The sequence below is a fragment of the Salvelinus alpinus genome, chromosome 15, assembly GCF_045679555.1.
Source record: "Salvelinus alpinus chromosome 15, SLU_Salpinus.1, whole genome shotgun sequence".
In the NCBI taxonomy this organism is placed as follows: Eukaryota; Metazoa; Chordata; class Actinopteri; order Salmoniformes; family Salmonidae; genus Salvelinus; species Salvelinus alpinus.
The window spans coordinates 9,472,503-9,616,681 of record NC_092100.1 but is presented as its reverse complement, the minus strand read 5'-3'; the positions used below and the strand labels follow the sequence as shown (position 1 = coordinate 9,616,681).

At 42.9% G+C, this 144,179-nt stretch overlaps 3 protein-coding genes across 5 annotated transcripts in view; 2 read left to right on the top strand and 1 right to left on the bottom strand.

Moving 5' to 3' along the window:
* LOC139539447 (E3 ubiquitin-protein ligase RNF13-like) overlaps positions 1-811 on the top strand; it is a 74,068-nt gene extending 73,257 nt beyond the window's left edge. For both annotated transcript variants that reach the window (XM_071342411.1, XM_071342412.1), the window contains exon 10: positions 1-811. This exon is cut by the window's left edge and continues 1,189 nt beyond it. The gene's annotated coding sequence lies outside the window, so the exon portion shown is untranslated.
* A 1,548-nt stretch (positions 812-2,359) lies between these two features.
* LOC139539448 (profilin-2-like) lies at positions 2,360-8,963 on the bottom strand. The gene is made up of 3 exons (XM_071342413.1): positions 8,604-8,963; positions 6,082-6,274; positions 2,360-4,221 (listed from the first exon to the last, which is right to left on the bottom strand). Exons 1-3 carry the CDS (start codon positions 8,730-8,732, stop codon positions 4,124-4,126), a joined length of 420 nt encoding a protein of 139 aa, XP_071198514.1. The 5' UTR covers positions 8,733-8,963; the 3' UTR covers positions 2,360-4,123.
* A 52,473-nt stretch (positions 8,964-61,436) lies between these two features.
* LOC139539446 (TSC22 domain family protein 2-like) lies at positions 61,437-114,085 on the top strand. 2 transcript variants are annotated; one of them, XR_011667946.1, is made up of 3 exons: positions 61,437-63,780; positions 94,378-94,522; positions 94,646-97,106. XR_011667946.1 is itself a non-coding variant. In XM_071342410.1 (3 exons), the coding sequence occupies exons 1-3, from the start codon at positions 62,138-62,140 to the stop codon at positions 112,105-112,107; spliced, it is 1,992 nt and encodes a 663-aa protein (XP_071198511.1). In that variant the 5' UTR covers positions 61,443-62,137; the 3' UTR covers positions 112,108-114,085. The 2 variants fall into 2 exon arrangements, 1 of the variants encoding a protein (XP_071198511.1); XM_071342410.1 differs by lacking the exons at positions 94,378-94,522; positions 94,646-97,106 and adding exons at positions 111,104-111,155; positions 111,811-114,085 and having other exon boundaries at positions 61,443-63,780.
* The last annotated feature ends 30,094 nt before the right edge of the window (positions 114,086-144,179 follow it).

Sequence of the window (144,179 nt, the reverse complement as noted above, 5' to 3'; positions counted from 1 at the left end):
AAGCAGCCTGTTTGGCTTAATCTAGACATATCAGAGAGATCATTTCCCTGAAATACAAGACACCATTGGTGGATAGGTCTTGCAACATGTATTTGGTGTCATATATCATTTTAATACTGTAAGTAGGTAGTTCTACAAGTATACAGAACTAAAATATAAAACGCAACGTGTTGGTCCCATGTTTCGTGAGCTGAAATAAACAAATCCCAGAAATGTTTCATGCACATTTGTTTACATACCTGTGAGTGAGCATTTCTCCTCTGCCAAAATCATCCATCAACCCACCTGACAGGTGTGGCATATCAAGAAGCATGATCATTACACATTATCTGAGGACAATAAAAGGCCACTCTAAAATGTGCAGTTTTGTCACAACACAATGTCACATGTCTCAAGTTTGAGGGAGCGTGCAACTGGCATGCTGACTGCAGGAATGTCCTCCAGAGCTGTTGCAAGATAATTTCATGTTAATTTCTCTACAATAAGATGCCTCCAACTTCATTTTAGAGAATTTTGCAGTACGTCCTCCACATTACTTCTTCACCTGAAGGATCGGCAGGTCTGTCATAAAGCCCTTTTGTTGGGGAAAAACTCATTCCGATTGGCTGAGCCCGGCCATGTGAAATGAATATTTCAATTTGAACCAAGTCAGTAAAATCTTTGAAATTGTTGCATGTTGGGTTTATATTTTTTCCCCCCTAACATGAAGTGTTTTATGTTAAGTCCTGTTGCCTTTCCTTTTTATTTGATGTCTTGTAAAATGTCTCACCAGTGTCTACATTCACTTCAATAAACAAAAACATGTTAAGTATGCTGATGCCCTCCATCCATTTCAAGAGTTCTAATTATGACACACAGCATTCAGTGATTGTGTTCATTGTGACGAGTCCTGTTCTCACCTGATTCTAACTTGGATCCTTTGTCCTGATCTTGTCCATATTCTGTTTGACAAATACATTGTGAGCAGATCATTCTGAACACCTCGAGAGGGTAGTCAAAACACACATTGTGTCTGGATATCTTACCAGTGTAGACAGATCTGGACAGAGAAATCATTTATTAATCCACCCTCTAATCATTGACAGGTGGCACCAGTGACAGATTACAATGGGTCTTAAAATAAATATTTTGAAAGAATAGCTGTTTAAAAAGTGCATTAAAGAGCCCAGGAAATCTAGTCACAGTGCAGACAAAACATTTGAATACCATGTGTATACAATCAGAATGTAGACAAGACCAGGACAAAGGACTCATGTTAGCACTAGGTATAAACAGGGCTAAGGTTGTACAGAATTTGAATGATTGATCAGGACAGGTATTGACAGAGGATCATTAAAAATCGTCAATGTTACAGCGCACACTGCAGCGAGGACAATGGTTTCTGAAACCCCGTCTCTTTGATCAGACTCGTAGGTAACAGGCTACATGTTGGCCTAGATCTCTCCCCATGATGAGACAAATTACTTCGACGTCAGCTTGGAGGAAAAAAATCTGTTGTATTGTGTCCAATTGATGCAGGTTACATGAGGGGGAAAAGCCTGTTCCAATTGTCTGATACTTGCCAAGTCGTGGACTACACCCTTTATGAGAAAGCTGTATTATTAAAATGGGAGACGCTGAAGTCGAATCACATGTAATGTTACTGCAACAACTTGACTCTATATTCCTAGTTTGGTTACTTCGATCAAAAACACATTAATTAGATAATCAAGTCATCAAAAATAAAAAGGTTGTAATATATAGGGAACTATCTGTACAGTGAAGAGGAACATGTGCCCTACCATGAATTAGAGATTCACTCACAACCTGTGGTTGAGAGTGAGTCTTTGAAAAGGCAATGTGTACCCCCCCTTTCACAGAGATCACATTGCCTTTAAAACCCGCAGTCGGATTGCGTCACAACCCTGTTCAATGGGTCTACATTGCTACACTAATTCTATGCTGATACACAAGGGTCAGACCAAAGCTTCAGTTTAGTCTAGTCTATATAAAAATACATTAAACACCCAAAGTCAAAGAAACTAACAGTTATTCTGTACTTTGCAGCTGATGGCCACGTATATTTGGGGGGGGGGGGGGTTCCCAGGCGTAACTGTGCCACCCCCCCCCTCATGCCTCTACTAAGGAACATTTCCTCCATGTTTCCCAACAACTTTTTTTGGGGGGGGTTAACAAAGAGCATCTCAGTTGAACTATTGAGCTCCAGGCTAGGATGGTAAAAACCGCCTGATCAATTACATACACCCTTCTGAAAACTGCTGCTCTGGCTCAAAAATCCTTCCCCCAGAGCAAAGGTCCCCCGCCGAAGACAGGGTACAGTTGGTACAACTGGAAAAACAAAAAAAACACTTAAAAGCAATCTGGTTGGAATTTATTTATTTGATCTGTCTGTAAACAAGGTGATAAATTAATTTATGGCATTTCTTGGTTTATGCATATGAAGTGTTAAAGAGACTGTATCCCAAGTGTAAAGAAAAGGAGTGTCGGGAAAGAAAGTCAGTAAATGAAGGTTTTAATTAGTACACACATGCCACAAGGCCTGAACATTGGCACTGATGCAACAACAACAAAAACAAAAAAAGTGCCAATGAAATGACTCCTTCCTGGGCAGCTGTTAAAAATCCTTCATCGTACAATAGAAACCGATGTTTCAACATTATGGTACAGGATACACAGCTTTGGTATGCAAGTTTCCACAAGACAATCAAAGAGTTCTTAATCCAACCAATCCCGTCTCCCATTTCAATTGTGTAATTTCTACTTTATATATTTTTTATTTTCTTTAAAGTTCTTTTCAAATTGGACCTTACATTAAGTACAGAGCTTGAAAAGAAAGTTTGACACCATATCTTAGTTGAACACGAGTACAAGGCCATTTATTCCACAGTCGTTTCTTCACACAGCATGGGTTTAGAAATGCCGTAATTCATTTCTTTAATAAAAAATAATCTGAAGTTGTCAAATTATGACTGCTCGATTTCATCCACCGCAAACCCTCCCTTTTGGCTTCAACAGAAAGATGTGGTTTTACATTAGTGTTGTTTTGCCTTCAGCGGGAAAGATGAGGCTAGAAGGCATCCTTCACAATGATTTAGAGCAATTGTATATATACCCAAAGCTGTCACTAACATTGGTCCTATGTCAAACTGGATGTATCTACTGTCCAAAATGGCAGCCAAAAAAAAAAGAAAAAAAAGGGGAAATGTATTACAGGAGCTGGCAAACAGTTTTAAGTGTCTGAGCCATTGTAACGATGGAATGTCCATGATGGGGTTCATGTAGTCATGAAGAGGACATGGAAGAGATTCTGCCTGCATCAACCATGTCGATTTTGCCTTCTGACTCAATCAATACCAGAACTGATAGCCTGCCATGACTGCATTGAAGCGCAACCCCCCCCCCCCCCCCCCCACAAAAAAAAACCCATCCGGTACAGAGTAGTGTGGCTCAGAGAGGGAGATACAGGGGACTTTAGGGTGTAGTGATTGGTTAATGGAGGAGTGTTCCTCCCGTGTACTGATGTAGTGTCACCTATGGACAAACAGGAAGAGGGGGAAGGAGCTACAGACATTTGGCAGGAGTTACAGGGAGGGGGGCAGAGGGAACAACAGTATTTCAGTAGGCTCAAAGATATGCATGCGGTTTCCCCCCCTCCCCCCAAAACATGCTCTAGAAAAGGAAGACAATGAGCTTGGTTACAGCTCAAGTGCTCCAAAGGCATCGGCTGCTCAAGAGTGAACTTCCGGGGCACCATCATACGAAATCTCAGTTCATCAATTTAGGTTTCCTTCACTTTATTAGTTTTTTTTCTTCCACTGAGCATTGGCCAGAATGGTGCAAGTTTTTTCTTTCTTTTTTTAAACAAGTATAGATTTGTCACAATGTCCTGTTAACATGCTCTTTTTTTTTTTTCAACTATGGTGCAACAGTGCTAGAATGGGATTGAGTACACAGTGTGAATGCATCAAGATGACTGGGAAAGAAGAGAAAAGGGGAATCAAACAACAACAAAAAAAAAGAAGGGGGACAATAGGAGGGTTTGGGGAGAAAAGTAAGCAACTAGCAACTAGAACTGGAAGAGCGTGTTATGGGTGAGCTGCTAGGTGGCTGGGCCGATGCTGCTTTAGTATCCAGACTTCCTCAGGTAGTCAGCCATTGTATACGCTTTCTTGTTGAGCTGTCCTCCATGGACACCTTCCTTTCCCATGACTAAAACCAACGCTGAAGTACACAAGATAGGGGAAAAAACAAGAGCAGAAATGAACAGATGTGTTGGGGAGGGGGGGGTTACATTGTTGACGTCAGGGTCTTAACCATGTGACCCTGTACTGCTACCAACCCTCCCAGGACATATTTTAAATAGGACTGCTTGAAAATAACGTTCCCTCAACTACAACACTAAGGCTAAGTAAAGACTAGAACCCTGAATCACTCAAATATTTAGCCATTACACATGCCTTCTTATCCAATCCACCTCCATGGACCACTTTGCCTATTATAAGGGAAATTTAGAGAATGTGAAGTTGGGAGATCTTACAAAAATAAAAAATAAAAGTTCAAAGGTTCAAGAGAAGTCCAATGAAAACAAGCAGGTGTTTATAGTATGAAGGAAGACAGGAAGAGGCTCCCACCCATAGCCAATATGCAAGCATTCACTTTATTAAAGCTTCTGGCCTTGGACGGGGAGAAGAAAAACATGCAACGCGGTCACTAAATGATGCAATAGCGCTGACGATTTTTTTTAAGAAAAAAAAAGTCCATTAGCCTATTTTACTGTACGCTAACATTAACCTTCCTACTCTTCTGAGCTAATAAATGGAATGTCCGAATCATTCCCTTATGTTAACAAAGTCCATAAATGGTGTCTTTACCCATTTGGAAACCAAGCCCCTAACTGCAGTAAGCAACAGCTGACCACAAATGGCTCAGTTCCTAAACTGAGGAAGAGGCACTTTTTTTTTTAAGTGTAAAAAAGGGGGGAGGCAGCAATGACAACTTTTGTAAATTAGAAAGAAAACGCCCTGGTCTTAAGCCTTTCCTTTATCCTCTACTTAGCGAACAGAGTCTACATGGCATGCCAGCAGTAAGGAGGAATGAGAAAGGGAATGCTTTAACTCACTAACACCTACATTAACGCAATACGGCATGCTTGCAGTACCTCAATACATATGAACAGAAGCAAAATCCTTCAGTACCACTATCTGAAGGGGACTAGGCTTACCATGTGATGGGGGGGGGGGGGGGGGGAAACTTGAACTGGACACTGAAGAGTTGATGTGAGGAGAAAGGTGCGTCAATTAGAGGGATAAGGAATACACATGCAATTCAAAAAAGGGGAGTCTATCAGGAGGAAGACCGAAACCAGAAGAGAAAGGTTGCCCAGAAAACCTCCCACCTGTGTATTTCAAGTTGGGGGAGTTATAGACTTAATCCTGCTAGGGGGCGTGGGAGAATAGAGACCAGAAAAGGCCCAACTCACAGGCATATTGTTTTTCAAATGACCATCTCGCCTTCAAAATTAGGCAGACCAACATGGAACGGGTGGATAATTTGACTGGCTAGCAGTTAATCAGTGTGCTCCAATCAGATCCGATACAAAGCTAACACTTATTTCTAACATTTGTACTTGATTGGCTTTTCTGACCTAAAAAAATAATAATAAAGACTTGAAATTGAACTTTCCCCTCTAAAAGAAACCCTCCCTGGACAAGTTAAAAACCATTATACTGCATGAACCTTAATGCCCCCCCCCACACAATAGTTGGAGATAATACATTAAAAGGTAGGCTATGTGCTTCACAGAATGACATCAATATATCAAGACTAAGTAAGCTTTCCACATTTCAGTTAGTTCATCATTTATACAATTTTAAGCCCATCTAGGGAATGATGCAGCAAATTGGCACAAGCATCCAACTGTTGATGATTTAATGTGTCAAGTTTTAATTGCACAAGTCTCTTAAAACACACATATCCACACATACAGAGAGAGGAAATGTGAATACCAGTATATTGTACACGCACAGCAAACTACAGCGTTTAATGTTTGAGTGAGCAGTGAAGAAATGGGATGGACACTACCTTTGCCGGCTTTGCCTATGGAAACGTTGTATGTGGGCTCTCCTCCTTGACTCTTTGTCCTGATGTCCATTGTCCAGTCCCCGTCGGCGTGGAGGCTGTCTCTGATGACAGAGCATTTCTTTTGGCCGAGGGTCAGCCCGCCGCAGAAGAACCCTTCTCGGTCCTTTCCTACAATGATGTCGATTTCGTCAACCTACGGATGACCATGTGAAGTTTGAAAGCCATTCATTTTCATTAGCATAAAAAATAATATTCATTATTCCACTACCGATAAGATGAGGGCCAATGTTACGGCCTGATTTTCTCTAATACATTGTCTAAAATAGCAGGACTCTCAGCTAAATAAAAATAGGCAAAGTTCCTGAGAGCATTATTTGGCAGTCAAATGCAGGCTGACTTTGGAAATAAATTAGGAAATGTTTTGGAGTCGCTGTTGTCCAGTTCATTTCATAAGTATTGCAGGTCACATTTGTCCTACCAGGCACAAAGAAAAATGCCAAATGATTTGTTCAGGGTACCTTGTGCTAGAGATTGATACAGCGTAACCATCTCACTCAGCTCTGATAGGACAGTGTCCAGATTCCTCATGTGGGTTGTTGAATATTTATGCACTCAGTAGACCATACCTTGGCACAGCTAGTAAGTAGCTCTAGCTGGTCAGAAGACTAGATTTCAACGCTAATACAGTACTAAGGAAAAGCGGGATACCTAGTCAGTTGTAGAACAATGCATTCAACTGAAATGTTTCTTCCACATTTAACCCAACCCCTCTGAATCGGAGAGGTGTGGGGGGCTGCCATAATCGTCATCCACATCTTCGGGGGCTGGGGAACAGTCGGTTAACTACAATGCTTAGGGGCAGAATGGAAGATTTTTACTGTCAGCTCTCAGGGATTCGACCCAGCAACCTTTCGTTACTGGCCCAAAGCTACTACCTGCCAACTGTTAAGACTATGCAACCCCTTCGTTTTGTATGTTTGATAAATCGAATTTTAGGAGATTAGATTAGCCCTAGCTGGCCGCCTCCTGTAAATCAGTCTAAAACACTAGAGGTTATTTTTTGTATTACCTTTAACTAGGCAAGTAAGTTAAGAACAAATTCTTATTTACAATGGCGGCCTTGTGGTTAGCTGAAACCATAGCAACGCTGTCCACCGAGGCAATATACAGTAGGACAACTTCACAGTTGACAACTTGACCGGACAGCTTGCCTACAACCTGTAACATTGGACCATAAGACTAACAGAGCAAGTGCCAACGCGTTCATTTCACATCCATGAGAATGTTCCCAGGGTACCAAACAGCTAATGATTAACTGTCTAGCCATAGCTTAGTAAAGCAGCTAACTAGAATACTGACAAGGAAGCAGCTCACTGAAAAATAACCCCCATTACACACGGATATCGATACAGGACACGCAATTTCAATTGGAGTGTGGTATCATACATCCTGCCGCAGTCCCATCCTAACTAGAAAGATAGTCAAAGGTTTGGAAGCTAAAAACATGTTTTTATAGAGCTAGCATGTATCCAACTATGAGCCTGACGGAAACTACCGAAGAAATGTCCTACACGCGCGTGAATTTAAATGCTGCAATCTGGAAATTGACAACACAAGCAATCCTTGCTAAATAGTTCATTTCCATGCTTGCTAACTAACAAAATGGAGGGTTCATGAATGACCAGGATTGATGCAATATGTTAGCTTAATACACTTCCAAGCTAATTGTATGGTATATTATTGTACAACGACCAATGTGCTTCGAGCTGGTGCATATAATTTAAGTTCCCATACGATTACTTGCGTAGACTGGAAGGGTACAAATGAATAAAAGCAGGCAGAGGCGGCGCCATCTTGGGAAATTAAAAGGGGCGGCAGTATTGCAGCGAAGGCCTGATTCACAAATGCATTTACGAACTTCGCGGAGTCTACAATTGTACATTTAACGTATACATGCAGCGTAATGATCCGCCAACTTTGCCTAATTATATTCGAATCTGGATGACCTGAGATAGTGCCATTTTTCGCCGCCGCTCCTCCCAAAGCCCGCATTGCCGGCTAGACATAAATTGAAACCAGTTTCCTGTTAACATTTGTGGTAACAAGTTTCTGAACGCACGCTTTAACGATTAATGTGGGGAGTTACCTTACTAATAGAAGCCAAATAGCCTGGCTAATGTGTTGATAACTAGTTTAAATTTGTCAGTCAGCTGGTTAAAGTTAACAGTAGCTAGCTAGACCACAACTAATTTAACGTAGTCCTAAACCTATTCACTAATATTTCAAATAACCATTTGAAAAGTCTTAATAGCTGTACCGAAGAACACCGGATACCATGTGTTAGTTAACTCGCTAGCGTAACTAGCTAACACATGCTGCCTGTCTAGAGCCTGCCTTATCGTTCCGTCTGGGGCTTTCCCCTTTAGGCAGGGCCCAACTCCCATATTTAAATTACAGACTAAAATGCCGGCATTTACCGGGTTCATAGATTAGTCTTAATTATTATTAAAAAATGTCCTTACCGTTATGTTAACAAATGTACCACCGGGAAACGATGCCCAGACATATTTGGCGTCCGTGTACCCAACAATGGCGGAGTCCTGGCAGCTGCCATCGGCCATCAGGTTATCCACGTAGCCTTGCCAGGACATACTTGCGTATTAGTTCAAATGTGGAAATATATTTAAAAAAAAAATATGTGACAGGTACTCTAGAGCAACAGTGAGGGTTCTATAAGCTGTATTTTCGGTGATTTTGAAGTCTCCAACAATTCCCCAGCTCCGTCACGTCCCCGCTTTCTTCTGGGTATGGGCAGAAGAAGAGAAGCCACACAGCAAACGGGTTGCGCTTGGGTGTAGTCCTTAAATAAATCACTCCGCCCAGTCGTTGTTAGGCTGAACTTTATTGCAAATCGTCGGTTGTCGCGGATGAATAAAACGAGTGTTCCAAAGAATGATTTGTACGGTGTGGTATCTATTTTACTAACTTGTCAACAGGCTGCTAATTATTATCGTTTGCAAGTCAATCTTATGTGGTATTTTACACAAGCAATATGCTCCTTCTGACCAGTGACAGACTTAATTGTTCATATGACATACATACATAGTCCTTTTCCCGCCACGATGTCCTTTATGAATCAAAGTATGTCATTGGAATTTCTATTCAATTGATGGCATATATCATCAATGACCATCGTCAGATTCTTGTGAGATAATTTGTTAGATATGTATGATTTAAAGCATGCAATAGTGACATTTAATTTTTGTGTTAGACAGTTAGTCAGTCTACAATTAGTCAGTTAGTCCGTTTGCAATGTTACTTATTTTACAACAAACAAGTCAGAGATCCCAAACTAGCCTATTTAGCTCCACTTTATTAGAAAATAGAGGTCGCGATATTTGGAGACATTTAATGCATGTGATTGAACGAGCATAAGTTCTTGTGGCAGGTCGGACCAGTGTGATGCCTATTACAATAAATGTGGTGTACAGAACAAAGACACCTGTTGGTCACATATTAACTCACTCAGGGTGTAACACATTGGAGTATATGTTTATTCAGTTTGTTAATCGCCATCTGCATGGGTACAGCATGATACAATAGATCTTCGGGCATTTTCTCAGAAGCTGTATGTAGCATATATCCAGAAAAAAGTGGGAAAGTGGTAAACAGAGCAACCTCTTTTTAGCCAGGTCCCAGATCTTTGTTCTATCATGTCAACTCCTTGTCTCTCATTGTCATGGCAAGTTGATGATAACACAAACACATCTGGGACCAGGCTAACCTCTTTCCACATGTTCTCATCAACTTGCTCTTACAAAAAGAACATCATCGGACTGTAGGCATCATTTCATTTCCCCAGAGAGGCAGAATGTGACCATTGTCTCTGATCTTTTTTATTTATTTTTACCTAGGATGATTAATTCATCCCTTGGCCCTCTCTCTCTTTTGGCTGAGTTATTACCCATGACTCTACCCCTTACCCCTTGTGCAATTCATCCAATCCAAGCACTTTGCACCCTGAGAATTTGCATGATATTGCCCTGTTGGGACTATTTTCTTCAGAGGTGTGGTTTGTTTTGCTGAGTTCAAAGTTCATGCACTTGTCACAGATTGATACAAAGGTTCTAAGTAATATGTTCAGGCAGGGAAGGCCAAAAAACAAGTGGAGACGCTCCACTGAGTAAAGCGGGGATCTCCTGGCTAGAGGCAAAAGCCTTCTCACAGAAGAGACTGAGGTGGAGAGCCATGGTGGAAGCCCTATGCTCCCAAAGGGCCAACAGGTTTAAGTAAGCATTCCTCATCAAACCAGAATCTGTTATATAAATACACACAACTTCCTTCTCTTACCTCCCTATTGAAATAACCATAGTTACTGTATGTGAAAGTCTATGTTAATCCAGAAAGGTGCAGAGAAACATAACAATATAGCATTAGTTTCTTTCCACCTAGGTAGATTAATTTAGTCCAGAATACGTGGAGTTTCACCTTGCCTTATCTGTGTGTTGTCAAATAGCCAACCCTCATCCTAACCTTCTCCTAACCTGCCAAGTTAATCATCCTAACCTTCTGCGTAAATTCTCCTAACCTGCTACGAAAAAGCAACTTCTGGTCGTAGCTATGCTCCCTCTAGTCAGAACCTCCAATCAGCTGACCACGCCCATATCCATCCTATGTAGTTGGTTTCCAGGCCAACCCTTGTTGGGTGGAGGTAGTTTGACCAACCAACTGAGTGAGTCACTCAGCCAATGAGTCATGGACAGAAAGCTGACTTGTGTTTTTGTTTTTTTAAACTGAGGAAATAACTCAGCAATAGTAAACTGCTGGCAAGGCAACCCTGATATGGTCACTCACTAATATGTCATAGCACCCTTACAATAGTCCTGTTGTATAGTCCAGGGATGGGCAACTAGCCCGCCACCCCTTAAAAAAAAGAAGGAAGAAAAGACCAGCGGATTATTGACACATAAAATAAAAATGAAAGTCAGTCGGAGTCTCAACTGTTGAGAGTTAGAATAGTAGAATACACAAGGTGCAATTTCGAAATTTGGTTGTGGATTAGTAGTTTTCCTCTTGTTATGTCAGTCACTGGCAGTCACTCAATTAGCGCATCTCAGATAACATTTTTAAGATTGGTAAATTAGTCTAGCCAGCTACAGTATCTAAACTTGTAATAATCATGGTAAAATTACCGACCGGGGGTGGCTCCCATGTATTTTATAGTCACTCTAACTCAGATATCATATTCAAAACTGCAAACATTTCTCTCCACCCTATGGCAAAATTAGTACAATTGCAGGAAATTAGCTCTAAAACTGCCAATTTTTCTCTCCACCCCATGGAAAAATTTGTGTAATTGCATGGAATTAGTTATAGAACTGCAAAATCTTCTCTACGCTCCATGGCAAAATGTGTAGAATTGCAGCTAGCTTGCTTTAAAACCGCAATATTTTCTCTACACACCATTGCAAAATGTGTAGAATTGCAGGAAATTAACTCTAAACTTAAATGTTTTCTCTGCACTGTCAAGAAAAGGGGCACTAAAATGCTTAGTTCGCAAGGTGAGCGAGTCCCCCCGGGCGGGCCCCCCCAACAAAATGTCACTTAGGGCGGGCCCCCCCAACAAAATGTCACTTAGGGCGGGCCCCCCCAACAAAATGTCACTTAGGGCTCCAAAAGGCTAGGGCCAGCTCTGACTGCATGTGTGTGTACGGATGTGTGTACGCAGATCTGCGAGCAACTGCGGCCCCTCATGATGAGTTCATGATTTTTCATCCCTGGTAATATAGTCAGAGGCAGAGATATTATTCTGCTACTGTTACAGCTTCTCGGATCTGGAAGCTCATTGTCATTCACTGGTGTTCACTAATAACCTGAGCATCAACCCACTACTAATAACCCGAGTATCAACCCACTACTAATAACCCGAGTATCAACCCACTACTAATAACCTGAGCATCAACCCACTACTAATAACCCGAGCATCAACCCACTACTAATAACCTGAGCATCAACCCACTACTAATAACCTGAGTATCAACCCACTACTAACAACCTGAGTATCAACCCACTACTAATAACCTGAGCATCAACCCACTACGAATAACCTGAGTATCAATCCACGACTAACAACCTGAGTATCAACCCACTACTAATAACCTGAGTATCAACCCACTACTAATAACCTGAGCATCAACCCACTACTAATAACCCGAGCATCAACCCACTACTAATAACCTGAGCATCAACCCACTACTAATAACCCGAGCATCAACCCACTACTAATAACCTGAGCATCAACCCACTACTAATAACCTGAGTATCAACCCACTACTAATAACCTGAGCATCAACCCACTACTAATAACCTGAGCATCAACCCACTACTAATAACCCGAGCATCAACCCACTACTAATAACCTGAGCATCAACCCACTACTAATAACCCGAGCATCAACCCACTACTAATAACCTGAGCATCAACCCACTACTAATAACCCGAGCATCAACCCACTACTAATAACCCGAGCATCAACCCACTACTAATAACCCGAGTATCAACCCACTACTAATAACCTGAGTATCAACCCACTACTAATAACCTGAGCATCAACCCACTACTAATAACCCAAGCATCAACCCACTGCTAATAACCTGAGCATCAACCCACTACTAATAACCTGAGCATCAACCCACTACTAATAACCTGAGCATCAACCCACTACTAATAACCCGAGCATCAACCCACTACTAATAACCCGAGCATCAACCCACTACTAATAACCCGAGTATCAACCCACTACTAATAACCTGAGTATCAACCCACTACTAATAACCTGAGCATCAACCCACTACTAATAACCCGAGCATCAACCCACTACTAATAACCTGAGCATCAACCCACTACTAATAACCTGAGCATCAACCCACTACTAATAACCTGAGTATCAACCCACTACTAATAACCTGAGTATCAACCCACTACTCTGTCATGTATGGATGGACCTACCCTGACTCTATACCACACCAAGACAGGACCAAATATACAGACTGATTTATGGAACTGGAGGAACAACAATGGTTTGTTCCCTAACGATGAACCAGAGAGAGATACAGATTACTAGAAATCTGAACCCTTCCAAGACCCCCTGCTGTCATTCAACAATGTGGGGTCCGTAAAATCTTTGTCTGATTTGGGTAATCCCTATAATCTGGGAGGTTTTGTATTTCCCATCTGTGTGAATAGTTGGGGAGAGTATCTTCATCGCAATCAAATTAGGTTGCCCCATAATTAGTTTGTCCCCCTCCCCCGAAACAAATCAGGAGATTGCAATCATGTTATTGGGTGGTGGTAACATGTCATTTAATGAAACCAAATGAAACTGGTGAAATTAAATAATTAAGGTGGGATTTATTTTGCTGTCTTCGTACACGGCGTGTACAAAACATTATGGACACCTGCTCTTTCCATGACATAGACTGACCAGGTGAATCCAGGTGAATGCTATGATCCCTTATTGATGTGATTTGTTTAAATCCACTTCAAAATCAGTGTAGATGAAGGGGAGGAGACAGGTTAAAGAATGATTTTTAAGCCTGGAGATGATAGAGAAATGGATTGTGTATGTGTGCCATTCAGAGGGTGTTGTGAAACGAAATTTTGAAAAAAAGGTGTATTCAACATTTTTAACGTCTTGTGCTCATAGGGCACACAGAGCACTAATGGATTATGGGGAAGTGTGTACACTCTGAATATAGAGAGATGTGATTTTAATATATCACTAACACAGGAGTTTGGTGGCACCTTAATTGGGGAGGACGGGCTTGTGGTAATGACTGGAGCGGAGTCAGTGGAATGGTATCAAATACATCAAACACATTGGTTTCCAGGTGTTTGATGCCATTCCATGGACACCATTCCATACATTATTATGAGCCGCCCTCCCCTCAGTGGCCTCCACCGATCAGTAAACAGTTTCACATTCTATTCTATTCTACAAGCCCCAAGAGATTAAAAGCTCAGAATTACTAATTTTCCATGTTTTCTCCTTTCTGCCGGCATAAACACGTCTTTCCTTATCGACATTTCAAGGCGACATTAATAAATGAAGGAATGTGTCTGTCCAACCCTTTCACACAGTAATCTCAGGGCACTTTAACTGGGGAGAACAGGCTCATAGTAATGGCTGGATCAGAATAAATGGAATGGTCTCAAACACGTCAAACACGAATGGTCTCAAACATATAGTTTCCATGTGTTTGAGGCCATTCCGTTAACTCAGGGTTTCCCAATCTCGGACCTCGGGACAATGAGGAGTGCAAATGTTTTTGTTTGTTTTGCCCCTAGCCTACACAGCTGATTCAAATAATCAACTCATCATCAAGCTTTGATTATTTTAATCAGCTGTGTAGTGTTAGGGGCAAAAATCCAAAACGTGCACCCCTTGGGGTTCCAGAGGACTGAGTTTGGGAAACGCTGCGATTAACTCCATTCCATGCCACACTTGCCACACTATTCCATTCCGTGCCACACTATTCCATTCCGTGCCACACTATTCCATTCCGTGCCACACTATTCCATTCCGTGCCACACTATTCCATTCCGTGCCACACTATTCCATTCCGTGCCACACTATTCCATTCCGTGCCACACTATTCCCATTCCGTGCCACACTATTCCATTCCGTGCCACACTATTCCATTCCGTGCCACACTATTCCATTCCGTGTCACACTATTCCATTCCGTGCCACACTATTCCATTCCGTGCCACACTATTCCATTCCGTGCCACACTATTCCATTCCGTGCCACACTATTCCATTCCGTGTCACACTATTCCATTCCATGCCACACTATTCCATTCCGTGCCACACTATTCCATTCCGTGCCACACTATTCCATTCCATGCCGCCCTCCCCTCACTTGCTTCCTCTGCATCCATTGTTTCATACCCATGAAATGGTGTTTGTATTAAATGTATTTAGCTGACTTAATAGACGGCACCTCGCCTATCGCAGAACAATGTGATGACTTGGCCTTGAGATAAGGAGGTTGTGGAGTGAATGACTGGAATAGACTGGAAGTTAGAGGAATTTAAAAGGTATTTCTCTTCCCTGTGAGAGGTCTGAGTGGTGTGAGGCAGGATTTCCAGAGGGGCCATCATTCAAAAGGAATGGTGACGTTAGTCACAGTTGTTTTTTTTCCTTGAGCTGTTCCAGCGCAGTGCATTAAAAATGGAGGAGGAGCAGGTAGAGAAGACGGGAGGATTGGTGGTTGTTTTCATCCTCTACACTCCTGACCCTCTGTCACGCCCAGTGGAAAATCAATACAACAGCCCACAGCTAATTGTTGATCAATGCGCCAAAGTAAAAGGAAAAATCCTTAGAGATGTTGTTTTTCAGGAAACCATATTCTCATAACAGGCAGGTCATGTAGACTGTCTCTCCCTAGCTGGCCTGCTGAAAAATACAGCATAGACCAGTCTACATTTCAAGGTGGTCCATGCTGGTCTATGTTGGTCTAGCTGGTTAGACTGGCTGACCAGCTGGTGATGCTGTGGACCAGTTTATGCTGGTGATGCTGTGGACCAGTTTATGCTGGTGATGCTGGTCCAGAATGGTCTAGCTCAGAGGTTTTCAAACTGGGGTCTGCGCTGTTGGGGGTCCACAAAAAAATTATAATATCTAATTTTGAAAATATTTTAGGGGGATTTTTATGAATACCATTAGCTACAAGAGATACCATCATGGATATCATTTTTAGTATGAAGGAAGTTAAAGGTAGTTTCACGAGCCAATGCTAACTAGCGTTAGCGCAATGACTCGAAGCATAATGTGACTTGCAGGCCTGATGTGGCCACTCTATAAGGGAAAAACTAGGCCCTCGAAGTAAGGCCTTGTGATATACAGGTAACTGCCAAAAATAAAGGAAACACGAGTAAATGAGGAATATAAAGTATTTTGAAAGCAGGTGTTCCCATACAGGTGTGGTTCCTGAGATAATTAGGCAATTAACGTCCTATTATACTAAGAGTCATCTATATAGTATGTTTCCCGCGTGTGTGTGTGTGTGTGTGTGTGTGTGTGTGTGTGTGTGTGTGTGTGTGTGTGTGTGTGTGTGTGTGTGTGTGTGTGTGTGTGTGTGTGTGTGTGTGTGTGTGTGTGTGTGTGTGTGTGTGTGTGTGTGTGTCAGTCAGTCAGTCAGTGAGTCAGTCACCAAATATCAACACTTATAGGAGATTCTGGGGCAGAGTCTGAGACAGTGTTTTCCGACTACCATCAGCAAAACACCAAATTATGGTATTTCTCTTGGGAGAGTGGTGTTGCAAGCTGTTCTGACGGCTGGTCGTGGCCCAACGCCCTATTAAGACATTATGCTGGTGGTTCCTTTATTCTGGCAGTTACCTGTATGTAATGTAATGTCTTAAATAATGAAGCACCTTGATGCTGGTACACTGGTGACCAACATATACTGGTACACTGGTGACCAGCTTATGCCGGTATGTTGGTCAACACTGTCCAAAACACAGCGAAAGACTGGTGACCAGCAAAAACACAGCCAAGACAGGTGACCAGCAAAACACAACCAAGACTGGTGACCAACAAAAACACAGCCAAGACTGGTGACCAGCAAAAACACAGAAAAGACTGGTGACCAGCAAAAACACAGAAAAGACTGGTGACCAGCAAAAACACAGAAAAGACTGGTGACCAGCAAAAACACAGAAAAGACTGGTGACCAGCAAAAACACAGCCAAGACTGGTGACCAACAAAAACACAGCCAAGACTGGTGACCAGCAAAAACACAGCCAAGACAGGTGACCGGCAAAAACACAGAAAAGACGGGTGACCAGCAAAAACACAGAAAAGACTGGTGACCAGCAAAAACACAGAAAAGGATGGTGACCAGCATGACTAGCCTATGCTGGACTATGCAGTTTTTTTTCAGCAGGGTGTAAGAAGTCTGTAATTTGCAGTAAAACATGAGTAAAATACCACAATATGTAAACATTGATCTCCCTCTCTCTCTCTCTCCCTCTTCTTTCCACACTATATGACAGAAAAGTGCACTCCCACCTTCTGCATCACCACTCCCACTAATTCCACCAATCCTAACCCTCACACTAATCAAACAGGTCATGATGAATCAAAAGGAAGTCCAGCCTCACTTGCCAATCAAATGAGTGAAATCCATATTGCGTTACAAATCCCAGCATGTCCAGTAGCGACCCATACAATAAGACAGTGTGTTCATTGGTCACCCATTCGCCCCCACAACCCCCCCACACCCTCCGTGGAGAGTGGATCAACACAGCCATTGAGCCAACCTCATGACTGCAACGCGTGAGTGTCACACATACACACACACACACACACACACACACACACACACACACACACACACACACACACACACACACACACACACACACACACACACACACACACACACACACACATACACACACACACATATACATACACAAACACACATGCCCGCATGCATGCACGCAAAACATGCACACACGCACACACACACACACACACTGGACATGGCTGCCCCAAGGCCTTTGGATTCACTTGTGGTATGGTGGGCTCATACCCTGTGTCCCTGCCAGAAGAAAGCCCCCCCCCCCCCCGTTACCAGGGCAAACCGGGGGGGAACCGGGGGGTATGACAGAGCCCTGCTGTGCTCCACCACTCACTTCTGCCCATCTGCAGACATAAACCAGCTCAGAGGACAGCTGCAGCCGACTGTGCCCATGAGAGTCAACATCCCGCCCCTGGACGGAGCTCACAGAATCTCCCCTTCACACCCCCTCTCCAGGGGCACCCTCCTCCTCCCGCCAAGTCCCAGGCGCCACGTAACTGATGCTCACTGTCCCTTAACCAGCGGCAAGCCACCAAAAGACCATTAAGTCATGCAGAACAACCACTCAGTTACATATCAGTCAGTCTCCACATAACTTAGATGGAGATGGATTATAGATAGATACACTCATTGGCTTTGTGGAAGAATGGAATTAATGTATTATGCATAGTGCAGATGCACATAGTCTTTCTACATGGAAGGATGGTATTATAATGTACAGTCTGGTATAATAGTCAACTGTTCTGGGGACTGAATGGAAGTGATTCATCTGAAGGAGAATTGGAGTCCTGTCCTTGGAAAGCCACATTTGCATGAGGAGTAATACATTCAGAAGAGTCTTGGGTCTTGGGATTGGGCCTTTGGGATTGGACCTTGGGGATTGGACCTTGGGGATTGGGCCTTGAGGATTGGACCTTGGGGATTGGGCCTTGGGGATTGGGCCTTGAGGATTGGGCCTTGGGGATTGGGCCTTGGGGATTGGGCCTTGGGGATTGGGCCTTGAGGATTGGGCCTTGGGGATTGGGCCTTGGGGATTGGACCTTGAGGATTGGACCTTGGGGAGTGGACCTTGGGGATTGGACCTTGAGGATTGGACCTCGGGTATTGGGCCTTGAGAATTGGGCCTTGAGGATTGGGCCTTGGGGATTGGGGATTGGGCCTTGGGGATTGGGGATTGGGCCTTGGGGATTGGGCTTTAGGTGATTGGGAACTAAGGTTCTTGTAGATCCTCCTTAGGATGGGCCCTGTAGAGCTCTTTGTAGCGCAAGGCCATGGGAAACCCACTTATGGATCTTCAGAGTGAATCTTTGAAAGGATATATAGATTTCTATCAGAACTAGGAATAGGCCTAGAGGGATTATAGAACATAAAACATTTTACTGGCACGGACAAATAATGAATGGACTTCAGTGGTTTTGGTGCGAATTCGGGTATTCATTTTATTGTAAAAAAACATTTCTTAGAATGCATTCATATAAACTCAGCAAAAAAAGAAACGTCCTCTCATTGTCAACTGCATTTATTTTCAGCAAACTTAACATGTGTAAATATTTGTATGAACATAACAAGATTCAACAACTGAGACATAAACTGAACAAGTTCCACAGACATGTGACTAACAGAAATGGAATAATGTGTCCCTGAACAAAGGGGGGGTCAAAATCAAAAGTAACACTCAGTATCTGGTGTGCCCACCAGCTGCATTAAGTACTGCAGTGCATCTCCTCCTCATGGACTGCACCAGATTTGCCAGTTCTTGCTTTGAGATGTTACCCCGCTCTTCCACCAAGGCACATGCAAGTTCCCAGACATTTCTGGGGGGAATGGCCCTAGCCCTCACCCTCCGATCCAACAGGTCCCAGACGTGCTCAATGGGATTGAGATCCGGGCTCTTCGCTGGCCATGGCAGAACACTGACATTCCTGTCTTGCAGGAAATCACACACAGAACGAGCAGTATGCCTGGTGGCATTGTCATGCTGGAGGGTCATGTCAGGATGAGCCTGCAGAAAGGGTACCACATGAGGGAGGAGAATGTCTTCCCTGTAACGCACAGCGTTGAAATTGACTGCAATGACAACAAGATCAGTCAGATGATGCTGTGACACACCGCCCCAGACCATGACGAACCCTCCCCCTCCAAATCGATCCCGCTCCAGAGTACAGGCCTCGGTGTAATGCTCATTCCTTCGACGATGAACGCGAATCCGACCGCCACCCCTAGTGAGACAAAATAGTGACTCGTCAGTGAAGAGCACTTTTTGCCAGTCCTGTCTGGTCCAGCGACGATGTGTTTGTGCCCATAGGTGACGTTGTTGACGGTGAGGTCTGGTGAGGACCTGCCTTACAGCAGGCCTACAAGCCCCCAGTCCAGCCTCTCTCAGCCTATTGCGCACAGTCTGAGCACTGATGGAGGGATTGTGCGTTCCTGGTGTAACTCGTCAGTTGTTGTTGCCATCCTGTACCTTTCCCGCAGGTGTGATGTTCGGATGTACCAATCCTGTGCAGGTGTTGTTACACGTGGTCTGCCACTGCGAGGACGATCAGCTATCTGTCCAGTCTCCCTGTAGCTCTGTCTTAGGTGTCTCACAGTACGGACATTGCAATTTATTGCCCTGGCCACATCTCCAGTCCTCATGTCCCCTTGCAGCATGTCTAAGGCACGTTCACGCAGATGAGCAGGGACCCTGGGCATCTTTCTTTTGGTGTTTTTCAGAGCCAGTAGAAAGGCCTTTTTAGTGTCCTAAGTTTTCATAACTGTGACCTTAATTGCCTACATTCTGTAAGCTGTTAGTATCTTAACGACCGTTCCACAGGTGCATGTTCATTAATTGTTAATGGTTCATTGAACAAGCATGGGAAATAGTGTTTAAACCCTTTACAATGAAGATCTGTGAAGTTATTTGGATACACCAGGTCTATTTGCATATATTAATAAATTAACATAGCAGTGAGGAACAGGGCTGCAACCATGACACACCTGCTCTGTCTACCCTACCTGCACTCACCTGCTCTGTCTACCCTACCTGCACTCACCTGCTCTGTCTACCCTACCTGCACTCTCCTGTCTGTCTACCCTTCCTGCACTCACCTGCTCTGTCTACCTTACCTGCACTCTCCTGTCTGTCTACCCTACCTGCACTCGCCTGCTCTTTCTACCCTACCTGCACTCACCTGCTCTGTCTACCCTTCCTGCACTCACCTGCTCTGTCTACCCTACCTGCACTCACCTGTCTGTCTACCCTACCTGCACTGTCTACCTTACCTGCACTCACCTGCTCTGTCTACCCTATCTGCACTCACCTGCTCTGTCCACCCTACCTGCACTCATCTGCTCTGTCAACCCTACCTGCACTCACCTGCTCTGTCTACCCTACCTGCACTCACCTGCTCTGTCTACCCTACCTGCACTCACCTGCTCTGTCTACCCTACCTGCACTCACCTGCTCTGTCAACCCTACCTGCACTCACCTGCTCTGTCTACCCTACCTGCACTCACCTGCTCTGTCTACCCTACCTGCACTCACCTGCTCTGTCTACCCTGCCTGCACTCACCTGCTCTTTCTACCCTACCTGCACTCACCTGCTCTGTCTACCCTACCTGCACTCACCTGCTCTGTCTACCCTACCTGCACTCACCTGCTCTGTCTACCCTACCTGCACTCACCTGCTCTGTCTACCCTACCTGTACTCACCTGCTCTGTCTACCCTACCTGCACTCACCTGCTCTGTCTACCCTACCTGTACTCACCTTCTCTGTCAACCCTACCTGCACTCACCTGCTCTGTCTACCCTACCTGTACTCACCTGCTCTGTCAACCCTACCTGCACTCACCTGTCTGTCTACCCTACCTGCACTCACCTGCTCTGTCTACCCTTCCTGCACTCACCTGCTCTGTCTACCCTACCTGCACTCACCTGCTCTGTCTACCCTGCCTGCACTCACCTGCTCTTTCTACCCTACCTGCACTCACCTGCTCTGTCTACCCTACCTGAACTCACCTGCTCTGTCTACCCTACCTGAACTCACCTGCTCTGTCTACCCTACCTGCACTCACCTGCTCTGTCTACCCTACCTGCACTCACCTGCTCTGTTTACCCTACCTGCACTCACCTGCTCTGTCTACCCTACCTGCACTCACCTGCTCTGTCTACCCTACCTGCACTCACCTGCTCTGTCTACCCTTCCTGCACTCACCTGCTCTGTCAACCCTACCTGCACTCACCTGCTCTGTCTACCCTTCCTGCACTCACCTGCTCTGTTTACCCTACCTGCACTCACCTGCTCTGTCTACCCTACCTGAACTCACCTGCTCTGTCTACCCTACCTGCACTCACCTGCTCTGTCTACCCTACCTGCACTCACCTGCTCTGTCTACCCTACCTGCACTCACCTGCTCTGTCAACCCTACCTGCACTCACCTGCTCTGTCTACCCTACCTGCACTCACCTGCTCTGTCTACCCTTCCTGCACTCACCTGCTCTGTTTACCCTACCTGCACTCACCTGCTCTGTCTACCCTACCTGCACTCACCTGCTCTGTCTACCCTACCTGCACTCACCTGCTCTGTCAACCCTACCTGCACTCACCTGCGCTGTCTAGACTGCCTCATTGTCCCTCACGATGAAATCGGGGAGGGATTGTGGATCTGTCTCTGTCAGTCTGTACGTTCGTTGGCATGTTAGTCAGTCACACAGGATATATCAGACAACTTTGGCCTGATTTTGACCAAACTCGTGGATGATGCGTCTTGCCATAGAGATCCAGCATTTAAAAAATGACACTGATTGGGCAGATTGTGTCGCTATAACAAGAGATTGAAAATGCAAACTGTGAAAGGTCACACCCCTCACCAAGTTGGACCTATAGTCTTGAAATTCGGTACATAGGTCCCTCTCCTCACAAGGAACCACCCATAAGGTCTGCCGTTATGAATTTTCCTCCATTTTGAATTTTGTGAAAAACACTTTAAAAGCTAGTCTTCTGGCACTGAATTACCGATCTGCAATAATCTTGATATGTGGCATCTATTGACAAAGGTCTCTCAACGCAATATTTTCTAGACTAGAACCTAAAACAACATATGTCTTGCCATAGAGATCCGTCATTTACAGAATTACACTAATTGGCCCAAGGCTGAAGCTATAGTAGTAATTAACTGAAATGTGTTAGTCACACATGATATCTCAATTGGCCTAAGGGGGGGGTGCTTTATCATTTGTGGGGGATGACATGTTTACTGTAGCAGGATACCCCCAGTTTTAAAAATCCACATGCTTGGCTCTAGATTACACTTATCTAAACATACTATACATTATTCGTGAGATCAGATATAATACCACTATAATCTGAGTGGTCATTTTCGGGAAGTTTCTTTAATTTCAGCGCATCTGATTTGTAAACATTTCAACTGTATTAAATGATCACTTTTATCTATTCCAATGAAATATCTACACCCATCAAAATAAAGATATCTTCTCTTTTTGTGATGTAAGTGTCGAGACAGTGTGTTACATCCCAGACGAAGCTGTCGTATTCTTATAGATTCAGTGGAAAACCAATGTATCTCCTTGAGCCCATTTCAGCCATTAATGGGGTTTGTTTGAAACATTTCCGTGGTCGTAATGTTAATGGGGGGAAAAAATGAGAGGCACAAGCCAGATTATGAAAGAGATTTAAGTGACAAGTGGATTTTGCAACCCTCAAACACAGGAAATAGATTGCTGAAAAAGACAAATCCTCAGGTGGGCGGGGCATTCGCCTTGCTCGTTTGGTCCTTGTGTCACTATACCAGTTACACTGACTACCTCAGAGCTACCTAATGATGCGCTCCATAAAGCCACCAGTCGTTTGCAAGTAAAATGTATAATAAATAGTAGCCTGTGAGCACTACTGCACCACTCCCCTCCGGTCACCTGCAGCAAATAACCACAGACAGCGTAGCTGCATGGCATATCTTCATTTGATCATCCTGATGCTGCAGGAATTTTCCTGCACGGCAGGAAATGCAAACTTGTAATGTATTCAAGGTTTACAAAGGCTTCTAAGGTTTGTAATTTCCACTTAAAAATTGCAGACTTGATTTTCCCTACCAAAAGATGTATCAACTCCTACAAAAAAAATGTCCATTCATTATAATCCACATAATAATTCACATTTCCTGTTGCTGCAGGATTATTTTACTTCTGTAACAAACAGGCTCAAATTAAGACCCTACATCTGTACTAGAGGTCTTGTCTAGCACAGAGAAACAGAGAGAGGCATTCTGAGGTCAGAACGACAAGTATGATTGTGACACAGAAATCCCATTCACTGGACTAGGAAGTAGTAGGGTGCCTCTTTTCAATGGCAGCTTCTCTTCAGAGTGGTGTGGAGTGGACCGCTGTTTTTGAAAAGCTGCATTGTCACACCCTGACCTGTTTCACCTGTCTTGGGCTTGTCTCCACCCCACCAGGTGTCTCCCATTATTCCCTGTGTACTTATACCTGCGTTTTCTCTTGGTCTGTTGCCAGTTTGTCTTGTCAAGTCTTACCAGCGTGTTTAGCTGGTTTCCAGTCCTCCCGGTTCTGACCATTCTGCCTGCCCTGAGCCTGCCTGCGGTTCTTTCCCTGATTTACACTGCCTTGGATTACTGACCTCTGCCTGCCCTGGACCTGCAGTCTGCCTGCCCTGGACCTACAGTCTGCCTGCCCTGGACCTGCAGTTTGCCTGCCCTGGACCTGCAGTTTGCCTGCCCCCTGTTTTGTAATAAACATCTGAGATTCTAACTGTCTGCCTCCTGCTTCTACATCTGGGTCTTGTCCTGAGTCTTGTTAGGGATGAGCAATTGAAGGGATAGATTCAATATCTGCATCAGCATAGTACTGCATCAGACTGTTGTAAATGAAAGGGAATTGGGAAAATTTGCTTGTATATGCCAAGGCTGCTAACAAAGGACAAAGTTGGTGTTTCTTCTCACACGGTCTGCCAATGATGAGAGAGGGAGGATCTATCTAAATTCTTCTGCTGCACTCTCAAACAAAGAGATTGATGTGAAACCACAAGATCAAATAGACCACCGTGGGAATCACATGACTATGAGCAAAGTGCCCATATTTAGACAATATTGATTACACACAACTCATCTTTAACAGGGAAAGATCAGATTCACCACCACAGCTGGGAAGCAAGGCAGGTACTTTCCAATCCACACAATTACTGTGAGGTAGAGAAGACAACATTCATATTGGGTTTTATACATTCACACTAAACAGGTGAAAGTACAGGATCATAATTAACTGATAATGTCACGCCCTGACCTTAGAGAGCCTTTTTATGTCTCTATTTGGTTTGGTCAGGGTGTGATTTGGGGTCGGCATTCTATGTTTTTGTTTTCTATGATTTTGTATTTCTATGTTTTGGCCGGGTATGGTTCTCAATCAGGGACAGCTGTCTATCGTTGTCTCTGATTGGGAACCATACTTAGGTAGCCCTTTTTCCCTCCTTTCAGTGTGGGAAGTTAACGTTGTTTGTGGCACATAGCCCTTAAGCTTCACGGTTGTTTTGTATTGTTTTTGTCTGCGTTATTTCTAAATAAAAAGAACATGTACGCTCACCACGCTGCGCTTTGGTCCTCTTCATTCGACGGCCGTGACAGATAAAGATGAGTGAATGTGATCCATGGCTGCCACTTCCCCTTTAAAGGACCAATCAGCAGTTGAAACAACAACAAAACGTTTGGGTAATAAACTGAGGGATGGGGCTGGAGAAATGCAACCACCCACGTACAGCGAGTGAGAGCTATGGATGCAAGGTCTGACCATCCATGGTATCACAACTATTTATATATTATAATTGTAACCATGTTTTGAGGCTACATTTACTTTGTTTACAACCATTGGAGTAAACTAAGCTTATATTTTGGGTTCTGATGGGGTACGACAATTAAACTAAGCTTATGAGGCATTTATAAGTTATAGTCCTCAAGAATAAATGGGTACTTAATAATTAATTTATCAAAAAAGTCAAAAAATGGATGTGGCAACTGCTGATTGCCCCTTTAACCAAACAATTCTAAACCCAACATTGTGAACGGCCCTTTCTATTTGGGATCCTTGGGACGTCATCTCTGACATCACTAGTCACTCCATTTGAAGTCGAAATTAAAATGGTTACGATAAGGATTAACGTTAGGGTTAGGTAAGGATTAAGGTTAGGGTTAGGGTAGGAACGTCCCAAGGATTCCTGATAGCACTAACCCGTTGTGAACTGGGTATCTCCTCTCGTTGAATGTGTTAACGCTCAATGAAGACACACAGTGGCCTGAGCCTGTAACTGAAGTTTAATTCATTTTCAGGAAGAAAAAAAAGTTTTTGGGTGTAATGAGCAGAATGCCACATAGATGGTGCACAAAGACTGCTTGAGACTGAGTTATAGTGACTTGTTGTATCAAATGATCCCTGTGAGCTAATTACAATGTAACAACGTGAGAAACTAAACACTGATAGGATCCAGTTCAGTCAGGGTCGTTTTATTGTCCGGCAAATGTTAGGATTCATGCACATGCAGGGCAATTAAAATATGAAAACATAATCGACCTAGTTTTGTTTGAGTATTGCTTTTCCTTTGCATGCAAGTTATTTTATTATGCTGGCTATGACCACATGAGCTATGTGTGAATGGTCTGAAAATATAGGTCAATTGGAGAGGGGTGTGTTTTCTTCTTCCCATGGAAATGAATAAGACGTTTCCAACTTCCTTGTACCTGTCTGTCTGTATTAGCGGTTTGACCTAATGAAAGCTACAGACCTAAGACAGTGTGTTGATATGAACTGACAAATACTTAATTACTAACACATCAAACAACAGATTATGAAAAGAAACGATCAATTCACAGGTGCAGAAACAAGCTTAGGTAAACACAGTGAATGTAGGGGGTAATTAGAATTAATCAGACATGTTATACGTGACTAATAAGGGCAAGTAGACATACTGACACCAACCTTTAACCCCTTATCTAAGTGTTCTAGTGCACTTCAGACAGCAAATCACACCCTAATCCCTAAGGGATTGCCCTAAGGGCAAGTAGACATACTGACACCAACCTTAACCCCGTATCTAAGCAAATTAACAGCAAATAACCCCTAACTCTCAGGATTTGCAATGCGATAAAAAGATTAGAAGATGGCCCAGACCTGCTTACAATAAACACCGTGGGGTATCATTGGCTAGTTGTGTCAGAGGTCGAGTCAGGAAGGAAGTTCATTTAGGGTAGTAGATTGAAAGGCTTCTTTTAAAAATTCTGATTTTTGTCTTATATGGCATTTTTTAAAATATAATGTTAGTGTGACTTCTAATGCTCATAATGATCATATAATAACTTATTTCTTTACTTATAAAGAAATCCTTTTTATTTTTATTTATTTATTTAACCTTTATTTAACCAGGTAGGCAAATTGAGAACACGTTCTCATTTACAATTGCGACCTGGCCAAGATAAAGCAAAGCAGTTCGACACATACAACAACACATAGTTACACATGGAGTAAAACAAACATATAGTCAATGATACAGTGAAAAAAAATAAGTCTATATACAATGTGAGCAAGTGAGGTGAGATAAGGGAGGTGAAGGCAAACAAATATATGTATAAATAAATAAAAATATAAAAAGGCCATGGTGGCGAAGTAAATACAACACAGCAAGTAAAATAAAACTTAAAACACTGGAATGGTTGGTTTGCAGTGGAAGAAAGCGCAAAGTAGAGACAGAAATAATGGGGTGCAAAGGAGCAAAATAAATAAATAAATACAGTAGGTAAAGAGGTAGTTGTTTGGGCTAAAATTATAGATGGGCTATGTACAGGTGCAGTAATCTATGAGCTGCTCTGACAGCTGGTGCTTAAAGCTAGTGAGGGAGATAAGTGTTTCCAGTTTCAGAGATTTTTGTAGTTCGTTCCAGTCATTGGCAGCAGAGAACTGGAAGGAGAGGCGGCCAAAGGAAGAATTGGTTTTGGGGGTGACCAGAGAGATAAACCTGCTGGAGCGCGTGCTACAGGTAGGTGTTGCTATGGTGACCAGCGAGCTGAGATAAGGGGGGACTTTACCTAGCAGGGTCTTGTAGATGACCTGGAACCAGTGGGTTTGGCGACGAGTATGAAGCGAGGGCCAGCCAACGAGAGTGTACAGGTCGCAGTGGTGGGTAGTATATGGGGCTTTGGTGACAAAACGGATGGCACTGTGATAGACTGCATCCAATTTATTGAGTAGGGTTTTGGAGGCTATTTTGTAAATGACATCACCGAAGTCGAGGATTGGTAGGATGGTCAGTTTTACAAGGGTATGTTTGGCAGCATGAGTGAAGGATGCTTTGTTGCGGAATAGGAAGCCAATTCTAGATTTAACTTTGGATTGGAGATGTTTGATGTGAGTCTGGAAGGAGAGTTTACAGTCTAACCAGACACCTAGGTATTTGTAATTGTCCACATATTCTAGGTCAGAGCCGTCCAGAGTAGTGATGTTGGACAGGCGGGCAGGTGCAGGCAGCGATCGGTTGAAGAGCATGCATTTAGTTTTACTTGTATTTAAGAGCAATTGGAGGCCACGGAAGGAGAGTTGTATGGCATTGAAGCTCGCCTGGAGGGTTGTTAACACAGTGTCAAAAGAAGGGCCAGAAGTATACAGAATAGTGTCGTCTGCGTAGAGGTGGATCAGAGAATCACCAGCAGCAAGAGCGACATCATTGATGTATACAGAGAAGAGAGTCGGTCCAAGAATTGAACCCTGTGCCACCCCCATGGAGACTGCCAGAGGCCCGGACAACAGACCCTCCGATTTGACACACTGAACTCGATCAGAGAAGTAGTTGGTGAACCAGGCGAGGCAATCATTAGAGAAACCAAGGCTGTCGAGTCTGCCGATGAGGATGTGGTGATTGACAGAGTCAAAAGCCTTGGCCAGGTCAATGAATACGGCTGCACAGTATTGTTTCCTATCGATGGCGGTTAAGATATCGTTTATGACCTTGAGCGTGGCTGAGGTGCACCCATGACCAGCTCTGAAACCAGATTGCATAGCGGAGAAGGTATGGTGGGATTCGAAATGGTCGGTAATCTGTTTGTTGACTTGGCTTTCGAAGACCTTAGAAAGGCAGGGTAGGATAGATATAGGTCTGTAGCTGTTAGGGTCAAGAGTGTCCCCCCCTTTGAAGAGGGGGATAACCGCAGCTGCTTTCCAATCTTTGGGAATCTCAGACGACACGAAAGAGAGGTTGAAAAGGCTAGTAATAGGGGTGGCAACAATTTCAGCAGATAGTTTTAGAAAGAAAGGGTCCAGATTATCTAGCCCGGCTGATTTGTAAGGGTCCAGATTTTGCAGCTCTTTTAGAACATCAGCTGACTGTATTTGGGAGAAAGAGAAATGGGGAAGGCTTGGGCGAGTAGCAGAGGGGAGGGCAGTGCTGTTGTCCGGGGTAGGGGTAGCCAGGTGGAAAGCATGGCCAGCCGTAGAAAAATGCTTATTGAAATTCTCAATTATAGTGGATTTGTCGGTGGTGACAGTGTTTCCTATCTTCAGAGCAGTTGGAAGCTGGGAGGAGGTGTTCTTATTCTCCATGGACTTTACAGTGTCCCAGAACTTTTTTGAATTTGTGTTGCAGGAAGCAAATTTCTGCTTGAAAAAGCTAGCCTTGGCTTTTCTAACTGCCTGTGTATACTGGTTTCTAGCTTCCCTGAAAAGTTGCATATCACGGGGGCTGTTCGATGCTAATGCAGAACGCCATAGGATGTTTTTCTGTTGGTTAAGGGCAGTCAGGTCAGGAGAGAACCAAGGGCTATATCTGTTCCTGGTTCTAAATTTCTTGAATGGGGCATGCTTATTCAAGATGGTGAGGAAGGCATTTTAAAAAAATGTCCAGGCATCCTCTACTGACGGGATGAGATCAATATCCTTCCAGGATACCTTTTCCATAGTGTCACGGTCGTTGCTGGAAGTAGACCAAGGTGCAGCGCGGTGAGTGTACATTTTCCTTTTTATTTCAAAATGTCGCCAACAAAACAACAAACAAAAAACAACTGTGAAGCTTACAGGGCATTAGTGCCACAAACAAAGTTAACTACCCACAACGAAAGGAGGGAAAAAGGGATACCTAAGTATGGTTCCCAATCAGAGACAACGATAGACTGAGGACTGATAGATTGAGAACCATACCCGGCCAAAACATAGAAACACAAAATCCTAGAAAACAAAACATAGAATGCCCACCCCAAATCACACCCTGACCAAACCAAATAGAGACATAAAAAGGCTCTCTAAGGTCAGGGTGTGACACATAGTTTTTCTGAATGTGTTTCTATTGGACCCCATGCAGTGAAATACACTATGTGAAATACACTGTTCACACCTTTCCACAGTGAATTTGCATTAATTATAATAGTATGGGAATTGGTCTTAAATAGTTCAGTGTTCGGTAACCAAACTATTGAAATTGTAATTTTATTTAATAGCAAATATCTACAAAATGGTGAATTGTGCCATTTGTTACAATAGACTTTTAGGGTGTCATAACTTGACATTTCCACAGTAAAAATAACCTAAAGTATAGTCAGATTACACTATTCCAGTGAGATTGAGAACTAACCTTTAAGCCGTTTTGCTCAAGACGTTGACATGGAGCCCAGTAAAATGCAATTTTAGTTTTTTTTGGGGGGGGGGGGGGGGGGCAGGAATCAGAGGTAGAAACACAAAAGACAACACTACTGGGCCAAACACTGGAGCTCAGCCTGATAGTGGAAATGCACTGTTAGTAGATTCAGTCAATGGGGGCATGCCCAAGCAAGATGACAAAGAGAACTGATGGGAAGGAAGATATATTCAAAACAACAGGAAATGTGGAGAGGAGGATGTGAGAGAACTAGTCTTACCAGGCACCTTGGTTGAGTGATTTAGTAGTACACAAGAATGGTGGCGACAGTGGGATCAACTCACCTTCATTAGCATGTGTCCTCGTTACCCTGTCAGACTTCTGTTGACCTACGTTTCTAATGTGTGTAGGTTCTGAAACACCGTATCTATTGTGTGTAGGTTCTGAAACATAATTTCTATTGTGTGTAGGTTCTGAAACATAATTTCTATTGTGTGTAGGTTCTGAAATACCATTTCTATTGTGTAGGTTCTACAAAAAAATCTAGTATTATGTAAGAAGGTGGGGCAATTTTGAGTCCTCCCCCAGAATTTCTTACTGCATTTGAAAGGCCCAATGCAGTCGTTTCATCTCAATATCAAATCATTTCTGAGTCACAATTAAGTCCCTTACAGTAGCTTTCCATGTAAATAGTCAAAAAGAAACTAAAAGAGTTTTTAAGCAATCAATGGTGGTGATAGGGGCATTTGAACATCATTTTTTTAAATGGCTAAATCACCTTTAAGTAACATCAATTCCAATATGGAGTTGATTTGAGTTGAATTCAGGTGATTTTGGTCACAGGGATCACATGCCTCTATCACTTCCATTGATTATTTTTGCTAACGGTAGCTAAAGTTAAAATAAGTGTGTTTGAGTTTGAGTTTATGTCACGATCGTGTGGAGAGACAGACCAAGGCGCAGCGTGTGCAAAATACATCTTCTTTATTAGAGAAGAGAGAGAAAACAAAAAAATGAACACTAAACACAAACTAACAAAAAACAACCGTGAAGCTAGATAACATAAGTGCACATACAAGCAACAAACGTTCAACAAGACAACTACCCACAAAAGCCTACTGCCTATGGCTCCCTTAAATATGGCTCCCAATCAGAGACAAATGAATGACAGCTGTCTCTGATTGAGACCCAATCTAGGCAGCCATAGACATAACTAGAAAACCTCACTCTTCTCTACCCCATACACCTACAACACCCATAGACAAAACAAAACACACACAACATACAATGCCCACCCCAACTCACGCCCTGACCAACTAAACATATAAAAATAACATAAAATAGGTCAGGAACGTGACAGTTTAGGTCCATAGCTGGCCTCTATCTGCTTACACTGCAATCAAGGAAAGGGAACAAGGGGCTTCTTTCTGCATTTCTCAAACTTAAAAAAAAAAAAAAGCATTTTATCTACAACTACTAGGCCTATGTTAACACATAGAATTGTTTGAAGTTAGTAAAAACATTGACCGTCAAGCTATTCAATTATCAATTTTAGGACACCTGGTGGTATCGTTTAATAAGAAACTAATGTGTAGAAATTATTTAATTAAACTTTAGAACTTAGAACGGGGTGGCAGGTATCCTAGTGGTTAGAGTGGTAGGTAACCTAGTGGTTAGAGTCGCAGGTAACCTAGTGGTTAGAGTGGCAGGTAACCTAGTGGTTAGAGTGGCAGGTAACCTAGTGGTTAGAGTGGCAGGTAACCTAGTGGTTAGAGTGGCAGGTAACCTAGTGGTTAGAGTGGCAGGTAACCTAGTGGTTAGAGTGGCAGGTAACCTAGTGGTTAGAGTGGCAGGTAACCTAGTGGTTAGAGTAGCAGGTAACCTAGTGGTTAGAGTGGTAGGTAACCTAGTGGTTAGGGTGGCAGGTAACCTAGTGGTTAGAGTGGCAGGTAACCTAGTGGTTAGAGTGGCAGGTAACCTAGTGGTTAGAGTGGCAGGTAACCTAGTGGTTAGAGTGGCAGGTAACCTAGTGGTTAGAGTGGCAGGTAACCTAGTGGTTAGAGTGGCAGGTAACCTAGTGGTTAGAGCGTTGGGCCTGTAACTGAAAGATTGCTGGATTGAATCCCCGAACTGACAAGGTAAAAATATGTCGTTCTGCCCCTGAACAAGGCAGTTAATCCACTGTTCCCTGGTAGGCCGTCATTTTAAATAAGAATTTGTTCTTTACTGACTTGCCTAGTTAAATAAAACAAATATTGGCCTAACTGCCATTACCTCATTAAATGCACTAAATATCACACAAAGGTATGTCATATCAGGCAGCCTAACATTTTTATCTGAAGTATTAATGGTTTGTAGCGACTGAAACGCATCAGAAAGGTATTGGGAGCACCCGTTCAAAAATTAGACCCACATTTGTAGGAAGGAGACAGAAACCGCTCTGTTTATCACATCTGCTGGTATCGGAGGTTACTAACGTAACCTTGGGTCTATGAATAAAGCAGCGCAATCAGTGGATTAAAAATGATTGAGGGGGGACAAAATAGCGCTCTAGAATATTGGAGGGGACGTGTCCCCGTTCACTTATATACCGACTAAGCCTGTGACTTTTTGTCTAGGTTCTCAATGCTACCACAGGGTTTTTGTGGGGTCATATAGAATCTGTGATGATTTTTATCCAACAGCATATTTCAGCTATGAGATATTATACTATTGCATTGCTGCCACTCCATCTCTGTCACACTTCCACCAATGTTCTAACAAACACTGCATAGGGTCATAGGCTGTTTCTATTAGCAGCAATCAATCATTCATTCAATCAATCAATCAATCAATGAATTAAATTCATTTATAAAGCACTTAATGACGCCAATTACTAGGGATGATTATGAATTTAACTTTATAGAGAGTTTACCCTAGTTTGCCCTTCTGCGAAAGTGGCTCTCGTCAGTTGTTGGGTCCCTCGGGTAGTGAGTGTATTTGTGAGTGTTTAGAAAGATGCTAAATGGTAAGCCAATGATGAGGCTAACGATGCTAAATGGTAAGCCAATGATGAGGCTAACGATGCTAAATGGTAAGCCAATGATGAGGCTAACGATGCTAAATGGTAAGCCAATGATGAGGCTAACGATGCTAAATGGTAAGCCAATGATGAGGCTAAAGATGCTAAATGGTAAGCCAATGATGAGGCTAAATATGCTAAATGGTAAGCCAATGATGAGGCTAAAGATGCTAAATGGTAAGCCAATGATGAGGCTAACGATGCTAAATGGTAAGCCAATGATGAGGCTAAAAAGTGGCAGCGGTTTAGGTAGAGCAAACCGTAGAGCAGGGGTTTCAAATTCATTCCATGGAGGGCCTAGTGTTTGCTGTTTTTTTCTCTCCAATTAAGACCAAGAAAACCAGGTGAGGGGACTTCCTTACTAATTAGGGACCTTACTTCACCAAACAAGTACAAGGAAGCATCAAAAACTCGAAGACACTCGGCCCTCAGTGGAATGAGTTGGATCCTGTACCCTAGAGGTCTTCAGAGGTCTTCGGCATCAGGGAAATTCCGTTGGTAAAATAGCCTTGAAATGTTCCTCCGGTGTCTAGTAGTCACATGACACTAGTCTGAGTCAACCCAGAAATGTGCAACCTGTCCAAGGGTAGCACTCATCCCACTTACCATTTTCCCCAGTTACCTCCTTCCCCCTGTTGATGTCTGACATGGAAATCTGTCTGGAGGGGTTTGACAGAGACCAATGAGAGAATAACTGACTGGTTGACAGTGGTGGTTATTTGGTTTGAACTTCTTTAGTCTTGTGTCGTGTCTGAGTGGTGTATCCAAAAAAACATTCATAGCATGTGCTGTACATTTCCATGACCAAATCCAGATGCACACAAACACACACACTTCCCGCTTTATGTCTTTGTGGTTGTAAAGTGACGATTGAGACACAGACATGCAATACCCACCCGTAATTTTGCAACATCTATGAATTCCGAAGCCAGGCCCTTCTGATTTGCATATAGTGATAAACTAGGCCGTCATTTCCATTTTGCAATAACTATGAATTTCAAAACCAGGGCCTTATGATTTGCATATAGTGATAAACATGATAAACATGATTAATGACGTGAGCAAGTGCAAACGAAAAATACCAACTAAACCAAGAAAGTCTCACACACACACACACACATTGGCGCCACATACAAACACATTCACACAGAAACCAGAAAGACACACACACACACACACACACACACACACACACACACACACACACACACACACACACACACACACACACACACACACACACACACACACACACACACACACACACACACACACACACACACACACACACACACACACACACACACCACTTTTGAATTGCAAGCAGGTTATGTGGTGCACTGTAAAACCATGAAACATGTGACACGTTTATAACCTAAACGTCAATGTTTAAAACATTAGGCATTTATATTGGCCAATAAGTGTTCCATTTCTAACACAGACATTTAGAATGCAAGGATTAAACATAACAGTTTCCAACCAGCAGAACACCTACAGTTGAAGTCGGAAGTTTACATATACCTTAGCCAAATACATTTTAAAAAATCAGTTTTTCACAATTCCTGACATTTAATCGTAGCAGAAAAAATCCCTTTCTTAGGTCAGTTAGGATCACCACTTTATTTTAAGAATGTGAAATGTCAGAATAATAGTAGAGAGAATGATTTATTTCTGCTTTTATTCCTTTCATCACATTCCCAGTGGGTCAGAAGTGTACATACACTCAATTAGTATTTGTGTCACGTTCTTTGTCCTCCTCGTCTGAGGAGGAGTAGGAGATATCGGACCAATACGCAGCGTGGTGAGTATTCATATTTATTAGAATACTTTCAATAAAGAACAAAAACAATAAACTGACAAAATAAACGAAGACGCAACAGTCCCGAAATAGTGAACACTAAACACAGGAACACACGAACAGGAACAATCACCCACAACCCACAATACAAAACAGGCTACCTAAATATGGTTCCCAATCAGAGACAACGACTAACACCTGCCTCTGATTGAGAACCATATCAGGCCAAACACATAGAAACAGACAAACTAGACATACAACATAGAATGCCCACTCAGATCACACCCTGACCAAACAAAACATAGAAACATACAACACAAACTATGGTCAGGGCGTGACAATTTGGTAGCATTGCCTTAAAATTGTTTACCTTGGGTCAAACGTTTCAGGTAGCCTTCCACAAGCTTCCCACAATAAGTTGGGTGAATTTTGGCCCATTCCTCCTGACAGAGCTGGTGTAACCGAGTCAGGTTTGTAGGCCTCCTTGCTTGCACACGCTTTTTCAGTTCCACAAATTTTCTATAGGATTGAGGTCAGGACTTTGTTGTCTTTAAGTCATTTTGCCACAACTTTGTAAGTATGCTTGGGGTCATTGTCCATTTGGAAGACCCATTTGCGACCAAGCTTTAACTTCCTGACTGATGTCTTGAGATGTTGCTTCAATATATCCACATAATTTTCCTCCTCATGATGCCATCTATTTTGTGAAGTGGACCAGTCCCTCCTGCAGCAAAGCACCCCCACAACATGATGCTGCCCCTCGTGTTTCACGGTTGGGATGGTGTTCTTCGGCTTGCAAGCCTCCCCCTTTTTCCTTCAAACAAAACAATGGTCATTATGGCCAAACAGTTCCATTTTTGTTTCATCAGACCAGAGGACATCTCTCCAAAAAGTACGATCTTTGTCCCCATGTGCAGTTGCAAACCGTAGTCTCGCTTTTTTACGGCGGTTTTGGAGCAGTGGCTTCTTCCTTGTTGAGCGGCCTTTCAGGTTATGTCGATTTAGGACTCATTTTACTGTGGATATAGATACTTTTTTACCTGTTTCCTTCAGCATCTTTACAAGGTCCTTTGCTGTTGTTCTGGGATTGATTTGCACTTTTCTCACCAAAGTACGTTCATCTCTAGGAGACAGAACGCGTCTCCTTCCTAAGCGGTATGACAGCTGCGTGGTCCCATGGTGTTTATACTTGCGTACTATTGTTGGTACAGATGAACGTGGTACCGTCAGGCGTTTGGAAATTGCTCCCAAGGATGAACCAGACTTATGGAGGTCTACAGTTTTTTTCTGAGGTCTTGGCTGATTTCTTTTGATTTTCCCATGATGTCAAGCAAAGAGGCACTGAGTTTGAAGGAAGGCCTTGAAATACATCCACAGTTACATCTCCAATTGACTCAAATGATGTCAATTAGCCTATCAGAAGCTTCTAAAACCATCACATAATTTTCTGGAATTTTCCAAGCTGTTTAAAAGCACAGTCAACTTAGTGTATGTAAACTTCTGACCCCCTGGAATTGTGATACAGTGAAATATAAGTGAAATAATCTGTCTGTAAACAATTGTTGGAAAAATTACTTGTGTCATTCACAAAGTAGATGTCCTAACCGACTTGCCAAAACTATAGTTTGTTAACAAGAAATTTGTGGAGTGGTTGAAAAATGAGTTTTAATGACTCCAACCTAAGTGTATGTAAACTTCCGACTTCAACTGTATATCTCCTACGTATTCAGATTTTACTTTCCCATCGTCCTGTTTAGAGTACTTTTAGCAATTAGAAATTGATGTGACTTTCCGTGCCTTTTATTCAGATCAGTGTTAAGAATGTCTGTCACCTTACCTACATTTCAGCAAAACTGAACAGGACATTAGATTTAAAAAATCTTTTCAATTGCGTGCTGTTGTTCGTATTCAACTGTGTTGAATTCATTTCCGTTAACTCTCTGAGTGAAAAAGACATGGCAAGGGCATCATTATCATATTTCCAAGCATTCTTTGTTGCAAGTAGATTTTTAGAATAGTTTGTTTTAATATCTATGTTTCTGCACATTGATTGATTAATGGATCTTATTGTAACACTCGTCTTCCTCCTCTTCTGAGGAGGAGTAGTAGGAAGGATCGGAGGACCAATGTGCAGCGTGGTAAGTGTCCATATTTTAATAAAGAAATAGGACACTGAAACAAAAAAAACAACAAAGTGAACGAACGAAAACGAAACAGTCCCATATGGTAAAACACAGACACAGGAACAATCACCCACAAACCACAATGACAAACAGGCTACCTAAATATGGCTCCCAATCAGATACAACGACTGACACCTGCCTCTGATTGAGAGCCATATTAGGCCAAACACATAGAAACAGAATAACATAGAAAAAGGAACATAGACTACCCACCCAACTCACGCCCTGACCATACTAAAACAAAGACATAACAACAAAACTAAGGTCAGAACGTGACACTTATACTATACAAAGATAAATAATTAAAACAATTTAATAATAACTTACATTTTTCTAAACTAATCCAATCTGTAATGGGTTCGACTTATTTCACTCGTTACTGACATGGTTGTTCCAGTTTAGATGGTTTAGGTCATCTTGTTTGTTCAGTCCTTCACCATAGCAGTCATTCTGAGTACAGGTTGTGGGGGATAGAATATTCAATATTCTGGCTGGATTCTGATAGGAATCACTAATCCCTTAACAAACCGGCATATTGTGACTTGCAGGCCTGATTTTCAGACCACAACGTCGAGGATAACCAGGCCATAACTAAAGGCGTTAGGAAATGTGGTTATAAAGGGTGTGGGCAGAAAGGGTTCACCTTAAGTTGAAACACATTCACTTAAGCAGTCACTTGGTGAAGGCTTCAGGAATGTAAGTTATTGAATGCAACAACCATGTCTCTATCACTAACAAAACACGGTCATGATTGCGTATCTATCACATTCACTTGGAAGGCATGCTGGGAAATATGTAAATACGGCTTTACACGCTACAGTGTTAAAACAACACCCCCAGTGTTTCGTGTTTAAAATCGAAATGCCTTATGTTGAATAAATGTGTTCATGTTTTAAAAATGATTACAGTGAATAAACATGTTCTGGTGTTTAAAATGTAAAGTGTTACAGAAAAGTGTTTAGTTATGTGTTCAGACCCTAAACATTTGATTTTACAGTGTGGTGTTAGGGTTAGGTTTAAAATCAGATTTTATGCCTTTGTGGCTGTACCAGCTATTGTGGCTGTGTCAGCTAGTGTGCCAGCCAGTGACCACTAGAGCTGCTTCCAGAACAATATTCATGACGAAAAACGCTAACCTGTGGAAATCTCTCCTATTCAAGAATTTGACCGAAGCATTAGGCCTGTGTGTTTGGTCTGACCGGTGAGAGGTCAGGGGTCACATGGTGTGTGTGCCTGCATGCTTGTGTGACAGAAGTTCAGAGCCTCAAAACAAGACCTGTATAATAGCAATAACCATTGAAGCATAAATTGTGCATAAGTTGTGTGTCATCTCGTCAGTGAAGATTGAAAGTGGAATATAATGGAAAATAACATCTTAAATTAAACCATCAAGAAGTGGACATGTTGTCATGGTAACTCTAATCTTAGATTCGACATGTTAAAACTGTTTTTACGGGTTTCCTATTGTGACTTCACCAACATAATCTAAATTGGAATCTTTAGATTGTCATCTCTGCAGTATGACCAACCTGTTGCAACGAGTGGCTCTGTTTCCTGAGGAACAGGTTTGCTTGGGAAAAGAAAAACATCCTAATCCCAACATTAACCCTAGCATTAATCACACTGCTAACCCTGCCTAAGCCTAACCTTAAATTAAGCCCAAAAAGCCAATTTTGGTTTTCATGAATTTTTACAATATAGTATTTTTTTTAACTCGTCAGTGGAGGACCACCGTCCTCAGTGAATAAAAAATGTATAATAGTGAAACATTAAAAAAGTGATCCTTTTTTAGATAACACTATACTAAATATATTCACGTGTCACCAAATAATTGATTAAAACACACTGTTTTGCAATGAAGGTCTACAGTAGCCTCAGCAGCACTCTGTAGGGTAGCACCACGGTGCAGCCGGAGGACTGCTCGCTTCTGTCCTCCTCTGGGTACATTGACTTCAATACAAAATCTAGGAGGCTCATGGTTCTCACCCCCTTCCATAGACTTACAGAGTAATTATGACAACTTCAGAGCTCTTGCAACATGAACTGACATGTTGTCGACTAAATCAAAGGATCAGAGAATGAATCTAGTACAATGTGTAAAATGTGGTGAATAGTTGACTCTAAGAGAGAGAAAGACAATATTTGAACAGTTTTGAACAAATTAATTTCTTCCAAAATTAAGGAGAAGCAAGAGAGAGAGCGAGAGAGCGAGAGAGCGAGAGAGCGAGAGAGCGAGAGAGCGAGAGATAGCTATATTTTATAGTCATCATTTTTTCACTTTCACTTACTTAGTGTCAAATGCAACTAGCTAGTTTAGCCTACTCAAACACTCGGGTCAAACAGAGAGGGATGCTATGTTAGCTAGTTGGCTATGGCTATCCAACACTGGAACTCTTCCAAGGGAAAGGGAAAAGATGAGTGGAGGAGAGAACGTAGATAGATGCGAGAAGGAATTATATATACAACGAGCTGTTTGTATGTGTCTGGTATGAAAGTGAACTGTGTTTGCGTGTGATCAGGGGGTGTATTCACTCTGCCGATTATGTTGAAAAACGTTTCTTTAACGGAAGTAAATGGAACAAAACGGAGATAAACATACCTGAATTTGTCCAAAAGAAAATCTGGTTTGCAACCTTTGGACTAATGATTACGCCATAGATCAGCTAGACGCAGACAACAGTGTGCAAGGTGGTATTGAATGTGTCACTGTCTGTCACCTTGATTCCTCAAAATTTCTCTCGACCTGTGCACCTACGTTGTAAACTTTCATTTTTAGGCAACCTGCCTAAATGACTACAAACTTGTAGCACTCACGTCCGTAGCCATGAAGTGCTTTGAAAGGCTGGTCATGGCTCACATCAACACCTAATTTGCATACCGCCCAAACAGATCCACAGATGATGCAATCTCTATTGCACTCCACACTGCCATTTCCCACCTGGACAAAAGTATCACCTATGTGAGAATGCTATTCATTGACTACAGCTCATCGGTCAACACCATAGTACCCTCAAAGTTCATCACTAAGCTAAGGATCCTGGGACTAAATCAAATCAAAATCAAATAAAATGTATTTATATAGCCCTTCTTACATCCGCTGATATCTCAAAGTGCTGTACAGAAACCCAGCCTAAAACCCCAAACAGCAAGCAATGCAGGTGTAGAAGCACGGTGGCTAGGAAAAACTCCCTAGAAAGGCCAAAACCTAGGAAGAAACCTAGAGAAGAACCAGGCTATGAGGGGTGGCCAGTCCTCTTCTGGCTGTGCCGGGTGGAGATTATAACAGAACATGGCCAAGATGTTCAAATGTTCATAAACACCTCCCTCTGCAACTGGATCGTGGACTTCCTGACGGGCCGCCCCCAGGTGGTGAGGGTAGGTAGCAACACATCTGCCACGCTGATCCTCAACACTGCAGCCTCCCAGGGGTGCGTGCTCAGTCCCCTCCTGTACTCCCTGTTCACCCACGACTGCATGGCCAGGCACGACTCCAACACCATCATTAAGATTGCAGACGACACAACAGTGGTAGGCCTGATCACTGACAACGACGAGACAGCCTATAGGGAGGAGGCCAGAGACCTGGCCGGGTGGTGGCAGAATAACAACCTATCCCTCAACGTAACCAAGACAAAGGAGATGATTGTGGACTACAGGAAAAGGAGGACCGAGCACACCCCCATTCTCATCGACAGGGCTGTAGTGGAGCAGGTTGAGAGGTTCAAGTTCCTTGGCGTCCACATCAACAACAAACTAGAATGGTCCAAACACACCAAGACAGTCGTGAAGAAGGCACGGCAAAGCCTATACCCCCTCAGGAAACTAAAAAGATTTGGCATGGGTCCTCAGATCCTCAAAAGGTTCTACAGCTGCAACATCGAGAGCATCCTGACTGGTTGCATCACTGCCTGGTACGGCAATTGCTCGGCCTCCGACCGAAAGGCACTACAGAGGGTAGTGCGTATGGCCCAGTACATCACTGGGGCTAAGCTGCCTCCCATCTAGGACCTCTACACCAGGCGGTGTCAGAGGAAGGCCCTAAAAATGGTCAGACACCAGCCACCCCAGTCATAGACTGTTCTCTCTACTACCGCATGGCAAGCGGTACTGGAGTGCCAAGTCTAGGACAAAAAGGCTTCTCAACAGTTTTTACCCCCAAGCCATAAGACTCCTGAACAGGTAATCAAATGGCTACCCAGACTATTTGCATTGTGTGCCCCCCCAACCCCTCTTTTACGCTGCTGCTACTGTCTGTTTATCATATATGCATAGTCACTTTAACTATACATTAATGTACATACTACCTCAATTGGCCCGACCAACCACCCCGCACATTGGCTAGCCGGGCTATCTGCATTGTGTCCCGCCACCCGCCAACCCCTCTTTTACGCTTCTGCTACTCTCTGTTATTCATATATGCATAGTCACTTAAAAAATATATATTTAATTTAAATTTTACCCTCTTTTTCTCCCCAATTGTTGTGGTATCCAATTGTTAGTATTTACTGTCTTGTCTCATCGCTACAACTCCCGTACGGGCTTGGGAGAGACGAAGGTCGAGAGCCAATGCATAGTCACTTTAACCATACCTACAGTATATGTACATACTACCTCAATCAGCCTGACTAACCGGTGTCTGTATGTAGCCTCGCTACTGTATATAGCCTCGCTACTGTTATTTTTATTTCTTTACTTATCTATTGTTCACCTAATACCTTTTTTGCACAGTTGGTTAGAGCCTGTAAGTAAGCATTTCACCTTAAGGTCTACACTTGTTGTATTCGGCGCACGTGACAAATAAACTTTGATTTGATTTGATAGGTTGTAGCAACCTTGTGATGGGTACAGGGAAAATGCGAGTATCATGTAATAGCCTAAATCTGTCGATGATAGATTGAACTGGGTGAATGGAATATGAATGAGAGTCATCCAATATGATATAATAGAAATAAGGCCATTCTCATAAAAAATTATCATCCTCCCTCATCTTCAACGGCACCAACCGCCACTGAGCTAGTATATTTTGTTTTGACTTTATTTGGTGACTATGTCTCCCTCATGTGAAGATGCCTCTGACAGTAGGAAAAATATATATTTTTAAAGCTGACATTGAATATTCCTTTGAGCATGGTGAAGTTATTAATTACACCTTGGATGGTGTATCAATACACCCAGTCACTACAAAGATACAGGTGTCATTTCTAACTCAGTTGCCGGAGAGGAAGGAAACCTCTCAGGGATTTCACCATGAGGCCAATGGCGACTTTAAAACAGTTACAGAGTTGAATGGCTGTGATAGGAGAAAACTGAGGATGGATCAACAACATTGTAGTAACTCCACAATACTAACCTAATTGACAGAATGAAAAGAAGGAAGCCTGTACAGAATTAGAACAATCCATCACATGTATCAGGTTTAAAACAAGGCACTAAAGTAATACTGCAGAAAATGTGGCAAAGCAATTAACTTTTTGTACTGAATACAAAGTGTTATGTTTCGGTCAAATCCAATACCACACATTACTGATTACCACTCTCAATATTTTCAAGCATAATGGTGGCTGAATCATGTTATGGGTATGCTTGTAATCATTAAGGACTGGGGAGTTTTTCAGGATAAAAAAGAAACAGAATAGAGCTAAGCACAAAATCCTAGAGGAAAACCTGGTTCAGTCGGCTTTCTGACCGACACTGGGAGATGAATTCACCTTTCAGCAGGACAATAACCTAAAACACAAGGACAAATATACACTGAAGTTGCTTACCAAGAAGGCAGTGAATGTTCCTGAGTGGCTGAGTTAGAGTTTTGACTTAAATCTACTTCAAAATCTATGGCAAGACCTGAAAATGGTTGTCTAGCAATGATCAACAACCAATTTGACCTAGCTTAAATATATTTTTTAATAATTTGTTAAGTATTCAGACCCCTTCCCTTTTTACACATTTTGTTACGTTACAGCCTTATTCTAAAATGGACTAAATAAAAAAAAATCCCTCATCAATCTACACACAATACCACATAAGGACAAAGCGAAAACAGTTATATTTTTTATTTTGGTAAATTCAATTGATTCGACATGATTTGGAAAGGCACACACCTGTTTATATAAGGTCCCATAGTTGACAGTGCTTAAACCAAGCCACGAGGACAAAATAATTGTCCGTAGAGCTCAGAGACAAGACTGTCTCGAGGCACAGATATGGGAAGGGTATCAAAACATTTCTGCAGCATTGAAGGTCCCCATCATTCTTAAATGGAAGTAGTTTGGAACCGCCAAGACTCTTCCTAGAGCTGGCCGCCCGGCCAAACTGAGCAATTGGGGGCGAAGGGCCTTGGTCAGGGAGGTGACCAAGAACCCGATGGTCACTCTGACAGAGCTCCAGAGTTCCTCTCTGGAGATGGGAGAACCTTCCAGAAGGACAACCATCTCCGCAGCACTCCACTAATCAGGCCGTTATGGTAGAGTGGCCAGACGGGAGCCACTCCTCAGCAAAAGGCACATGACAGCCCGCTTGGAGTTTGCCAAAAGGCCCCTAAAGACTCTCAGACCATGAGAAACAAGATTCTATGGTCTGATGAAACCAAGATTGAACTCTTCGGTCTGAATGCCAAGCGTCATGTCTGGTGGAAAACTGGCACCATCCCTACGGTGATCATGGTGGTGGCAGCATCATGATGTGGGGATGTTTTTCAACGGCAGGGACTGGGAGACTAGTCACGATCATGGGAAAGATGAACGGAGCAAAGTACAAAGATATCCTTGATGAAAACCTGCTCCAGAGCGCTCAGGACCTCAGACTGGGTGCGAAGGTTCACCTTCCAACAGGACAAGGACACTAAGCACACAGGCAAGACAATGCAGGAGTGGCTTTGGGACGAGTCTCTGAATGTCCTTGATTGGCCCAGCCAGAGCCCGGACTTGAACCCGATCGAACATCACGAGACCTGAAAATAGCTGTGCCCGATCCCCATCCAACCTGACAGAGCTTGAGAGGATCTACAGAGAAGAATGGGAGAAACTCCCCAAAAACAGGTGTGCCCAGCTTGAAGTGTCATACCCAAGAAGACTTGAGGCTTTAATCGCTGCCAGAAGTGCCCCAACAAAGTACTGAGTAAAGGATCTGAATATTTATGTAAATGTCATATTTTCATTCGTTTGTTTTTAATACATTAGCAAAAATGTCTAAAAACCTGTTTTTGCTTGGTATTATGTGTAGATTGATGAGGGGGAAAAAATGATTTAATCAATTTTAGAATAAGGCTGTAAAGTAACAAAATGCAAAATGTGGAAAACGTCAAGGGGTCTGCATACTCTCTGAATGCACTGTAGGTAGGAGTAAAGTGACTAGGCAACAGGATAGATAATAGACAGTAGCAGAAGCAGATGTGGTCAGTGTGAAAATGTGTGTGTGTGTGTGTGTGTGTGTGTGTGTGTGTGTGTGTGTGTGTGTGTGTGTGTGTGTGTGTGTGTGTGTGTGTGTGTGTGTGTGTGTGTGTGTGTGTGTGTGTGTGTGTGTGTGTGTGTGTGTGTGTGTGTGTGTGTGTGTGTGTGTGTGTGTGTGTGTGTATGTGTGCCCAAGGGTGTCAGTGTACACTGTAAACCCCAAGGCATTTTTAACTCAAGTACTTCTATTAAGTTGAACTCAAAGTCAATGAAAAGTCATTATTACCAACTAAAATGTTTAAGATATGATAACGAATGAACTTTGCTTCCCAGCATGCTCTACTGCAGGTTGATTCTTTGGAATTGTTTTTAATATCTGTGTTTTTTCACGGACATTGAGTGATTGATTGATTAAATGTTATGCTCTTCAAAGATAAATACTTTTTTTCTAAACTAATCCAATCATCCAATCAGCACCCGGTACTGAAATGGTTGTTCCAGTTTAAACGTCTTAGATAGTTTCCTGTTTTTAACTCTGGCAGTGATTATGAGTGCAGGTTGCAGTTGGATAGCCTAATGTGGACTATTTTCCAATAAGAATTACACAACACTTTGCAAGCCAGTAGAATGTGATTCACAGTTATGGTAGGTTGTCCAGAAATCCTCGGTTGGAAGATTACTCTGAAATATTTTGGGGAAGTGTGTCGAATTTCGTGACCCATACAACCCTGCATTTAAAAAATGTAGACAATGTTAGAGCACAGTGTAGAATTCGCCAAAACAAAATCTCATATAAAGCCGGTTGTACGCACAACCTTACACCGGCATATGCAAACTGTGCACCCAACTGTGATGCTAGCTGTAGCGGAGCTTCGAGAAACTAGCGGGCCTGCTAGTGATAGTGGTGGAGCCAGCACCTCCACACGTGGAGATGTGTCCACTCAGTCAAGTAGGCCTACTCCGCGAGCCACAGCAACACAGTCTTCTATGGGCCAGTTTATGCCAAAGTCTATGTCTGTAGCAAAACAAGGCCAAATTGATATTGCATTGGCTAAAATGATTGCCACCGATTTCCAGCCATTTTCGATCGTGGAGGACAGAGGTTTTTAGAAATTATAGCAATAGTCTAAATCCAATGTACACAATTCCAAGCAGGAAAACACTTTCAAAATCACTTATTCCACAACTGTACGAGAGCACACAGGCTTCAGTGCTGCTGGTTATAACATGGCAATAAAGAAGCGAGAGAAAAGAGTGACCAGTTGAATGTTTTAAGTGGGATGCAGCAGTTTTGTACATTGTTATTTATTTTTCTTTGATATGGTGCAATATTATATTATGCTGTTCAGATTGTATTCATTTTGAATGGTTAGATTTATATGCACTTTGTTTATATACATTAAAAAGTTATACTTTTAATGCAAATGTTTAATAGCGTTATTTTTCATTTTTAATGCATTTTAAATACATTGTGGTTAAGGTATGATTTCATTTAATAATTTAATTAGAATTAGAATTAACACCAATCATAGTCAAAAAGAGCCGTTTGGGAGCCAAAAGAGACGGCTTTCTTGGTGAGTTGAGCCGAACAAGCCGCTCACTGAAAGAGCCGGAATGTACTGCTAACTTCAGCTATTTAAGTTTTTTAACTAAATTTTTTTTAGGTACTCGGTTTCCTCAAAATGTTTGACTAGCCAGAACTTATCCGGTTTTACGGTGTAGGTATTAGTGTGTGGGTAGAGTCCAGTGTGTGTGTGTATAGAGTCAGTGCAAGAGAGTTAGTACAAAAAGGGTCAATGCAGGTAGTCCAGGTAGTCATTTGATTAGCTATTTATCAGTCTTGTTCATCAGTCTTATGGCTTGGGGGTAGAAGCTGTTTAGGGTCCTGTTGGTTCCAGACTTGGTGCGCCTTAACAGAGAGAAGAGTCAATGGCTTGGGTGACTGGAGTCTTAGACACATTTTTGGGCCTTACTCTGACACCGCCTGGTATATACCGCTTGCTGCGCCGTAGCAGAGAGAAGAGTCCGTGGCTGGGTCGCCTTATGGCTTAAACAGACAACATTACATTATAAAAATACATGAAGTTACACATGTAAGTGTAACTTCATAATAACATTCATGATTATGCATTAATAAATTACTAATAAGCTATTAATAAATATGCATTTCATTATTTATAAACATTTATAAACATTTAGCTATAATGATTATAAGCATTACAATTCATAGGCATTTATACACATTTACAAACATTTATAAGCTCATAGTTACCAATCTAAGTATATCATGGTATTTATTAATTAATGTACTCTTTTAAATAGTACAACAGATGCTTGAAAGTCTTGTTAAGGTTCTAGTATCTTCTGAATCCATCTGGCTGCTTTCCTTTCTCACAATAGCTACCCCAAATCCCCCATCATGCTGTTCAGCTCACCCTTAGGGGTTAATTTGAATTCTTTCCAAGTTTTTTCATTTACTGGCAACTCACTAACACACCCATAACGCAACACCTACAATTAAAAAAAAATGAATAATCTGGTCATCTTTAATAAAAGCTTTAGCCGTGCGCAAAGAACACATGCTTATTATTTATTATTTAAAATGTTCAGATATGACCTGGAATGACTCCTTGTGCCCTTTCGGGGGCCGACCATTTTAGAATGTACTGAGTGATCTTTTGTCAAACATGTTTGTTTACCGTGCTCTCTCAGCCCGCAGGCGCTTCGGTAGAGGTCAGAGGTGAACCAGGTTGGACCACAGAGAGTGACCACTGGCCAGGACCTCTCTCCTGAAAAAGGCTGGCCACACAATGCCTGACTTGTTATCGCTGAGACTCTGAAACTGGGCCCAAACCGAAGTGTAACACAGTGCTCAGTCACTGGCAAGAGCCAATCCTCAGACCAGTGCAAATAAACATGTCCAGCTACACAAACAGTTGGGCCAGTCTGGACGAGCCGAAGCTAGTTTTTAGGATCTGTTTCTAAGTAAGGATGTCGCAACTTTGTCAGGCAGTTAGTGTGAGATGTGCCATTGTAACCAAACCTCACGACATAAATAGATATATTTCCATGAACTGTTAGAGCTAATATGTTTTTCCCTCCCACCACGCGGGCAAAACATTTTAGTTGCCCCCCCACTCTTGACTAATTTTCCCAAGAGGTGTAGAGAAAATGTGGCAATTTTAAGAAAGTTTTTTGCAGTTCTACACATTTTGCAATGGCACGGAGAGAACATTTAGCCATTTTATAACACATATCATGCAATTCTCCTCAGTTTGCCATGACTTATGCCATGTTAATGATATCTGAATGAGAGCAGTGGAGGCTGCTGAGGGGAGAACGGCTCACAATAATGGCCATTTGAATTAAACACCTGGAAACCAATGTATTTGATGTATTTGATACCATTCTACTGATTCTGCTCCAGTCATTACCACAAGCCCGTTCTCCCCAATTAAGGTGCCACCAACCTCCTGTGGGTGAGAGTGACTAACAAAATCAATGGGGGGGCCCCTTGGGCACGTGCCCTGCGTGCCCGGTCAGTATTCAGCCATGATTACTAAGTTTAGACAGCTGGCTAGACTAACTTACCAATCTAATCACATTTCTATTGGCTGACAGGGCTAATTGAGCGACTGTCATTGACTGACAGTAAACAAGAGAACATTTTCTGATGCACTACATTTCAAACTTACACCTTGTGTATTCTACTATTCTAACTCTCGTGTATTCTACTATTCTAACTCTCAACAGTAAGTTGAGACACCGACTGAGTTCCTAGGGTCTGGGGCCCGCTAGTGGCCTGGGGCCCTAAGCGACCGCTTATGTTGTTTATGCCTGGAACCGGCCATGGCTAATATGCTGAATCATATGATGCCTAGGGACAAGTGTTAATTTACAATCACTCAATGCAGCAACAAGTGTCTCTTCACTCAGAGTTTAAATGAGATTGTTTTTAGTCTAATTATAGTTGGAGTTAAACTATTTGAAGTCTTGTGAGAGAGTATATTTGGTATTTAGTATTTTATTAGGATCCCTATTATCTGTTGCAAAAGCAGCAGCTACTCTTCCTGGGGTCCACACAAAACATGAAACATAATACAGCATGACATACTACAGAACATCATTAGACAAGAACAGCTCAAGGACAGAACTACATACATTTTTAAAAAGGCACACATAGCCTACATATCAATGCGTACACACAAACTATCTAGGTCAAGTAGGGGAGAGGTGTTGTGCCGAGAGGTGTTGCTTTATCTGTTTTTTGAAACAAGGTTTACTGTTTATTTGAGCAATATGAGATGGAAGGAAGTTCCATGCAAGAAGGGCTCTATATAATACTGTACGTTTTCTTGAATTTGTTCTGGATTTGGGGACTATGAAAAGACCCCTGGTGGCATGTCTGGTGGGATAAGTGTGTGTGTCAGAGCAGTGTTTAAGTTGACTATGCAAAGAATTTGGGATTTTCAACACAATAATGTTTCTTATAAAAAGAAGAAGTGATGCAGTCAGTCTCTCCTCAACTCTTAGCCAAGAGAGACTGGCATGCGTAGTATTTATATCAGCCCTCTGATTACAATTAAGATCAAAATGCGTCGCTCTGTTCTGGGCCAGCTGCAGCTTAACTAGGTCTTTCCTTGCAGCACTGGGCCACATGACTGGACAATAATCAAGATTAGACAAAACTAGAGCCTGCAGAACTTGCTTTTTGGAGTGTGGTGTCAAAAAAGCAGAGCATCTCTTTATTATGGCTAGACCTCTCCCCATCTTCACAACCATTGAATCTGTATGTTTTGATCATGACAGTTTACAATCTAAGGTAACGCCAAGTAATTTAGTCTCCTCAACTTGTTCAACAGCCACACCATTCATTACCAGATTCAGCTGAGGTCTAGCACTTAAGGAATGATTTGTACCAAATACAATGCTCTTAGTTTTAGAGATGTTCAGGACCAGTTTATTACTGGCCACCCATTCCAGAACAGACTGCAACTCTTTGTTAAGGGTTTCAGTGACTTCATTAGCTGTGGTTGCTGATGCGTATATGGTTGAATCATGAAACATGCTTTGTTTAATGCCAGTGGCAAGTCATTGATAAAAATAGAAAAGAGTAGAGGGCCTAGAGAGCTGCCCTGCGGTACACCACACTTTACATGTTTGACATTAGAGAAGCTTCCATTAAAGAAAACCCTATGAGTTCTATAAGATAGATAACTCTGAGTCCCATCATGGCAGAGGTTGAAAAGCCGTAGCTTTTCAACAACAGGTTATGGTCAATAATATCAAAGGCTGCACTGAAATCTAACAGTACAGCTCCCACAATATTTTTATTATAATTTGTGTCAGTGCAGTGCACGTTGAGTGCCCTTCTCTATAAGTATGATGAAAGTCTGTTGTTAATTAGTTTACAGAGAAATAGCATTGTATTTGGTCAAACACAATTTTTTCCAACAGTTTGCTAAGAGCTGGCAGCAAGCTGATAGGTCTGCTGTTAGAACCAGTAAAGACTACTTCACCACTCTTGGGTAGCAGAATGACTTTGGCTTCCCTCCAGGCCTGAGGACAAAGACTTTCCTCTAGGCTCAGATAAAAAATATGACAGATAGGAGTGGCTATAGAGTCAGCTACCATCCTCAGTAGCTTTCCATCTAAGTTGTCAATGCCAGGAGGTTAGTCATTATTGATCGATAACAATCATTTTTCCACCTCTCCCACACTAATTTTACAAAATTCAAACTTGCAATGCTTTTCTTTCATTATTTGCTTTTTTATGCATGAATACAATTGCTCATTGTTCGTTGTTGGCATTTTCTGCCTAAGTTTGCCCACTTGCCAATGAAATAATCATTAAAATAATTGGCAACATCAAATGGTTTTGTGATGAATAAGCCATCTGATTCGATGAAAGATGGAGTTGAATTTGTCTTTCTGCCCATAATTTCATTTGAAGTACTCCAAAGTTTTTTTCCCATCATTCTTTATATCATTGATCTTGGCTTCATAATAAAGTTTATTCTTCTTTTTGTTGAGTTTAGTCACATAATTTCTCAATTTGAAGTAAGTAGGGGTGGCAGGTAGCCTAGTGGTTAGAGCGTTGGGCCAGTAACCGCAAGGTTGGTGGATCGAATCCCCGAGCTGACAAGGTAAAAATCTGTCGTTCTGAACAAGGCAGTTAACCCCCTGTTCCTAGGCTGTCATTGTAAATAAGATTTTGTTCTTAACTGACTTGCCAAGTTAAAAAATAATAATAAAGGCAGCCAGACTTACTAGCCACTCCTTGTGCCCCATCTCTTTCAACCATACAGTTTTTCAATTCCTCATCAATCCATGGTACCTTAACAGTTCTAACAGTCAGTTTCTTAACAGGTGCATGTTTATCCATAATTGGATGAAGCAATTTCATAAATTCATCAAGTGCAGCATCTGGATGCTCCTCATTAATCACATCAGACCAACATCATCATCCACATAAGAGTCACAGCAAAATCTTTTGTATGATCTCTTATACACTATTTTAGGCCCAGCTGTTGGAACTTTGGCTTCCCTGGATATTGCCACTATACTGTGATCACTGCATCCAATGGGTACGGATACAGCTTTAGAACAAAGTTCTACAGTATTAGTAAAAATGTGATCAATACATGTGGATGTTCCTGTAGAGTTTGTAAACACCCTAGTAGGTTGATTAATAACCTGAACCAGATTACAGGCACTGATTACAGTAAAAAGCTTCCTCTTGAGTGGACAGCTTGATGAAAACCAGTCAATATTCAGGTCCCCAAGAAAGTAGACCTCTCTGTCTACATCACATACACGATCAAGCATTTCACACATATTATTTAGATACTGACTGTTAGCACTTAGTGGCCCCAAAAGAAAAGGCTTTAGACATGCCAAGTGAACCACAACACTTCAATAACACTTGACATAAGATCTTCTCTAAGCATTACAGGGATATGGCTCTGAATATATACAGCAACACCTCCCCCCGTAAGCATTCTGTCTCCTCTATAGATGTTATATCCTTGTAAGTAAGAGTAGAATTTGATCGTCAGTTAAACTGAAGACAGAATGCAGAGGTTTTCTCTCTGATGTAAACCATCTTGGTTCCAAGTTCTTTAGCACAGTCTAGTGGACACTGTAAATACGGGTGAAAACTACACTGATTTGATTGCCTTCCAACATATAATTTTTGCTGTACATCACAGAAGAAACACTTAGTTACAGTATTTCATAAACACAGATCAAATAAATATTGTTTATAACTATAATCTCTAAAATCCCCCAAAATAAATAGAATCCGATACACATGTATTTGATACTGTACCAAAGGCTGAAGGTATTTGAGGTATTTGTATGTGTATTAATATGCACATAACATCACACTACCAAACACAAAGCTGAACGTTCTTACATGTATGAACTTTGAACACAACACCTGGTGGTCTAGGAGGCCTACATTATTACCTAAATTTAAACTTGACTGTGAAATGTCATAAAAGAACTGGAGGACCAGCGAGAGTGTTAGGGGTTAAGGGTTAAGGTTAGGCTGGAGGATGAGAGAGGGTTAGGAATTAAGGGTTAAGGGTTAAGGTTAGGCTGGAGGATGAGGGAGTGTTAGGGGTTAAGGGTTAAGGTTAGGCTGGAGGATGAGAGAGTGTTAGGGGTTAAGGGTTAAGGTTAGGCTGGAGGATGAGAGAGGGTTAGGAATTAAGGGTTAAGGTTAGGCTGGAGGACGAGGGAGTGTTAGGGGTTAAGGGTTAAGGTTAGGCTGGAGAATGAGAGAGTGTTAGGGGTTAAGGGTTAAGGTTAGGCTGGAGGATGAGAGATGGTTAAGGGTTAAGGTTAGGCTGGAGGACGAGAGAGTGTTAGGGGTTCAGGGTTAAGGTTAGGCTGGAGGACGAGAGAGGGTTAGGGGTTAAGGGTTAAGGTTAGGGGTAAGGGTAAGGGTTAATGTTAGGCTGGAGAACGAGAAAGGGTTAGGGGTTAAGGTTAGGCTGGAGGATGAGAGATGGTTAAGGGTTAAGGTTAGGCTGGAGGACGAGAGAGGGTTAGGGGTTAAGGGTTAAGGTTAGTGGTAAGGGTTAAGGTTAGGCTGGAGGATGAGAGAGGGTTAGGAATTAAGGGTTAAGGGTTAAGGTTAGGCTGGAGGACGAGGGAGTGTTAGGGGTTAAGGGTTAAGGTTAGGCTGGAGGATGAGAGAGTGTTAGGGGTTAAGGGTTAAGGTTAGGCTGGAGGATGAGAGAGTGTTAGGGGTTAAGGGTTAAGGTTAGGCTGGAGGATGAGAGATGGTTAAGGGTTAAGGTTAGGCTGGAGGACGAGAGAGGGTTAGGGGTTAAGGGTTAAGGTTAGGGGTAAGGGTAAGGGTTAATGTTAGGCTGGAGAACGAGAAAGGGTTAGGGGTTAAGGTTAGGCTGGAGGATGAGAGATGGTTAAGGGTTAAGGTTAGGCTGGAGGACGAGAGAGGGTTAGGGGTTAAGGGTTAAGGTTAGTGGTAAGGGTTAAGGTTAGGCTGGAGGACGGGAGAGGGTTAGGGGTTAAGGGTTAAGGTTAGGGGTAAGGGTTAATGTTAGGCTGGAGGATGAGAGAAGGTTAGGGGTTAAGGGTTAAGGTTAGGGTGGAGGACACGAGAGGGTTAGGGGTTAAGGATTAATGTTAGGCTGGAGGACGAGAGAAGGTTAGGGGTTAAGGGTTAAGGTTAGGCTGGAGGACACAAGAGGGTTAGGAGCACAGGAGGTTGGTGACACTTTAATTGGAGAGGAAGGACTTGTGGTAATGGCTGGAGCGGAATAAGTGTAATCGTATCAAATACATCAAACACATGGTTTCCAGGTGATGCCATTTCATTTGCTTCGTTCCTGTCAGGACCCGGTGTGAGAAACAGTCACTTAGTAAACTGAGCCACTAATAGTCGGCAGAACCCAGAAGATGAGGCAGACACAGCAGTACTAGAGACGGTGGTTTAATAAAGTAAAAAGGAAAAGATCTTCAGGCAAAAAATATAAATCCACAACGTCAAAAGTAATTCCAAGAGAAAAAATGTATATCCTCCAAGACACAAGAAAAATCCACAAAGTGGTAAGAACAGCGGGGAAAAAACAAACCTCAAAAGAATAAAAAATAAGCAAGAACAAAACCAGAGTACTTCAAGAAAATCCAACTAGAGAAACAAATGTTCACAGCATGGCTGGGGCTGGGTGCTAACATACAAACACAGAGCAAAGAACTGAGGAACACTAAGGGTTTAAATACTTTCAAGGGAAATGAGGCACAGGTGCAAATAATAACTGGAACAAGGGAAAAAACAAAAGGGTCAAAAAAGCACAATGGGGGCATCTAGTGACCAAAACCTGAACAATCCTGGCCAAATCCTGACAGTTCCGGCCATTATTATGAGCCATTCTCCCCTCAGCAGATTCACTGGTTAGGGGTTAAGGGTTAAGGTTAGGCTGGAGGATGAAAGAGTGTTAGGGGTTAAGGGTTAAGGTTAGGCTGGAGGACGAGCGAGGGGGTTTTCGAGTAAGGAAACCCTAAACGGCCTTTGTGACCATGCGTTCACCTGGGGGAGGGTGAGTGGGAAGGCTCTGAGTTAGACTTTTTCATAATTTCACCCCTTCGAACAGAGACTGAAAGCATCAGGCTGATTATATATTTATGAAGCAGCTGCTTCCAACCACAAAGCACAGCGTGTCAATACACTTCCCATGACACATTCCACTACGAACCCTCAAGTCTAATTCAAGATGAATGGATTCTACAATGGAGTCCAAAAACACAGCGTGACCAAAGACGCTCTGCTTGTCAGAGGATGTTTTGCTGCATGTCATGGGGTTGAGCTTGTGACAACAGTTCTCTGGGTCTCTAGTTCATGAGTGGGTGTTTTCACTGAACTTAGGCAGCAACCCCCCGACCCCAAATATGGAGGAGTTCAAATCAATTGCATCAGTGGCTCATTTATAGATGGTTTTTTTGACATTATGTTTGTATTGACAAGCTGAAGAAGAGAGAGAGAGAGAGAAAGAGAGAGAGAGAGAGAGAGAGAGAGAGAGAGAGAGAGAGAGAGAGAGAGAGAGAGAGAGAGAGAGAGAGAGAGAGAGAGAGAGACTGCATTAGATGCAGACATACTGGCTGTATTTGATAGAAAGGAATACATTTAAAATCAACAAAAGCCAATAAATGTCACAGTCATAGGATATTACAACATACAGCATCTATCTGGAGAATATACTAACTTGAAATCAGTTGGTTTGATATTTAAATGTTCCATGACAGATAAAAGCTTGATATTGAGCCCTACATATCTTTGAGATGTTTCGATGGATCCATGCATGTAATCTATTCATAATAATACCATTTTGACAACTTCAATATCACCTAATTCAGACATGTGAAGCATATGATCTCTACAGGTTTACTGCTCCCAACAGAATGCTACACTGCATTCTGTGCATGGGAGGGGAACGACAGGGAAATTCATTGGTAGGATGCCTGTGTGTGTGTGTGTGTGTGTGTGTGTGTGTGTGTGTGTGTGTGTGTGTGTGTGTGTGTGTGTGTGTGTGTGTGTGTGTGTGTGTGTGTGTGTGTGTGTGTGTGTGTTTATAATATTTCCCTGAAGCTGACAAATGGCCTATCTTAACCTTTCCCTCACATTTGACAACATACAGTAAATCAACATTTGAGGAAAAACTGACAGCTATAATTAAGTCTGTCCTTCTAGTCCAACCCAGAGCCCTGGGCAAACCACTTCCATGCCACATTGCTTGAGGACATCTGATCAATTGAAGTACCGGTTCCATTCCTACTTGGTTATCTGAGGACAGGCACTACTGGAATCATGCAGTTCACAAGATTAAAGATCACTTGTAAAGCGCTGGTTAGACTAGATACAGTAGCAACCTTCAACGCCAACTGACCTTGTTAAGAGGTTCAGACATTTTGATGTAGAGGTGTTGGACTGACAGTCACATGGAACCCAGGTTCAAGTCCCGGTACAGCTACCCCCCCCCCCCCCCAACCCCCCCCCCATATTTGCTACATCAGTGTCAGAAGTGTCGCTGATATGAGGCCATCGAAAATGTATCCCATCGGTTCAGGCGCAATATGTTATAGTGAAGTGTGCCGACACATTGTCTAAAGGAAGGGTGAAGTGTAGAAACCTTAGTACAACCCTTAGTACAACCCTTAGTACAACCCTTAGTACAACCCTTAGTACAACCCTTAGTACAACCCTTAGTACAACCCTTAGTACAACCCTTAGTACAACCCTTAGCGACCTTGTCAGGGAGTTACATCTATTAGAACACAGCACAATACTGACAGCTGCAGGAACCACCATGTTATAAGTCTAATGCAAACACTCACACACTTTGTTTTCTTCAAGTAGCAACTATAAGGACCATTATGCTTCATCAGGGAATAGTTTTGTATAATCTGACTCGAACAATATTCAGATACGTCAGAAAAATTTAACTCGGCCTACGGTTGTTTTGGCAGAAAAAAATCAGTTTTTCATTCGCTTCAGATGAATATAACAGATTTATTCGCTTCAGATGAATTTAACAGATTTTTGGCACAAAACTTTGTTTTGCAACGGAGAACATTTTTATTGCTATTTGGAGCAGATTGGGAGTCTGTGTTGCATACTTGCCGGCACAACTACTGTAATTGGGCAGTAGTTTTTCTAGACTGTGGTGGTGTGTCATAATATTTGCTTATAAAATTGGTTGTTTTAATAGAGTCCCAGTAAGCAGCGTTCCAGTAAGCAAAATTACATTGAAAATACGTATTTTAGATGTGTTTTCCTGACGTTGACATCGTGTGCATTTCAGGCGGTGAATGAAAGCTTAGATGGCCGTTGAAATACGTCTTATATGGACGTCAAAAATACGTACTTTCCAGACATTGAAAATACATATTTTCCGGACATTAAAAAAATATATTTTCTAGACGATGAACATGAGTCTTTTTCAGACGTTGAAATCAGGTGCCTTTTTAGTGCTGAATGAAAGGTTAAAATACGTATTTTCCAGACGTTAAAAAGATCTAATTTACAGACATTGAAAAGTATTTTACCCTCATCGATTCTATGGTCAATTTTTCAATTACTATACATTCTTAATTAAGTATACATTATTTAAAAATAACAGTTTTTCACAACTCTTAACAGGAAAGAGGAGACAACATTTACATATTGTCGCATATGCTCTTATCCAGAGCGACTTACATTTGTATTACAATATCGAACTGGTCCCCTGCGGGAATCAAACCCACAACTCTGGCATTGAAAGCATCATGCTCTGCCAACTGAGCCACACAGGACTACAACAGAAAATAATGTATTATTGCTCCCATCTATCACATGCACTTATTGTAGCTGTTTCAAAAGCTTTAAAAACTGGCAGCAATGATGTTCAAAGTAGTCCAACCTACAGAATAAACCAACAGACCACTTCAACTACAATAACATTTTGAGTAACAGTTACAGATATTTGTTTTCTTGCTCTGACTGTCATATGTTGTTGTTGATCTACCTTAGTTGAATGCACTGACTGTAAGTCACTCTGGATAAGAGCATCTGCTGAATGAACAAAAAAACCACTTATTATTCTAATGAGCTTTGCCCGCAAACCAGTACAGATTTGGTCGATGTGGACCAGAGTCAGATTAAAACGAATCATAGATGTCTAGGCTATGTTTCACAAGATTGAACAGCACTGTAAAGCATGGTTTAGTACAACAGAACACAGTACAATACGTGTATTGGACAGTAAAGTAGTGTGCAGTAGAGTATACATTTTAGCAGACACGCTTATCCAGAGCGACTGCACATCGACATATTTTTCATCTAGTCAGCTCGGGGATTTGAACCAGCAACCCAACCACTAGGCTCGCTGCCCTAGTAGAGTACATTAGAGTAGAGTGCAATACAGTACACTATAATTGTCTTTACTTTACTGTACTCTAGTGTGCTATACTGTATTGTACTGTACTGTACTCTACTGTACTATACTACTTTTCGTTACTATACTCTGCTGCTCTCTACTGTACTGTATTGTGCTGTGTTCTAATGTACTGTGCTGTGCTCTACTGTACTCAGTGGTGGAAAAAGTACCCAATTGTCATACCTGAGTAGAAGTAAAGATACCTTAACAGAAAATGACTAAAGTAAAATTGAAAGTCACCCAGTGAAATACTACTTGAGTAAAAGTATAAAAGTATTTGGTTAGAAATATACTTAAGTTTCAAAAGTAAATGTAATTGCTAAAATATCATTTAATATGAAAAGTAAAAGTATAAATAATTTCAATTTCCTTATCAAGCAAACCAGACTGCATCATTTTCTTGTTTATTTTAATTTACGGATAGCCAGGGGAACGCTCCAACACTCAGACATCATTTACAAACAAAGCATGTGTTTAGGGAGTCTTACAGATCAGATGCAGTAGGGATGACCAGGGATGTTCTCTTGATAAGTGTGTGAATTTTACAATTTTCCTGTCCTGCTAAGCATTCAAAATGTAACGAGTACTTTATGTTGTCAGAGAAAATGTATGGAGAGAAAAGTACAATATTTTCTTTCGGAATGTAGTGAAGTAAACGTAAAAGTTGTCAAAAATATAAATAGCAAAGGAAAGTACAGAAACCCCCAAAAACTACTTAAGTAGTACTTTCAAATATTTTTACTTCAGTACTTTACACCACTGACTGTACTCTACTGTATGTAGTGTGCTGTGCTCTACTGTAATGTGCTGTACTCTGCTGTGCTCTACTGTACTGTGCTGTACTCTGCTGTGCTGTAGTGTGCTGTGCTGTAGTGTGCTGTGCTGTACTCTGTTGTGCTGTAGTGTGCTGTACTGTACTGTGCTGTACCTGTACTCTGCTGTGCTGTAGTGTGCTATGCTGTACTGTACTGTACTGTGCTGTCCAAACTTGTGAAACATAGATGTCTGTGATTTGTTCAGAAATGGCCCGGAAATCTGAACCAATCACCATCATTAATAATAATACTTTATTCAACTTTTATACCGTGTGCTTCTTGAAGCCACCAGCAGCCGGGCAGCTGTGGTCATGAGAGGATCTGGAAGCTCATAGCTAGATGGTCAGCGGAAGTGGTGGTCGTAGGTGGTCGTCGGAGCTCAGGTCAGCAAGTCTGTTTGCAGATTCTTTGTATTGGGACTCTGTGATTAAGGTTTAGCTCCCCACAGAGTACAGCCCACTCCTTACTTCAGAATTATCCTCCTGAGCAATGAAAAAGCTGTTCCACTGCCACCTCCTCCACACCTCCGCAAACCCTCCTCTTGAGTCACCGTTGGTGAAAAACAACCCAGAGTCAGTAGGTGTAATTGAAATGAAAACACACATCGGATAGCTAGCATTAGCATTAGCATTAGCTATCTAACTTGTTGACAACAATGTTTTTTGTAAATTTTGAGAAAAAAATCCAATACATGATATGAAGACTTAATCTGCACTCATTTAGCTATTAAAAAATAAAAAGTTTATCAAAAAGTATTTGCATATTAAATATGATTAAATAGGTACTTAATTGACATGTCTATCTTATATAATTATAGATGTCTATGTTTGGGATAAATCAAGGCCAGTTCGGACCAAATCTGAACGTCTAAATTTGGGCCAAATATAGACCGGACATCTGTGGACATCTATGATTGGTTCAGATCTAGTCTGGTTGAAAAAATCTGCATCTGTTGACGTTGAGAAATCAAGGTCGGTCTGGACTGCACCAAAAAAAGACCCCAAAAAGACAGAGGACCAACAAAAGACATCCAAAAGATAGTGCCTGATGTTAAATGCTTAGTGGGGTGGCCTAATCTAAATTATGTGTGCCATATTAGGTTGATCAAATAATTTAAATATTTTTTATCTATATTGCATTTTTCACAGCTTTGACATTGCAATATCTATAATGAATATGTCCAATCAGGCTGCATGGGAAAAGAAACTGACAATACGAAAAACAATGATTCATTCAAGAAAATTATTACATTCATCTTGATCCGTGAATCATGGTCATGAGTCATTTTTCTATTGAACAAAAGATTGAAGTCAAGCTGAATCATCCTACCTGGATTCATTGTGACCACAGGAGGTTGGTGGCACCTTAATTGGGGAGGACGGGCTCGTGGTAATGGCTGGAGGGGAATCAGTAGAATGGTATAAAATAATCAAACACATGGTTTCCATAGTTTCCATGTGTTTGATGCCATTCCAATCGCTCCATTCCAGCCATTATTATGAGCCGTCCTCCCCTCAGCAGCCTCCACTGATTGTGGCACACACTATCACGTGTCTAGCTTGCGCAACTCCGAGACATGGGTGGCTCAGTAGAGAACATTTATTTGAGATCCAACATATAGCTCAGTGTTTGATGCCAAGTTCATGTCATGTCAGAAACTCAGGACCTCTGAGTTAAAATGAACGGAAGTTATTTGCATAGAGCTTCCTATTTGTTGATTCTGATAATTCTCAAGTGGTAAACTCGGGTATCATCTTTTACCGCATTCGTGTCATGTTGGACACTCGGGACCTCTGAGTTAAAAGGAACGTAAATTATTTGCGTAGAGCTTCCTATTGGTTTATTCTGATACCGCCCAAGTGGAAAACTAGAGATCCAAATTTTCCACCTAGATTAGAAAATTGGAAATGTCAGAGTTTCCAACACAATGGGAACGTGGCATTTCAACAACGAGTAAGCAAGTCATGCCACATTCATGTGCTAGTCGGAACGCCGAAATTTCAGACGTGCTTATCGTTGTAGAAAGATTATCCTGAATTTCTTGGTAAGTATCAGAATCAACCAATAGGAAGCTCTACGCCAGGAGTGTCAAACTCATTCCATGGAAGGCCAAGTGTCTGCAGGTTTTAGTTTTTTCCTTTCAATTAAGACCTTAAAAAAACAGATGAGGGGAGTTCCTTACCAATTAGTGACCTTAATTAATTAATAAAGTACAAGGGAGGAGTGAAAACCAGCAGATACTCGGCCCTCCGTTTGACCGCAGGTTGGCACCTTAATTGGGGAGAATGGGCTTGTGTTAATGCAGGAGTGGAATGGTATCAAATGCGTCAATGCGATTCCATTCGCTCTGTTCCAGCCATTATTGAGTCATCCTCTCCTCAGCATCCTCCACTGAGTTTGACACATGCGCTCTACATAAATAACTTTTATTAATTTACGTAAATAACTTATGTTAATTTTAACTTGGAGGTTCTGAGTTTCCGATAGTACATGAACGCAGCATTTGACACTGGTTTGAGATGAGAAACACTATTTTCACGCCATTGAGACAGCTACAACCGGAAGTTAAGGTTAGGGAAAATGTTCACCTTACCTGTTATAAAAATCACTCCAGGTCGTAGCTGTATCGAAGTGGCATGAAAAGATTGTGTCCCGGTTTGGGATATCAAATTCATTCAGAATACGAGAAACGCTATTTTCACGGCACGTTGATTAAGCTACAACAGGAAGTTACTTTTTCATAGCAGGTTAGGAGAACTTAGGCAGCTGGTTAGGAGAATTAGGTTAGGGTTAGCGAAAATGCTCTCCTAACCTGCTACGCAAATAATTTCCGTTCGTAACTGTATCGAAAAGAGTGTGTCCAAATACAGCGCAGCATGGTTAAAGGTTTTGTTCTATCTGTGGTATGATGTGTCCCTTCAGAATGGTCGTTACAAGTTACCAAGTCATAAACCCCACCGATTTCTACAATATATTTTCCTAAAGTCTGATTTTAAACCTAACCTTTAACCACACTTCTAACATTATGCCTAACCCTAAACGTAAATGAAGACAAAAAAGCACTTTTCCCCCCATGAATTTTTTACGATATAAAAAGCAAATCAGCGTATCCCATTCGAATTCTCCAATGATTTACGTAAGTCAATGCGCAAACCTCCCAGAGTGCTGTTCGTTTTTTTTTTGCCATCTTGTCGAGTGGTAAAAGGAAGAGCAGAGCGGCAGTTAGCTTGCTGCTAGTAAGTAGGTTTGTGTCATAGCAGCAGCTCTAAATAGTGAGAGAACCAGAGGACGAGGAAGATAAACTTTCTTAAATTCAGGAATTTCTGTCTATCGGAGGATATAGATTCTATGTGAAGATTTGGAAGGGGATATGGACTTGTTTACATGATGTCGTACAGGCTTGTTTATAGGTAAGGATCGAACTAACGACACCGATAGCTATTATTTGGTTAGCTTTTAGCTACATTAGCTAGCCAGCTAAAAGGGAGAGTGGTGAACGGAGCCCGCCTCAGACTAAAGTGTTGGTAGCAGCTGGTGAGCGGTAACTGCAACAGGGGGCTGCTTGCAACTCCGGGGCCGGTACAATAACGCACGCAGGAGGCCAGGTTTGGAAGAACTGGAGGAGAGGAGGTGGTGATATCGGTATACTTGTCACAGAGACTAGCTAACGTTACCCTGTCCGATTTCGGGCGGGGGGCTGGTTCTTTTTTTTACAGACAATCTGCAACAGGAGAGGGGAGCAAGGAATATGTCGCATATTTGCCTGCTATAATCTGTGAATTCTTTAGCTAGCTCGTTAAAAGCTATCACTTATTGAGCTCAGACGAAACACTTATCAAGGAAATAGACAGTCACTTGAGTGACTAGCAAAGATATTCAACATGTCAAAAATGCCAGCAAAGAAGAAGAGTTGTTTTCAGATCACGAGTGTGACACAGGCTCAGGTGGCGGCCAGTAGCATCACGGATGACACCGAGAGTCTGGACGACCCGGACGAATCCAGGACCGAGGATGTGTCATCCAAAATATTCGACGTGTCCCTGGCCGATCCGGGAGTATGTGATCGAAGTTCATCCGAGGAGACTTTAAACAATGCAGGGGAAGCGGAGGCAGCTGTCATGGCCTTACATTTACTTCAAGAGGGGCAGCCAATGGCTGCAACAGGTCCTATTAATGGGGGCCATGCTCTTAGAAGTACAGGCCTGAGCCATGTCAACCCACACTTTTTAGGGGGCAGTGTTCCTGTACCAGCTGCGAGTCAGCCCTCCATTCCAACCTCGGCCACCCAGCAGCCGACAACAGTCAACGCTGGCCATGCTGCGAATGTTTCCCCAAGTGTATCTCAGATGCCCCCCGCGGCGCCTAGCTCTACAACGACGACAAGCTGTAGTTCACGTTTCAGGGTCATAAAACTTGACCACAGTACAGGAGAGCCCTTCAGACGGGGCAGATGGACATGTATTGAGTTCTATGAGAGAGATTCTGAGGGCTCTAGCATGAGCAGGACTGTGGATAGCATAAAACACGCTGTCACCATTGACCACAATGCAGACAGTGGGCTAGGGACCACAGGAAGCAATGTGGTTGCTCCTAGTACTCTCTCCACACAGGCTCAGGAGTCCACAGGTGATAGTGGCTACTACACTTTCCACCATGGCCACCCTCCGGAGCTTCAGCAGCAAGGCTACAGCCTAGAGCCCCAGACAGGGAGCGGGGCGAATGCCTTACAGCCCACAGGGTACTCAGCGACGGTATCCCAGGCACAGGTCAACGTGCAGCCCGATGTCCCCCAAATGCTTCACCCTATTGGCCACAACGGCGTGCCCCAAGGTGGCATGCTGCAAAAATCCCCCCTTGTGCCTCTTGCCACGCAGGCCCAGCAGTTTGCCTACTCCGCTCATCCCTCTGGAATGCACCCCAGTCAGCTGGACTATCGACAGCAGCACTTAGCCCCTCTACAGCCTCAGGGCTCCAGCCCTCAAACCCACCCCATGGCCTCCCTCTCTGTGGGGCCTCTGTCGAGCCACGGCCCCTCGTCTGTCAACACCCCTCAGGCTGGGGAGCTGTCTGGGTCTTTGCACGGCGGGCCATTAGCATCGACCCAGGGGCTGTTGCTGCAGGTAGCCAGCGGGGCCGTTTTGTCTCCTGCCCTACAGCAGCCGGTGAGTCATCCTCAGCCTTCAGGAGGAGTGGGCAGGGCCTCCGTTGTCCAGAATGTGCCTGCCACAGTGCCCAGTGCCACCAACACCCCCCCAGGCATGCCAAGCCAGGCCCCTGACCCAGGAGGACTCCCCCTGGCCCAGGTAGCTCACGGTGAGGCCACAGCTGGAGCAGTCGGGCAGGGTCTTCCCACGGCCAGCCAGGGGGACGACAGCCGCAGGAGGTCGGACACCCTACCTCAGCCCAATACAACCCCAGGAAAAGATGTCATGAGGTCTTTCATCCCTGAGAGCTTGCAGCTGGCCACTCCCACCGTCAACAGCCTGTTCGGGATAGCCATTCCCATGGATGGAGATGAGGATGGGTAAGAGATTTGTTTTAAATTCACTTCAAATGTTGGAGGGCCTAGCTCAATGTTCAAACCTTATCTGTGTAATGTAATGTCCAGACAAGGTGTTTATCCATTCACTCTCAATGTGGTGTCAATGGGCATCATGTTAAGATGTAAACAAAACTCAAGTGTTAGAAAACTGAGTAGCGCTGAGGGACTGAGGGCTGTTTCTGGAAGACTGCCATCATGTTATACATTCCCGTGGCATTCTGCAGCAGTGCGGTCATACTCAATGTTGTGTAGTGAAGGCTTCCTCTTGCCAAGGCTAGTGTGAGGTATGCTATTCCTGGAAATGTTTACTTGTATGTAAAAACATCTCTTGCGGTTGTGTTCAGAAGGTAAATGTGGAGTTTGGGGGCGGAAGGGCAAGGTGGCAGGGGGGGACAAGGTGGCAGGGGGGAGAACTGCGCCAGAGAGAACTGGCATGGAGGAAGGAATCCTTTTTAATGTGTTTCATTAGTGCCTACTAGGGCTGATCCCGTTTTAGTAGACTAGTTGATTTTATTTTTTTTTATTTTTTTTTTTGTATTACATTTAGTCGAGACCGTAGGAATTGCACACCAGTATCACCAGTAGTGCATTTGCCCTTATATCCCATAATTTCTAATCTTCTAATCTTCGTTTGGTTACTGTAATTTCTGTTAATGCATTACATTTATTATTCTTGGGCCTCCCGGGTGGCGCAGTGGTCTAGAGCACTGCATCGCAGTGCTATGCTGCGCCACCAGAGTCTGGGTTCGCGCCCAGGCTCTGTCGCAGCCGGCCGCGACCGGGAGGTCCGTGGGGCGACGCACAATTGGCTTAGCGTCGTCCGGGTTAGGGAGGGTTAGGGAGGGTTTGGCCGGTAGGGATATCCTTGTCTCATCGCGCTCCAGCGACTCCTGTGGCGGGCCGGGCGCAGTGCGCGCTAACCGAGGGGGGCGGGTGCACGGTGTTTCCTCCGACACATTGGTGCGGCTGGCTTCCGGGTTGGAGGCGCGCTGTGTTAAGAAGCAGTGCGGCTTGGTTGGGTTGTGCTTCGGAGGACGCATGACTTTCGACCTTCGTCTCTCCCGAGCCCGTACGGGAGTTGTAGCGATGAGACAAGATAGTAATTACTAGCGATTGGATACCACGAAAATTGGGGAGAAAAGGGGATAAAAATAAAAAATAAAAAAATAAAACGATTTATTTATTTATTATTCTTATTCTTATTCTCATTCTTTTTAAAGTTGTCATTGTCGGAGTGGACACGTTGTTTGCGGAGTGCACAACCTAGGCTACGCTTGTGAGAAACAAGTTTTTGTTTATTTCATTCCATTTACGACTTATCAATTTATTCATTGTGTTTTGTTTGGAACGCTCCTGTCAATGTTGAGTAAGGACTCGCACCTGATTACGCACAGAAGTATGCCTAGTCTACCTGGCCTGCATGCAAATGTAGGCTTATATATGTGCTCATTTGGAGATCTGATAGTATTTCTGAAAAAAAGTCACACTCAGATTCAGTGGAAATGTCATCAAATAGGCCTACCTCATTATTACTTAACCTTTGTGCAAATACAGCAGTGTCTGTCTGGAGAGCACTGAAACTGAGGGTCTAATATATATTTTATGCAATGTTTGAAGTTCCTTGCACACAGGCCATGCGTAGCTGTATTTTTATCAGGATATTTTCTACCTGCAGGCTGCAATGTTTTTATTTGTTGGCTTTATACAGGTTATTTTTTACATAGTTGGCAATAGAAATCAAGTTTTATTTGTCACATGTGCCCGAAATACAACAGGTGTAGGTAGACCTTACAGTGAAATGCTTGCTTACAAGCCCTTAACCAACAATACAGATTTAAGAAAATAAATGTATAACAAATAATTTAAGGAGCAACAATAAAATAACAGTAGCGAGGCTACAGTTGGAGTCAGGAGTTTACATACACCTTACCCAAATACATTTAAACTCAGTTTTTCACAATTCCTGACATTTAATCCTAGTAAAAAGTCCCTGTTTTAGGTCAGTTAGGATCACCACTTTATTTTAAGAATGTGAAATGTCAGAATAATACTACAGAGAATGATTTATTTCAGCTTTTATTTCTTTCATCACATTCCCAGTGGGTCAGAAGTTTACATACACTAAATTAGTATTTGGTAGCATTGCCTTTAAATTGTTTAACTTTGGTCAAACATTTTGGATAGCCTTCCACAAGCTTCCCACAATAAGTTAGGTGAATTTTGGCCCATTCCTCCTGACAGAGCTGATGTAACTGAGTCAGGTTTGTAGGCCTCCTTGCTCGTACACGCTTTTTTTTCTTCAGATCTGCCCACAAATTTTCTATAGGATTGAGGTCAGGGCTTTGTGATGGCCACTCCAATACCTTGACTTTGTTGTCCTTAAGCCATTTTGCCACAACTTTGGAAGTATGCTTGGGGTCATTGTCCATTTGGAAGACCCATTTGCAACCAAGCTTTAACTTCCTGACTGATGTCTTGATGTTTCTTCAATATATCCACATACTTTTCCTTCTCATGATGCCATCTATTTTGTGAAGTGCACCAGTCCCTCCTGCAGCAAAGCACCCCCACAACATGATGCTGCCCCTCGTGTTTCACGGTTGGGATGGTGTTCTTCGGCTTGCAAGCCTCCCCCTTTTTCCTTCAAACAAAACAATGGCCATTATGGCCAAACAGTTCCATTTTTGTTTCATCAGACCAGAGGACATTTCTCCAAAAAGTACGGTCTTTGTCCCCATGTGCAGTTGCAAACCGTAGTCTGGCTTTTTTATGGTGGTTTTGGAGCAGTGGCTTCTTCCTTGCTGAGCGGCCTTTCAGGTTATGTCGATATAGGACTCGTTTTACTGTGGATATAGATACTTTTGTACCTGTTTCCTTCAGCATCTTTACAAGGTCCTTTGCTGCTGTTCTGGGATTGATTTGCACTTTTCGCACCAAAGTAAGTTCATCTCTAGGAGACAGAACGTGTCTCCTTCCTGAGCAGTATGACGGCTGCGTGGTCCCATGGTGTTTATACTTGCATACTATTGTTTGTACAGATGAATGTGGTACCTTCAGGCATTTTGGAAATTGCTCCCAAGGATGAACCAGACTCGTGGAGGTCTACAATTTTTTTTTCTGAGGTCTTGGCTGATTTCTTTTGATTTTCCCATGATGTCAAGCAAAGAGGCACTGAGTTTGAAGGAAGGCCTTGAAATACATCCACAGGTACACCTCCAATTGACTCAAATGATGTCAATTAGCCTATCGGAAGCTTCTAAAGCCTTGACATCATTTTCTGAAATTTTCCATGCTCTTTAAAGGCACAGTCAAACTGACCCAGTGGAATTGTGATAGTGAAATAATCTGTCTGTAAACAATTGTTGGGAAAAATTACTTGTGTCATGCACAAAATAGATGTCCTAACCAACTTGCCAAAACTATAGTTTGTTAACACGATATAAAAAACAAGTTTTAATAACTCCAACCTAAGTATATGTAAACTTCCGACTTCAACAGGGGGTACCGGTGCAGAGTCAATGTGAGGGGGCACCAGTTAGTTGAGGTAATATGTAGGTAGAGGTAAAGAAGTTACTTTTACATTTGTGTAATTTTAATATAGTTATTAATCACAATTCAATGATTTTGAGATATGAGGTCTTTTATTATAAATTAAACTGTTCCATTTTAAATAAGCATATGAAAACCATAACATGCAGATCAGTAGAAATGGTAAGATAAATGGCACTCCAAATGGAGAAGGTTGCCAACCCCTGGTGTAGCCTATTACCAGCAACTCCGGGAGCTAATGGCAGAATCTGTGAAGACCAGCAGCAGCGGGAAGAGGAGGTTCGGGAACAGGTTTTTTTCTTCTGGTTAGGCTATCTTGATCTCTGGCTCCCTCTTGAGTCGTTTTTGTGTCATTATTTAATCACAGTGTGCTTAAAGCATCAGACAAGCTCCGTAGTCTACATATAGTTGATTTTATAAAAACACACAGTGTGAGTATGTTAGAGTGTTGGGCCAGTAACCGAAAGGTTGCTGGATTGAATCGCCGAGCTGACATGGTACAAATCTGTCGTTCTGCCCCTGAGCAAGGCAGTTTACCCACTGTTCCCCGGGCACCGAAGACATGGATTGTCTTTTTCCCTTATATGGAAAAATAAAATTCAGAGAAGTCCATTGGTCGATTTTATATTATATTTTTGTCGGGGACAGCCCTAGTGCCTACTAAAACACAGGATAACAACTCACTTTGTTATAGACACACAGAACCCCATATTTACCCCCCCCCTCTCCTTTTTGTGTTGAGGCTCTTAAATAAATTACACTAAAAGTAATACTCTCTGAGTATGGAGCCCTGTGTTTTGTTCTCTGGATCTTTTCCTAGCATGACACCTCATAAATAGGGGGTAGAGAGGGAGGAATAATGATGGACAGAGCAAGTTGTTGCCAGTGTAATGTCATCGGGGAACAGCCCGTGCCCATTTTCTAATCGTTCTCGGATGTTGGCCGTGACATCAGTGGAGCCCTATAAAACTGACCATGGAGCCATGATGGCAGCAGGTCTGCATCTAAAGTTACACCTTGTTCACTACTGTTGACCAGAGTCCTATAGAGAATAGGGTGTCATTTGGGAAGCAGGACGTCTGTGGAGAGGACAGGCCGACGGGTGTGCTCCAGTCAGCAATGAGATGGCATGGCTGGATTGAGTCTCTGTCAACTGTTTAGCTCAGTTCTATCATGGCCTGCCCTGGCTGATGTTGACATGGGATTTTCTCAGTCCTTGAAATCCCTCACATTTCAGACTGATTCTTGATCACTTGTACTCACTGTTTATTGACTTTTGGAGGCTCTCGAGAGGCTTCCTATAGATTCTCACAAACACGTGTGTATTATGTTCCTGTGCTGAAGTTTGGTTAACCTTGGAGTGTGTGCTGGGAGGCTAGCCTGTGTGTATCCTAAAGGGGAGATAGCAGGCTAGCAGAGCCAGCTAGGCTCTAGATTATTATGTTATCAGCTAATATTCAGATAAAGTATATAAAACTTCCTGACAATTCAAAATTATCCAAACGTAAGAAACACTTCTCAAATCACGTCGCATCTTCTAGGGAGAGACATGTTTACTCCTACAGTCAGAGACACATTGTTCTGTACACAATTTCAACTCCTATGTGAAACCAGGTCAGGGCCAAGTCTCATTGTTTGTTCTGGTCTTTATTAAAACAACGCTGGGTGACGCAGTACGACTGCGGAGCGATTGAGTCTTCAGTTTGGAAAGGTTGGCATCTTCTATGCTCAATGCTGTCCTTTTTAGCCAAATAAACCAGTGACGATGCCCTTGGGACAAATTGGCTTCATTCAACAGAATGGTATGGTCTTCAACTGAATTATAACTCCCTGGATAGATTCCCCTCAGCCTGACTCTCAATTGCGAGGTTAGTGGGGCGTAGTAGTTGGATCCTAATTTAGGATTACATCTTCATCGGCAATCAATTATTTAACCTGTTTTTATCACAGATTTTTTTTTTTTTTTTTAGATAAATACCTTGGCTACTCTTAAGAGGAAAACCCAGTAACTAGGCAACACCGACTTGAGGTACATTCAGGCCTTATGCCGTCATGTGGTCACTCCAGGACCCAGCATTGGGTCCTGTGCCCCTGTGGTGGCCCTACTTAACAAAGTGACTGGTTTTAGTGTGTGCATGTGAGCCACGCCCCTTCTGTGTCACCGCTGAGACCCCCACCCTTATATTGATTAGTGGGCCTGCTGCTCTGATTGGCCTTTCTAACTATGTACTCTGGCTCTTCCCCTTTCCTCCAATGGAACACCATACATTGACTCAGTACAAGTACCCCCGGATGCCGAGCAGTTGCCATACCAGGCGGTGATGCAACCGGTCAGGAGGCTCTCGATGGTGTGGCTGTAGGACTTTTGGAGGATCTGGGGACCAATGCCAGATCTTTTCATTCTCCTGAGGGGGGAAATGGCATTGTCGTGCCCTCTTCACGACTGTCTTGGTGTGTTTAGACTATGATAGTGTATTGGTGTTGTGGACACCAAGGAACTTGAAACTCTCGACCCGCTCCACTACAGCCTTGTCGATGTGTATGGGGGCATGTTCGGCCCTCCTTTTCCTGTAGTCCACGATCATCTCCTTTGTCTTGCTCACGTTGCGGGAGAGCTTGTTGTCCTAGCACCACTCTGCCAGGTCTCATGTCGGTGATCAGGCCTACCACCGTCAGCAAACTTAATGATGCTGTTGGAGTCGCGCTTGGCCACGCAGTCATGGGTGAACAGGGAGTATAGGAGGGGAGTAAGCACGCACCCCTGAGGGACCCCTATGTTGAGGATCAGTATGGCAGATGTGTTGTTGCCTACCCTTACCACCTGCCTACCCTTACCAACACAGTGGTTGGAGGGGAAAGGTCAGCGTGCAAACCTGTACATTGTATTCCTTGATGTATAGTTTGCATGCATGTACGGGAGTAGTTCACCTGGACAATTGTTTCGCCCTGCTTTGACAGCCGGGCTCCTGTGAGCGGAGGTAGTGTTGAGTGAGTGCGACATGAAAGCATCCATGGTGTGGTAGAGAGATGGGCAGTCTTTAATCAATGGGCCTCCGTCATATTTCATATCTCCTCGCGAGTTATGCTGTGGCCCTTGTCCTACCCCATGCTGGAGCCCATCACTGTCAGTTATTTTACCCCGGGCAGTTTCTTTCCCCCCCCCCCCCATCACTAAAAATAAGTTTGTTGGCACTTGGATAAAAAAAAAAGTTTCCTCTCGTATCCTCATTGTGGATGGCCTCCTTGAACAACAACTATGACTGGGTTGTCAGAGGAACCTGTCACTTGGATTATTAAGGGATGTTTTGAGTGTACGTGTGAGTTGAGGAACAACTAGATCAGTTTGTTGTTAGTTCCTCTTCTTGTGAATGTCAGGCGGTTTGGGCTATGATATCAATCCCACTCTGAACTGTTTTGGACGTGCACCATTTGTCATATTGATCAACCCACTCTGCCTCTCTCTGTGTGTCTGATTATGGACCAGGGGACCTGCTAGACTCTTGAGACAGAAAATATACAGCATGTCAAATCACCGCAGCGATGAATACAAAACCACAGTCTTTGTTCGAGAGGAGAGGGAGGCTTTATCAACCGTGTAGGGGAACCACCCTCTGGGGCTTTTTAGGTTCACATTGAGTGGAGACAGAGGGTGAAAAATATAGAGGCCGCACTGAGGGTTATTCTCAGCAATTTTAAATCTGACATTCCTAAATGAGCAATGTAAATTATTCTGGGTGCATTTTATTCTCTGCTCAGATCGGTCTTAAAGGAATTTACTTTCCTGCTTTGATGTCTTTTTTTTCTTCTTTTTTTTTTGTCAAACTACATCCTCGGTTTTTTAAAACTTTAGTTTCTAATGTTTCATCTTGTCAGCGTTGTGCACTTCCTGTTCCTCCTCTTGTGCTGAGCTTCTGCAGGGCAACGGACGTGACTCATACTGGCGGAGTAGAGATGTAACACTTTAATTCACTAATCTGACACCGTTTCACAACAGACTAGTATTTAATCAGTGCGTGTGTGTGTTTTGTCATTCACCAAGTGGTGTAAATCCTGCCTGTTATTTGGTGACCGAGCAATTTGGGTGACCTCACTCCTTTCCTACTCTCCTTTTAGTTATAGTTTCCATGGTACAGATTTAGGATAATGTTATGCACTGTTGGTTCTTATCAACTCTGACGCAAATTATGTAACGTGGCATATCTTGGCCTTTGCGAGCCACTTACCTACCTTCTATGCCTTCAAGGGTGTGGTGACTAATGTATACTAAGCCCCTTGAGTCTTGCCTCTACGCACTAGATCCAATGGTTCATGTCCCGAATGTGGAAAACCGAAGGAGACCACGTCCAATAAAATAATTTACAGTTTCGGAGCATTACGAGGGATTAATTTAAAAAAAGGATGCGGTAAGACGCCACATGAAACCTACCCTGACAACATAATCATGGTGCATTCATTCTCAAATCCCTCTCTCTGCGTCGTCCCTTTCATTCAGAAATGCAACGTTGACAGCCACCTAAAGCCTGAAGTTATGGTTGCTTTGATTTCCATAAAGGTTGGCTCAGGGGATCCAGTGTGTTGTCTAAAGGGTCTGTCACAGAGTACGGTATGTAAAGGAGGTTGTGTGTGTGACTTGTCACACTCGTATGTTAGCTGCAGCGCAGATGAGGTCTGGGATTCTTGGGCCCTGTAGTCATTTAGTAATGGTATGTACAGTCCAGGCCTGCATTATTAGCTGTCTAAGCACAGCTTTAAAGATTTCAGGATACAAGTTATGTGTGGAGTGTCACATGCCGCCTGGCTGCACAAAGCCTTTTAACTGAAGCGTTTCACTGGGTGTCCTGTTCGTTCGCTGCCACTGTATGTGGCACAGGCAGGAATGAACTGTGATGCGCTGTATCAGCCCAGTCTGTCATATTGCCGTGCTCTCTTGCCTGCGCTCTGCTCTCTTGCCTGCGCTCTGCTCTCTTGCCTGCGCTCTGCTCTCTTGCCTGCGCTCTGCTCTCTTACCTGCGCTCTGCTCTCTTACCTGCGCTCTGCTCTCTTGCCTGCGCTCTGCTCTCTTGCCTGCGCTCTGCTCTCTTGCCTGCGCTCTGCTCTCTTGCCTGCGCTCTGCTCTCTTGCCTGCGCTCTGCTCTCTTACCTGCGCTCTGCTCTCTTGCCTGCGCTCTGCTCTCTTACCTGCGCTCTGCTCTCTTGCCTGCGCTCTGCTCTCTTGCCTGCGCTCTGCTCTCTTGCCTGCGCTCTGCTCTCTTGCCTGCGCTCTGCTCTCTTGCCTGCGCTCTGCTCTCTTGCCTGCGCTCTGCTCTCTTGCCTGCGCTCTGCTCTCTTGCCTGCGCTCTGCTCTCTTGCCTGAGCTCTGCTCTCTTGCCTGAGCTCTGCTCTCTTGCCTGAGCTCTGCTCTCTTGCCTGCGCTCTGCTCTCTTGCCTGCGCTCTGCTCTCTTGCCTGCGCTCTGCTCTGCTGCACAGTGGCTGCCTCACACTTCTCATCAGCCCTCTGCTGTGCAACAGGCCTGCTCATTGGACCCCAGGCATTCACTGGGGAGTGACTGACTGTTTAAAGGGAATTGTCTGGACACGCTAGAGTAGACCTGAGGGGGGGACACACAGGGAGTTCAGTGTGTCACGCTCATGCTTCAGGACCCAATTCTGTGCTTTATTTAACCGGCAGAGTCAATGAACTAGACCCTGATTTGGTGAAATCGAGCAGATGGCGTGTCTTTTGTACCGGTTACCATGCTAATGTTATCAGTTACTTGTTGTACTCCAGCTGAGTAGGCTAGGCTGTGTAGGCCTATATAGTAGCTGTTTTTCTCACTTGGATTGACTCATTGTGACAGTGTCAGCAAAGATGCACAAGAAATTCATCACCTTTTGGCACAGAGCTGTTTCTAATCTGTGGAACATTTTTGGCACCCACCTTTCACTGAATTAACGTTTAGCTAGATACTGGGGAGCCATCTGTCTGGTAACACTGTGTGCAGTTGAGTCAGAAGACCCCCCCCCCCCTGCCCACGCCCTGCCAACGGTGACCCACCTCACCCTCCTCCACATCCTGACCCCTAAAGAACGGAGGCAGGGATGGTTGGTGGTTAGCAGCACAGCTGTTACAGCTGGCCCCCTACTGAGAGTCACGTCCTTGAGCCATCCAATCTCTCCACATCTCCCAGAGCGTAATGCATCGGCTCTTATGAGACTACCCGTACTTCTGCAGGGCTCACTGTTTTATTTGACTCCCCATCCAGCTGACTCACTCTGCCTCAGTCATCCGTCTCTGTGCACTGAGCTCACATTACCTCTGGTTCATATCCTGTATGGATATTTTCCCAAGGAAGTAGTAGCGCAGGGAATGGCGGAGGCCGCTACGCTGGATGAGGAATACCAGACAATGGAGGCCACCTGGCCTCAAGTCACTTGCATTGCATTCTGTGTACAGGATCGTTCTATGTTTTCCTGCTTAAGAGAACAGTGTCTTGTGTATGTGGCTTGTGGTTATGTTTTTTTGGGGGGGGAATTTAGGGAGGGGGGAAATCATCCAGTTTTACAGAGGATTCACTCAGCTGAGTGACCTGAGTATGAGTGGCTGCATTCATATTCTGTTCACAACACATTTCGAAAGAGGTTTAGGCCCCCAAAATGAGAAAAATAACGTTGAATATGTTAACTCCGCCTCAGGTTTTTTCCAGGTAACATGTTGACACATTTGACCTGTCAGGGTAAATGTATTCAAGTTAGTTTTGTTTAGGTTGTGTTTTACAACTGTTACCCAATAAGAAATGTACTTCAAATATTCTCTTTATTTAACCTAATCTGAAATACAATACATAAATTATGTAAAAGAACCGTTTCACTCATCACCTTTATATAATATTTTAAGTATTTGGTAACCGCTGCCAATGGGTATAACCCTTAAGAACACTGATTTTTTTCATTTGTAAAATGGTATTGTTGTGCAAAGCCTCTCTATTTACTGAAGTGCTCGTTTCTAAATCCCCTGTCAAGCAGGCATCATGGGGCCAAGACTCTCTTTTTAAAGGTTGTCATTATGATGTGCGCTCTTCAGTGAATAGCACAATAAAGATCTAGTATTTCTTTGGTACTGTTTTGATTACCCACGGTTCGGGCCAGATCCAATACATAATATTAGCCTGGACAGGTGTGCCCCAAGGCTGTATCCTAGGACCAATACTTTTCTGCTCTCAGTTCACTTGTAGGTGTCTGCAATAACTCTGTTTTGATGAATGTGACTTTACCTGCCAGTCAAGTGCAGCAGTGCTCTAAATACAATTGTTTTCTTGTAATTATCTGACAAGGCAATGCCAAAGGGATGCACAAAGTTTCTGGTCACGTTTCCCATGCGGACTCTGGGCTATAGGTCACCCAGATAGTAAGCGTTATTTTGTGGCCTCTGCCTGACAGCATTCCCAAACCTTCTCACACATACCTAAAGCAATTATTTCACTGCAGTCTCTACATTTTAGCATATATTTAATCCAATAATGTTTGATGTAAGCAGGAGAGGCTATTTCTTGTGTAGGGTGCTATCCCACTCTAAATATAATCAAGTGGGATGGAACAAATTGGCCACGTTAGCTACCACCAGCGACGTGATACAGCTGCTCAGTGGGAAGCCCCTTGATACAACACTGGTCATTTACACCGGCTTGTCGTTACGTTAGCTAATTGTCATGTCACTGTGACATCCAGATACTAGATGGTGACCAATACTACAAGTTATTTCTCCCTCGCCCATCAAAACAAACATCTCTTTATTTTACAAGTTTTAAATATCTCCGAGTTCACTTTTTCTCCCCTTCTCTCTTAGAACTTATTCTCCATTTCTGTCTGGTATCATTCGTCCGTTAATAAACTCATTCTGGGCACTAGGGGTGTCTGACTGCCTCGTTTTTAAAAATCAGTAATTTGGTTTCTTACTCTGGTTGTTACCAAGTGACCTCTTCACAGCTGCTCTCCGAGGTATTTGTTGAAGTGAAACTTGCAAGCGAAAATGCCTCTTTACAGCTCTTACTTGAGGTAATTCCACAACATGGGTTATGAGCGAGACTCAGAGGCGCGGTGAAAAATAAATCTATCATGAGCTAAAATATATACAGTGCATTCGGAAAGTATTCATACCCCTTCCCTTTTTATACATTTTGTTACGTTACAGCCTTATTCTAAAATGGATTAAACAGGTTTTTCCCCCTCATCAATTTATACACAATACCCCATAACAACAAAGCGAAAACAGGTTTGTAGACATTTTTGCAAATGTATTAACAATAAAAAAAACACCTTATTTACATAGCTATTCAGACCCTTTGATCATCCTTGATGTTTCTACAACTTGATTTTAGTCCACCTGTGGTAAATTCAATTGATTGGACAGGATTTGGAAAGGCACACACCTGTCTATATAAGGTCCCACAGTTGACAGTGCATGTCAGAGCAAAAACCAAGCCATGAGCTCGAAAGAATTGTCCATAGAGCTCCGAGACAGGATTGTGTCGTAGCCCAGATCTGGGGAAGGGTACCAAAAAATGTCTGCAGCATTGAAGGTCCCCAAAAACACAGTGGCCTCCATCATTCTAAAATGGAATAAGTTTGGAACCACCAAGACTCCTCCTAGAGCTGGCCGCCTGGCCAAACTGAGCAGTCGGGGGAGAAGGGCCTTGGTCAGGGAGGTGAACAAGAACCCGATGGTCGCTCTGACAGAGCTCCAGAGTCCCTCTGTGGAGATGGTTGTCCTTCCGGGAAGATTCTCCCATCTCTGCATCACTCCACCAATCAGGCCTTTATGGTAGAATGGCCAGACAGACGCTACACCTCAGCAAAAGCCCACTTGGAGTTTGCCAAAAGGCACCTAAAGACTGGCAACATGAGAAACAAAATTCTCTGTTCTGATTGATCTCTTTGGCCTGAATGCCAAGCGTCATGTCTGGAGGAAACCTGTCACCATCCCTATGGTGAAGCGTGGTGGCAGAATGGGGTGGGGATGTTTTTCAGGGACAGGGAGAGTAGTCAGGATCGAGGCAAAGATGAACAAAGCAAAGTACAGAGATCCTTGATGACAACCTGCTCCAGAGTGCTCAGGACCTCCGACCTGGGCAAAGGTTCACCTTCCAACAGGACAACAATACTAAGCACACAGCCAAGACAACGCAGGAGTGGCTTCTGGACAAGTCTCTGAATGTCCTTGAGCGGCCCGGCCAGAGCCTGGACTTGAACCCGATCGAGCATCTCTGGAGAAACCTGAAAATAGTTGTGCTGCAATTTTCCCCATCCATTCGGGCAGAGCTTGAGAGGATCTGCAGAGAAGAATGGGAGAAACTCCCCAAACATACAGGTGTGCCAAGCCTGTAGCGTCATACCCAAGGCTATAGGCTATATATAGACTCCAGGCTATAATCACTGCCAAAGGTGCTTCAACAAAGTACTGAGTACAGGATCTGAGTACTTATGTAAAATGTGGTATTACATTTTTTATTTTATTGATAATATATTTGCAAACATTTATTAAACCTGTTTTTGCTTTGTCATTATGGGGTATTGAGGGGGGTAAACCCCCAATTTGATCCATTTTAGAATGAGGCTGTAACGTACCAACATGTGGAAAAAGTCGAGGGGTCTGAATACCTTCCGAATGCACTGTAGAGAAGAGCCATTAATCAGTTGAGTTCAGTCCCCACTACTAGGCCACGGAAGTCTTCTCCGAGAGTGGATGGATGACTCAGCAGTTTCAATCTAAGCTGCGTGAGCCCTCGAGGACCTTTTTAGTTGGGGGCCCCCTCGTGCAGTAGACCTTTTTTTTGGGGGGGGGGGGGCCCTCGTGCAGTGGACCTTTTTTTTGGGGGGGGGGGGGGGGGCTCGTGCAGTAGACCTTTTTTTGGGGGGCGGGGGGGGGCCTCGTGCAGTAGACCTTTTTTGGGGGGGCCCCCCTCGTGCAGTAGACCTTTTTTGAGGGGGCCCCCCTCGTGCAGTAGAGCAGTCCAGTTGTACACTTCCAGAGACCAGCCCTGCTCTTGTTTTGAGATGTAGACCCAGTGTATCAACTGTTTTTACACTGTAGTTAATGTCCCTCCCCTTTTTAAAATCCATTCAAATTCGCTGTGGAGAACCAACTTTTCTCTGCAATTGCTTGCACGCAGGCAACTGAAAATGTAGTTTTTTTCCCACCTCAAATTATATTTGTCACGTTTTTATGTTTTGTGTATGCACTTAATTCAATATATTAATTTCCCATGAGGATTATCAACTCAAATCAAAAAAAAAGAAACACCAGGAACGCACAATCCCCACATCAGTGCTCAGACTGTCCGCAATAGGCTGAGAGAGGCTGGACTGAGGGCTTGTAGGCCTGTTGTAAGGCAGGTCCTCACTAGACATCACCGGCAACAACGTCACTTATGGGCACAAACCCACCGTCGATGGACCAGACAGCCTGGCAAAAAGTGCTCTTCACTGACGAGTCGTGGTTTTGTCTCACCAGGGGTGATGGTTGGATTCACGTTCATCGTCGAAGGAATGAGCGTTACACCAAGGCCTGTACTCTGGAGCGGGATCGAGGTGGAGGGTCCGTCATGGTCTGGGGCGGTGTGTCACAGCATCATCTGACTGAGCTTGTTGTCATAGCAGGCAATCTCAACGCTGTGCGTTACAGGGAAGACATCCTCCTCCCTCATGTGGTACCCTTCCTGCAGGCTCATCCTGACATGACCCTCCAGCATGACAATGCCATACTGCTCATTCTGTGTGTGATTTTCTGCAAGACAGGAATGTCAGTGTTCTGCCATGGCCAGCGAAGATCCCGGATCTCAATCCCGTTGAGCACGTCTGGGACCTGTTGGATCGGAGGGTGAGGGCTAGGGCCATTCCCCCCCAGAGATGTCCTGGAACTTGCAGGTGCCTTGGTGGAAAAGTGGGGTAACATCTCCAGCAAGAACTGGCAAATCTGGTGCAGTGCATGAGGAGGAGATGCACTACAGTACTTAAAGCAGCTGGTGGCCACCAGACTGTTACTTTTGATTTTGACCCCCCCCCCCCTTTGTTCAGGGACACACTATTCCATTTCTGTTAGTCACATGTCTGTGGAACTTGTTCAGTTGTTGAATCTTATGTTGATACAAATATTTACACATGTTAAGTTTGCTGAAAATAAACGCAGTTGACAGTGAGGACGTTTCTTTTTTGTGTTATGCAATTTTTCACGTGAAAAACATTTTTGTCATTCTATAAATCGGTCTATAGATCATTTAAATGCTATGTTGTATTAGGCAAAAGATGCTCAATGCGTTCAAGGATGTTTTTAATGCCATTAAAATCTAAGGCACTTCATCGCAGTGCTAGAGGCGCCACTACAGACCCAGGTTCGATCCCGGCCCGTATCACAGCCGTCCGTGATCAGGAGTCCCATAAGGCGGGGCACAATTGGCCCAGCTTCGGGTGTTAAGAAGCGCGGTTAGGCGGGTCATGTTTCGGAGGAAACATGACTCGACCTTCGCCTCCCGACCCCGTTGGGGAGTTGCAGCGATGGGACAAGATTGATTTTGTGGCGAAAAAGGGGGTTAATTTTTTGGGGCAATTAAAAGAAACAGAAGTCCAAACAACAAAGTAAAAATAATATGTACTTAAAAAAAAAAAAAGCATCTGAGAGAGCTAAGTCGCCAAAATAAAAGCTAGACGGTGCATTTTAGCAGAATAGATTTTGTTATTATGTTTGAGCAAAAGAACACAGCATTAGCCATGGCAAAATACTATATAATCGCAGGAAATGAGCAAAAACAATACAAGACGTCTCATTCTATAAGTCGTTAATTGGGTGCATCTCATGAAAGGTATAGGGACTCATACTTTGCAGTGTGTGGTGTACAAACGTCATGATATTTGGGTGATAATAATCACTAAGTGCTTTGATGTTCTCCTGCAAAGGAACAATTACTGGTATCTCACAAAGTGAACATACTGCATCTCTCAACCAAATGACAGCCGAACTTGTTCAGGCTGTAGTTGAACCGATTTCAGCCTTAGGGCCTACCTAGGCCTATAACCTAGATTTCCAAGTCGGGACATAGCAGCGCTAAAAGAACATGAAAAGAACATTTAACTGAAACACGTTCAGTTAAAGCCAAGTACATGTAGGTAATGGTAAGTGTTATGTAACCGATTTGACAACCTTCTGTTGTACTACACTCGCGGTGTGAAACATGAGTAAACTGACCATTTTATAACCTGGGTTGGTCGAGCCCTGAATGCTGATTGGCTGACAGCCATGGTATATCAGATCGTATACCACAGGTCTGACAAAACATTTATTTTTACTGCTCTAATTATGTTGGTAACCAGTTTATAATAGCAAAAAGGCACCTCAGGGGTTTGTGATATATGGCCAATATACCACGGCTAATGGCTGTGTCCAGGCACTCAGTAAATTGATCATTCTATACCTACAGGAGGATTCTATTTGCACATGTAGCCTTGGTCCAATTATTTAAAAAATTCACCATTCTTTGCAACCAAACATCTGGCATGAGATTTTTAAAGATAATTGTAGACCTGGATCCCTTGACTGGCATTAAATACCATTCGGATCAGATGTTTATTTATTCTGGAAGCATGTTTTTAGCGCTGATTGATGTAGCTGTGGAACATCATACAATTTCTGATGTGAGAGCTCAGTCTGGACTGAGTCAGTAAACCTCAGCTTCACTCCTTATCAATCTAGTTCTCTCCCTCCATTTCCTCTCTTTCTTTAGGTAGCTGCTTTTTTTCCATACTCATGTTTCTCTTCCTTTTTATATCTATGTTTATATGCAGGAACTTGTCCACTGCTTTCTACCAAGCCTTCCCTACTAGCAAGTTATGGGGGGGCAAAGCCTGTCAGTGATGGGTGTGGGCTTGGGTGTGTGTGTGTGTGGACCAGCCATGGCTGGCGATCCCCAAGTTTGCATGGTTAGAAGCATGGCATTGTGGGAAGTGTTCGGGGCAGGTCGGAATTTCACACTTCAGGCAACACTTCAGGACCCGTTGACACTTTTAGTGTGGTAATCTATCAGTCACGAGGACCCAGCGATTAAGTTTCTTTGGCGCCGCAGCTGTACAGAGTAGCACCACAGGGCTTTAGCACGCCAAACAGAAGATCACCTATTACTTAGTGTAATATCCCATGAAATACGATGCGATTTTACGTAATATTTTGAAAGCTTTATTTTTTGTTGTTGTTGCAATTTTAGGGAGAGCTGAAAGAGCAGATTGGTGAATACCTTCACCTCGTTTAGCTTAGGCAAAGTATTTTTGTCTCGTCCATTAGCCTTAGTGATTTGATTATCTAAAATATCTCTGTAGCATATAAAATGATTATGTAGAAAAACTGAAGAGCCATGTGCTAAAAAGTGTTATATTGAACTCTTAAGACAAACCAGGCAGTAAGAGGACAGATATTTAGTATGTTGACGTGATTTATGGGACTTGAGTTTTGTTGGGCGTTACGGACATAACCAACTGAAGCGATGTGGTCACATCGTTTAGCTTAAGTGGCCTCGCCTAACTCCTATGGGACATAAGTCATTCACTTGCATTATATTATTATTGACTCACTTTTAACTCGCATTATTGAAACACTTGGATAAGACTTGAATCTCTGTGTGTGTGTGTGTTGCCTTGATAACAACTTTAAGCCTACCTCAATATAATAAGTGCCTGTTTTTGGTAGTATAGGTCAACATTGTATCCTACCCACCTGGAACTGAAGTTATATAACCAACCATACATGTTGTAAATCAATCATTGAATATCCTTTTGTAATGAAATGGCTGCGGTTCTTTTGACAATACAGGTGACAATATTAGGTCCCGTGTGGCTCAGTTGGTAGAGCATGTCGCCAGGGTTGTGGGTTCGATTCCCACGGGGGAACAGTATGAATTGTGTGCACTCACTACTGTAAGTTTCTCTGAAATAAGAGCGTCTGCTAAGTGACTAAAATGGAGATAATATTGGGTTGGATAATTCCAATAATGTTGCGGCAATGTACTTTGTTCGGAGACGAGCGTGCATTACTCATGCCCCTGTTCTGATGAGGTTCGAGGCACATGAAAGACTTTCCCATGTGCTGTCTCATGCCCCTGCAGGGCTTTCTCTCCGCCACGGACTTTATTGCCTGTGAGCTAGTGCCTTTTTTTTGTTTTACGGGTTAGCTGACAGGACACATCTCATTCAGGTCTGTTTGTCAAGACGTCGCAGCTATACAAACGCTCTGATCTCATGATTTATGTAAGGAGCGGTCGGTCCATGAAGAATGCGCCTTGGTGGCAGTCTATACCTAAGGTCTTTCTCAACAGTTATTTCTATTTTCAAGTTCATGCAAGGTCACTGCCATAGAAAACATAGCCCACCCTGAAAACAAACTTTTTCCCTCCGCTGTCATCCCGTAGTATGGCCTATTGTGATCAAAGCACGAGTTACCATACACACTCCCAGTGCACCAACAACACACTGGCGCACTTGGCAAGAGATGACGGTTGACCTCCCCTGCTGTTGAAATTGGTTGGGATTTGGGTAAACAACAGTAGCAGTGTTGTGTAAGAGTTGTGGCTCACCACTTACGTGTTTGATCCCCACCCAGCTGAAGTATCCCCTGGGCTGCAGTGACAAACGGTTTGGCTTTCTTCCTAACTGATTTCATCTAACCACAGGTAAACCTGAGAGCTGCCTCCCATCCACCCTCCCCTTTTGTCTGGAGTCAGCTAACTTGTCACTCCTCTGCACGGACTGACTTGTTGGAATGGGGCTAATGTAGTGCTAGGTGGTATACCGTGTTTGATTGTCAATGTAGCACCTGCAACAATGTTGATGACTACAATGCTGTTTTCACTTTGCTATTAGCTTGTGTTTCTTACATCGGCAAACAGCTAGTTTATCTTTTCTTAGCAAGTTGTGGCTAAATCGTGTTATCCGCTAATGCTAATCGCTAGCTAATAAATGTACTGAGTCGGCGCAAACGTAGCTAGTTATACAACCTGATACCAGTGATGGTGTAGGCCTAAATCAGCAGGTTGTTTGTGCAACAGGTATCTAATAAATCAAAGAGGATTAGGCAAAGCATGAAAACGATAACTACATGAAGTGGCTAAGATAACATTTTAATGTAGCCGAAGATTATAGGGTCCCCTAGGAAACACGGACTAAGATTTTGGTTCCTACCCTGTCACAAACTCCTCCTTGGCATTTTCATTCGTTGTCGTGTCAAACACGGTATTCGATAATCATTCAATTTCCATGATTCCAAAAGTTCAAGTGTATTGATCTAAATCGCAAGTCAAATCGCATTTGCAACATTCGGTTAAAAATAAGGCCTAGATTTTTCGCTGATTATCGTGCAGCACAGAAATGCTCTCAAATGAGTGCAGGAAATGCAGAAATTTATGAAAAATAAAGACAATTGTTGGTTTAAGTTTAATTGAACAGTATAAAACAATCAGAATGGTGAGAGACCCATTGAAATCACTTAAAATGTGTTGCTATCCTGGGTTACGCACTACTCATAAAGCACATTTTCTAATTTGTATTATTCAAAAACAAAATACAGTCAAATTAGAAAAATACCGTAATATGATATTTTGGCCATATCGCCCAGCCCTAAGCTAACTTGCTCTAAAGCAATTTTAGGGAAAAAACATTATTTCGAAATAATATAGATTTGTATAGATGTGTGTAGTATTGCTTACTAGGTGTGTCCAATCAACTTTGTAACCACTCCCTCTTCAAGTTAGGGCTAATTGGAAACGCTGTTCAAAAGAGGACATTGTATTATTTCTTTGTACTCCCTGACGATTTTCGGATTTTTAAAACCTTGTTTCTATTGAACATGCCATAACAAATAAAGTTATTTTAATTAATTATATTTAGAGTGCCTTGGTCCTCCTTTCTTTTTGACGACCAATTTACCCCTTTTCCCAAAGAGCACCTTCTATCTACCAAAATGTACTATTGTGTACCTTAGTAGCGCTTCCCTTCCTCCTCTTTCTACGAAATAATATAGATAATTTTATTTTTTTATTTTTATTTTTTACAAATGGCAAACCTTGTAGGTGGGTCGGATCAGTCATAGTTTTGCGTCTCCACCGATGGCTTTATCCCTAAGTTGTATTATCATAACCATTCAACCTTTCTCATAGTGAAACCACTGGAGTAAGCCAACACAACTCTGGTCTCGTGTTTCCTTTGGCTATTTTAAAATGGGGGGTGTCGTCGTTTGAACTTAAGTGACTCCACTCGCATCCTCTACCTGTTATGGGCTTCCTTTTTAAACAGCAAAAAAACAGATCGATGACTACATTTTGTCACCATGACCGAATCCGTGATCACACTGACTGCGTTTTTGTAAACATTCCCGGGAAAAGCTACTGGTTGGCGTGCTGAATGGGATCAGTGTATAAGGTGGCAGCACCAAAATGAACTTGTCACCAAGCTAAAGTAGCAGATGCCTTCTCTATTTTTACTGCCCTGAATAAAATACTTTATGATTTATGAGCCATAAGTGTCTCCTGCTGTCTGGTATAGAGGGTGAATTTGATCTAGATCAGGTATGTGGCCCACATTTTATGGCAAGAAACAAACTATTCTATTCTATTACTGATTTCATTAGCAATTTTTGCGCATCAAGTCCAAGTCATACGAAAGTATCTAAAATGTATTGTGAAGCTCAACAAAGTCACGTATAGATGATTTGAACATGATGCGTGAAAAATACTAATATCGGTACCATGACTTGAATGGGATCTGTGCCACAAAAAAAACCCGTTAGCATTTGGAAACCGTGTCGGGGGAAACTAAACCAAAGCATGGATTACTGCCATACCCTGTCCATAGACTGCTGGCTGAGTTAGGAAACCATTTTGTAATTTGGGTGACCTAGCCCTTTGTGCAGCTCATACAATGATGGTGCTTTTTCTGTCCCAACAACGACAATGAAATAAAATTGTTCAGGTTTCATTTTCAACCAATACCCCCTCCTTACTACTTCTGAAGTAAAAAAGATGTTGAGCCTATACCCCCCAGAGTATAATTGCTAACCGGCCACAGTGTATCTCCTATAGGGAGGCCTCCCGAGCTACAATTAATTTCACTATCCTTTTCTAAGCATCTTATTAAGGAGCACACGTAAGTATGTCATTTTGAGGGGATTACATGGTGCCTCCACCGCAGGCCATGTCTGCGAGGCCTGATGGACGTGACACAAGCCTGGCACTCTGTTTTTTGCTTTACGACTTGGGGAGGAAAGGGGGCTGGCCATCATGGCAAAGGGTGATATAAAGAAATATATATATATATATATATATATATATATATATATATATATATATATATATATAAACTTACGTAAGACGAGACCCTGTTCCTAGAATATGCCTTCTCCTTGCCAGCTGAGTGAGAATGTTAATCTTGGCAAACGTCTCCACATCATGACTGCTGCCCTTTTCTTGACACCCTGTTGTGGCCAATCGAGGTGGCTCTGATGAGACATGGAGAATCTCCCAGTTGTCAGTGGTCACATCATAAAGGCAAGAAGTATTTTTTTTTTGTAACATTTTTTTTTACCTTAACTATGAAGTCAGTTAAGAACAAATTCTTATTTACAAAAGGCCTCGCATCACAGGAAGAGACAACACTACATAAACGGAGTAAGTAGCAGATGAGATGTGGATTAGGGCCTAACCCCTGGTTTTACACGTCTCCGCGTTGAAAGGGGAGCCGTGGCACCTCCATACCAGAGGGGAAGCCCCTAATTGAGGCGCTGATCCTGTGATAATGATCTAATAAATACAGAGGATTGTTAGGGGCCAGGCGCTACGTTAGTCCTCTTAACTACTGACCTGGCACCTGACCTGGCACCACTACTTACTCCTTCACATGGAGTTTGATGGTGACATCACACAAATCAAATTGTATTGATTTGATTTTACACACCCGGCCTCTTTACCGTCTCATGTGCCCATTAGTTCCAGGGGGTGAACACTCGCTCCTTGGCAAGCCAGGATTCTCCTCCATTTAACGAGCATCCTAGATGGAAGTTAGTTTAGTGGAACATGTTAGCCTAATTTTGTTTTTATTTATTCAACTTTTATTTACCTAGGCAAGTCGGTTAAGAACGTTCTTATTTACAATAATATAGCTCCGTCAGACTTCAGTAGGGTCTAACGTGTGTGTGCAAACTCTCGTCACTCAGATCCAAAACATCTACAGGAATGTATACCTTTCCACACACACACACACACACACACACACACACACACACACACACACACACACACATGCTCTCATTCCAGCCTGGCTACCAAGACCCCCAGTGTGTCTCAAGTGTGTCTGCTGATGTGAGTAACTACAGGCCCATTAGTACACACACACACACACACACACACACACACACACACACACACATGCTCTCATTCCAGCCTGGCTACCAAGACCCCAAAAGTGTCTCAAGAGTAACTACACCTGTGGTGTCAAAGGTTGTTGAAAAGTGTGTAGCAGAACAACTGATTGCCCACCTCAACAACAGCCCCTTCACATTACACTCCATGTAGTTTGGCTTCAGAGCGAAACACTCCACAGAAACGGCCAACTGCTTTCTTCTGGAAAATGTGAAGTCCAAGATGGACAAAGGGGGCGTTGTTGGGGCTGTGTTTCTGGACCTAAGGAAGGCTTTTGATACTGTTAACCATGAGATTCTCAACACAAAATTGTTCAAGTTCAACTTTTCCCCCGATGCCTTGAGATGGATGAAATCATACCTTGAAGGCAGAACTCAGTGTGTCATAGTGAGCAATGAGCTGTCGCCCACTCTTAGCTATGATGTGGGCGTGCCCCAAGGGTCAATACTGGGGCCCCACCTGTTCAGCCTGTACATTAATGATCTGCCTTCTGTCTGTACTGGGTCTGAAGTTCAAATGTATGCAGATGATACAGTGATATATGTGCATGCAAATTGCAAACAACAAGCTGCACAAGAACTCACTACTGTAATGGTCCAGGTTACAAAGTGGCTCAGTGAATTCGTGTTTGCATCTCAATGTGAAAAAAACTTTGCATGTTCTTCACAAAGAGGGCAACATATGCTACTGAGCCAGATGTCTGTGTCAGGGGAGAAGCTCCAGGTGGTATCTGATTTTAATTACCTTGGCATCATACTTGATTCCAACCTCTTTTAAAAATAATGTGAAAAAGGTAATTCAGATAACCAAATTCAACCTAGCTAATTTCCGATTTATACGAAATTGACTACAGAGGTAGCAAAACTGTACTTCAAATCTATGATACTCCCTCACTTAACATACTGCTTGACTAGTTGGGCCCAAGCTTGCTGTACAACATTAAAACCTATTCAGTCTGTCTACAAACAGGCTCTCAAAGTGCTTGATAGGAAGCCCCCAATAGCCATCATCACTGTTACATCCTCAGAAAGCATGAGCTCCTGAGTTGGGAAAATCGTAAATGGCCTAAATGGCCTGGCTCTCCACTCAGTATTTTTGTTAAACAGAAAACCCAAACATATGGCAGCAGATCCACAAGGTCTGCCATGAGAGGTGACAGTATAGTTCCCTTAAGGAAAAGCACCTTTAGGAAAGCTGTGTGTGTACTCGGCCGAGGATTATGCAACAGGACAGTGATCGAGCTGGCCGGCATCAGGTTTCTATTAAAGCCTCTTCAGGATCGGACGCTTTTTCCCAATTTTTGCCTAAAATAACATACCCAAACCTAACTGCTTGTAACTCAGTCCCTGAAGCAAGGATATGCATATTCTTGGTACCATTTGAAAGGAAACACTTTGAAGTTTAAGGAAATGTGAAAGGAATGTAGGAGAATGTAACACAATAGATCTGGTAAAAGAAAAAGAAAAAAACGTTCTTCTGTATTTTCTTTGAAATGCAAGAGAAAGGCCATCATGTATTATTCCGGCCCAGCTGAAATTAAGATTTTGGCCACTAGAGGGCAGCAGTGTATGTGCAAAGTTTTAGACTGATCCAATGAACCATTGTATCTCTTAAAAATGTTGTATTAAGACTGCCCAAATGTGCCTAATTTGTTTATTAATAACTTTTCATGTTCGAAACTGTGCCCTCTCAAACAATAGCATGGTATTATTTCATTATAATAGCTACTGTAAATTGGACAGTGCAGTTAGATCAACAAGAATTTAAGCTTTCTGCCAATAGAAATGTCTATGTCCTGGGAAATGTTTTTGTTACTTATGACCTCATGCTAATCGCATTATCTTACGTTAGCTCAACGTCCCGCACCGATTCTTAAGAAGTTGAGGCCTGTTTACAGAATAGCCTTGGGAAGGACAAGGCTCATGACTGATTTTGCTCTGGAAAATAGCATGGGCCAGTGATCTGATGTACAGGCATTGGGCGGTTGAGGCTCTTTGTTTCTTTTGTGTCAACCATTCCTCATTTACAGTAGATGACGTCCTAACAATGCAGCCTCGGGGGGAAAAAACGCTTGTTCAGTGGAACCCGTTCATCCAGATTCCACATCCTTCAATTGTTATTGTCTCAATTCATGCCGTCTTTCCAAGGAAGAAGGGGCCAGGGTTCCGTTGTAGAAGCACGGTACTTCAGTTTCACTAACGCCCGGACCAGAAAGACCATTTCCATAGACGGCCACATAGAGAAGTCAGATTTGAACATTCTTAATAGAGCTGCCCAAGTCGATCCCAGGCTGTCACAGCCGGCTGTGACCGGTAGCCCCATAGGGCAGCGCATAATTGGCCTAGCGCAGTCTGGGTTGCGGGGGGGGGGGGGGGTCATCGCCCTCTAGCGACTCCTTGTGGCGGGCCTGTAAGCTGACTTCGGTCGTCAGTCGAACTGTTTCCTCCGACACATTGGTGCGGCTGGCTTCCGGATTGAGCAGGCAGTGTGTTGAGGCAGCGCGGCTTGGTGGGTCATGTTTTGGAGGACGCATGTCTCGACCTTCGCCTCTGCCGAACCCGTTGAGTTGCAGCGACGAGACAAGATCGTAACTACCAATTGGATGTCATGAAATTAGGGAGGAAAAGGGGGTACAATTACAAAAAATATCTAAATCCTAAGACACTTTAGTCGTCACCATGGTGCACAAAACAGACATTGAATTATTCAAATAATTGTAGCTGAGAAAATACTATACATGGAACCAACATTTTTCATTGAGAGCTTAATGGAAACAATAAATTGCAAGGCTGTCTTTTAATTTTTTTTAACAAATGCGTTTTCTCTCGCTTTGCAGTTTCTGACACACAGGTGCGCCTGGCACCTACTAACAAACCCCGTTCAAAGGCACTTAAATATTTTGTCTTGGTCATTCACCCTCTGAATGGCACACAAACAAGATACATGTCTCAAGGCTTAAAAATCCTACTTTAACCTTTCTCCTCCCCTTCATCTACACTGATTGAAATGGATTTAACAAGTCACGTCAATAAGGGATCTTAGCTTTCACCTAGTCACTGTCATGGAAAGAGCAGTTGTCCTTAATGTTTTGTATACTCAGTGCATATCTACAGGAACAAGACAGATCCTGCTTCTGTTGTTTAAAACCTGTTGAGGATAGGGGGTGCTGTTTTCACTTTTGGGGAAAATCGTTCCCAATTTAAACGGCCTCGTACTCAATTCTTGCTCGTACAATATGCATATTATTATTACTATTGGATAGAAAACACTCTCTAGTTTCTAAAACCGTTTGAATTTTGTCTGTGGGTCAAACACAACTCATTTGGCAGCACACTTTGTGACCAGGAAGTGGAAAGTCTGAAATCGATGCTGTGTTCAAGTCGCTGCCTATAAATGGGCATGATACGTATGACTATACGTGCACGTCATACACCTTCCCCTGGATGTCAAGAGGAAGTGAGAGGAAAAAGGAGTTGATTATCTCTGTCTGACGTTGAATGAGCCCTCTTGGAACAACGTGTCCCCCATTTTCTGTTGTCTGCAAGGCACGTGGGGGGACCTGTTATTGCCTACTGGAAACCTGTTGTTATGGGCGAATATGAGCCCCGGCTTTGAATTTATTTGATACATGTTACAATATCATCCTAAAGTATGCTTTTTCAATATAGTTTCATTAGATTATTGAACTTTATTCGGGACGTTCGGCGTGTTGCGTTGTTCGACTTTGTTGACGTTGGAGAGCTTAGCGCTGCATGGCCAGTGTGCTTGCTAATTCAAGAGGGAAAAAGAACGTTCTGAATCCAAAACAACGACGGTTCTGGACAAAGGACCCATTGTACAACATTCTGATAGAAGATCAGCAAAAGTAGGAACCATTTTGTGATGCTATTTCATATATCTGTCGAACTGTGTACTAGTAGCTTTGCGCTCAGGTTTTGGTTATTCCCTTACCATAACTAAGTCTTATGTCGTAATGAAGATATTTTTAGAATTCTAACACTGCGATTGCATTAAGAACTAATGGATCTATCGTTTCTTATACAACATGTATTTTTTTGTAATGTTTATGAATAGCTATTTGGTCAGAATAGGTGAGAGTCTAATAGAAATATCTGCACATTCTGGGAAAAAGATGCTACGTTAGCACGTTATGCTACGTTATGCTACGTTGTATAACCACGGATTTCAGCTCTAAATATGCACATTTTCGAACAAAACATAAGTGTATGTATAACCTGATGTTACAGGACTGTCATCTGAGGAAGGTTTATGAAGGTTAGTGAAATTTAATATCTTTTGCTGGTTTATTCGCTAACGCTAACGTGCCTATTGCTATCGCTAACGTGCCTTGATGAATGAATGCGGTAGTGTGGTAGGCTATTGTAGTAAGCTAATATAATGCTATATTGTGTTTTCGCTGTAAAACACTTAGAAAATCTGAAATATTGGCTGTATTCACAAGATCTTTGTCTTTAATTTGCTATACACCATGTATTTTTCAGAAATGTTTTATGATGAGTATTTCGGTATGTCACGTTGGTGTCTGTAATAATTCTGGCTGCTTTCGGTGCAATTTCTGATTGTAGCCGCAATGTAAACTATGATTTATACCTGAAATATGCACATTTTTCGAACAAAACATAGATTTATTGTATAACATGTTATAAGACTGTCATCTGATTAAGTTGTTTCTTGGTTTCTTTGGTTTGTTCTAGGTTAGTTTGGTTGATTTTGTGCATGCTACCTGTGCTGTGAAAAATGTCTGTGCTTTTTTTCTATTTGTTGGTGAGCTAACATAAATATATATTGTGTTTTCCCTGTAAAACATTTAAAAAATCGGACATGTTGGCTGGATTCACAAGATGTGTGTCTTTCATTTGCTGTATTGGACTTGTTAATGTGTGAAAGTTAAATATTTCTAAAAAATATTTTTTGAATTTCGCGCTCTGCCTTTTCAGTGGAATGTGGGAGGAGTTCCGCTAGCGGAACCCCAGTCCTAGAAAGGTTAATAGCCTACTGTTTCAGTGAGCACCAAGCCTCACGCAACCACATGTTGGATAAAGCAATTTTTAATCTTTGCAATGCTGTAGTAAAGGCTTTTTGTTAGAACAGTTACTTATTTTGTGTTTACACTTCCAAATGGTCAGAAATTATAATATTGTAATGTAAGAGCACTTGTTTGTCACATATAATACGCACGCTTTTCTCACACCTTTTTCTTGAACTCCTTCTCCTTATTGTTTATTATTAAGATCATTAAATGAGGCTTAGTATTGCAGCTTTGTATAACCACCATCGAGCTGTAGGCCTAACACGGAACCCAAACTGGCTGCGCGCATGAGCCATTTTGCATACATTTATTTTGTCCCCCCACACCAAACGCAATCACGACACGCAGGTTAAAATATCAAAACAAACTCTGTACCAATTATATTAATTTGGGGACAGGTCGAAAGGCATTAAACATTTCTGGCAATTTAGCTAGCTAGCTTGCACTTGCTAGCTAATGTGTCCTATTTAGCTAGCTTGCTGTTGCTAGCTAATGTGTCCTATTTAGCTAGCTTGCTGTTGCTAGCTAATTTGTCCTGGGATATGAACATTGAGTTGTGCATTTCAGGTAAAATAATAACAAGGTCCTCTACTCTGCCAATTAATCCACACATAAAACGGTCAACTGAATCGTTTCTAGTCATCTCTCTTCCTTCCAGGCTTTTTCTTCTCTTGACTTTATATTGCGATTGGCAACTTTCATAAATTAGGTGCATTACCGCCACTGACCTCGCTCGTCTTTCAGTCACCCACGTGGGTATAACCAATGAGGAGATGGCATGTGGGTACCTGCTTCTATAAACCAATGAGGAGATGGGAGAGGCAGGACTTGCAGCGCGTTCTGCGTCAGAAATAGAACTGACTTGAAAAGATCATTGGCGCACGCAATAATTGAATAGATTTCTAAATTTATTTTGGTGTGGTCAGCCTGTAAGAGCGCATCCTGTTTAGCTGTCTTAATATCGTAATATAACTTAGATCTATATGTCATTATATAGGCTACTGTACCAATCATTCATTCGTTCATGTCATCACACAGCTTATGAGTCATTCATGATTTGAAATGCAATCAAACATTTTAGTTTTAAAATGAAATAACAAAGGGAGCCTTGAATAATTAGCCTAAACTGTTCCATGTCGGCAATTACATTCACAAATACGACTGTTTTTAGTCTTTGCTATAATAAAGGCATACAGGACCCACACTGATGTGCAGGGACTCTGGGGGTAAGCCACATTTTTTACATTTTATTTACACAGTTCAAAATGGTCCCAAAAGATTATATTGTATTCTAACAGCACCTGTTTGGCACACATGATATGCGCGCACTGCTTGTTCCTTACCTTCCTCCTCCAAATTTCTTCCACAAATGTGACTTCCCTTTCCCTCCTGAGCAACCAGTAAACATTCCCATTTCGAGTTTGTTTTTCACGTCCTCCGCATCAATTTTTCTGACGTTGCAGTGTTTAGAGTTTATAGCCAATTTATATGTGATTATGATAGGCATAGATCAGTCCCCATTGATCATGTGCATGCGATGCATACGTGTCACGTAAAGAGAGCAAGGATTGAGACTGTTTTGGAAAAACAAAGAGGATTTCGGGATCTTTTCAAATTTCAGCAACATGGACTGCGTGATAAACACTGATGTTCTCTGGTGGTCGCTGCAGCAGGAAGTAGGGAAAGACAACGGGTGCTAGTCACAGGCACTAGCAGTAAAACAAATGTTATTACTTCAGCAAACTGCTCTTAACATCAGACAAGCTCAGTGCATGTGTTTTTTTTATTAATACACATCGGGTGTGTCTATACATGGAAATATACACGTTTAATCGATTGGTCGAAAAAACAGACAACTCTAGTCTGGGCCAGCCCTATCCTGTGTGTGTGTGTGTGTGTGTGTGTGTGTGGGCTAGTTGCTGTGCTGTCCAGGTGTCAAGTCAGTCTTTTGGCTGACCTCCGCCTCGTGTGTGCGTTTTCCCAAAATCTGTCCTCCCACTCCCCATGGAACGGGTATCATAACAAACCCGTAACCAACCCAGCGGCTCAACCGCTGCTCATTGCATTCCCTTCAAACTAAAGAGCATCTTACAATCAAATAAGGTTAGAAACCCCAGTTGGAGGATTCTGTCAACTTATTCCCTGTTTATTCCAGAAACCCTCCTACCAGGATTTCTGCAAATCCAGAGATTTTTTTCTTTTCTTTTCCCAACCCTACAGTCAAACTGGAGTGCAAAGGTTAAGTTGATTCCCCCAACCCAATGCTGACTCTACCGGAGTATCAGTATTAGTTGGATCTGACTCAAAAACAAGCTTGAACCTAATGTATAGAAGCAGGGTTTGAATTGCGGTGGTGCAAAGCGCATCTATAACAACCTACAGAATCAGGGCACCCATGTAGGCAGTCAAAATGGAACATAGGCCTTTCATAAGGAGTAAAAATAACGCTGGTACAGACTTACTATTGTCAGGGCAACCCCCAGAGTCCCTGCACATCAGTGTGGGCCCTGTATGTTAATGTTCCCCCTGGCTAAATATTAGCCCAATAGACCAGGTTTATACTGGGCTCGTTACTTAGGTGTTCACACTACGAGAGCGAGGGAGAGGTTTTGAGAAAATACCCTCAGCTAGACCTTTTACTGTAACCTTTTGAAGGCTGCGGGGGCGAGCTTTGCTTGAGATTCACCCCCACTCCGAGCATTGCAGTGTGAGGAGATGTATCGGCCAATGTGATATGTAGTCACGTGAGAGGTGATGTACGAGGTTTTAAGGTCAGGACGTTTCCGGCACTATGTATATACTGACGTTTGCCAGAGAAATCCCTATGCTTAGCATTCACGCTTGCTGTTTGTACTTATCCGTATCGATATCAACAACACCATAGCAAAATGAGTGCGCAGACTTGGTCCGGTGCGGAGACCAAGATTTTGATCTCCATTTGGTCAAGCGATCAGATTCTTGCGAGGTTGTTGCAATGTTACAGAAAGAAACAGCGTTGCTTGAACATGGCCACCATCGTTTTGTGGAAGCAGCGCCAGACATGAAATATGCGTATCGCCGGGCCAAAGATGAGAATGGACTGAGTGGTATTGGCAGAGAGGCCTGTCCTTTTTATAGGGAATTGAACAATTTCCTCATCACGCAACCTGCCTCCATCCCTCCCCACATTATGGAGTCCAGGGTAACTGCAGCGGATGAAGAGCAAGAATTTGGCAAGTACTTTTTTATTTATTTGTGTAATCGTAGCTAAGAAAAGTCATCTGTGTCCTAATGTATTAGCCAGATGGCTAGCTAGTTCTAAGTTATATGAATCGAAAGTATCACTACTTGACGTTGTTGTCTGCTAGCTGGCTGCTAACAAAACGTTGCTAGCCTGTTTTTGTAAACTTTGCTTATCACTCCCACCCAAATGCTTGTAATGACTATGAGCTAGTTGCCATTGAGTTATTTCACCACAACTTTACATCGTGGAATGCTAGCTGCTTGCTTACAAAAGTCACTGTTCATAGTGAATGTATCCTGTTGGGTAACTTTGCTTATCAATCTCTCCCACACAGACTCTGACGAAAAGCCACGCAGCAAGACCAGCCCCGGGTCCCGTCAGTAGCCCCAACTCTGAGCAGTCTGCCCCTAGTTTCCCTCAAGTCCAACCAACTCATCTCTTGACTCGAGGAGTGCGGGCCAGCAAAATACCTCTTGCAGGTATAGGACAGTATAACATGTTATTTTACTTGATGTTTTGTTGGTGACGCCACATTAACTTATGTATCGACATTTTTTAATTGTTGATTTGGCTGACAGTAATCGCTTTCTTGTTCACTCCAGGTGGCAGAGCATCCAGAAAGACGCAATACAGCGAAAAGGCTGCAAGGGAGAATATAAAGGAGCTTGGTGAATTCACCATGTGGTCTCAAGAAAGGCAGGTCGAGATGGACTGGCAGCTTGTGTTCAACTTTTCTGCCGTTATGTAGTGTATGCTCGGAAGCGCTGGCCTGATACCCCACGCACCTGCTCCTCAGCAGGCTCCTGTGCAGAGCCAATCCAGGATGTCACTGCTTCAGGGTCAGGAGCCAGCGTACAGCAGCACTCCTGTATGGCTTCAGACCACCATCTCAAAGACAATCCAGCCTGGGAACAACAATTATTATTATTATTGGCTGTTTCCCATTTCACCCTGAACAGACAACACACTGAAGAAAGCGAAAGCTGAAACGACTGCATGTTATTCTCGTAATGAATTAAATAAACATGTATATACAGTGCTAGTTGAATGAGTAGGTGTATCCAAACTTTTAAGAGTTTCCTTATTTTCACTATTTTCTACATTGTAGAATCATATTGTAGACAAACTATGAAATAACACCCATGGAATCATGTAGTAACCAAAAGTGTTAAACAAATCAAAAATATATTTTATATTTGAGATTCTTCAAAGTAGCCACCCGTTGCCTTGACGATAGCTCTGCACACTCTTGGCATTCTACTAACAAGTTTCTGTACAGCACTTTGAGATATCAGCTGATGTAAGAAGGGCTATATAAATAAATTTGATTTGATTACCTTGACTGGTGGTCGACGACCCCTTGTTGAATAATCAAATCAAAGTTTATTTGTCACTTGCGCCGAATACAACAGGTGTAGTAGACCTTACAGTGAAATGCTTACTTACAGGCTCTAACCAACAGTGCAAAAAAAAAGGTATTAGGTAATTAAAGAAATAAAAACAACAGTAAAAAAAAAAGTGAAAAATTACAGTAGCGAGGCTATATACAGGCACCGGTTAGTTGGGCTGATTGAAGTAGTATGTAGATATGGTTAAAGTGACATTTGCATATATGATAAACCGAGAGTAGCAGTAGCGTAAAAGCCAACCCTTCCGATATAAGTAGTCTGTGTGACTGTCGAGTGGTGGGCTTATGACGGGTAAATGGGACCCGACTAGGGCACCTACACATTGAGGTAATCCAAGATCAAGTTGCCTGAATCCCCGGGCGGTGTCCTCTGTGCATTTCTGGGTTATCCTTACACTTGAGCACAGTAGCAAAGCATACTGTGTGCATACTTTTATATATATATATGTGGACACCCTTTCAAATGAGTAGATTCGGTTATTTCAGCCACACCCGTTGCTGACCGGTGTATTGAAAAATCTTAACACAAAGACATGCAGTCTCCATAGACACACATTGGCAGTAGAATGGCCTTACTGAAGAGCTCAGTGACGTTCAACGTGGCACTGTCATAGGACGCCATCTTTCCAACAAGTCAGTTCGTCAAATTTATGCCCTGCTAGAGCTGCCCCGGTCAACTGTAAGTGCTGTTATTGTGAAGTGGAAACGTCTCTAGGAGCAACAACGGCTCAGCCGCGAAGTGGTAGGCTACAGAAGTGTATAAAAATCTTTCGTCACAAAACTCACTACCGAGTTCCAAACTGCCTCTGGAAGTGATGTCAGCACAAGGACTGTTCGTCGGGAGCTTCGTGAAATGGGTTCCCATGGCCGAGCAGCACATACATGCAGAAGATCACCATGCGCAATGCCAAGCATCGGCTGGAGTGTTGTAAAGCTCGCCACCATTGGACTATGGAGCAGTGGAAACGCTTTCTCTGGAGTGATGAATAACACTTCACCATCTGGTAGTCTGACGAACAAATCTGGGTTTGGCGGAGGCCAGGAGAACGCACCCTGCCTGAACGTATAGTGCCAACTGTAATGTTTGGTGGAAGAGGAATAATGGTCTGGGGCTGTTATTCATGGTTCGGGCTAGGCGTCACAAATGCTCTACTGGCTGAATGGAAGCAAGTTCCCGCAGCAATGTTCCAACATCTAATGGAAAGCCTTCCCAGAAGAGTGGAGGCTGTTATAGCAGCAAAGGGGGGGACCAACTCCATATTAATGCCCATGATTTTGGAATGAGATGTTCGACGACCAGATGTCCACATACTTTTGGTCATGTAGTGTACTTCTTGACGGGTAGAACAGACTTACCTGTAGCCAAAATTACATGTACTTGTCTCTGTATGGACCTCCTTTAAGGCCATGTGTCAATGTCGCTATTCATTTAAAAACCTACCTAACAGGAATGTCAACATTTATACCATCAGCAGCACTTGTTCCCTGGAGAGCGCCATGCTAAGGAAAACGCTAAATACGTCAGCCAGTGAGTTTATACACATTCCAGGTCATGGGGCTACGTGCGTTCATGCCGCTTCAAGCCCCCCAAACCCCCTCTCGGTACATGATGTTCCCGTTGCTTATGTAAATTGAAAAGTTTATGTACGTATTATGTAAATTGGAAACTTTTTTATTTTTTATTTTTAAGTTATGCACACAAAAAAATACAAAAAAGAATACATAAACCTAACAGACGGGGGGGGGGGGTATTACATATCAAGATTACTTGTCAATTTGTTAAATACTTTTATGGTGCGTATTGTTTTTACATTTTACTGATCATGTCAAAATAGAATTTAAACATTATCTTAAATAGTGTGAAGAGGGGTTTGTCCACTTCATTTTATGGATAAGGAATCTTCCATGAAAGATAAACAAATGAACATTGAAACTTTGTTACGATGCCTCTGCTTCGCCTCTCTTCAATCTGAATAAGCTCTAAATGTTCCCCCTGGCTCTCTGTTTGTAAAGGTAAACATTAGCTCAATAGCCCTCACAGTACCCCTAGAAGACTGCCCTCCGGGCAGGTTTGTACTGGGCTGTTTACTTACATAATGGGCACCATCAATTAAGATAGTGGAGAAGCAAAGCTGGTTTATAACAATGTTGTTGTTTTTTTGTTTTTTTTGTCTTGCGTGACGATTTTATATTTACCATGCAGGACCATTGTCCCTTTTAGTCGTCTGGTCTTGAGTGAACAAATGGCTAGACATGAATGGTCTATTTAACATTAACGTACCTGATTAACTAGGCTTCTGTTCTGTTTGACATAGTTCATAGTCAACTGAAGTCGTTTTTTGTTGACTTTGATTTAGGTGAGGATAATGGCTAACTCTGACGACATCTGCTTTAGGTGAGGATGATGTCGTCAGCAGAGTTATTAGCCATCTGGTTAAAGTGAGGATAATGGCTAACTCTGGAGACGTGGTTTAGATGAGGATAATGGCTAATAACTCTGGAGATGTGGTTTAGATGAGGATAATCGCTAATAACTCTGGAGACGTGGTTTAGATGAGGATAATGGCTAATCACTCTGGAGACGTGGTTTAGATGATGGAGACGTGGTTTAGATGAGGATAATGGCTAATAACTCAGCTGACATCATCTGGTATAGCGACTGTAGTGCAGCTGTTGAGAAGAAGAGGCCCATATGCGGTAAACTCCTAGTATAAATAAGGTTTCCCCCATATGCTGTAAACTCTGTCGATAGGCCTTAATTTGAGCCAGTGGCCCCGTACTACTATGGCTGACCTTGTAAAACAACACATTTCATTGCTTTTGCTCAATAAAATGTTTTAAACTTTGCGACTGGTGTGAGGAGTATAAACATAACAAATACATCGCAGATCATACTTGCAAAGACTAGGCCGCTATAGCGGGTAGAAGCGTTGAGCCAGTAACCGAAGGCAGTTAACCCACTGTTCCCCGGGCGACCGAAGACATGGATGTCGATTTTTAAGGCAACCCTCCGCACCTCTCTAATACAGAGGGGTTGGGTTAAATGCGGAAGACACATTTCAGATGGTGAAATCTAGGTTTATTAGTCACATGCGCCGAATACAACAGGTGAACTAGAACTCAATTGATTGAACATGAAATTGATTTGAATCTGATTTAAATAAACAGGCATATATATATATACAGTGAAATGCTTACTTACAAGCCCTTAACCAACAATGCAGTTAAAAAAAGAATAAGAAATACAAGTGACAAGTAATTAAAGAGCAGCAGTAAAATAACAATCGCGAGACTATATACAGGGGAGTACCGGTACAGAGTCAATAACCGGGCTCCGGTTAGTTGAGCTAATATGTACATGCAGGTAGAGTTATTAGTGACTATGCATAGATGAAAACAGAGTAGCAGCGGTGTAAAAGAGGGGGGGCAAATGCAAATAGTCTGGGTGGCCATTTGATTAGATGTTCAGGAGTCTTGTGGCTTGGTGGTAGAAGCTGTTTAGAAGCCTCTTGGACCTAGACTTGGCGCTCAGGTACCGTTTGCCGTGCGTTAGCAGAGAGAACAGTCTATGACTAGGGTAGCTTGAGTCTTTGTCAATTTTTAGGGCCTTCCTCTTACACCGCCTTGTATAGAGGTCCTGGATGGCAGGAAGCTTGACCCCAGTGATGTACTGGGCCGTACGCACTATCCTCTGTAGTGCCTTGCGGTCGGAGGCTGAGCAGTTGCCATACCAGGCAGTGATGCAACCAGTCAGGATGCTCTCGATGATGCAGCTGTAGAACCTTTTGCTGATCTGAGGACCCATGCCAAATCATTTCAGTCTCCTGAGGGGGAATAGGTTATGTTGTGCCCTCTTCACGACTGTCTTGGTGTGCTTGGACCATGTTCGTTTGTTGGTGACGTGGACATCAAGGAACTTGAAGCTCTCGACCTGTTCCACTACAGCCCCGTCGATGAGAATGGGGGCTTGCTCGGTCCTCTTTCCTGTAGTCCACAATCCTCTCCTTTGTCTTGATCATGTTGAGGGAGAGGTTGTTGTCCTGGCACCACACGGCCAGGTTTCTGACCTCCCTATAGGCTGTCTCGTTGTTGTAGGTGATCAGGCCTACCACTGTTGTCATCAGCAGACTTAATGATGGTGTTGGAGTCATGCCTGGCTGTGCAATCATGACTGAACAGGGAGTACAGGATGGGACTGAGCACGCACCCCTGAGGGTCCCTGTGCTTATTGATGAAGCCAATGACTGATGTGGTGTACTCCTCAATGCCATCGGAGGAATCCTGGAACATATTGTAGTCTGTGCAAACAACACAGTCCTGTAGCTTAGCATCAGCTTAATCTGAACACATTTTTACTGACTGAGTCACAGGTACTTCCTGCTTTAATTTTTGCTTGTAAGCAGGAATCAGGAGGATAGAATTATGTTCAGATTTGCCCAAATGGAGGGAGAGCTTTTGTATGTGTCTCTGTGGTGTAAAGGTGGTCCAGAGTTGTTTTCCCCTCTGGTTGGACATTTAACATGCTGATAGAAATTTGGTAAGACAGATTTAAGTTTCCCTGTATTCAAGTCCCCAACTACTAGATTCGCTGCCTCTGGGTGAGCGTTTTCCTGTTTGCTTAGGGTGGAATACAGCTCATTCAGTGCGGTCTTAGTGCCAGCATCAGTCTGTCGTGGTATGTAGACAGCTACGAAAAATACAGATGAAAACTCTAGGTAGATAGTGTGGTATACAGCTTATCATGAGATACTCTACCTCAGGCGAGCAAAACCTTGAGACTTCCTTAGATAGTGTACCAGCTGTTATTTACAAAAATGCGTTGTTCGCCGCCCCTTGTCTTACCAGACGCCGCTGTTCTATCCAGCCGATGCAGCGTATAACCAGCCAGCTGTATGTTGATAGTGGGTTCATTCAGCCACGACTCCGTAAAGCATAAGATATTACAGTTTTGAATGTCCCGTTGGTAGATTAATCTTCTGTGTAGGTCACCTATTTTATTCTCCAAAGATTGCACGTTTGCTAGCAGAATGGAAGGAAGTGGGGGTTTATTCGATCGCCTACGAATTCTCAGAAGGCAGCCCGCCCTCTGGCCCCTTTTTCTCCACCTTCTCTTCACGCAAATGATGGGGATTTGGGCCTGTTCCTGAGAAAGCAATATATCATTCAGGTCGGGCTCGTCAGACTCGTTAAAACTTCTTCAGGCTGCAATCCCGACACAGGTACACTTATGACAACATCCAGCTCAAGTGCAGGGCGCGAAATTCAAAATCTATTTTTTTTTTTTTATATTTAACTTTCACACATTAACAAGTCCAATACAGCATATGAAAGGTACACATCTTGTGAATCAAGCCAACATGTCCGATTTTTAAAATGTTTTACAGGGAAGACAAAATATGTAAATCTATTAGCTAACCACGTTAGCAAAAGACACCACTTTTCTAACTCCATCAGTTTTTTACTCCATCACTAGCTATCACTAATTCGACCAAATAAAGATATATATACAGTGGGGAGAACAAGTATTTGATACACTGCCGATTTTGCAGGTTTTCCTACTTACAAAGCATGTAGAGGTCTGTAATTTTTATCATAGGTACACTTCAACTGTGAGAAACGGAATCTAAAACAAAAATCCAGAAAATTACATTGTATGATTTTTAAGTAATTAATTTGCATTTTATTGCATGACATAAGTATTTGATCACCTACCAACCAGTAAGAATTCCGGCTCTCACAGACCTGTTAGGTTTTCTTTAAGAAGCCCTCCTGTTCTCCACTCATTACCTGTATTAACTGCACCTGTTTGAACTCGTTACCTGTATAAAAGACACCTGTCCACACACTCAATCAAACAGACTCCAACCTCTCCACAATGGCCAAGACCAGAGAGCTGTGTAAGGACATCAGGGATAAAATTGTAGACCTGCACAAGGCTGGGATGGGCTACAGGACAATAGGCAAGCAGCTTGGTGAGAAGGCAACAACTGTTGGCGCAATTATTAGAAAATGGAAGAAGTTCAAGATGACGGTCAATCACCCTCGGCCTGGGGCTCCATGCAAGATCTCACCTCGTGGGGCATCAATGATCATGAGGAAGGTGAGGGATCAGCCCAGAACTACACGGCAGTACCTGGTCAATGACCTGAAGAGAGCTGGGACCACAGTCTCAAAGAAAACCATTAGTAACACACTACGCCGTCATGGATTAAAATCCTGCAGCGCACGCAAGGTCCCCCTGCTCAAGCCAGCGCATGTCCAGGCCCGTCTGAAGTTTGCCAATGACCATCTGGATGATCCAGAGGAGGAATGGGAGAAGGTCATGTGGTCTGATGAGACAAAAATAGAGCTTTTTGGTCTAAACTCCACTCGCCATGTTTGGAGGAAGAAGAAGGATGAGTACAACCCCAAGAACACCATCCCAACCGTGAAGCATGGAGGTGGAAACATCATTCTTTGGGGATGCTTTTCTGCAAAGGGGACAGGATGACTGCACCGTATTGAGGGGAGGATGGATGGGGCCATGTATCACGAGATCTTGGCCAACAACCTCCTTCCCTCAGTAAGAGCATTGAAGATGGGTCGTGGCTGGGTCTTCCAGCATGACAACGACCTGAAAGACACAGCCAGGGCAACTAAGGAGTGGCTCCGTAAGAAGCATCTCAAGGTCCTGGAGTGGCCTAGCCAGTCTCCAGACCTGAACCCAATAGAAAATCTTTGGAGGGAGCTGAAAGTCCGTATTGCCCAGCGACAGCCCCGAAACCTGAAGGATCTGGAGAAGGTCTGTATGGAGGAGTGGGCCAAAATCCCTGCTGCAGTGTGTGCAAACCTGGTCAAGAACTACAGGAAACATATGATCTCTGTAATTGCAAACAAAGGTTTCTGTACCAAATATTAAGTTCTGCTTTTCTGATGTATCAAATACTTATGTCATGCAATAAAATGCAAATTAATTATTTAAAAATCATACAATGTGATTTTCTGGATTTTTGTTTTAGATTCCGTCTCTCACAGTTGAAGTGTACCTATGATAAAAATTACAGACCTCTACATGCTTTGTAAGTAGGAAAACCTGCAAAATCGGCAGTGTATCAAATACTTGTTCTCCCCACTGTATATAGCCACTAACCAAGAAACAACTTCATAAGATGACAGTCTGATAACATATTTATTGTATAGCATATGTTTTTTTTGAAAAATTTGCATATTTATGGTATAAATCATAAATTACATTTCAGCTACAATCAGAAATTGCACCGAAAGCAGCCATAACATTTACAGACACCAACGTCAAATACCTAATTACTCATCATAAAACATTTCCGAGAAATACATACTGTGCAGCAATTGAAAGACAGGATTCTTGTGATTCCAGACAATATTTCCGATTTATTAAATGTTTTACAGCGAAAACAAAATGTAGCGCTATATTAGCATAGCCACAATAGCCAGACACACTTGGGCGCCCACGACCAGTTGACATGCACGACAGATATATGAAATAACATTATAAATTGGGTCTTACTTTTGCTGATCTTTCATCAGAATGTTGATCAAGGTGTCCTTTGTCCAGATGAGGAGTCGTTTGGATTCAGAATGGCAACTTTCCCTCTTCATTTAGCATGGGTACTGGTCGACTGGCACGGATCTGTCCAACGTTAAAAAAAAGTCAGAGAACGGAACACGGCAAAACTCCCGAAAAAATTCAAATAATCTGATTAAACTATATTGAAAAAACATACATTACGATGATATGGTCTCATTTATCAAATCAAATCCGAGCAGGAGATAGTTGTCGTCCGAAACGGCAGCAAAACAGAACGCAATGTCACTCCCAAGTCGCGCGCTTCAGACTTCCGGAAGTGGTCGGTCACGTCAAAGAAATAGCTTTTATTCCACCTCTGAACAAGATGAACACAAAATTTATTCTCTCACAGCCTCTTGACACCCAGAGGAAGGCGTATGTGGTGTATTTCGGGTCCTACGTAACATGACCATGTATAGGCAGACCGTTGAAGAGAGCATAGAGTTCTGACATTCTACTTCCTCGTCAGGGAAAGTGCTGCCAAATGACTTCTGTTCCACTCAGAGAAAAAATTAAAACGGTTTTAGAAACTAGAGATTGTTTTCTATCCAATATTAATAATAATATGCATATTGTACAAGCAAGAATTGATTACGAGGCCGTTTGAAATGTGCACCTTTTTTCTGGCTACTCAATACTTCCCTTGCAGCCATAACAGGTTTTAAAGGAAAAAAAGGATTCTGCCGGTCCATGGTGATTAATCGCAGTTCTGATGTCCAGAAGTTATTTTCAGTCATAAGAGACGGTATCAGCAACATTATGTACAAAATAAGTTACAAACAACACAAAGAAACCAAAAAAACAAACACAATTGGTTAGGAATACGTAAAACGTCAGCCTTGTTCTCCGGCGCTGTCTTGTTGCGTTCGTACAAGTGACTGGGTGTATCGCCCTTTCCCTATCATACACCCCAGGTTTCGCGCTTCATTCTCTCTTGTGCCTTGTATCCCCCGTAGTTGCAACGCGATCACACCAGATAGACTTCAGTATTCAGTGATTGTCCCTTGTCCCCAGGACATTGGGTGATGCCTTTTTAATACCGTCCACTAGGTGCAACTTAACTGTCATTTAATTTTTTTAATGCTTAACCTTGAAGTATTTTCTGTTTTAACAACGTGAACCATTTACCTACTTTCACTTCACCCACAGATGTTTGTCCCACCGGACAAACATTGAATACCAAAGTGAGATCTTGCTGCTAGTCGAGCCGACCATGTCAAACCGCACTGCTGTTTCATCCATGATGTTGGTATTCTTTCTCTCTTCTGTTGCTCAATCTTTACAGTACTCACTGAAGTTAACTCGTAAACAATTAATTTAGACCAGTGTTTATTTGCTGAAACGTGTGCCAGCTATTTTAAGGGACAGGCGGCTATTTGAGAGACTGAGTCAGTCAGTGATCTCTTAAACCCCCCCCCCCCCCCCATTGGTCGAGGGGTTGAAGTATGATTTGTTCAGCTGCCGCTGCCTGGTGTGGTGTTCTGCAGGGCGAAGTGTGCCTGTGCATCTGTCCCCTGTTGAAGAACTAATTCGATGTTTCATCTCTGAAAGCATGTATTCTCTGTTTTTGTGTCCCTGGTATCCGGTCAGCACCCCTGACCTAAATGTGGGGTGTTGTGATTCTGCCGATTCCCCGTCGGGAGTGAGGTGACTTGGATGTTTGGGTTTGCGTCGCGGGGGTGATACATGTGTGGGTGCGTTGTGTTGGGAGGTCTGGGGGTGACTGGAATGTCTGCTGTTGTGTTCCTGGCGGGGGGGGGGGGGGCACACGCACGTGCACTGTTGGGGTCAGAACAGGTCCTTGTTGTGGGTGGCACACAGAGCAAGCCGTGTCTCTTTATATAAACGGCCCATAGGTCCCCTCCCGTAATGAAATGTACCGGCCGCCTTGTTTTCCTTTTAGATTTGGCTGCCAGTGTCTGCCCTCCTGTTAACCCCTCCCTGTCCATCATCCTTCCCCAGCTCCTATTGGGACATTGCCGACTGCTGTCTCTGTGTTATGGATAAACACATTCCATACTCGGTCGTTGGGCATTCTGTTTCCTCCTTTGTCCTGGATTTGTTAATTGGTCGGTTCAAAGGGGGAAGAATGTGCTGTTCTCTCCTTGTTTATCAACCAGTCAGATTTAAATTAACTCAGGCCCCTGTGTGGAATGCGGTCACTTCATTTAGCTGTCTCGCATGTTATCATGGACCTGTTGGCATCGCATTCCCCTCAGTCCCTGGTCTGTATAGCTGTAGTATGCATAGCCAACATAAAAGTCCAATGCATACCAAAAATGTTTACAGTAGGTAATCACAGCAAGAAGTATGGCTCCCCAGTTGTCCACTGTTGAGTAGAGACACTGGGAAAGGTAAAACGATCCACATTTTCCCATATTTTGATACCTGATTTTTGATGGTTGGATGTTTGCATTTTGAAACAGCCACAGAAGACTGGACAGTAAGGACCTTGGTGACATGAGGAAAGTTGTTGGATATTTGATTTGTTTAATTCAGGGGTTCCCAAACTTTTTTGTCCCGCGACCCCATTTTGATAGGAAAATGTTTCCGTGGCCCCACCATGTACAAAAAACTAAGTTCTGTAATTAACGGCCAAAGTTTACTTTTTACAATTTGGGCTATGAGTCTATTAAAAATCAGTCTGAAATAGTGTCAATCTCAAGATGGTATGGTTTGAAGTGACTGATGCATCATAATGGTATTGGGAAATTCAGAAGATCATTAGACAATGTTGTATGATCTTCTGTGTAGAAAATAACATAAAATATGGATGCTATTTCCCCCCCCGTCAGATTCAGTGCCTGGTCTTGTTCTAACAGCTTGTAGACATAGTAGAGGGAAGCAGTATGTACAGTTGAAGTTGGAAGTTTACATACACTTAGGTTGGAGTCATTAACTCGTTTTTCAACCACTCCACAAATTTTGTGTTAACAAACTATAGTTTTGGCCAGTCGGTTAGGACATCTACTTTGTGCATGACACAAGTAATTTTCCCCAACAATTGTTTACAGACAGATTATTTCACTTAACTCACTGTATCACAATTCCAGTAGGTCAGAAGTTTACATACACTAAGTTGACTGTGCCTTTAAACAGCTTGGAAATTGCCAGACAATTATGTCATGGCTTTAGAAGCTTCTGACAGTACCTGTGGATGTATTTCAAGGCCTTCCTTCGAACTCAGTGTCTCTTTGCTTGACATCATGGGAAAATCAAAAGAAATCAGCCAAGACCTCAGATAAAAAATTGTAGACTACCACAAGTCTGGTTCATCCTTGGGAGCAATTTCCAAAATGCCTGAAGGTACCACGTTCATCTGTACAAACAATAGTACGCAAGTATAAACACCATGGGACCACGCAGCCATCATACCGCTCAGGAAGGAGAAGCGTTCTGTCTCCTAGAGATGAACGTACTTTGGTGCGAAAAGTGCAAATCAATCCCAGAACAACAGCAAAGGACCCTGTGAAGATGCTGGAGGAAACGGGTATAAAAGTATCTATATCCACAGTAAAACGAGTCCTATACCGACAACCTGAAAGGCCGCTCAGCAAGGAAGAAACCACTGCTCCACATCCGCCATAAAAAAGACCGACTACGGTTTGCAAATGCACATGGGGACAGAGATCGTACTTTTTGGAGAAATGTCCACTGGTCTGAGGAAACAAAAATGGAACTGTTTGGCCATAATGACCATCGTTATGTTTGGAGGAAAAAGGGGGATGCTTGCAAGCCGAAGAACACCATCCCAACCGTGAAGCACGAGGGTGGTAGCGTCATGTTGTAGGGGTGCTTTGCTGCAGGAGGGACTGGTGCACTTCACAAAATAGATGGCATCATGAGGGAAAAAAAGTATGTGGATATATTGAAGCAACATCTCAAGACATCAGTCAGGAAGTTAAAGCTTGGTCGCAAATGGTTCTTCCAAATGGACAATGACCCCAAGCATACTTCCAAAGTTGTGGTAAAATGGCTTAAAGACAACAAATCAAGGTATTGGAGTGGCCATCACAAAGCCCTGACCTCAATCCTATAGAAACATTTGTGGCCAGAAATTAAAAAGCGTGTGCGAGCAAGGAGGCCTACAAACCTGACTCGGTTACACCAGCTCTGTCAGGAGGAATGGGCCAAAATTCACCCAACTTATTGTGGGAAGCTTGTGGAAGGCTACCCGAAATGTTTGACCCAAGTTAAACAATTTAAAGGCAATGCTACCAAATACTAATTGAGTGTATTTAAACTTCTGACCCACTGGGAATGTGATGAAATAAATCTGAGTTTACATTCACCTTATACAATTACATTTAAACTTCTGACTTCAACTGTATGTACGTGTTCCTTAGTCTTCTCTCTCAGTGATGGGGTCATAATATGTTGTAGCTTAAACCATTGAAACTGTAGGAAGAAAACAGAAACCGCTCTGTTTACAACCACATCTAGCGGCTACCGGAGGGTTGGAACTCCCATCTCGGGAGTTGGGATGGCAGGGTAGCCTAGTGGTTAGAGCGTTGAGCTAGTAACCGAAAGGTTGCTAGTTCGAATCCCCGAGCTGACAAGGTACAAATCTGTCGTTCTGCCCCTGAACAAGGCAGTTAACCACTAGGCCCACTGTTCCTAGGCCGTCATTGAAAATAAGAATTAGTTCTTAACTGACTTGCTTAGTTAAATAAAGGTAAAATAAAATCTCAAATGACTCAATTACGCAACCAGGAAATGGCGGAGCGATTTCTGCATTACACCTTTTTTAAAGTGATACGAATTGGACATGTAGTCATTAACAAGACCTTGAATGTTTTACAAATAAAATGTTCTTTACTCAAAACATTAGGGGTCATATTAGTGTGTAGCCCAAATCTGTTCAGATGCTACAGACAGAAGTTGGCATATCGGCTGTACCGACTTCAGACACGTCCCAAGACGCTTGTGGGGGGCCGTAGAGTGAAACGGAGAACACCATCGTGTTCGAGAGAGTCATCCTTCCGTAAAGGGCTCATAATAGTGTGGGGTCATAACCGTCCGGACGCTACAGACTATTTTTCGGGATGTCTCATGGTCTGACACCTTTCACCTCAGAAGTAGAAGTGTTACATAGGTGGATGGAAACAAATCCAATGCAAAGAAACATATCTAGATGAAATTGACTAGATTTCTTTAAAAAAAACATTTTTTATATGATAATTATATTTCCGCAGGGGCGTGGATATTGACTTTAGTGGGTTTTAAGTCAAGTGTAGGCGAAGAAAATGATCAGGCCCACACAACCTGACAATAGTATCACCCTGAAATACCATATTGATATTTGATAACCAAAGTAAGTGCCACAATTTGGGCTTGATACAAATCAAACATGCACATACTTGAGAGATTATTATTATTATTATTATTATTATTTCATTTTTTCACCTTTATTTAACCAGGTAAGCTCGTTGAGAACAAGTTCTCATTTACAACATGTGACCTGGCCAAGATCAAGCAAAGCATGAGTAAACTTAAGTTGATTGATAAAGGTGTGGTTTAACACATGCAGTGTGAGATTACGTTTTGCAGCAGCAGTAAGTAAATATGATTATATTAAGCCTGCCACTGAGTAGACAAATTAGAATGCAGACGCACCAAACTCCTCCCCTAACATTCTTCCAGGCAAGTCCATGTGATGTAAAACGCTTTTAAAGACTGGAGACACTCGTTCCCATCAAAAACACTGATATAACTACGAGTCAGAGAGAGAGAGAGAGACCGTGGACTCTTCTTTTGACTTTTCTGAGAGTTGTAATTTGGGAAGTTTTGTTCACCATGCGTTGCGAAAGGAGCTACAGTCTTCCCTACTCGCCAGGATCCTCACCCACAAATTCAGAACGTGTGGTTTGTTACAGAGCACGATGCAGGTAATAGTATTGAGTATTTGGACATACTGTATTTGGAGGCTATTTCCTCATTGTGTAGCTGTCTTTACTATTCTATTAGACGCATCATCTATGCGGGATTTTTTAAAACCAATTTGCTTGTGCTCTTGCTCTATATATTGTCAGTTAGAAGGACATAGTTGCGAATGTACCCTGGATAATAGTTGCTGTATCTGCTTGTTGGTACCCGTTATCTCCACGGCATTGTTAGCAATTGTATGAAGTTTGAGAGCCGCAGTGATTTAAGTGCTTTGGCTACTTTGTAGCATTTAGTAGCTTCAATGTGGTGTTTTGACTGGGCAGTTGTGACTGTCTCTCTGTCCGTCCTCTCGTCGCCCTGTTGAGCTTCAGTCAGTCATGTAGGCTACATAGCCTTGGGGGTACAGTGCGCCCTCTCTGCACGTCCACTCATCGCCTTGCTGAGCTGCAGCGAGTCACGTAGCCCACATAGCCGTGGGGATACAATGGTCGCCGACGATTGATCGATTACTTGTTTACATTGAATGGAGGAGCCAAAGACATTAATGGAGTACTCGGGACCTAATTTGAAAATGATCTTGTCAACAGTTTGGCGAATTGTTAGTTAAATTGCGCGCCAGCATAATTTTAGGCAACAGTTGAATTATATGCCGACACACACTCTCACTCAACCTCTCTCTCACACACAAACATGTATCAACTGTAGACACTTATCCCATGCGGACGATGCGCTCTAAGTCCTAACTGTAAAGGGACATTTGATACATATGAACATTGATCAGCAAATGAATGTTCTGTGTCCTGTTCATGTTTGAAGTATAGCGAGGAAACCTAAAACGTTCACTGTATTTGGAGAGCAGAACAGCATGGATCGTATAGTTTCACCTCACTCATGCATGTGGAGGAATAATACAGTTGAATTTATTCAGCAGGATCAGTAAAAGATTAAAATACACAATTACAGACCTGGACAATATGTTGTCTTGCCAGTGCACCTTCTAGCGGCGTGTTGCGCGAAAGCGCCTTTGTTCAGATGGGGCGGTGTAGTCAGTGGACGACAGGCATCGACCGGGCGTTGCTAAAGGGATCAGAAACGCAACCTTTTGGGGGGGTTAAATAGAGATTTATGAGATTATTTAATGTGTCTACGAGACGTTGGCCACTGAACGACGTGAGTATAATGCATTTTCTACAAGGGTAATACGCTAAACGGAGCCAGGGAGAAGTGTCGGTAACCGCCATAAAAGGGTACACAGTATGCTGTGTATTCGACTGTAGGCTGTGTCGCCTAGACAACAAAACATTGCAAAATAAAATACTATCCTCAAATCGATGTCGACACAAAGCATGTCAAAACATGTTATGTATATATTGTATTACATCTGACATAATTATTTGGAGAATGGTGTTTAAAAACGTTTTTTCACGTCACATGGTGTTGTGACCAATGCGCAGTTTTTACACGTGCATCAAAATTAAATGCACCTTTTGTGAGATATGCATTATAAACGTAAATAATGTTATCAAATAATAATGGGATCAGTTGTTCTGTATGGCATGCTGTTCTGTCGCTAGAATGCAGCGACCAGTTGCCCACGCATTTTTATATTCTACAGTATAACAATTTTATGCAAATGTACTTATTCCCTTATCCTTAGGATATGTTTGCACTTGATTAGGTATCAAATTGGAGTAAATGTGCAGCTGAAATGCGTCATGTACGACTCACGTTGTCCCTGGGCCTATTGGAAGTGCACAGTATCATGAAACGATTACTTTCCATACAATGGAGCTTCATTTTGCGTAGCCCTTTCAGCACTGGGTTCTGTGCTGTAAACCTAATTCCCCCCCCCCCCATAAACATCTGTGCTGCTTAAACCCCTTTATATGTTCAACTAGCCTAAATCCCAATTGCATATAGCCTGTCTTTTTTAATTAAAAAAAAAACATTATTAAGAGGCAGGCAGCATTCTTCTACATGCTGGAAAAGCAGACGATGTCAAATGTGGTTTTTAAACAGGATTGAGCCTAAATCCCTGCATTACGCTGCATGGGGAAACAGAAATGTACATTGGAATGTGTCGTAGAGGATTGATGATTCTCTTCAAAGCAATTCGGGGGCCTTTTTTCCTCATTCCTTCGGTATGTTGACATTCTTTTCTCTCTGACTCTTTCTCCACAGATCTTCTGGAGCCAGTGTTGTAGCCATCGATAACAAGATCGAGCAAGCGATGGTGAGTGCATCTCTAGTTCTGCATTTTTCTACCCACTAGCTAGGCACTACTAACGTATTGAAAAGTTGATGGCGATGCCTTTTGACCTGAAGTCAGTGGTAAAACTTGACATGGTAGTATCTCTGTCTTGCTAGCCCTCTGATGTAACCCCTCCCATGATATGGTAGTATCTCTGTCTTGCTAGCCCTCTGACCCCTCACATCGTATGACATGGTAGGATCTTTGTCTTGCTAGCCCTCTGACCCCTCACATCGTATGACATGGTAGGATCTCTGTCTTGCTAGCCCTCTGACCCCTCACATCATATGACATGGTAGGATCTCTGTCTTGCTAGCCCTCTGACCCCTCACATCATATGACATGGTAGTATCTGTCTTGCTAGCCCTCTGACCCCTCACATCATATGACATGGTAGTATCTCTGTCTTGCTAGCCCTCTGACCCCTCCCATGACATGGTAGTATCTCTGTCTTGTTAGCCCTCTGACCCCTCACATCGTATGACATGGTAGGATCTCTGTCTTGCTAGCCCTCTGACCCCTCCCATGACATGGTAGTATCTCTGTCTTGCTAGCCCTCTGACCCCTCACATCTCTGTAGTGTTATATGCTCCTGAGTTGTTGTACTAATGCTCTCCCCCTCTCTCTTTCTCCTCAGGACCTAGTGAAGAGCCACCTGATGTATGCGGTGAGGGAGGAGGTGGAGGTTCTGAAGGAGCAGATCAAGGAGCTGTATGAGAGGAACTCTCAGCTGGAGCGGGAGAACGCTGTGCTCAAGTCCCTGGCCAACACTGATCAGCTCACCCAGCTGTCGTCCACCCAAATCAGCCCGGCCGGCAGCACCTCCCCGCCTCAGCAGCAACCCCCCACCAATCACGCCAATACCAAACCCCACTTGGAGGGTGCAGCCCAGGCTCTCAGCCTGCTCAAGCAGCCCAACGTCACCTCAGCGTGATCACCTGCCTCCGTAACACACCTCCCCGAAATATGCGAGGAGGAGTCCCCAAACAACCAACTAACCAACCATAACATAATCAACACTTGATTATGTTTTTTTGAGAAGCAAAATCGGCCTTTGTTTGCCACCCTTGTCTTTTTGAGTGGCGTTAAGAGCCATGCTTCAGTGTGCTGCTGCTGTCGTCGGGCCTTCCCAGTATTAGACAATCACCATCCTGTGAAAGCATTCTTTTGGCCGGGCGTCCCGTGTTCGGTCGAAGGGGAACTGGCCAGGGCCAGCGCAGGCTGCGTCCCACGCAGGGGAGAGAGGTGATGGGCCGTTTTGTGGCGGGATAACTGGAGGTGGTCGAAAGGGCCTCCAAAAAAACACTGGGCTGTTGGTGATGAGTGGAAAAGAATGTTGGGAATGAGAGGGACAAAGAGACTGAGGTGGGGAAGAGGATTCTCACCCCATCATAAGAGGAATGTGTCTCTCACCGTGAGAAGAGTGAGAGTAGTTTTCCCAGAGCCACCACACTTTGACCCAAGTACAAAAAAAATACCTTCATTAGTTCAGTTTTACTGTTTGCATTTATTTATTTTGGGGCTGCTATTTTCATAATGTAAATGAACAATGTAACAGAAATACTTATATTTTAAAAAAATAAATAAAAAATAAGTTTCTGTTATGATAGATTATCGGTCAGGCATTTTTGGTAGTCTAATGCAACAAGTAGTTCCGTATAGGCAATAGGTTCTTTAAAATGGCAATTTCCTATGGCATAGCACCGCTAACACTAAAAGGCAGTTCATTTAAATGAGATGAAATCCAGGTTGAATGTACATTTTGTAGAGAGTGTAAAGTATTGAGAGCGTAGAGGGTTTTGTACAGGTGAACACCAGTTCTTCAAATATATATATTCTTCAATGAATTTTCGGTGGTTATATTTTGATGAAGAACACTGTTCATTTCCTTTGCTATAGTTTCTTTTTGTGGGGAAAAAATGTAGAGAAAATTGCCATACTTCCCCCAACCTTTTTGAAAATTCTATTGCGCATATTTAATTTCTGGGCTGGGGGTAAAAAAAAAAAAAAAAGCTGTGAAATTGTTCAACCTACTTTGTAACCAAAGACGCAAAGCTGTGTAATTCCTATATATTTGTATTATTTTTGAATGTACACTTCTATGTATTTTTACTTTTTTTTTTTTTCATTTCCTCCTTCACATCAAATGTTTTTTTTGGGGGATGCTGTTTAGCATGTTCTGCATGATCTATAATCAAACCACTTTCTTACCTCACGTTTTTATCCAACGCTCTTATTGTAACGTATAGTTAGTTATTCAGTCTGAACGATGGGTAATGGACGGGGGGGGAGCGGGGGCGAGGGAGGGAGAATGAGGGATTAAGAGGAAGGGAGAATCAGAAGCTCACATTAGCAGAAAATGAAGTTTGACCCATCTTTTTGTTCATGTAAACAGTGTTTTTTTCAAATTTTATTTCATATGCAGACAAAGTTTTGTTACGTTTTAATGTATTTGATGAATGCAAACATTTAGATTCTGATTGTAGTTTACCAATCTGTACTTCAATAAAAAAAACATTCTAACTTAACGGAAAATTTGTACACATTTCACAACTCCAGCTTGAACCCGGTAAATTCTTGTATGAGCATATTATGGTATGTCCTGTCTGTGTTACATGTATTTTGTGCCTCCTGCGCCATCGCCGGTTGTCGGGCGACCTGGTTTATTCTTTGTGGCTTATAAATTGTACAATCGGTCATCTTTAGCAGGATGAATTTAGATTTCAACTTCAGTTGGGTTTTTTTATTTTTTATTTGAAGGAGATGCTGTGCACATGCCAGGTGTACTGTATGAAAGTGATTTATCACTGAGCCTTGGAGAAAATATCTTAACAATACCCTTGTAATGTGCTGTTCTGACGGTTTCAGTTTTCAGTAAAAAAAATAAATTACTGTTTTATTGAGAATGTCAATGTCTCGCCCAGTGCATTTTTAAAAAATCTTACAATGAATGACTAATGATCAGCCGCCTAGATTGACTAAGCTGGTCTTCGTATAAGTACGAAACATACTGTGTCCAGGGTATATAGCTGTCAACTATCTCACCTCCAGTCTCTGCTTGATGTACTTCACTCTAGGATCAACAAGAACACATGATGCAGTACTATCTTACTTTGAATTGACCCTAACACTAGGCTATAGGATATATTTGCTTATAGGTATGATAATCTCTTGTTTCGCAGCAAGGTTTATTTGTGTGTGGTGACTTTGAAAGATTCTGAACTAGGATCCTGATTTGAGCCAATAAGACAAATGTCTGGTCTGCACTCCATCAATATGGTGAAGTTTGAGCTAAAAGCAGAATAGAAAAGTGCCCAGAGGGGTTCATGCCTGCTTCCAATGTACACTACATAACCAAGAACATCTCATACCAAAATCATGGGCAGTAATATGGAGTTGCCCCCCCCTCTTTGTTTTAACAGTCTCCACTCTTCTGGGAAGGGTTTCCAATAGACGTTGGAACGTTGCTGCAGTTCATCCCAAAGGTGTTAGATGGAGTGGAGGTCAGGGCTCTGTGCAGGCCAGTCAAGTTCTTCCACACCGATCTCGACAAACTTTCTGCATGGACCTCACTTTTTGCACAGGGTTATTGTCATGATGAAACAGGAAAGGGCCTTCTCCAGACTGTTGCCACAAAGTTGGAAGCACAGAATTGTCTAAAATGTCATTGCATGCTGTAGAATTAAGAGTTCCCTTCACTGGAATTAAAGGGCCGAGCACGAACCATGAAAAACAGCCGCAGACCATTATTCCTCCACCAAACTTTACAGTTGGTATTATTCATTTGGGAAGGTAGTGTTCTGGCATCCGCCGAACCCAGATTAGTTTGTCGGACTACTAGAAAGTGAAGCATAATTCATCACTTTAGAGAATGTGTTTTGACTGCTCCAGAGTCTAATGGCGGCAAGCTTTACATCTCTCCGGCCGAGGCTTGGCATTGCTCATGGTGATCTTAGGCTTGTGTGCGGCTGCTCGGCCATGGAAACCCCTTCCTGAAGCTCTCGGTTTACAGTTCTTGTGCTGACATTACTTCCAGAGGCAGTTTGGGACTTGGTAGTGAGTATTGCAACTGAGGACAGACTATTTTTACGCACTACGCGCTTCAGCACTCGGCGGACCGTTCTGTGAGCTTGTGTGGCCTACCACTTTGCGGCTGAGCTGTTGTTGCTCCAAGACATTTCCACTTCACAAAAACAGCATGTACAATTGTACGCGGCAGCTCTAGCAGGGCAGAAATTTGATAAACTGATTTGTTAGAAATGTGGCATCCAATGACAGTGCCACATTGAAAGTGACTGCGTTCTTCAGTAAGGCCATTCTACTGCCAATGTTTGTCTATGGAGATTGCATGGCTGTGTGCTCGATTTTATACACCTGTCAGCATCAGGTGTGGCTGAAATAGCTGAATCCACCAATTTGAAGGGGTGTTCACAGATTTTGTTATATATCTGCCCAGATTGCTGATACCTGTTTCAAATGTATCTGCCCAGAGGGTTACATTGAACATATCATTTTTTGGTTTTTACATTTGTAACTGAATGGGGTGATGAGTTATTGTTATAACTAGCTGGTATTTCCTTAGAGTTTCCGAAGAAATTATGTGGTAATGTGTGCCTAACTGTATCATACTTCTAAGATTTCAACACGGTCATTTCCTGGTACCAAATGGTAGCCTACAACCAAGTTACAGTGTTGCCTACAATGTGTTGCTTGTTTCACTGCATCCCAGAGAAACTAAACTCCAACATTTAGGTAGTAACAATGTAATGACCATTGTACTCTGTGATTTCTAAATATATGCCAGTTAAATGAGGTTGTAGTAAACTCTGCAGTTAATAGGTAGGCCACTAAGGGTTTCCTGGTGAGGAAAACACAGGGCCCAGATATAGGAAACATTTCTAATACACATAAATGGTATGCTTGGTATATTTCCGTTGAGTTTTGACTGTAGCTACGCATCCTTCCACGAACCTAGTTTCCATACGTCAGGTGCACATGTCAAGACAGGTCTCTCTCTGACTCACCTATGCTGTGGGTGTGTTTACCGTTGATGTCATTTAGCAGACGCTCTCACCCACAGTCGACTTCACCCGTGGGAATCGAACCCACAACTGTGGCGTTGAAAGTGCCACGCTCTACCAATTGAGCGCTGAAAGTGCCACGCTCTACCAATTGAGCGCTGAAAGTGCCACGCTCTACCAATTGAGCGTTGAAAGTGCCACGCTCTACCAATTGAGCGCTGAAAGTGCCACGCTCTACCAATTGAGCGTTGAAAGTGCCACGCTCTACCAATTGAGCGTTGAAAGTGCCACGCTCTACCAATTGAGCGCTGAAAGTGCCACGCTCTACCAATTGAGCGTTGAAAGTGCCACGCTCTACCAATTGAGCGTTGAAAGTGCCACACTCTACCAATTGAGCGTTGAAAGTGCCACGCTCTACCAATTGAGCGTTGAAAGTGCCACGCTCTACCAACTGAGCGTTGAAAGTGCCACGCTCTACCAACTGAGCGTTGAAAGTGCCACGCTCTACCAACTGAGCCACACGTGACCCTGTGTTTTTATGTCGCTGTATATTGTTAACAGCTTTAGGAATCTAATCTTATTTTGTCTGCTAGATTGTATTGTACTGCACATGTACAGGCATTGGATTTTATGAATATTACAAACCACACTTATTCTACACAAAACACATAGGATACATAGATTAAATGATATGTCACACTGGGACAGATGAGAGGCCATGTATCCTCAATATAGAAGAAAAAATTTATTCCAATTCTTTTTACGAAAGTGAGGAAAATCAGGAAAGTTAAACATATTTTTCATCAAGGTAATATCACTTGCACAAAAGTATTGTCTCAGTATTTCAAGGACTAATTGATAATATTACATCAATTATCCACATTACTTTACCACATGGACAATGGCTAGATAATCTGTGTTCCCTTCCAACAAATGACAGATTTATTTCTCAAGGACCCTATCTAGACACACAGACACACCAGCCGATGTACTTCTTGAGGCGTCAGCTGAAGAAATTAAAACTCTCACGGACAATACTGATTCGATTCTACACAACCATCATTGAGTTCATCCTCACCTCTTCGATCACTGTGTGATTCCGGAATGCGTCTGCCCGGGCCAAGGGCAAACTGCAACGGATTGTCCGTTCTACTTAGAGGGTCATCGGCTGCCATCTGTCCCTCCATCGAGAGTCCTGTACGACTCCAGGGCATGGAGGTGTGTAGGAAAAATCATCGCCGACACCTTCCTTCCCGGACACCCTATCTTCCAAAGACTCCCCTTTTGCAAACGGACCGTTCAGGTCAATCACGACTAAAACCTCCCGTCACCTGAACAGCTTCTTCCCCCGCGCCGTGGCCCTCACCAACTGACCACCTGGTCCACCATGATATTCTCATCCTAGAACTGCATATTACTCTTTGCACACATTCCTATACACCTGACTCTACATATACAGTGGGGAGAACAAGTATTTGATACACTGACAATTTTGCAGGTTTTCCTACTTACAAAGCATGTAGAGGTCTGTAATTTTTATCATAGGTACACTTCAACTGTGAGAGAAGGAATCTAAAACAAAAATCCAGAAAATCACATTGTATGATTTTTAAGTAATTAATTGGCATTTTATTGCATGACATAAGTATTTGATACATCAGAAAAGCAGAACTTAATATTTGGTACAGAAACCTTAGTTTGCAATTACAGAGATCATACGTTTCCTGTAGTTCTTGACCAGGTTTGCACACACTGCAGCAGGGATTTTGGCCCACTCCTCCATACAGACCTTCTCCAGATCCTTCAGGTTTCGGGGCTGTCGCTGGGCAATACGGACTTTCGGCTCCCTCCAAAGATTTTCTATTGGGTTCAGGTCTGGAGACTGGCTAGGCCACTCCAGGACCTTGAGATGCTTCTTACGGAGCCACTCCTTAGTTGCCCTGGCTGTGTGTTTCGGGTCGTTGTCATGCTGGAAGACCCAGCCACCACCCATCTTCAATGCTCTTACTGAGGGAAGGAGGTTGTTGGTCAAGATCTCGCGATACATGGCCCCATCCATCCTCTCCTCAATACGGTGCAGTCGTCCTGTCCCCTTTGCAGAAAAGCATCCCCAAAGAATGATGTTTCCACCTCCATGCTTCACGGTTGGGATGGTGTTCTTGGGGTTGTACTCATCCCTCTTCTTCCTCCAAACACGGCGAGTGGAGTTTAGACCAAAAAGCTCTATTTTTGTCTCATCAGACCACATGACCTTCTCCCATTCCTCCTCTGGATCATCCAGATGGTCATTGGCAAACTTCAGACAGGCCTGGACATGCACTGGCTTGAGCAGTGGGACTTTGCGTGCGCTGCAGGATTTTAATCCATGACGGCGTAGTGTGTTACTAATGGTTTTCTTTGAGACTGTGGTCCCAGCTCTCTTCAGGTCATTGACCAGGTCCTGCCGTGTAGTTCTGGGCTGATCCCTCACATTCCTCATGATCATTGATGCCCCACGAGGTGAGATCTTGCATGGAGCCCCAGACCGAGGGTGATTGACCGTCATCTTGAACTTCTTCCATTTTCTAATAATTGTGCCAACAGTTGTTGCCTTCTCACCAAGCTGCTTGCCTATTGTCCTGTAGCCCATCCCAGCCTTGTACAGGTCTACAATTTATCCCTGATGTCCTTACACAGCTCTCTGGTCTTGGCCATTGTGGAGAGGTTGGAGTCTGTTTGATTGAGTGTGTGGACAGGTGTCTTTTATACAGGTAACGAGTTCAAACAGGTGCAGTTAATACAGGTAATGAGTGGAGAACAGGAGGGCTTCTTAAAGAAAAACTAACAGGTCTGTGAGAGCCGGAATTCTTACTGGTTGGTAGGTGATCAAATACTTATGTCATGCAATAAAATGCAAATTCATTACTTAAAAATCATACAATGTGATTTTCTGGATTTTTGTTTTAGATTCCGTCTCTCACAGTTGAAGTGTACCTATGATAAAAATGACAGACCTCTACATGCTTTGTAAGTAGGAAAACCTGCAAAATCGGCAGTGTATCAAATACTTGTTCTCCCCACTGTATATACAGTGTCTTCAGAAAGTATTCACACTTATTGACTTATTCCACATTTTGTTGTGTTACAGCCTGAACCAATGCCCCATAATGAGAAAGTAAAAACATGTTCCTAGAAATTTAAGCAAATGTATTGAAAATTAAACACTGACATATCTAATTGACATAAGTATTCACACTCCTGAATCAATACTTTGTAGAAACACCTTTGGCAGTGATTACAGCGTTGAGTTGTCTTGGGTATTTCTGTATCAGCTTGGCACATCTGGATTTGAGGATTTTCTCCCATTATTCCTTGCAGATTTTCTCAAGCTCTGTTCAGTTAGATGGGGAGTGGCGGTGAACAGTAATCTTTAAGTCTTTCCACAGTTTTTCAATGTGATTCAAGTCTGGACTTTGGCTGGGCCACTCAAAGACTTTCATTATCCTGTTGGAACGTAAAGGTAGTTTGCACTCTGAAGCAGGTTGTGATCAAGAATATGCCTGTATTTAGCTCCATTCATTGTTCCCTTTATCCTTACCAGTCTCCCAGTGCCTGCCGCCGAAAAGCATCCCAATAGCATGATTCTTAAAAAAAAAATTAAAAAAAAGTAATAATAAAAAAATAAAATTAAATACATTTTATCCCCTTTTCTCCCCAATTTTCGTGGTATCCAATCGCTAGTAATTACAATCTTGTCTCATCGCTACAACTCCCGTACGTGCTCGGGAGAGACGAAGGTCGAAAGCCGTGCGTCCTCCGAAGCACAACCCAACCAAGCCGCACTGCTTCTTAACACAGCGCGCCTCCAACCCGGAAGCCAGCCGCACCAATGTGTCGGAGGAAACACCGTGCACCTGGCCCCCTTGGTTAGCGCGCACTGCGCCCGGCCCGCCACAGGAGTCGCTGGAGCGCGATGAGACAAGGATATCCCTACCGGCCAAACCCTCCCTAACCCGGGCGACGCTAGGCCAATTGTGCGTCGCCCCACGGACCCCCCGGTCGCGGCCGGCGCGAACCCAGAGACTCTGGTGGCGCAGCTAGCACTGCGATGTAGTGCCCTAGACCACTGCGCCACCCGGGAGGCCCCCAATAGCATGATTCTGCCACCACCGTGCTTCACGGTATGGATGGCGTTAGGCGGTGATGAGCTGTGCCTGGTTTTCTCCAGACATAGTGCTCTGCATTCAGTGCAAAGAGATACATTTTTGTCTCATCAAACCACAGAATCGTTTGCCTTATGCTCTCAGAGTCTTTCACATTTCCTTTTTGCAAACTCCAGGCTTGCTGTCATGTGCCTTTTTCTAAGGAGTGGTTTCCATCTGGCCACTCTCCCATAAAGATTGGTGAAGTGCTATAGAGACTGTTGTCCTTCTGACAGGTTCTTCCATTTCAGGTAAGAAATTCTGTAGTTCTGTCAGAGTGGTCATTGGGTTCTTGGTCAACTCACTGACCTAGGTCCTTCTTGCCCGGTTGCTCAGTTAGGTCTGATGGCCAGCTCTAAGCAGTCTAGGTAGTTCCATATTTTTTCAATTTCCCAATGATGAAGACCACTGGGCTCTTGGAAATTTTCAACACTCTAGAGATCTATGGTCAGTTCCATGGACTTCATGGTATAGTTTCTGTTCTGACAAGCACTGTCAACTGTGGGACCTTATATAAATCAAATCAAATCGTATCAGTCACATGCGCCGAATACAACAGGTGTAGTTGACCTTACAGTGAAAGGCTAACTTACGAGGCCCTAACCAACAATGCAGTTAAAAAAAATACGGATAAAAATAAGAAATAAAAGAAACAAGTAATTAAAGAGCAGCAGTAAAATAACAATAGCGAGACCATATACAGGGTGGTACCGGTACAGAGTTAACATGCGGGGGCACCGGTTAGTTGAGGTAATATGTACATGTAGGTAGAGTTATTAAAGTGACTATGCATAGATGATAACAACAGAGAGTAGCAGCAGTGTAAAGGGGGGGGGGGGGGGTTCTTTCTAAATCATGTCCAAACAACTGAATTGGCTACAAGTGGACTCCAATCAAGTTGTAGTGACATCTCAAGGATGATCAAAGGAAATTGGATGCACCTGAGCTCATTTTGGAGCGTCGTAGCAAAGGGAATTGAATACTTACAGTATGTAAATGAGATATTTCTGTATTTCATTTTCAATACATTTGATAAAATGTTTAAAAACATGTTTTCGCTTTGTCATTATGGGGTATTGTGTGTATATGGGTGAGAATATATATATATGTATTTTAATTATTTTTGAATTCAGGCTGTAATACAACAAAATAGAATAAGTCAAGGGGTATGAATACTTTCTGAAAGCACTGTATATTTCCCCCATTGCACATCATCCTGTTAAGTTGTTTTTATTTATACATCGCTGTAGATCCTGTTCATAGTCTGGCTGTATATCCTGTTTATAGTCTGGCTATATATCCTGTTTCTAGTCTGGCTGTATATCCTGTTTCTAGTCTGTCTGTATATCCTGTTTCTAGTCTGGCTGTATATCCTGTTTATAGTCTGGCTGTATATCCTGTTTATAGTCTGGCTGTATATCCTGTTTCTAGTCTGGCTGTATATCCTGTTTATAGTCTGGCTGTATATCCTGTTTATAGTCTGGCTGTATATCCTGTTTATAGTCTGGCTGTATATCCTGTTTATAGTCTGGCTGTATATCCTGTTTATAGTCTGGCTGTATATCCTGTTTCTAGTCTGGCTGTATATCCTGTTTCTAGTCTGGCTGTATATCCTGTTTCTAGTCTGGCTGTATATTCTGTTTCTAGTCTGGCTGTATATCCTGTTTCTAGTCTGGCTGTATATCCTGTTTCTAGTCTGGCTGTATATTCTGTTTCTAGTCTGGCTGTATATCCTGTTTATAGTCTGGCTGTATATCCTGTTTATAGTCTGTCTGTATATCCTGTTTCTAGTCTGGCTGTATATCCTGTTTCTAGTCTGGCTGTATATCCTGTTTATAGTCTGGCTGTAGATCCTGTTTAACATCTGTTTGTATATCCTGTTTCTAGTCTGGCTGTATATCCTGTTTCTAGTCTGGCTGTATATCCTGTTTATAGTCTGGCTGTATATCCTGTTTATAGTCTGGCTGTATATTCTGTTCTATGCAAATGTATTTGATGAATAAAGGTGATTCTGATGCCAGTTGATACCATTAGGTACAATATAGTATTATGAAAACTATATGACAGTACAAAAAGTATTTTGACAGCAATAGAGGAAGGAAGTTGGATGCAGTAATTATGGCGGAAAATCTTGTATTACAGTACGTGACCATTCACACTGTCATGGATGTTTCTGTGAATCTTGTGTAAATCATTGTGTAAGTCTTCCAACACCCAGTAGTCCATAACACCTCAAGATGTGTGGCCTTGATCACGTCTGAGTGGATGACAGGACACAGACTAAGCATATGGTCCTGGCACCGTATTCATTCAGTGCCTCAGCGTAAGTGCTGATCTAGGATCAGGTACCCTCTGTACATTCATTATAATGTAATATGGCAAAACTGATTCTAGATCAGCACTCCTACTGTAAGATGCTTTGTGAATACAGGCCCATGACTAAGGCACACTTTCAGTGGAGAAACCGGCTAGTCAGAGACTTTACTGTTCATTACAGTGACTCTCGTGTACATACTTGAATAGCCCTGATTCAGAGGGTTTGGGTTAAATGTGGAAGACACATTTCGGGGTTGAATGCATTCAGTTGTGCAACTGATTTGATATCCACCCTTTCCCTTCCCTTTCCAAACCAGCCTCCACAGCAACCACTGTCTCTGCATAGACCAGTTTATTGAGCAGTGACTAAATAGCGCCGTCATGTGGGAACCTTGTAAAACATTTGACACAAATCCATGACCTTTTCCCTATATACAAGGGTTATCAAAGATAGATGTTGCCACCACGTGAGTATCTTTGTATGTGTTTCTTTATATCTTTGTATGTGTTTCTTTATATGGTCTTTAGAAAGTCACACAGTTTCTCAAAATAAACTTACTGAATTAAGTTTATTAAGAGTTACTGGAGAAATATGATACATAACACTAATAGCCCTTTCTTCTTTCTTGTCACCAAAGTAGGACATGTCAGCTATTGAAAATACTGTAGCGAACGGCGGGGACAACAAACCTACGCGTCAATAGGGTTAACCCACTTGGTGGGAATTGTAACATGGCTCACACAGCTACCTCTAAACGGGAAGGCACGTTGACTACTCAGCTCCCTCACACATCTGGGCCATGCGTTCTGATGGCGTCATAGCCACCATCGCACTTCTTACACCAATGTAGTGATCAGCGTGGCAGGGAAGCGAACCCCGTCAAAGGCCAACACCCTACGCATTGTGCCAGTAGGATTAACGCACTTGGGGGGAATTGTAACGTTGGTCATGTAGCAAGGGCTTCTATACTACTGACCAGTAACGAGAGACGCAATCCCCTGTAGGTAAATATGCAAAATATTCTCATTATGTGTGTGGCTCCTAGACACAATCCTTTGTGTGTGTGCCAATGCGCGCGTGTATGTGTGCGTAGTGCGCATATCAACAGTTTATTGAGCAGAGCATGCAACAAGCGATGGGCACAAACTGCCAGTGTCCCTTACAGCGTAGGAATAGCTATTCAAATTGTATTGGTCGCGCAAACATATTTTGCAGATGTTATTACGGGTGTAGCGAAATGCTTATGTTCCTAGCTCCAACTATCCAGTAATACTTAACAATACAAAACAATACACACAAATCCAACAAATTAAAAGAAAGATATAACAAAAAAATATAACAATATTCAACGAGCAATGTCAGAGTCCGGAATATAAGATGAGCCTTGACTAGAATACAGTATATACATATGAAGTGTGTAAGACAGTATATTAACATTATTAAAGTTACCAGTGTTCAATAACTATGTACAAAGGACAGCAGTCTCTAAGGTGCAGGGTTGAGTACCAGGTGGTAGCTGGCTAGTAACAGTGATTAAAGTTCACACATGGTACAAGGATGAAAAGCTTGCAAAATACAGGAGGATATTTTTATGTGTGTTTGTTTATTTGTTTGTGTGTGGGTGTTTGTGTGTGTGTGTGTGTGTGTGTGTGTTTGTGTGTGAGAGAGTGACCCAATTTTGATAAACTCCCATAAAAACGCACCCCTAAAAACAAAAAACATTTGTCATAAGAAACTAGCTCCCTGGTATACAGAAAATACCCGAGCTCTGAAGCAAGCTTCCAGAAAATTGGAACGGAAATGGCGCCACACCAAACTGGAAGTCTTCCGACTAGCTTGGAAAGACAGTACCGTGCAGTATCGAAGAGCCCTCACTGCTGCTCGATCATCCTACTTTTCCAACTTAATTGAGGAAAATAAGAACAATCCAAAATTTATTTTTGATACTGTTGCAAAGCTAACTAAAAATCAGCATTCCCCAAGTGAGGATGGCTTTCACTTCAGCAGTAATAAATTCATGAATTTCTTTGAGGAAAAGATCATGATCATTATTTTTTTTATTTTTTTTATTTAACCTTTATTTAACCAGGAAGGGCTCATTGAGATTTAAAATCTCTTTTTCAAGAGCGTCCTGGCCAAGATAGGCAGCACCAAGTCATTACAAAAAATTACAGACAGACAACATGAAAAACTACAAGTAATCTAGTAAAAACCATTCATGAATTCACAAGAGTATAACAATATCAAAAACAGCAAATTAAAAACATTGACAGGTCAGGGAATCAGCCTCAAAATCCTTCATCAGTGATTTAAAAACACCAATCGGGACAAGTTCTTCCAGTTTAAAATTATTTTGTAAGGTGTTCCAAGACGATGGCGCAGAGTACATAAAAGACCTTTTACCAAATTCAGTTCGGACATTTGGAACAGTTAGCAGGATAAAGTCCAGTGAACGAAGAGAGTACCCACCACATTTCTGAACAATAAAAATGCCCAAATAAAAAGGTAGTAAACCCAAAATGGCTTTGTAAATAAAAGTATACCAGTGACTGAGCCTACGAGTGACTAGAGAAGGCCAGCCAACCCTGGTATACAAAGTGCAGTGGTGCGTAAGGGTTTTGCAGTTTAAAATAAATCTCAAAGTGCCATGGTAAAGAGAGTGTCAATTGATCTCAAACACTGAGCGGAAGCATTCATATATAAAATATCCCCATAGTCTAGTAAAGGCATAAATGTAGCTGATACTAGCCTCCTTCTGGCTTCAAAAGAAAAACAGGCCTTATTCCTAAAATAAAATCCCAATTTCAGCTTCAATTTTTTTGTAAGTTGTTGAATATGCAATTTAAAAGAGAGGCCGTCATCAATTAGAATTCCAAGATATTTGTATGAGGTTACAACCTCAATCTCCTTGCCCTGACAGGTAGTAACAGGTGAAAGGTTCAGAGGTCTATTTCTTGCATTAGAAAACACCATTAGTTTAGTTTTGTCAGTATTGAGGATAAGCTTCAATTGACACAAGGTATGTTGAACAGTATAAAAAGCAGTTTGCAAGTTCTGGAAAGCTTTTGTAAGAGATGAGGCACAACAGTAAATAACAGTATCATCAGCATAAAAATGAAGTTGTGCATTTTGGACATTTCTGTCTAAATCATTTATATAAATAGTGAAAATAAGAGAGGACCAAGTACAGAGCCCTGGGGCACACCATTCAGGACAGACAATTTAACAGACATAAGCCCATCAAATTGAGTGCACTGAGTTCTATCAGACAGATAGTTAGCAAACCATGCAACTGCATGCTCCGAAAGACCTACACTCAACAATCTCTGCCTCAGTATAGCATGATCAACTGTATCAAAAGCCTTAGAGAGATCAATAAAAAGTGAGACACAGTGCTGTTTTTTGTCAAGGGCTTCAGTGATATCATTTAAAACCTTCATGGCTGCTGTAATTGTGCTATGCTTCTTCCTGAAGCCCGATTGGTACATTGATAAAATAGAGTTAGTAAATAAAAACTCTTTTAGCTGTTCACTTACAAGGGTTTCAAGTATTTTCACCAGGGGTGACAGCTTTGAGATTGGCCTATAATTATTTAAAAGAGTTGGATCTCCCCCTTTTAAAAGTGGTAGGACAAATGCTGATTTCCAGATCTTTGGAATTTCATTACATTCCAGGGTTAGATTGATTGAACAGATATGTAAGTGGTTCAGCTATGAAATCAGCTGCCAGATTTAAAAAGCAGGGATCCAAAACATCAGGACCTGCAGGCTTTCTTTGATCTAAGGATTTCAGGGCTTTATGTACCACCTGCACTGAGAATGGCAGAAAGCTAAAAGTTTGACCAGCTCTCACTGGTTCATCCACACAGGGTTGTACAGAGACAGAGGACACTGGTTCATCCACACAGGGTTGTACAGAGACAGAGGGCACTGAATCAAACAGCCTACCAGATGATACAAAGTGCTCATTGAAACAATTCAGCATTTCAGTTTTGTCATATATAGCAACAGAGTCCTTCAAAACACATGACGGTAATTCATTAACATTACTGTTACCAGACATAGACTTAATAGCATTCCAAAACTTTCTAGGGTCATTCAGGTTATCAGTGGTAACAGACATAAAATATTCAGACTTGGCCTTCCTGAGAAGAAAAGAACACTTGTTTCTTAACTGCCTAAAAATAAGCCAATCTCAGCATCAGAACAAGATTTCCTTGCTTTAGCCCAGGCTAGATTACGGTCGTGAATAATACAAGACAGCTCAGAAGAAAACCATGGATTATCCCGCCCTTTAACCCTGAACCTGCGGAATGGTGCATGTTTGTTTACTATTTGGAAAAACCCATCATGAAAGAATTTCCAGGCAGTTTCCACATCAGGGATAAGCTCAATCTTGCTCCAGTCAAAATAAAACAAATCATGAAAGAAAGCCTGCTCATTAAAACACTTCAAATTTCTCTTACGAATAAAACGTGGATTTGTCTTTGGAACCTTAGTATTTCTAACAGCAACAACAGCACAATGGTCACTTAAATCATTACAAAAAACACCAGCCGCAGAATATTTATGTGGAACATTTGTCAATATCAAATCAATCAGGGTAGATTTATCTGGGCATTTAAGATTTGGGCGAGTGGGTGAATTAATCAACTGGGTAAGATTCATAGAATTACAAAACATTTTTAAATCATCAGACACCGGCTTTAACCAACACCAGTTGAGATCACCAATCAAGATCATTTCACTGTAAAGAAGTTTAGACATAAGGTGCGTCAAAGAAGAAAATGCATCACCAAGAGCAGAGGGGGGTCTATAGCAGCCAATCACAGTTATAGAGAGGCCCTTTGAAACCTCAATATTTAAAGCAAGAAATTCCAACTGTTTACAAATAGTTTCAGACTTTGCCACACTTACATGGAATTTAGATTTTACATATATAGCCACACCCCCACCTTTCTTAACCCGATCTGTGCGATAAACATTGTAACCACTTATACAAATATCCTTATCAAAAATAGACTTGCTGAGCCAGGTTTCAGAAAACACAATTACATCAGCATCAGTTGATTTAGCCCAAATCCTAACCCCATCAATTTTTGACAACAGGCTGCGTACATTTAAATGAAAAATACCAAAACCAGATCTTGATTTAAAATCAGAGGGGGTTTGGAGACATTGCATATCAGGGCCAGGGTTAGGTTGCACGTTACCTGCTGATATCAACAACAGAAGAATAACTAAGCACCTCTGTTTAATAACCTTGCACGGCTTCTCTTTTTTAAGAGACCTACTGCAAGCGAATTCTACAAGTGAGTTTCCAGACAATACAAAACAGTCATTTAAAACCATTAGACTTTGGTAGTGACACAAATTCGTACTGTTCACATCATGCCACAAATGCATCGGCACTTGGACGAGTGGACCGAGTGAAAAAGAGCGAGTTCCTGCAGACAAAATGTCTAATGGACGCGAGAGTACATTGTCAGATGTACTCACCCTGCGACAATGTTCGTTTTCTCCAGAGTTCAGTAAAGTCAGTGCGCAAAGCAATACCACGTAAATTGTCATTTTCTCTGACCAAAAAACAAGAGGCCAACGAAGGTAAGTGGAGAGAGGGACAGCGTGTATATGAGTCAATGTGAGTGTTTGCGCGTGTGAGTAGATTGGGTGTTGAGGGCGATAGAGAGAACGGGTTGAGCTGCCACTGACAGCCAGGCGAAGAGCAAAAAGGAGCAGCTTGGACAAGACACTCCGCGGACGAAGGAGAAACTCAGGCCAGCCAGAGATAGGGTTACTTTGGTAAACTTCAAGTAATGAAGTTCCGAGTTGAGGAGGACCCGTGATCTTTACACCAGCAAAAATAAAATAGTTTGCACTACGCAACAACGAAGTTACGCAACCATAAATAAATAGATTATTAGTAGGTTAAAATGTACTAGTCACAAACAAACGACTTGACATGCTGCCATCTTGGATTTTGTTAAACTGAAAAATCAACACATCAATCAACAATCAAGACTCAGTGACTTTCAACTTGGCACCGTCATAGGATGCCACCTTTCCAACAAGTCAGTTCGTCAAAATTCTGCCCTGCTAGTGCTGCCCCGGTTAACTGTAAGTGCTGTTATTGTGAAGTGGAAACGTAGAAAGAAAGAAAGCAAATTACGGACTACTCTTTAAATCTGTGTATTCCTCCAAAGCTTAGCTGTCCTGAGTCTGCACAACTCTGCCAGGACCTAGGATCAAGAGAGACACTTAAGTGTTTTAGTACTATATCTCTTGACACAATGATGAAAATAATCATGGCCTCTAAACCTTCAAGCTGCATACTGGATCCTATTCCAACTAAACTACTGAAAGAGCTGCTTCATGTGCTTGGCCCTCCTATGTTGAACATAATAAACGGCTCTCTATCCACCGGATGTGTACCAAACTCACTAAAAGTGGCAGTAATAAAGCCTCTCTTGAAAAAGCCAAACCTTGACCCAGAAAATATAAAAAACTATCGGCCTATATCGAATCTTCCATTCCTCTCAAAAAATTTAGAAAAAGCTGTTGCGCAGCAACTCACTGCCTTCCTGAAGACAAACAATGTATACGAAATGCTTCAGTCTGGTTTTAGACCCCATCATAGCACTGAGACTGCACTTGTGAAGGTGGTAAATTACCTTTTAATGGCGTCAGACCGAGGCTCTGCATCTGTCCTCGTGCTACTAGACCTTAGTGCTGCCTTTGATACCATCGATCACCACATTCTTTTGGAGAGACTGGAAACCCAAATTGGTCTACACGGACAAGTTCTGGCCTGGTTTAGATCTTATCTGTCGGAAAGATATCAGTTTGTCTCTGTGAATGGTTTGTCCTCTGACAAATCAACTGTACATTTCGGTGTTCCTCAAGGTTCCGTTTTAGGACCACTATTGTTTTCACTATATATTTTACCTCTTGGGGATGTCATTCGAAAACATAATGTTAACTTTCACTGCTATGCGGATGACACACAGCTGTACATTTCAATGAAACATGGTGAAGCCCCAAAATTGCCCTCGCTAGAAGCCTGTGTTTCAGACATAAGGAAGTGGATGGCTGAACACTTTCTACTTTTAAACTCGGACAAAACAGAGATGCTTGTTCTAGGTCCCAAGAAACAAAGAGATATTCTGTTAAATCTGACAATTAATCTTGATGGTTGTAAAGTCGTCTCAAATAAAACTGTGAAGGACCTCGGCGTTACTCTGGACCCTGATCTCTCTTTTGACGAACATATCAAGACTGTTTCAAGGACAGCTTTTTTCCATCTACGTAACATTGCAAAAATCAGAAATTTTCTGTCCAAAAATGACGCAGAAAAATTTATCCATGCTTTTGTTACTTCTAGGTTAGACTACTGCAATGCTCTACTTTCCGGCTACCCGGATAAAGCACTAAATAAACTTCAGTTAGTGCTAAATACGGCTGCTAGAATCCTGACTAGAACCAAGAAATTTGATCATATTACTCCAGTGCTAGCTTCCCTACACTGGCTTCCTGTTAAGGCAAGGGCTGATTTCAAAGATTTACTGTTAACCTATAAAGCGTTACATGGGCTTGCTCCTACCTATCTTTCCGAGTTGGTCCTGCCGTACATACCTACACGTACGCTACGGTCACAAGACGCAGGCCTCCTAATTGTCCCTAGAATTTCTAAGCAAACAGCTGGAGGCAGGGCTTTCTCCTATAGATCTCCATTTTTATGGAATGGTCTGCCTACCCATGTGAGAGACGCAGACTCGGTCTCAACCTTTAAGTCTTTACTGAAGACTTATCTCTTCAGTGGGTCATATGATTGAGTGTAGTCTGGCCCAGGAGTGTGAAGGTGAACGGAAAGGCTCTGGAGCAACGAACCGCCCTTGCTGTCTCTGCCTGGCCGGTTCCCCTCTCTCCACTGGGATTCTCTGCCTCTAACCCTATTACAGGGGCTGAGTCACTGGCTTACTGGTGCTCTTTCATGCCGTCCCTAGGAGGGGTGCGTCACTTGAGTGGGTTGAGTTACTGACGTGATCTTCCTGTCTGGGTTGGCGCCCCCCCTTGGTTTGTGCTGTGGTGGAGATCTTTGTGGGCTATACTCGGCCTTGTCTCAGGATGGTAAGTTGGTGGTTGAAGATATCCCTCTAGTGGTGTGGGGGCTGTGCTTTGGCAAAGTGGGTGGGGTTATATCCTTCCTGTTTGGCCCTGTCCGGGGGTATCATCAGATGGGGCCACAGTGTCTCCTGACCCCTCCTGTCTCAGCCTCCAGTATCTATGGTCCCGTGTGGCTCAGTTGGTAGAGCATGGCGCTTGCAACGCCAGGGTTGTGGGTTCATTCCCCACGGGGGGACCTGGATGAATATGTATGAACTTTCCAATTTGTAAGTCGCTCTGGATAAGAGCGTCTGCTAAATGACTTAAATGTAAATGTAAATGTCTATGCTGCAGTAGTTTATGTGTCGGGGGGCTAGGGTCAGTTGGTTATATCTGGAGTACTTCTCCTGTCTTATCCGGTGTCCTGTGTGAATTTAAGTATGCTCTCTCTAATTCTCTCCTTCTCTCTCTCTTTCTCTCTCTCGGAGGACCTGAGCCCTAGGACCATGCGTCAGGACTACCGGGCATGATGACACCTTGCTGTCCCCAGTCCACCTGGCCTTGCTGCTGTTCCAGTTTCAACTGTTCTGCCTGCGGCTATGGAACCCTGACCTGTCCACCGGACGTGCTACCTGTCCCAGACCTTCTGTTTTCAACTCTCTAGAGACCGCAGGAGCGGTAGAGATACTCTTAATGATCGGCTATGAAAAGCCAACTGACATTTACTACTGATTATTATTTGTGAACATTTATGAACATTTGAACATCTTGGCCATGTTCTGTTATAATCTCCACCCGGCACAGCCAGAAGAGGACTGGCCACCCCTCATAGCCTGGTTCCTCTCTAGGTTTCTTCCTAGGTTTTGGCCTTTCTATGGAGTTTTTCCGTGCTTCTACACCTGCATTGCTTGCTGTTTGGGGTTTTAGGCTGGGTTTCTGTACAGCACTTCGAGATATTAGCTGATGTACGAAGGGCTATATAAAATAAACTTGATTTGATTTGATATCAACTGGGTGAAATACCACACAGTGTGCCATCATAGCAACAAGATTTGTAACCTGTTGCCACAGAAAAGGGCAACCAGTGAAGAACAAACACCATTGTAAATACAACCCATATTTATGTTTATTTATTTCCCCTATTGTACTTTAACAATTTCACATCCAGTGGCCGTTCTAGGTTGTATGGCTCCCTGGTCCCACCCCCCCATTCTGCACTAACTGTAGTCAGTGGAGGTTCTAGGTTGTATGGCTCCCTGGTCCCACCCCCCCATTCTGCACTAACTGTAGTCAGTGGAGGTTCTAGGTTGTATGGCTCCCTGGTCCCACCCCCCCATTCTGCACTAACTGTAGTCAGTGGAGGTTCTAGGTTGTATGGCTCCCTGGTCCCACCCCCCCATTCTGCACTAACTGTAGTCAGTGGAGGTTCTAGGTTGTATGGCTCCCTGGTCCCACCCCCCCATTCTGCACTAACTGTAGTCAGTGGAGGTTCTAGGTTGTATGGCTCCCTGGTCCCACCCCCCCATTCTGCACTAACTGTCATTTTTATACAGACATTTGGAACAACACAAATAAATAATAATGTAATTTAAAACGATATAAATATAAAAATATATACAAAAATAAGATTCATAAATATCAAAACGAAGTAACAAAGACAAATAGAAACAAATTGTAGTATATAAATATAATATAATAGAATTATTACACTATTACCCTATTGCTAACAAAAAACACAAATAAAACTAAATTGTACAAATTCTATATCACACTAGTAGAATAACACACTTATAAAGAAGAGAACCTGATTATTACACGATTGCACTATTGAAACAAGAAACACACAAACTGTCACGACCGTCGTAAGAAACGGACCAAAGCGCAGCGTGGTTTGAATATATTCTTCTATATTTAATGAAGAACACTTAAACAAAAAACAACAAAACGAATAAGACGAATGTGACCGCTATATAAACACTGTGCTAACATGCAACATAACATAGACAATCACCCACAACCCACAACAACAGGCTACCTAAATATGGTTCCCAATCAGAGACAACGACTAACATCTGCCTGATTGAGAACCATATCAGGCCAAACACAGAAACAGACAAACTAGACATACAACATAGAATGCCCACTCAGATCACACCATGACCAAACAAAACATATAAACATACAAAACAAACTATGGTCAGGGCGTGACACAAACTAAATTGCACAACTGCCATCTAAACACTGACCATTCTTGCCTTCCTTGATGCAAAGTCATCAATTACATCATCATAAGAAATCTGCCCAGCAATTGCATGGTTAATACTGATGACAGCAAGGCCACTAAGGTGTTCCTGTGACATGGTGGACCTCAGGTAGGATTTGATGAGCTTCAGCTTTGAAAAGCTCCTCTCTGCTTCAGCTACAGGTCACTGGAAGAGTAAGACAAATTCTGAGAGCAGTCCACAAATTTGGATACATTTCTGAGTGTCACGATCGTCGTAATGTGAAAGAGAGGAGGACCAAGGCGCAGCGTGAAGTGAATACATTCTTCTATTTATTTAAGAAGAAAACCTAACCAAACTAATACAAACAACAAAACGAACGTGACGCTATATATAATAGTGCAGAGACAAGCAACTAACACATATACTAAATGCATGCTCTTCAACCGATCGCTGCCTGCACCTGCCCGCCTGTCCAACATCACTACTCTGGACGGCTCTGACCTAGAATATGTGGACAACTACAAATACCTAGGTGTCTGGTTAGACTGTAAACTCTCCTTCCAGACTCACATCAAACATCTCCAATCCAAAGTTAAATCTAGAATTGGCTTCCTATTCCGCAACAAAGCATCCTTCACTCATGCTGCCAAACATACCCTTGTAAAACTGACCATCCTACCAATCCTCGACTTCGGTGATGTCATTTACAAAATAGCCTCCAAAACCCTACTCAATAAATTGGATGCAGTCTATCACAGTGCCATCCGTTTTGTCACCAAAGCCCCATATACTACCCACCACTGCGACCTGTACACTCTCGTTGGCTGGCCCTCGCTTCATACTCGTCGCCAAACCCACTGGTTCCAGGTCATCTACAAGACCCTGCTAGGTAAAGTCCCCCCTTATCTCAGCTCGCTGGTCACCATAGCAACACCTACCTGTAGCACGCGCTCCAGCAGGTTTATCTCTCTGGTCACCCCCAAAACCAATTCTTCCTTTGGCCGCCTCTCCTTCCAGTTCTCTGCTGCCAATGACTGGAACGAACTACAAAAATCTCTGAAACTGGAAACACTTATCTCCCTCACTAGCTTTAAGCACCAGCTGTCAGAGCAGCTCATAGATTACTGCACCTGTACATAGCCCATCTATAATGTAGCCCAAACAACTACCTCTTTACCTACTGTATTTATTTATTTATTTTGCTCCTTTGCACCCCATTATTTCTGTCTCTACTTTGCGCTTTCTTCCACTGCAAACCAACCATTCCAGTGTTTTTAGTTTTATTTTACTTGCTGTGTTGTATTTACTTCGCCACCATGGCCTTTTTATATTTTTATTTATTTATACATATATTTGTTTGCCTTCACCTCCCTTATCTCACCTCACTTGCTCACATTGTATATAGACTTATTTTTTTTCACTGTATCATTGACTATATGTTTGTTTTACTCCATGTGTAACTATGTGTTGTTGTATGTGTCGAACTGCTTTGCTTTATCTTGGCCAGGTCGCAATTGTAAATGAGAACGTGTTCTCAATTTGCCTACCTGGTTAAATAAAGGTTAAATAAATAAAATAAATAAATATACATAGACAAACCAGACATACAACATAGAATGCCCACTCAGATCACACCCTGACCAAACAAAACATAAAACATACAAAGCAAACTATGGTCAGGGCGTGACACTGAGAGCTCCCTTTCGTGTATAAATAGCAGCAGCTCAAGCAGGGTCATGGTCTTCGATGGCAAGTCAGACAAGTTCTTCAGTTCCTGTGCAAGATCTCTGCCATCCAAGTCTGAGTGTTCGTTATAGTGCAGTGTCATACTAAGGGCCTCACAGTGTTCTGTCAGCTCCTCATTGGAGAGACGTTGGAAGGTTGACAACACTCAAACTTCTCTCCCACAATTTACAATGTTGAAAATCTTTCCTTCGTATATAGCCTCGTTATTGTTATTCTCATTGTGTTACTTTTTATTATTACTTTTTATTTAAGTCTACTTGGTAAATATTTTCTTAACTCTTCTTGAGCTGCACTGTTGGTTAAGGGCTTGTAAGTAAGCATTTCACGGTAAAGTCTACACTTGTTGTATTCGGCGCATGTGACAAATAAAGTTTGATTTGATTTTATCTGATCAAATGATTCGTATGAAAAGTGCCACTTTGTGGACCTCAGCCTTTTTTGTTGTAGAACGACCTCTACATTCATACCCTCGCAAATATCCTTGGCTGACGTTTGTGCAGTCATAAAGCCTGTTGCCCTGTAGTTGCTGAGACCTCTCTCTGTCTTTCTGAGACTGACTGCAACATCCACATGTATGCTGGGAGAATGCTTGCTCACATGTTGGGATCTGGCTCCAGATGTCATACTCCACCGCTGTACAGATGCTGAAGAGATATGATCCCACCTCCTCTGACAAGGACTGGGCCTCAATCTTTATTCGCATGGTCTTTGGTTTGATCCCTCACCTCAATCAGTGCCTCTCTCAGTGAGAGAGGCACTGATTCCCTCACCTCAGTGGCTCGACACTCTTAACTTGACTCTCCCACCTTGTCTCAGTCCACATCTTCAAAGTGATGTCCACATGTTTTTTCAGGATGGCCCATCGCTGTGTGGAGGCTGAGAACAAGGTGTACAGTTTGTGTAAGATGCCAAAGTAGCCTGTGGCATCGACAGAACATTTAGCAGCATCAGCCACAACCAGGTTGAACGTGTGAGCCCCACATGGCACAAATAGAGATCTTGGATTCATTTCCAGGAGTCTGGCTTGGACACCTTTGTTTTCGCCTCTCATGTTGGCCCCATTATCATAAGACTGTCCTCTGCAGTCCTCAAAATGAATTTTTAGCTCCTCTAATCTTTTGAGAATCAGAGATGCTAAATGTTGGCTCGTGGACTCCTCTGCCTCCAAAAACCCCATAAAATGTTCCTTTATGTGGGGCTCCTCCTTCAGTGACACAATTCTAATCACAACTGTCAGCTGTTCAGTGTGGCTGACATCTGAGGTGCAATCTAGAATGATAGAGGATAATTTTGCCAGCTTGATGTCACTCATCATTATTGAAATTACCTTGCTGCTCAACAAATCAATGAGTTTATTCTGTATTTGCTGGCCAAGGTAGCTAGCTGGTGGTGTGACTCGAGGTCCCTTTTTAGACACGGTTAAGGTGCTCTTTCATGACTGGATCAAATTGTGCCATCAGTTCAACCTCTTTGAGGACATTTCCATTTGATGGAGTAGTGTTCCTGTGTGTTCCCTTAGTGCCAGATTTTTAATGGCCAGACACTGCACAATAGCAGTCAGATGTGTCAACACCTCTCTTTATCTTATCCTCAGCCTCCATAAGTGCCATCTCATGCTGATCAATTGTTTCCACTTTTTTGATCCGCATTGCCAGTTCTTTCCATGTTTTCATGCAGTTTTGGTGTTCTGGACTGCTGTCGTGTGAAGTCAGCAAAGAACTTGCATGTTTCCAGTCTGTCAGTCCTGAGTTTGTTAAATTAATTTTCTTCTTAGAAAAGAGTTTGCAGAAGAGGCTGTTGATTCTTTCAGAATACACCAACCAACTTCTAGGGATTTTTTAACCACTCACCAAGGTGGTTAAAATACTGGTGGTGGCAACTTCTTACATCACTCTCATTCCTTGGAAAAACAAAGTTAGGTGGTACCTCACTTGGTCCTCTGCAAAGTAGTTGTGTCCGAATTTTGTCAGTGAGAACTGAAGGCCTGTCAGCAGGGTCTGTAGACATCCTCAGCAGCAGGATTTGGTGGGGATGCTGCTACAGGCATTTCTAATGGAGAGCACATGAGCATTAGTTTACACACGTTATTCACAGCATTTAACGTGGTGGAACATCCCACATACATACCCAGTAATAATAAAATCATCATTGTTACCTACAATATGGAAACTTAAAATTTTGCAAAAGGGAAATTATTTATTTTGTTTATGTTATACAGGGATGCACACACACACACACACACACACACACACACACACACACACACACACACACACACACACACACACACACACACACACACACACACACACACACACACACACACACACACACACACACACACACACACACACACACACACACACACACACACACACACACACACACACACACGCGTGCGAATCCTGCTGGGGAGAAGTGGAAGCAAATGGGTCTTCATCCTCAGGCTCAGACAACATTTGTGAAGACACCTGTGTGTCTGAGGAGGTGGATGGCTCCTCATCCTGAGGCTCTGAGATCATTTCTGAAGAGGCCTGTGTGGCTGAGGAGGTGGATGGCTCCTCATCCTGAGGCTCTGAGATCATTTCTGAAGAGGTCTGTGTGGCTGAGGAGGTAGATGGCTCCTCATCCTGAGACTCCAAGATAATTTCTGAGAGGCCTGTGTGTCTGAGGAGGTGGATGGTTCCTCATCCTGAGGCTCTGAGATAATTTCTGAGAGGCCTGTGTGGCTGAGGAGGTAGATGGCTCCTCATCCTGAGACTCCGAGATAATTTATGAAGAGGCCTGTGTGGCTGAGGAGGTAGATGGCTCCTCATCCCGAGGCTCTGAGATCATTTTGAAGAGGTCTGTGTGACTGAGGAGGTAGATGGCTCCTCATCCTGGCCAGTGTGTCTGAGGAGGTAGATGGCTCCTCATCCTGGCCAGTGTGTCTGAGGAGGTGGATGGCTCCTCATCCTGGCCTGTGTGGCGGAGGAGGTGGATGGCTCCTCATCCTGGCCAGTGTGTCTGAGGAGGTAGATGGCTCCTCATCCTGGCCAGTGTGTCTGAGGAGGTAGATGGCTCCTCATCCTGGCCAGTGTGACTGAGGAGGTAGATGGCTCCTCATCCTGGCCAGTGTGTCTGAGGAGGTAGATGGCTCCTCATCCTGGCCAGTGTGTCTGAGGAGGTGGATGGCTCCTCATCCTGGCCAGTGTGTCTGAGGAGGTAGATGGCTCCTCATCCTGAGGCTCCGAGATAATTTATGAAGAGGCCTGTGTGGCTGAGGAGGTGGATGGCTCCTCATCCTGGCCAATGCCAGAGGGTGCTCCAAAATATTTCAGAAGTGTCCCTGAATTTTAAATACAGTATATGAGTCTGACATCCTAAATACATTTGTTCCACAATTAAATATACATGTCATTATGCACAATCTATCAAACTTTCAGAATAGAAACCAAATGAACCATTCAATCTCCTTAATTCTAGGCATAAGACACCCCAAAAGACTCAATATATCACAAAAGATACATAATATCAGCATAATATATACGTCTTTTAAGTTAGCCTATAGCATTGGAAATTCCCCTGAGCTCAGGACCTAGTCAATACAATCACAGAAAACCTTTATGATGTCACCTCAATGAAAGTTAACCAAAATCAATAATGTGCTAGTTAGGTTGTAATCGTTTTGTTACAGTCTACACACATTATCATGATGAAACTGTGTGAAATTATATCCAATGTTATGTAAGTTAGTTGTTGAATATTGTCGCCCTATGTGTAATAGCATAGCAAGCAACATAGGCTAACAAACATAAGTTTTATACTAGCCTATTTCATACATGCATAATATTTTACTCATAAAGAGATGACATAGCTGCATATCTTTATCTTTTGCGCGTTTCTCCTCTTCTTCTTTCCTCTTTGTCCTAAACTGGGCACCTGATGGCTTTGACCTTTTCTTATCCATTTGTGTTGATTTGGCACTCGAGCATAAATACATAACCCATCCCCCAACACTGTCAACCAAGAGTCAAGACTACATTACCCATCCCCCAACACTGTCAACCAAGAGTCAAGACTACATTACCCATCCCCCAACACTGTCAACCAAGAGTCAAGACTACATTACCCATCCCCCAACACTGTCAACCAAGAGTCAAGACTACATTACCCATCCCCCAACACTGTCAACCAAGAGTCAAGACTACATTACCCATCCCCCAACACTGTCAACCAAGAGTCAAGACTACATTACCCATCCCCCAACACTGTCAACCAAGAGTCAAGACTACATTACCCATCCCCCAACACTGTCAACCAAGAGTCAAGACTACATTACCCATCCCCCAACACTGTCAACCAAGAGTCAAGACTACATTACCCATCCCCCAACACTGTCAACCAAGAGTCAAGACTACATTACCCATCCCCCAACACTGTCAACCAAGAGTCAAGACTACATTACCCATCCCCCAACACTGTCAACCAAGAGTCAAGACTACATTACCCATCCCCCAACACTGTCAACCAAGAGTCAAGACTACATTACCCATCCCCCAACACTGTCAACCAAGAGTCAAGACTACATTACCCATCCCCCAACACTGTCAACCAAGAGTCAAGACTACATTACCCATCCCCCAACACTGTCAACCAAGAGTCAAGACTACATTACCCATCCCCAAACATTGTCAACCAAGAGTCAAGACTACATTACCCATCCCCCAACACTGTCAACCAAGAGTGAAGACTACATTACCCATCCCCCAACACTGTCAACCAAGAGTGAAGACTACATTACCCATCCCCCAACACTGTCAACCAAGAGTGAAGACTACATTACCCATCTCCCAACACTGTCAACCAAGAGTGAAGACTACATTACCCATCCCCCAACACTGTCAACCAAGAGTCAAGACTACATTACCCATCCCCCAACACTGTCAACCAAGAGTCAAGACTACATTACCCATCCCCCAACACTGTCAACCAAGAGTCAAGACTACATTACCCATCCCCCAACACTGTCAACCAAGAGTCAAGACTACATTACCCATCCCCAAACATTGTCAACCAAGAGTCAAGACTACATTACCCATCCCCCAACACTGTCAACCAAGAGTGAAGACTACATTACCCATCCCCCAACACTGTCAACCAAGAGTGAAGACTACATTACCCATCCCCCAACACTGTCAACCAAGAGTGAAGACTACATTACCCATCTCCCAACACTGTCAACCAAGAGTGAAGACTACATTACCCATCTCCCAACACTGTCAACCAAGAGTCAAGACTACATTACCCATCTCCCAACACTGTCAACCAAGAGTGAAGACTACATTACCCATCTCCCAACACTGTCAACCAAGAGTCAAGACTACATTACCCATCTCCCAACACTGTCAACCAAGAGTGAAGACTACATTACCCATCTCCCAACACTGTCAACCAAGAGTGAAGACTACATTACCCATCCCCCAACACTGTCAACCAAGAGTGAAGACTACATTACCCATCCCCCAACACTGTCAACCAAGAGTGAAGACTACATTACCCATCTCCCAACACTGTCAACCAAGAGTCAAGACTAAACCAATTCACCTTGGTGGTGTGCAGACTGGTTTTATATTATTCTTCACAATTTTGCACTAACCAGAAGAAAATGCTAACAATATGTCTGTGAAACTATATATTCACAGTATTATGAATGAATTGTGGTTTATTTGGTAGCATTTCGTAGTGTGACTGATTTGACTAATTGCATTAGTACTGTACAAAGTTAGAGGTGCGCTATTTGATAGATTCCCATGCTCCCCCTACCTCTGTCTTCCGGTGGGGAGACGTATGGTCAACCTACCCTCGCCCCCCTCCCCATCTCGTACTTCTGAGTGGGAGACCTTCCCAGGCAGTAGCCTGCCTAGCTCACAAAATAGAATCAGGGCACCCACTCCGACAAGGTTAATTGACCCACAGGCCCACACGGTGACATGATATCATTGACGTGACGTGCAAATGAGCGATAGAAAACCGATTGCGCAAATGTCACCATTCCAAAACAAATTGTGCGGGCGTCCCGTGGTGCCCCCGGGCAAGATTACGCCCTGGGCGACTGCCCATGTCGCCCATACCTAAATCTGACACTGTGCACATCCTTTCAACACTGTATATAGACATAATATTACATTTGAAATGTCTTTATTCTTTTGGAAGTTCTGTGAGTGCAATGTGTGATGTTTACTGTTAATTTTTGTTGTTTATTATCTACTTCACTTGCTTTGGCAATGTAAACATATATTTTCCCATGCCAATAAAGCCCTTAAATTGAATTGAATTGAATTGAGAGGGAGAAAGGGAGAGAACCCTTCAGCACCAGCAGGTGGCAGCATTGTCAAGATATTAGCAGGCTTTGTAGAAATGTAGGTTTCTAGGTTTCTAGCGCAGACTGTATATATATATATATACACTGCTCAAAAAAATAAAGGGAACACTAAAATAACACATCCTAGATCTGAATGAATGAAATATTCTTATTAAATACTTTTTTCTTTACATTGTTGAATGTGCTGACAACAAAATCACACAAAAATGATCAATGGAAATCAAATTTATCAACCCATGGAGGTCTGGATTTGGAGTCACACTCAAAATTAAAGTGGAAAACCACACTACAGGCTGATCCAACTTTGATGTAATGTCCTTAAAACAAGTCAAAATGAGGCTCAGTAGTGTGTGTGGCCTCCACGTGCCTGTATGACCTCCCTACAACGCCTTGGCATGCTCCTGATGAGGTGGCGGATGGTCTCCTGAGGGATCTCCTCCCAGACCTGGACTAAAGCATCCGCCAACTCCTGGACAGTCTGTGGTGCAACGTGGCGTTGGTGGATGGAGCGAGACATGATGTCCCAGATGTGCTCAATTGGATTCAGGTCTGGGGAACGGGCGGGCCAGTCCATAGCATCAATGCTTTCCTCTTGCAGGAACTGCTGACACACTCCAGCCACATGAGGTCTAGCATTGTCTTGCATTAGGAGGAACCCAGGGCCAACCGCACCAGCATATGGTCTCACAAGGGGTCTGAGGATCTCATCTCGGTACCTAATGGCAGTCAGGCTACCTCTGGCGAGCACATGGAGGGCTGTGCGGCCCCCCAAAGAAATGCCACCCCACACCATGACTGACCCACCGCCAAACCGGTCATGCTGGAGGATGTTGCAGGCAGCAGAACGTTCTCCACGGCGTCTCCAGACTCTGTCACGTCTGTCACATGTGCTCAGTGTGAACCTGCTTTCATCTGTGAAGAGCACAGGGCGCCAGTGGCGAATTTGCCAATCTTGGTGTTCTCTGGCAAACGTCCTGCACGGTGTTGGGCTGTAAGCACAACCCCCACCTGTGGACGTCGGGCCCTCATACCACCCTCATGGAGTCTGTTTCTGACCGTTTGAGCAGACACATGCACATTTGTGGCCTGCTGGAGGTCATTTAGCAGGGCTCTGGCAGTGCTCCTCCTGCTCCTCCTTGCACAAAGGCGGAGGTAGCGGTCCTGCTGCTGGGTTGTTGCCCTCCTACGGCCTCCTCCACGTCTCCTGATGTACTGGCCTGTCTCCTGGTAGCGCCTCCATGCGCTGGACACTACGCTGACAGACACAGCAAACCTTCTTGCCACAGCTCGCATTGATGTGCCATCCTGGATGAGCTGCACTACCTGAGCCACTTGTGTGGGTTGTAGACTCCGTCTCATGCTGCCACTAGAGTGAAAGCACCGCCAGCATTCAAAAGTGACCAAAACATCAGCCAGGAAGCATAGGAACTGAGAAGTGGTCTGTGGTCACCACCTGCAGAACCACTCCTTTATTGGGGGTGTCTTGCTAATTGCCTATAATTTCCACCTGTTGTCTATTCCATTTGCACAACAGCATGTGAAATTTATTGTCAATCAGTGTTGCTTCCTAAGTGGACAGTTTGATTTCACAGAAGTGTGATTGACCTGGAGTTACATTGTGTTGTTTAAGTGTTCCCTTTATTCTTTTGAGCAGTGTATATAGTGCCAGTCAAAGTTTGGACACATATTCTCTCAACCAGCTTCATGAGGAATGCTTTTCCAACAGTCTCGAAGGAGTTCCCACATATGCTGAGCACTTGTTGGTCACTTTTTCTTCACTCTTTTTCATTTAAAAAAATCTTTATTTAACTAGGCAAGTCAGTTAAGAACAAAATCTTATTTACAGTGACGGCCTACCTCCCCGGCCAAACCCCCCAGGCAAACTCTCAATTGCGCGCCGTGCTATGGGAATCCCGATCACGGCCGGTTGTGACACAGCCTGGGAATGAATTGGGTTGAGGTCGGGGGATTGTGGAGGCCAGGTAATCTGCACTCTATCACATGCAGCACTCTATCACTCTCCTTCTTGGTCAAATAGCCATTACACAGCCTGGAGGTGTGTGTTTGGGTCACTGTCCTGTTGAAAAACAAATGATAGTCCCACTAAGCGCTAACCAGATGGGATGGAGTATAGTTGCAGAATGCTGTGGTAGCCATGCTGGTTAAGTGTGCCTTGAATTCTAAATAAATCACTGACAGTGTCACCAGCAAAGCACCCCCACACCACCACACCTCCTCCTCCATACTTCACAGTGGGAACCACACATGCAGAGATCATCCGTTCACCTACTCTGCGTCTCACAAAGACACGGCGGTTGGAACCAAAAATCTCACATTTGGACTCATCAGACCAAAGGACAGATTTCCACCGGTCTAATGTCCATTGCTCGTGTTTCTTGGCCCAAGCAAGTCTCTTCTTCTTATTGGTGTCCTTTCGTAGGGGTATCTCTGCAGCAATTTGATCATGAATGCCTGATTCACACAGTCTCCTTTGAACAGTTGATGTTGAGATGTGCCAGTTACTTGAACTCTGTGAAGCATTTATTTGGGTTGCAATCTGAGGTGCAGTTAACTGTAATGAATTTAGGTAACTCTGGGTCTTCCTTTCCTGTGTTGATCCTCATGAGAGCCAGTTTCATCATAGCGCTTGATGGTTTTTGCGACTGCACTTTGAATGCATAAACATTCAAAGTTCCTGAAATTTCCGTATTGACTGACCTTCATGTCTTAAAGTAATGATGGACTGATGTTTCTCTTTGCTTATTTGAGCTGTTCTTGCCATAATATGGACTTGGTCTTTTATCAAATAGGACTATCTTCTATATACCACCCCTACCTTGTCACAACACAACTGATTGGCTCAAATGCATTAAGAAGGAATGAAATTCCACAAATTAACTTTTAACAAGGCGCACCTGTTAATTGAAATGCAGTCCAGGTGACTACCTCATGAAGCTGGTTGAGAGAATGTCACGAGTGTGCAAATCTGTCATCAAGGCAAAAGGTGGCTACTTTGAAAAATCTACTACATGATTCCATGTGTTATTTCA

What these genes read in the sequence shown, in the direction of transcription:
- LOC139539446 (XM_071342410.1), top strand. Translation starts at nt 62,138, where the DNA reads ATGTCAAAAATGCCAGCAAAGAAGAAGAGTTGTTTTCAGATCACGAGT. An exon ending in ATGGATGGAGATGAGGATGG is followed by an intron (nt 63,781 to 111,103) that starts GTAAGAGATTTG and finishes CTTTCTCCACAG; the next exon opens with ATCTTCTGGAGCCAGTGTTG. An exon ending in ACAAGATCGAGCAAGCGATG is followed by an intron (nt 111,156 to 111,810) that starts GTGAGTGCATCT and finishes CTTTCTCCTCAG; the next exon opens with GACCTAGTGAAGAGCCACCT.
- LOC139539448 (XM_071342413.1), bottom strand. Translation starts at nt 8,732, where the DNA reads ATGTCCTGGCAAGGCTACGTGGATAACCTGATGGCCGATGGCAGCTGC. An exon ending in GTACATTTGTTAACATAACG is followed by an intron (nt 6,275 to 8,603) that starts GTAAGGACATTT and finishes GGTCATCCGTAG; the next exon opens with GTTGACGAAATCGACATCAT. An exon ending in CATAGGCAAAGCCGGCAAAG is followed by an intron (nt 4,222 to 6,081) that starts GTAGTGTCCATC and finishes TGTGTACTTCAG; the next exon opens with CGTTGGTTTTAGTCATGGGA.